Raw genomic sequence first — 126,743 nt, 5'->3', positions numbered from 1 at the left:
TTATAGGGAGACCAAACCAAAGTTACTTTACATTGTTCCATCCGGGATCATCTACACAGCACTCTGCGATGCTAGCTGCGTGGCTAACATGTAGCAATCACAAAGAACTCTAGCTGACTGCTCAGCTTTAAGCCTGGCACCTAGTTCCCTCTCTGGTTCCTGGTAGTCTACTTGCTGAGAATCGCAGCATGACCACCGTCTGCTGAAAACATGGACTGACTCATATGCCAAAGAGCCAGGAAAAACTGGGCAAAAGCTGGTCGCTAAGTTCACTAACCGGTCACCATAAAGGCCAGAAATGTGTGCCGGCCTTGACGGGTTGACATGCAGCTAGCAGCTTGCAGTCGGACAGAACGATTATTGAAGAGCAAGGGAGGATGGCTAAGTTTGTTCTTCACGTTATGTCCACCAGTAATCTAGTGTCAGTTGGGAAAACAGGCATTACTCAGAATGACACGAGGGTTAGATGAACATAAATTGGTGGGCGCTATTTTGGTTTTCACATGATTGTAAATATCTTGCTAAATTTACAGTAGCATTTCATTTTGCTTTTCGATGAGAGCTGCTTAGTTTGGACGACAAATGGTAACAAGAAATGTGTCATCAACGGCGTGTATGAAAGGTCGAAAAACTTTTGATTTTAGAGAAAGACACACCCTTCCCCCAAGACTCACAATTATGGAATTTGTAAAAATGACTAGCGAAAAAATTAAGTGGACGGTTACAATACTGATTCTTGAGCTGGTTCTTTCTTGTTCTTTTAGTAGAGGTGGAAGAGTTTGGTTTGAAAAAAAAAAAGCTTGGGGACAACACTCCAAATATTCAGATGCATTAAAAAAAAAGTCTGCTACACCGGCGTTCCCGGCCACTTCACACACACTCTCACACACAACACACGCAAGCATTCTCTCTCTCTCACACACACACACACGCATGTATACGTGCGCGCTCACACACACACATATAAAGAGAAAAATATTTGAAATGCCCACAAAATAGTTTGAATATCGGGTGCCACATCTCAGCCGAGCGCGCGACATAAAAAAAAAATAATAACAAAAAAAAGGGGGGGAAGGAGAGAGAGAGAAAGCCAGTAGTGCGGATGCAGGCTGCACGCAGTGGAGGGGATGTTGCACAACACGCCAGCGTTGCCCAAGGCCCAGTCAGCAGCCTCCGAGGTCGATATCCGCCCAAGCAGACGGTCTGCGCGCCAGGGAGACCAGGGGAGACCATTCTACTGTTCGGAGAATCGCTTCCTGTTAGCGGCAGCACTCTCCGCGCCTGGAGGTGGATATGTCTGTGGTCAGCTGGTGTGCGGTCTTGCATGCCGCTTGCTGATCAGCCTCAACAATGTATAAAAAGAGGGGAGTGGAGAAGAGTGGAGTGGAGTTTGTCGCCGAACAGGTCAGTAGATAGGACCCGAGATCTAATCGCGAATGGATGCCACGAGCACAGCTGTCTCCCGCCATCCATTTCCTCGCAACTTCCACTCCCCTGCCCTGCGTTACACCTAGAGATCCGCTGACAAACTGCACATGCAGAAGACTCAATCTCAATCAGTGAAATTAATAGACGAAACTTGAAAATGCGAAATTAAGTTAATTAGTCAAGTGAATCATGTCACAGTGTTGGCGTAGACAAATGATGATTGCATAAAATGCTTCGTGCATTAAAAAAATTGGTACGGACTTTTAAATCCGCGTCTTCAATAGATTGATTAAGCAAAGTGACCGGAATGTTTCCAGGTCTCAACACGGAATGCGGACTTCAGAGAAAATGTTGCTGGTAGAGTCCTGCGCATGTGCATTGCATGAGACCCTCTGAGCATATGGACGGGTTTCGAACCGATTAGCCCGCGGTAGCCATACGTGTTACAAAGAATAGTTTAATCAAGTGGACTTCCGTTTTTAGACGAGAAGTACCGAAACGTGTGTCTCAGTTTTAACAGTTGTAACAGTTTTAGCTATGGACAAGGGACGGAAGTACAAAAGTGATCGTCCGTGTTTTGATCATCTTTCGGAACCGAGAAGAACGTGTGGGTGGGACCACCATTCCAACCGCCCATTTCGCTTTTCTCTCACTTTCTCTAAAAACTCATAATGAATGAAGTGAATGGCTTGCTCGGTTTAAGCTTAGGAATCCCCCAAAATATTAAAACGCTTCTTCGTTTCACTTTGTCATAAAGAAGCCAACTCCCAGTCCCCCTAAACCCACTGTCTCAAACCTTTCCTGGCTACGATAAACTTTTTGTGAAAAAGATTTTAGTTCGATCGTGTCCAGCCAAGTCCGTGAACCCAGCAGCCTCGAAACAATTAAATAAAGGCAAGAAGAAAGGATTCTTAGATGTCAAGCAAAAGCGAAGGGGCTTTATCAAAAAAAGGGAAGCTGCAGAAAATGGATCATGCTCATCAAAAGGTGTTTGACTATTTTGACATCTTTAGCCTATGCAGTACTCTTTCGTGGTTTTCATCCAGTGTTAATTTATAACATCTCCAGGTGGTGTGAGAAATAATTTCTAATAAAGGAAAATGGCATATGCGTCCTGCTTCCAATATTTTAATATTTTCTTTGTTGCAACAGCAGACTTTACACTCAGTCCAGACAAATATGATGAAACACCAGCTGAATGTCAAGCAAATGAAAGTGTTGCCGATATTTTTGTCCACATGATTCACAGACACAGTGGGCTGATATAACTGAAAAATAGCTACAATTACAGCAGATTTTAAAAAATAGTACTTAATCAAAGGCTATTGAAACACATACCTATATTGACATCCACATACCGAAAGTTAATCAAAAGTGGTTATTCTTTATCGTATGCGGGAAAGTGAGGGGCGGGGGTTGACAACTGTAAACACATGATACATGAAATTAGTGATCTGACACGTCACGCCCAGAAACATCAAAGAGATGACCCACAGACATGGATATCAGAGATGGAGAGGCTGGAGGTTCCCATCGTTGTAGCTACAGCCCATAAATCTGCTGCTGGTGTGTGTGTGAAGTGCAGCCATTATTCTTACTTCCTGAGATGAGCAAGCACCACGGGCAGCACCTGCAGTGCAAGAAGGCGACACTGTCAGTTGAGGGTTGGGGCTTATGGGAGGGTGTCTTATCTATCAAAGGTACTGTAGGCTTCACCGGAAGTGGTCCCTGCTCTCTGGGGCGCTTCGACCTCGTACCACGCCATTGCCTTAGGTTATTGTTCCACTTCCGGGCGAACCTTTGCTCTTGAATTTCAAACAGACACCTTCGGACCTTGTTTTCTATTCCACGCAGAAATGTATTTTACCAACGTGGGCGCTCATTGGAGGTCGCCATGGACTTCCACTTAGAAGACCTGTAAGACAAGCTGGAATGGTGTACTGTAGAAGCATCGTACACATTTGTGCTGTGGGCTCTACGGCCTTTCACAGAAAAAGAAAAGGATGGTTGGCATCAAGTCCCCCTTCGCCACTGACCCCACGACTCTCGCGATCTGATGCTTATCGAGGCGTGAAGACAAGTGGGTGGCTTCACCATACTGCTGACGTCATACCTTCCACACTCGTAAGAAAGGAAGGAAGAGCTTCACTGCTTATATTCTTCTTTTTCCTGAAAGTAGGTTTTTAGTGGGTGATTTTGGAGGGATATTTAAACTTATTATTTCCTTTTTTTATTTCTCTTTCTTGTCCCTCTTTCCCTAGTCCAACCCTTCCTGACGTAAACTATTCCAGTGACAGTGAAGATAGCTAGCCAAGAGTCCTTAAATTACGCAGGGAAAGGGAATTTTAAAAAATTCGTTTTCTCACACATTTATTTTTTTGAACTGAGGAACACAGCACATTCGTGTAACTCCGTCGAGGCCGCAGCTGCGACGAATCGATCAGGTGCGGCGAAGGGAACGAGGCTGCGGCGGGGAAAGGTGGTGGTGGCGGTTGGGGAGGAGGGGGCGGGGTCGAGCTGCTGCGAGCATCGTTTGCGGCGAACTGGAAACTGGGGAACGCAGTCTTGGCGCCAGCGAAAAGCGCTGCCAGGAGCCGGGTACCGTGTTTAGGGTGGATCGGAATGGCGCGGCAAACTGTGGCAGCCAAGAAACATTTAGTCGGGACGGCTGGCGATGTTATTTGTCATCAACCCACCTGCAGGATCAGCAGCTAAAAGGGGACAGAGAACGTAGATGACGACGAACGAAGACGAAGCAGCAGAGAAGGAGAAGTGAGAAGAGCGAGAAAATGACGAAAAAGAGAAAGGAGAGGAAAGAGAATGGCAGGTTGAAGAGGGAGGAAGAGGATAGGTTGAAGGTGGAGGGGGATGTGAAGAGGGGGAGGCTGTGTTGAAGAGGGAAGAGTATTGTAGGGTTTAAAGAAGGCGGTGTTTAATAGGGAGAAGGTAGAGAGGCTGAAGAGTGTTTATAATGATATTTAAGAAGAATTAGGTGATACTGAAGAGGAATGAGGATGTTAGGTTGAAGAGGAATAAGATGCTGAAATGGAAGGGTGATATACTGGAGGAAGTAATATAGGTTGCAGAGGAGACAGGTTGAATAGGGAGGAGGCGGTGATGTGGGATGCGGAGAGGTTGAAAAGAGAGGGTAGGATGAGGAAAAAAATGAGAGTCGAAGAGGAAGGAAGAATATAGGGTGAAGACAGAGAGGAGTTCTTTCACACTTTGCTGTAGGTACTTGGGTGATAACAGTAGGGGAAGAAACACAAGTAGCCAGTCCTGCGAACAGGGTGAACTCATGCGCCTTTCAACAAAATTTTGAGTTCACTGCAATGGTGACCAGCAAATATTTCAAAACTACGATCCTGAGGAATGAAATGGAGAATACATGTTGTGGGTAACAGGCAAATCTTCAGGATGACAAACGACGTATTTTAAATATATTAGCATGTGACATGCTAAGAAACCATTCTGTCACTGCTTGGTTCTCGCTAAGTACCGTTACACGTTCAAGTATTGTTACTTTCTCTTCTTTTGAGACGAGAGCTCAGCCAGTCAGCTGCAAGGATCTGCTAACAAAAGGCCCAACAGACCCTCATCAACCGCCTTCGTCTGGGGCACTGGGGCCTAGAAGCCCATCTTAAGAAGATAGGTATTGCGGGCCACTCGGAGAAGATTCCAGAAAACACCTTGTAAGACTCCTCCAGTCACAGGACAAAAGCAGGAATTGTTGTCAAGAAGGGTGGACTTTCACACTCAATTTGGGGGAATGGGAGACAAGTTCTGCCGCACTGCCAGCTTTGTGGCAATCCACGGCAAAAGGATGTGAGTGCTCAGACGTCGAACAAGAATAACACGTAGTGCATTGTGGGAACCTGTTTTCCAAACATAGTTCGCGACCCAAGTTCGGAAGCGAACTTTTTCATACTTAAGTGGTTCGTTGGTCTATCGGAGGCCAACAACAACAACAACAACAACAACAACAACAACATTAAGAGATTGGTGTCCGTTGTAATGAGTCTGAAGGTGACTGGAAGAGTCTCGGGCATGCGTAAGAAGTTGGTGTGTTGGCACTGGTGGACATGTTGGCACGTCTCTGTGTTGCTGCTGCCTGGCCTCAGCTGCGTGGGCTTCCTTGGTGAGGGTGCTGCGCCAGGATAAGAAGTCGAGGGCCAGGGCCTGGCAGCTGGCAGTATCGACAATGGCTTTGAGCGTGTCTTTGTAGTGCGATTTTTCTGCCTCCAACGGTTCGTTTGCCCCGAAACAGCTCTCCGTAGAGCATCTGCTTCGGCAGGCAACTAACTGTCAGTCATGCGGACGACATGTCCAGCCCATCTAGTTTGCAATTTCAGTGGATGCTGGGAATGCAGGCACGTCTCGAGATGTCGGGGATCCTATCCTCCTAGCGGATGTGGGGCAGACGGCGAAGGCAGCTCGTGTGGAACTGGTTGAGCTGCTTGGCGTGTCTGATGTAGATAGTGCAGGTTCCTCTGGCGTAGAGTACGGTTGGGACGACCACTGCAGCGTACACTTTCAGATGCCTGTAGCCTTCGTGTATTGTCCGTCCATGTCATACCCGATTGCTAACCCCTCTTTACAGTTGCGGAAGGAATCCGTCATCAGAGAAGATCATGCTGAAGACTGTTGTGGCAAACACGCAACGGACACCGTTGGTAAGACTTTAAACTCATTCTTGATGACTATCATCCCGTCGTGGAACTGCCGGACGAAGCCAGTGAATTTGTATAGGCACCCAAATGTTTCCATTACTTTCCAGACGCCATCCCTGCTGACCATGTCAAAGGCCTTGGTCAGGTTCAGCAAAGATCGTTTAAAGACCGCGGTACTGTACTTGGCACTAACCCTGGAGTTGGCGATCAACGATCAACTGCTCGTATGTAAAGTACTATAACAAAAATTTTGACTCATTCATATTATGACTACGGGGCTTTTACGTGGCTCGCATCATCGATGGGAAAGGAACAAACGCGAAGAATGTTATTTCTCTGATTCGCCAAAGTCAGTAGTGTTGACCCAGTCTTGATTGTTAAAAAAGTTGAAGGGGAAGTTGGGTAGGTTCGTCATCTTGAGTCCCCAGTCGAGGCACGAGTACTTCCCCCTGCCAGCCGGGCATTAGCCCCACCCTCCACTCCCCTTTCTACCCAGGCCCCGCTATCCCCACGGCGCTCGCGACCCGGAGGGAGGAGGGTTCTGTGGCTGAAAGAGAGCGGTGAGGTGTGGATTGTTGGGGGAGGGGTTGTTGGTTGAAGGGGATGGGTACGAAATGTGGGAGGGGCGATGAAACGGCTGCCGCCGAACACTATACTCGGCTATGAGTGCTGGGAGGGGTAGGGTGATGGAGTGGGGACCCTCCTGACGGCACACGCAAGACGATTGTTTTGGCAATGTTCATTCACAAAAAAGTCAAGCTTTGATAGCTCACCAAACGCTCATTCATAAAAGCCAGCTTTCGAGGAGTTTAGGGGGGTAGTCTTTTTTTTTTTAATTGCTCCTCCGCTAAACCTGCCCTCGGCGGCTGGCGTCCCCAGAGGATGATGCAACAACATCCACGTGAGTGGCTAATCGATACTGAAAATGATCCTCAGGATTTCCCACACCTGCTTTTCGCGCCTTGCACCACAGGACCCGTCGTCCGTAAGGTTTCGCTTCATTCACGGAAATCCTTTTGTCGAAAATGTAAGGAACAATATGGTCGCTGAGTTGCACTCAGGCTGGAGGGCAGGAATGGTGTCGAGGCAGAACAAAAAAAAATTATTTTTTTTTAAATTGGGGGAGGGGTATTTGGGGTTAGAAACGAGTTCACCACGACAGCTGAGCTGCTTAAAAAGAAAATTGTTCTGAAGCTAACAAGATGTTGTCGTGTAACTATTATTTTTCCTTCGTTCTTTCTTTCTTGAGGAATGTATAACAATGTGCATATTTACAGCATCGCTACAGCTATAAATGAAAACAATAAACAGCCTTTTGTTTTTACGGGTTTTTGTAAATTCAAGGCAAAAATGCACAGCTAGCACCGCAGTGTATTTCTTCGCCCACTTTCTTCTCTTGTGCGTCTATTTTTTTGTGCTGTTTATTTATGCATCAGTCATTTGTGCCTGGCTGTGTTTCCTTTTGCTGTTTTTTTGTTCTTCTCTTTGTAGATTTGCCTACAGAGGCGATGTTTCCTACCCTCCCTGCTCTCATACATATGCACGAGCACGCGCGCGCACACAGATATTAACAGTGCACACGTGTGCTATCGTTGTGAAGGAAGAGAAGGTATAAGGAGTTATTTTTATGTTTCAGGCCGAGAAAACAAACATAAAAATAACTCCTTATACCTTCTCTTCGTTCTGTATATATCTCTATATATCTGACTAATGGCATTCTCTTCTTGCTGTCAGAAAGCGCTAAAGACTTGTCAGGGATGGACCAGCTTGGTCGCTTTACCACCCATCTCCTTCCCACATAAGCGAGAAAACAAATATTTGTGGAGCGATTTTACTAACTGAAAACAGTTTTGTGTGCAGTTTGCACTTTCAGGCTCAAAGTGACGAAGCGCAGTCGTTAATTAATACTCTCTGTCTCTGTGCTTCTCCTTCGAAACAACTATAGAGGGAAGTGGCAGGCACAGTAACTAGAGCTTGTGGTTGGTTAGCTTCGCTGGGGCAGCAGCTGACAGATGAATTATTCTGTTCGTCACATATGTGTAGGGCAGTGTGCATCTGTGCTGGTTTAGCACGTGAGGAGAAATTTAGGAACTGTTTGTATGTTTCATTAAAACGCCGGGCTGACAGCTCTGCCAACTTTGTTTCTGTCGTCGATACAAGCGAATAAACAGTACATAATAAAATAATAATAAGTACATTTGTATAGCGTGTTTCTCCAGCATCTGCCAGATTGTAGGCCTTTTAAATCCATTTCAGAAAAGGCTGTAAAATAACAGGAGAGTACAGGTTGCTGCACTGCTTGCACCAAACCAGCGCCGATTCCAGCAGGAAGAGTCTCTGGGCCAGATGGTTGATAAAGGGTCTCATGGGATATCCGCTGGGGCTGTTGTTGTCTAAACAACAAAGACTTGTTTTCGTTGTAAACACAATTAATGCACATCAGCACACACATGGCAATAAAAATAAGTAAGCAATAACGATAAAATAACCTAGACTCCCGCCACCTCCTAAACAAAAGTAGGGCGTGGAGTATTTTTCTGGTTACATCACGTGGCCCTATAAACAGCTCAGTACGTCGTCCTCTCGCTCCAAGAGTCAAAGTTCAACAGAGATTGCTAAACAGGAACTAAAACAGAACGCTCGCCGAGCCCAGTGCGGATTTGTGCCAAAGCACTGATGACAACAAAACTGAATGGAGCACACTTCCGATGTCGCTGTGTCTGGGCAACCCGTGGTGGGCGACCGACTGTAGCTTCCGTGCCAACTCTCTGACACATGTGCACACAGGCTGTAGCTCATGTACATGTCCAGCACACACCCTCTGTCAAACTATCGAGATGTCTAGCTTTAAACTTCAACCACAACTGTAGCTGATAGGTGCGCTTAATTGTACCTGAACCTATTTCAAATTCATTTATTCCAGATGGCCCCTCCTATAACCCTCCATCTCCTCTTAACCGCGCTCGCATATATTAAGAGCAGGTTAAGAGTACAGGAAATCACTTAACGGCATACGCAGTTGTTTCTTTGTGTCGCACCCCCAGAAGTCGTGTCCGGGGTACGAGACTCCCGCGCTACTTTTAAAAGTTCGGTGGTGAAGGATTTCCACTTGGCTTCGGCCATTTCAAAGCCCGATGTATGCACCTATATTAGTAGTAATCATATGACCACTATGTTAGCTATATCAATTATTTTAGCCTATAATGCTGACAACTTGTTAATTATCAATAACCAACTTTCTTCTGTTCTTTTCATCTTCCTTATTCACTGCAATAATCTGTTCTTTCCCCCAATGTCGCAGAAAGGTGGGGAAACATGAAACCGATTTTCTCATCTGCATCCTTTAATTGTTTTCTTTCAGCAAATCCTCTTGTTATACTCCTTGGACTGATGAAAGTCGTGGTCACAGATCTGCGTTGTTCGGCGATAACCTAATTCTTCGCTGATTTTCGAGCTCTTAACTCCACCATAGAGCTACAGAGTATAGAAAAAAAAAATGAGGAAAACTATAAGAGTTAATAAAAACATCAGCAGATGTAACGACGACGACGATGATAGCGATGTCATCAGGTCTCAGCCCTAATTCAATCCGCTGAGCAAATATATATGAACGAGTGTTTGACCTAGTTTTTGCATAACGGCTATATATATATTAACATCAACAACAACGACAACAAAACAAACAAACAACATTATCAAACTGGAGCAAATGCTTGACCATATTTGGCTAAGAAAGGATTCTTCAAATCCTGATCATCGTTATTTTGTAACCTTTGCGTACGTTTTTGCTCACCGTTATAATTTACTGTTTTAATTTAGTATGCGTTGTGCTTATTTCTTTCTCTCTTTCTCTTCCTACCTCTATCCGTCTTTTCATCTTCCGTTTACACTTAAATTCGACGTCCAGTTTTGCGGAAGACGAAATCTGCCAGCATATTATGGATTTTGTGGTTGAATGATACACCACTGCACAGGAAGCCTCTTAAATAAGTGGGTCTCTTACACAGGGCAGCCGAAAACTAGCACGGGCCCCTGGGCAGACGGTCCCTTAATTGTAAGAAAAAGAAAAGGAAAAGAAGGGGAAAAAATCCCCTGACCGTGGCCGAACCCCCTTCATAGTCGCGGGCCCAGGTACAGCCTCCCCCTCCCCTGCTCAACCCCTCTCTCCAGGCCTGCTCTTACAAATCAAAAGTTAAATAATTACTGTTGGTAAGCTCATGAACACGACAGTAAATCACAATGCAATATAGTGGGTGGGGTTGATGTCCATTTTCAGCACAATCACCACGTTCTTCAACATAGTCATTTTATACACATCTTAGTGACAATCATCGCCAATTAGCCCCCAGTATAAACACACACAATGTGGGTTCATCTGTTGGCGGACTTCTGGTGACCTGCTACCCGTGGTGCTTTATCTCCTCGCCACATGTGGTCAAGTCGACAAGACCCGACGTGTGCGCAATGGGAGGTCACTGCAAAGAGAAGCAGTTGTTGGGTAAATACAGAGCTACCTCCCTTTACAAGGCTCATCTGTCTGCATGATTCCGTTTACAAAACTTCCTGGAACGTTGAGACACCAATACCCATATTTGAACACATAACCAACCGCTCCTTCTCGTTCTGTGTAATGCCTTTTAATTTGTAGAAATGTAGTACATAACAAGGGATAGATGTTAAAATTCTGACTTTTAATTATTCTATCATCCTCTAAAAGATTTGTCATTTGGCTTTAGTCTTTTTTTTTTTCAGGATAAAAGTGATTACTGAACAAAAACTTTCAGTGGCTACAGCATCCTCAAAGGGTAAGGATACGATGGTTAAGATTCTCCCTTCACTTGCCATGCTACAACAAAAACTAAAAGCTTTGGGGTTCGTCGTGACGAAATCTCACTGATAGTGAAAATGTTTCTCAACAACTGTGCTCCTGGTCTGGAGCCACTTGTTTTTTAATGACATACTATTAACCCTAAGCTTAACCTAACCATACACCCTCATCCTTAATAAGTATAATCACTGCAAATATCAGACCACGGAGTTACATAGAAGCTACAGATGTCTACCAACTACGAGAGAAGCCATTGCTGCGACCACGAACTTATAGCCCACTAAAATCCCTGGCTGCTGGCAGACGATTTTTTTTCCTTAAACGAGGCATGAAACAAGAAAGCTTCCGGTTTATTCACAGTTCAGATTAACTTCTAAAACGAGGCATGATGCAGAAAGCTTCCGGTTTAGTCACATTCTTTGTTACGGCTCGCCGAGACAAACAGCAGATCACTTTGCAAGAGGCTAAGGGTTGGTCTTGGCAGATAGACAGCAATCCATCTATACACTTCCTTTGCCGCGACGATAGCCGATTAAGCGCATGCGCAATAACACTTCCGGGAAGCAGTAATAGCTTTGAAAATGGATGGAAAAGGAGATGCAAAGTATGCGAAGGAACTGTTCCCTATTGTTTATGGGTTTTTAAAAGGCATTTGTAAAGAAGCAGCAGAGGAACTGAAAAAGAAACACAAAAACGTATGTAATTACATGTGGTTCGCTTAGTCTACAATAGTGGATGTAATGCCTGTTGCAGTTTGTTTTGAACACGTGTTTCCACACTCACGTGGAGTATGATAGAGTAGCACAAATTCTAAATAAATATTAGTAAGTAAAAATATGCGTTTAAGCTACCTCTTAACAGAGTCATTATGAGAAAAATATATTTATGTAGTTTTTAGACTCACAGCTGTCAGCAGAAAGGTGGGTGTTTGTGATAGAGGAAGGCCTTAGCTAGAAACGACTACTCTACGCGATTGATACTTTCATGGATTTTATGACAGTAAACAGTACTATCAGACAATGCAAATAATAGGCTTGCTCCAATTTTCAGACCATGTATGAGCGAAACATACACATTACTTGAGAGCATCACCCAGGGTACTTCCTATTCGTCTCGTGCTTATTTGAGTTTCATTTCAAATTGTGTTGGTCAGTACGCTGTTGGTGCAAATAAAAATGTTATGTAAGAGTCATCGACAGTTATAAAACTGGTAGTATGTTGTGAGAAGATTCCCCAGTATCAAAATCATTATTTAATAATTTATTGTAACCAAAATGTGCATTATAAACACCATATATATTTATGCAACAGGCTGCTTCATTGCAAGGGCCATCTCTGGAAGAAGTTTACAGTACCTGGCTTAGGTAAGCCATTTATGAATGCTGATTTGAGTTTGAGTTTGGCCAAGTAGTAAAGCAATGGGGTTATGTTCATGGATGTCAGTTAACACATACTCTCAGCGGCTATGGTACCCCAAGACGAGTTTGTGTATGCAGAGGCAAGTTCCTGCGAATGAAACTTCAACTGTTATTTTTTAAAATTGATGTTTATTAACCTACAATAAAAACAACAATCTGTCATACTCTGTTTTAAAGAGCATTTAAAATACATTTACGTGGTGTAAATTTTAACAAATATACCTTTTGTTGTCTTGTAGTAAAATAAGTTGAAAGACTGTAACTATATACCGCAGCCGTGTGGCAGATGGGGCCTCAACCGATGGCAGTCATGTGACTAATCATCGGTTAGCATGAACACCACATATTCATGGGCTAAAATCTGCACTAACTGATGGCCCCCAACCATTGTTAACGGTGACGGCTCAATCCGTTAAGTCATGAAGTTGAAGGCTTAAAATTGCAGCAATTATTTTGTTTAGGGCAAGAGGTTTTTAAATATGTTGTGCCCATCACCTGATTGGACTGATAAAAAATACTGTAAATGCATCTAAACTTTCACTGCATGATTAATTAGCTATTGGTCAGAGGATATTAAATAATAACAGATGAGTTGGAGCATGACTTAAAATTAGTAACATAAATTTATGATTTGGTCCACTGGTTATTTCAGTGTAAGTGGAAAGAGAAAGTCTGAAGATACAGGACAGCCAGCAGCCAAAAGGTTGAAACCTGCAGATGACACAGATTCCAGGTAATAAACTCTTGTCTCAAATTAGCTATAGCAGTCTAAATAAGCCATCTATTAGTTGATTTAGAGTTACATCATTTTAAGTTGGGTTGATGTCAAACTTGTCTTGGATGTTTGTACATAAATGAAGTCTGCAAGTAAGTTTTGAAAATTGACGTAGGTATCTTTGTTCAAATAAAATAGTATTGCAAGGTACTTGTTTCTTTAAGGAGAATATAGCATAGAGTGGATATGGTAAGGCGAAAAGGAGGGTGAAAGTATAAGCCCAGCATCTCAAATTTAGAGTGTACAAGTTATAGAAATCTAGATCGTAATTTCCAGTCAAAGTCAGGAAGATTACATCGTATAAAAGTCAGAGAATTTCATTTTAAACAGCTTGCTAAATGTTTACAGAATCAAAAATAAAAACCCTGTAAATGTTTGAAAAAAAAAAAAAGACCAGAAGATAAATAAGCAAATACATTATACAATGTTTAGTAAATTTCTTTGGGGTGCTGGTTTCAATATTGATAGTGGGAGAAAATGTTCATATTCTACATGCTTGATGGACTCAAGGGCCAGTGCCTGGTCTCATTTTCTGTCAGTGATTCAGATTCTGATGATGGCGATCAGCCTGCAACTAAAGTTGCCACAAAGCCCCTTACTCAGGCAGCAGTTAGTGGCAGCAAGAAGGCCAGCAAAGCACCAGCAGGAAGTGGGACATCCGATTCTGATTCAGACTCGGAGAGCTCTGATTCAGAGCAACCGAAGGCAAAAAAAATTGAAAAGAATAACTGAAGCAAGACCACAGAAATTGCAGGCAGCTAAAAAAGCAAAGGAAAGTTCAAGTTCATCATCTTCCTCAGATGAAGATGACACCAAAAGGCCAATTGCACCTAAACTGAAACCTGCAGTAAAAACACAAATAAAATCTGCACCTACCAAGAAAGCAAAAGAAAGTTCCAGTTCATCGTCATCCTCAGATGAAGAGGACACCAAGAAGCCAGTGACACCTAAAACAACTCCAGCAGTACAAACTCCACCTTCTAAGAAAGCTGAAGAAAGTTCAAGCTCATCATCATCATCCTCAGATGAAGATGATGCCAAGAAGACAATGACAAATAAGATAATCCCACCACCAAAAGCACAACAGAAAACAGTGGCAGTTAAAAAGGCAAGGGAAAGTTCAAGTTCATCATCGTCATCAGATGAAGATGATGACAAGAAGCCTAAAACAGCTCCAGCAGTAAAAACACAAACGAAGCCTCCACCTGCCAAGAAAGCGAAAGAAAGTTCAAGTTCTTCTTCATCGTCATCAGACGAAGATGATGCCAAGAAACCAGTGATACCTAAAACAGCTCCTGCAGTAAAAACACAAGCGAAGCCTCCTTCCAAGAAAGCGAAAGAAAGTTCAAGTTCTTCTTTATCGTCATCAGACGAAGATGATGCCAAGAAACCAGTGATACCTAAAACAGCTCCTGCAGTAAAAACACAAGCGAAGCCTCCTTCCAAGAAAGCGAAAGAAAGTTCAAGTTCTTCTTTATCGTCATCAGACGAAGATGATGCCAAGAAACCAGTGATACCTAAAACAGCTCCTGCAGTAAAAACACAAGCGAAGCCTCCTTCCAAGAAAGCGAAAGAAAGTTCAAGTTCTTCTTCATCGTCATCAGACGAAGATGATGCCAAGAAACCAGTGACACCTAAAACAGCTCCAGCAGTGAAAACACAAGCGAAGCCTCCTTCCAAGAAAGCGAAAGAAAGTTCAAGTTCTTCTTCATCGTCATCAGACGAAGATGATGCCAAGAAACCAGTGACACCTAAAACAGCTCCAGCAGTGAAAACGCAAGCGAAGCCTCCACCTGCCAAGAAAGCGAAAGAAAGTTCAAGTTCTTCTTCATCGTCATCAGACGAAGATGATGCCAAGAAACCAGTGACACCTAAAACAGCTCCAGCAGTGAAAACACAAGCGAAGCCTCCTTCCAAGAAAGCGAAAGAAAGTTCAAGTTCTTCTTCATCGTCATCAGACGAAGATGATTCCAAGAAACCAGTGACACCTAAAACAGCTCCAGCAGTAAAAACTCCACCTGCCAAGAAAGCGAAAGAAAGTTCAAGTTCTTCTTCATCATCGTCAGACGAAGATGATGCCAAGAAGCCAGTGACACCTAAAACAACTCCAGTAGTAAAAACTCCACCTGCCAAGAAAGCAAAAGAAAGTTCAAGTTCTTCTTCATCATCGTCAGACGAAGATGATGCCAAGAAGCCAGTGACACCTAAAACAGCTCCAGCAGTAAAAACTCCACCTGCCAAGAAAGCAAAAGAAAGTTCCAGTTCTTCTTCATCGTCATCAGATGAAGATGATGCCAAGAAGACTGTGACACCTAAAACAGCTCCAGCAGTAAAAACACAAGTGAAGCCTCCACCTGCCAAGAAAGCAAAAGAAAGTTCCAGTTCTTCTTCATCGTCATCAGATGAAGATGATGCCAAGAAGCTAGTGACACCTAAAACAACTCCAGCAGTAACAAAAACTCCACCTGCCAAAAAAGAGGAAAATAGTTCAAGCTCATCATCATCCTCAGATGAAGCTGATGCCAAAAAGACAGTGACAAATAAAATAAACCCACCACTAAAAGCACAACAGAAAACAGTGGCAGTTAAAAAGGCAAAGGAAAGTTCAAGTTCGTCCTCCTCATCAGACGAAGATGATACCAGGAAGCCAGTTGCACCTAAAGTAACTCCAGCAGTGAAAACACAACTAAAAACTCTACCTGCCAAAAAAGCACAAGAAAATTCCAGTTCTTCTTCATCCTCAGATGAAGATGACTCAAAGAAGCCAGTGACACCTAAAACAACTCCAGCAGTAAAAACACAACTAAAAACTCCTCCTGTCAAAAAAGCAGAAGAAAGTTCCAGTTCATCATCGTCATCAGATGAAGATGATGCCAAGAAGCTACTGACACCTAAAACAACTCCAGTAGTAAAAACTCCACCTGCCAAGAAAGCAGAAGAAAGCTCCAGTTCTTCTTCATCGTCAGATGAAGATGATGCCAAGAAGCCAGTGACACCTAAAACAACTCCAGCAGTAAAAACACAAGCAAAGCCTCCACCTGCCAAAAAAGCAGAAGAAAGTTCCAGTTCATCATCGTCATCAGATGAAGAGGAAGTCAAAAAGCAAACCACAACTCCTGCAATAAAATCACCACTGACAGCTGCTAAAAGACCCAGGGAAAGTTCAAGTTCTTCATCCTCAGATGAAGATGATACAAAAAATCCAGTTACACCAAAAACAACTCCCGCAGTAAAATCACCACAGAAAACTGTAGCTGCCAAAAAGGCAAAGAAAAGTTCAAGTTCATCCTCGTCATCAGATGAAGATGATGCCAACAAACCAGCAACACCAAAAACAACTCCTGCATTGCAAACACCGCAAAACACTGTGAAAAAAGTGGCAGGTGCTAAGTCTGCTGGTAAGTTAATAGCAGCTGCTATCTCTAAAAAAGGACTTGATAGCGTAATTTCTGCTCAGCAAACACAAGACAGCAGCTCGGATTCAAGCTCAGAAGATGAGAGTGCCAAAAAACTTCCTGCACAGAATGCCACCACTGCTACAAAACCTGCCTCGAAGTCATCTTCTGGTAGCAGTGATTCCAGTTCCAATGAAGCATCAGTGCAGAAACCGACCCCCAAAGCCTCTTCTTCAGTCTTAAAAACACCAAATAGATCAGCATCCAAAAAGGAAAGTTCTAGTTCTAGCAGTGACAGCTCAGATGAAGAAGATACAAAGAAAGCACAAGCAAGCAAGAACTCCTCTCCAGCCTCTAAAACACCACAGCAGAATGCCAGCTTGAAGTGAGTAAACATTTGAACCTGACATTTATAGTCCATCCTAACTTTCTGTCGATATTTTGCTCTCAGCCTCACTCACTAGTAGATATAGGTGCCTGATTTATCAGAAAGGTAAAAGTTTGAGAAAAAGGTGAGTGTGGTCCTTTCCTTATCGAAACCACCTTGAGTTATCTGCCCAAGCAGCAAGCTGGCTATGGGGGCCCTTACCTTTTTTAACTACTGTTTTTGTAAAATGCATCATTTCAATGTGTTTATGCTATTAAGCCATTTATAATCTTTGCAATTTTTTTTTTATAACTTATTTTGTCTGCATTGTCCATTTTTATTGTGCATTCTGATATGGCTTATGATGAAATATCCCATGCTGGTGAGATGCTTTTTAGTACATAGTTTTAAATTAATGAAAGACACGCTTTTGCGATTTCATATCCTACAGTTTCGGGAAAAGCTCTCTGGGTTTAACACCAGCCATGCAAAATGGCTTATTGACCACTTCCACTCCTGCAGCTGACCAGGACTCAACTAGCTATGATTCAGACAGCCATTCAGAAACTCCAGAAAATAAATCTGGTTTGAACGGGACCTTTGAAACAGCAAAATCTTCAGATTCTTATTTCCAGGTTGTTTCTCTTGGCCTTTCGGTGTTTTTATTAATGTATTGCTTTGCTGTTACAGATGTTTGTAGAAAGGGCTAATGTACTTTTCCTCCCCCAACTTCCCTTCCAGATCAGTAGGGGTTTCCCCAGAAGTTGATTAATGTTATGGTCCTTGGCAACTCAGCAATAGTTTTTGCTCTTTCTCATTTGTTAATTTTGAAGATTTTAGTGTTGATGTGTCGGATCCTTAAGTCCAGCCTACTTATGTCCAGGTTTTGTTGATTGAGAGCAGACTTCTGCTCTAGTGAAACTTGTGATTTTAGCATCTGGATTAAGTATGAGTTATCTTATAAGATAAGAATATAAGTTTACACACTTCCCCTTTTTTGCATTCTTTATCCAGCACTCTTGGTCAGAGGGCATATGCTGAGGCTGTCAGCCCAAATTAAGCCATATTCTACACTTTCGGAGATCCCGAGCCATTATTTCATATCGCTCATTGGCAGGGGATAAAATAGGAAACAGAAGAACCAGAAGTGTGTCTTTTTCTCAAATCCTTTGTCTAGTGAATGCTGAGAGAGGCTATCCTTTCTTGCTCCTTCAACATGGCTTTAAATATTCTGAAAAACCTGCTGTTTACCAGAGGGTTGATATTCAGTTTCTGCTGCAAAGTCTCTTAGTTTGATTATATATTTTGCCTTTTACGTTTGTTTTTCCAGACACCTGATGGGCAAGCAAATGGTGACAGCAACAAGCAAAAGTCAGACAAGGTTGGTCAGAGTTTTTGTTTTTAAACTGTGTGATCATGTTCTTCATGTTGTGTCGCTGTGACACAATTTTAGTTTTTGCAACTAAAATAAATATGCATTATTGACTTTGGCCTTTTATAGTACTTAAACCAAAAGAGGCAAACTTACTCAATGTATGTGGGTTGCAATTTTGTAATTTTAAAATATATTCCAAAATTGCTGAAAGTTGTGTGAAGAGGGATGGTTTATTTTGTACTTTGGGAGAAGATGTCTGGCAGCCTTTTTTGAGGCTCTTACATTAAAGTGAAGACTTACCAATAAGACTAATTTAACCCTTCATTAAATATTTTGCATTAATCAGACAGATTTTATTAAAAATAAATCAATCGATAATAACAAAAAAGCAACCATCAACATTTCTAACATATACCATTTATCATATCTCATAACACTTCTTTTAATGTTATTAGGGCCAATCAAAAGTTATGGTTTTTATAATGTATTGTGTGGTCTGTTTCTGACAGCGCAAAAGCAACGAACCATTTCGCCGTGTTAAACCAGAAGACGTAAATGTTGATGATCGTTTCAAGGATAATTCTTTTGAAGCAAAGGTTTGTTTCAGTTAATCACATTTGCCAGGGTTTTTTTCACCTTTTTTCTATTTTAAAAATACAATATTAAAATAAGTATGATTTTCACACTCAAAGCAAATCTGATTTGTGTTTCTATTCATAAGCGTGACATCATGCTGGCAGAAACATTCTTATGCTCAGAAAATTTCTGTTCAGATTTCTAATTCAGAATATACTATAAAATGTGTTATGTAGATGCAGGCAGTTATAATGTTTTTTTAAAGGTTGATTCATGGGTCTTGCATTTCGCATCTACAGAGAGGATCATTCGGCTCCTGGGGAGAGAAAGCTAACTTGGATTTGAGGCACACACGAGGAAAGAGTTTCCGCCATGAGAAAACAAAGAAGAAGAGAGGTAGTTACCGTGGAGGAGCTATAGACATGTCAGTGCACTCCATCAAGTTTGATGATGATTGAGCTGGCAAAGCAACAGTTGCTTCTTGGAGCACAGAGAGAAATTTGGGAATGTGGAGAGGGCCTCCTGGGACCATAGTTATAAAGCGAGGGCAAGTCATTGCCCCAGGGGAAATATGAAAATCAAGGGAAAGCATCTTCATGGTTATTCCTCAGACCTTGAGGATAAACACGGGGCATTTTTAGCCATTGGTGAACTATATGACCCTCAGGGTAAAGGGACAAGACACTTGTTCTTGAGTTTACCTTGTTGCTCCAAGGCAGCAACTTGCTCTGGTTTGGTAAGTACAACCCCTAATTCAGTTCCATGGCTACAGTTCATAAAAATACTGTTACTGTGTTGTGGATTTTGGATTTCAGTGGTTAGCTGGCACCTTCATAATCAGATGCTGATGTTTGTTTGAAAAACAATTGTTATGAAACATAAGATTTCATTACAGATTATTTGTCCATGCATCCCCTAAATTTTGTTTTTGTAATAGTTTGATTTCAAATACTGCATTGCTCTGCTGGTTAATGAGAGCCAAAAATGTATAATAAAGTTTTGTGACCTTATAAGCTGGGATATTTTTTATGTAGCTGCCTCTTGACCTGCAATAGAGTTTAGCCATCTTAACCCTGGCAGGCAGTTTGGATGCAGCTGTGAGTTTGCAAGATGTTTTTAGAAAGAAGTATTACTTGGTGACTAAATTGTTTGCAATGCTGGAATGCAATGGAGCTAGTTACCCTTGAATGCATGAAATGATTTTTTTTTCCAAACCTAGAAAGAAAAGACTAAACATAGTTGTAAAAAATAAGCAAAGGTTAACTGTTCCTTTCACAGCACACTTCAAGAACCTGTGTAAAACCAAAATAATCCTAGCGAAATTTCAAAAATGATTTTCCCTGCCATGAGCCATGCGGATAAAGATTTCTCTATGCTGATGTCTAATGAGAATCTAATCAGGCCATAAGCTTCTTTTACTGTTTAGCACGTACAGCCTAGCTCAATGTCTTTTTTTCTCTGTAAAGGTGATGTGATTTTTTTTAACTTCCAGTAGCACTTTTTTTATGGTCTTAGGGAGATAACTTTTTAGAAATCTGCTACTTAATTCAGGGCATGTGAAAAAATCATTAATACAAAAACATGCTGAAAAATTTTGTGTTCACTGCCATTAAGCTAAATGGATAACGATCTTCCTATTAATCCTACATGAGGAAAAATATTCCCTTTAATAGCTTAAAGGCTGTTTAACAATTTAAGTAGCCCTTAGCCCTGAAGCTTTGAATATCTGCGGGTAGCAGAATTTACCCAGTACAATTAGGGTAACACTTACAGGTTGGGTATATGTGCTTCTTATGAGTCTAGGGTGTAAACTAATAGCTGTATCCCAAGTCTAAGAAAGGTCATAAAGTTCATCTGTTTTATAAAGGACTTTGGTGAAGACCATTGTTGGGAGGGCTGTTTTGAATTCCTCTAATTTAATACGTTTTCTTGCCTAAGACCACTTTAGAAGAGAGCACTTTTTGTTTGACAAAGCAGTTGTGACTAATAATGGAAAAGATAAAAGCAAATTGAAATTGTGCACTCTAGATCTCTCCATTCATTCCTAAAAGTAAACATAAGTGAATAAATTTACAGAATTCGTGACAATCTTGATTCACATTGCTATTGCTGGAAGGAGGAAGAAAGAGAATTCTGGACAACTAGGCCCAAACTCCAAGCTTCCATGAAAAGAGACACCACTTTGACATTTCTTCATTCATTTGTGCTTTGACTGGTATTAATCATTATAGGAAGCACGTGGGTAGATACCGTAAGTGATAAGCCCTGTCTTGGGCAATGTGAGCTGGACAACCAGTCCACTCTTTCACGTTTTGTAAGCCAGTTCTTAATCTGGCTGCCAGCAAGGTGCAATCTTCAACAGGATACCGAGCTGGCTCACATGGCTGAACAAGATCACTTACGCCACTTAACTGTTGCAAATAGGGATTCCTGGTATCCTACAAGCATGACATTGCTTCAATCAAAGTCATTAGTTTCATGTTCCCTGTACAAGACTCAGCTCAACCACTTGCTCCCAAATGTCTGGATGTGTCATTTCACATGAGTTTATGTGTTTTTAAAATTTTTGTTTTGTTTTGTACATTTTTACATTTGGAATAATAATTTTTCATTTTCTTATTGCGGTAAGAGGGACGCAACACATTTTGCCATAACATTGTTTTCATTTTCACTCCTGTGGGTGCTGGTTGGGTTTGCTTGACACGATCTTTCCTTTTTGTGGGGAATGTGCAGTGGATATGAGATATGTGAATGATATAAAACATAACATTTTATCATGATAAAAGTAATCAGTGTATTCAAATTTATTAACAGTGTGCACTTTTGTTTTTTCCCTCTTTTTAACAGCAAGATCGGCAAACAAGTGTCTGTTTAGATATATATATATATCTTGGTAGTTAGCTCTCTTTCGTGCAACAAGTTTTAAATATTTCCAAACATATGGAAGATGACATAAAATTTTTAATGAACTTCAAAAATCAAATCAGAGAAGTAACTCTTATGTAGGCAAAAGTGTTTTTGTTCTTTCAGAGAGTCACATAAAAGCTTGCCCCAAACTATACTGTAACACATTTGTAAAGTAGTGACACTGAAAACTGTATTTAAAATGTTGTCAATAAGGTCGTTAAAATCGTCCTATAATATTTGCTGGAATGGAGTTTACAAGGTGTGTGATGCCCTTGTCACCTGTAGACCTTCATGTGGAGGACTGGAAGCAGCAGAGAAAATAGCCACTTAATTTAACCGTAAGCTCTTAACATAAATGTTTGTGCATAATTCCATTTGTTATATTATATAAATCTTCCCCTCTCCTCCTTTAAAGGTAAAAACCAAATTCATCAGTTTTTCCATTTTTAAAGGCTAGACCTGTTTATTCCACACAATTAATTGTGTCCATTACTCTTCAGTTTTATCAGAAGAATTAGAACTAATATCGCAAATAAATGGCTTTCACTTTACAAGATATCACAGACGTGAGAAAGATCATCTGGATCACCCATCTTAACCTGCTTACAATGGTCAGATACACATAAGCATATAGCAGTTTGACATGTTCAAGGAAGTCTTGGAGTAATGCTGCTATGTGAACATAAACCCATCAAAATGGATGGAAAGTAGAAATGAAAACAGCAGTGAAAATGTTTTTATGAAAGTACATGAAAAATATAATGTAATCCAAGGAGTAAACTTTTTGTATCAAAAATGAAGTTAATACTCATTTTTTTGCATTAAGAAAATGGTGATGAAGACTGCTTGGAGCAGACTGTTTCACTGAATACTTCATTAAGATCAATCAGTTTTCTTTTAAAAACTTCACAGGGTAAAAGACCTTTTTCTTATCACTGAGCGTCCTTTTTTTTTTTTTCACAAGGTTTGGCATAGTTTTATTGCAAGTCATTTAGATGACACAACACAACAATCCATAGAAAATATGTGGTTTCATTAGCACACTAGAATTACAGGTTGAATAAACTTTTAATTTATGTTTCACAATGTACGGGTGTCCGCTGAAAGTTATGGATTTCCCCGACGATTGGTATATGTCATTCATCTGTAAAACATATAGCTACTTAACACAAAAATGTAGTCAGATTCACAGCCGAGGAGGTAAAGTGAAGCTGCAAAAATGTGGTAGATGTATCACTTGACTTGATTTATCTTCATGAGTGGTGCCCCTTTGATGGGGGAGGAAACCCCAGTGATAAGAAGCTGCTTATTTTTTACGATATAATTGATTGGCTCCTTGTGGTGTAGTGGATCTGGCTGAGGCCTGGCCATGGGGACCGATGAATGACCTGAAGGTGGCATGTACTCAGGCAGCAAACCTTGCACATTGTAACTCCACTGCATGTCGTTTGTCTGAAAACAAGAGAAAGTGTTGTACATCTAGCAAGAGAAAGTAAAGACACATTGATTAGGGTTATAGGCTTAAAGGTGAAGGATATGATTCCCTTAATATTACATTTTTCAAAACCTTACTCCTTTTTACACCTATTTGTATGCCTCATGTTCCATTATTGAAACATTTTTTTTCTTCTTCAAATTCTTGTTCTTTGAGTATCTGTTGGTCACGTACATGAATTTTATGCATAAATTCAAAAATTTCAACCTCAGGCATAAATGGATTGAATACATAAGATGCCATAATCTGACAGGACTTTCAGCCAAGCATCTTTCACTTCAACATTTTGCTCCTACATGGAAACAACTTGTGTAACAAATTCTGTTGCTAATCTTGTGCAGAATGTCTTTACCAGCTTTGTTTTGCACATAATCTTCTTGGTGGTTTGTCTATCAACAAATCAAACATAAATGATTCCTCTTCAAGACAAAATCATCCCTTCAGGTTGGGGACTGATATGGCCTAAATAAATAGTTACAAATTAAATGTTAAAAAACAAATGTGCTTTAGGCAACAGTACACACCTTTACGATTAATTTGGTTCGATGTGGCTTGCCATAATGGACAGGTTTAAAAGTGAGAGTTAGCAGTGTTCCTCCCAAGCTTTTGGGGAGAAGTTCTCCATTCTGTGGTTCGATGCAGAATTCTTTGTGGCTACCTTTAATCAGGTATGCATTGAATGGTGTGGAACATCTGGGAAAAGGCATAAATTTTAAATTCATGAGCTGCATGTTATGCATACTGTTTTCATAAAAATGTTCTCTTAAACAGGAAAAAGTGTCAAGATGCAAGGTATGCACCTATGACAGAAATTGTCTTGATTGTGATGGTAATCTTATGGAACAGTTCATACTGATCTATGACAGTCCATTAAGCTCTATTCAGACTGAAAAAAATAAAAGAAGGGCACCAGCGGTCAAAGTCCAAAATAAAGTAGACATTTCTTCACAATGACAGCATCAGAAAATAGATCAGAGATGGCATTGACAGGACAGCAATGATGGCATTGACAGGACAGCAAGTAGATGAAACAATAACCCTCAAGACAAACTTTTCTCGCTTTTTAAGATGTCCCATGCATTTAAGGCAGCCACCTTTGGTGGATGCAGACAAAGAGTGGGTGGAACAAGCACTCTTGATGAGAGATGGGTTTGGGGACTAGATTAGAAAGCATTGAATGTAGACATAGTTTGAAGAGAAAAAGAAAGAATTCCAAACAGTGGAGCCTGAGAAGAAAAAAGAACTTGTGCCTAATTTCTCGTCTGATGTGTGGCACAGAGAGGAGGCCAATGCAGGCAGACCAAAGAGACAGATAATGCTATTCATCTCTCACATCAATGCCCTATCAGTCACATGATTCTCAAGATAGGCTGACTGAAATGGTTCAAGTAGATTATGGGTGGAGAAAGAGTTCAGGAACTGGACCAGCACAAAATCTTTCTAAATAAATTGAATAGAAAAGGGGAGATTGGAAACAGGGCGATAGTTTTTGAGATTATTAGAGTTGAGGCTGGGCTGCTTTCTTCTCTATATATGTATATATGTGAAGGATGAGAAGAGAAAGGTGAAATAAAAGTTTGCTTTCACATCAGCATTTGCTCTGCAACTAAAGACGTCCTTCACTTTTTATCTAAACATGTGTAGTCAGAAAATAAACATGCCTATTTTTGTGAGAACAATATGGCTGCAGTTTTTGTGTCATTCAAATTTTGATTTATGCTGGAACAAACTGCACATTTCTGGAAAGTGTTTTGCAGTCTGTGGTATGCAACCAATGAAGATGAAGGTTCTTTGTTAAAAAAATTTTGCAATCACAACAGCATGATTGAGTCTGCACTGTGAGTCCTCCAAGCTTTTATTATAATCTAAATACTTGTTTTGCTAGCCCTTCAGCCAGTAAATCATTCATTCATCATCATCCTCGTAATCATCATCACTATGTGTAACTTGTACTAATGGACTGCCTGCAGGCAATTTCTTTTCAATTTCTGGAACGAACGAATGACTGTTACCTTATGTGTATATGCTTGTATTATATTGCAAGATGCTGTATTTTCTATTTCATGTATTTGTGAGACAAAATAAATGTTAAAAAAAAAAAAAAACTTGGCTCAGCAAGTCACTTGTAACATATTCTTCTTTATATAACATGTATTTTGTATGAAACAGATACGACTAAAAAAAATATGGTTATATACTTGTCTGGAAATTGGCATGGGATTGGTAAGAAAGATTAGGACATTATACACTATGCTGTGCATGAAGGTAGACTCTTGAAAAGAAGCAAAAAAAACAGCTTTTGGCTAACTTGATTAACTATGGTATAGAGATCTTGTTCTCAGTTTTGGTATTCAGTGTTCAAACTTGACTGTATATTTTGAATACTACAGTAGTTAGTTGAGTAGAACGTTTTCTATCTTTCTTACAATATTTTATATGCGAGCTGGTTTTGATTTGGTAATAAAATAGATATTGTGTATTTACAAGGCCATTTTTTTACATATATGTACATAGAAAATGTACAACAACACATAAGACATTAAATACATCTGAATGTAAAAAAAACAAAAAAAAAAACATGCCTATTTGGGAGACAAAAAGAAAACTCAAAACTGAAGAAAAGGTTCAACAATCTCCTTTGCCAGTGATGGTTTCATTTTTCAACACACGATTACATTAGTTCATCCAGCACATAAGAAGCAACTTACTCATTTTGCGAGTACATCTTGAAGGCAACAGATGAGCTTTTTCCGATCCGGTGCATTCTAATGAGATGACATCATCAACAGGTGGCTCAGATGCTACAAAATGAATGGGAAATTTCCACATTCCTCCTAGTGCACCTGTCACATGAAGGTAGGCCAAACAGCTGCAGACAAGAAAAGTATAATTTCCATAGTTTTTTTAAAATCAGTTTGTGCACTTATTGCAATTACAGGCTGCAGAGAAGTAAAGCACAATTTGCTTAAAGCTTCTTTTTATCTGTTATTCATGGCAGGTAGAGTCAATGATAATGATCTCATCAAGACATTTTAATTGCTATTAATGGGAAGATCTTTAAGGAATCTGAAGAAAAGAATTATGGAGCTATTGCTTTATTTTGTAATGACCTTGTCACAATGCATGTCAAAGTTTATTTTAGCACAGATTTTCTTCTTTCTCTCTTCTTTTTTTCCTCCCTTACTTCATTGATTTGAAGGGCTTGAAAGTGATGCTAAACAAAAGAGTGACAAGGCCTGTTGAATCATCACGCTGTTGTTTGACCAGTGACACTCTCACCGTCTCCAACAGGATATCATCAATTTCATTGCTGCTACCTGTAAGCTTGTATGAGAATTCATCAGCGGTTTCCAAGGCTGGAAAACAAAGGTAGACCTGAGTGGAAAGTTTAAGCCTTTTTCTCTGTTCACAAGACTTGTTTTCAACAGTTTCAGTTTTAATAACACTTTTTGAAAATCCTGCATGTTTTTGCTGTTTACACTCTAGCAAATTTTTTCCCTACTTTTTGTTACAGGAAAACAGCCAGTTTGATTTGTTAAAAACAGTGAACATTGTGTGAAACAAATGTAAAAGTTTTCCCATGAAACAACAGTAGCTACTCACTTTCCGTAACAACTATACTATGTGAGCCGTGTTTGCTGTGGGACCTTTCATATGATGGGATCTTGTACTCCGATGCAGCACTGGGCACAGCACCCACGAGAGAGACTTCCACTTTCTTTCTGATGGTGCTGCGAGCTTTGCAATTCATTGTTGCAATGCAGGACTCCTCATTGGCATTGATGTCAGGAATGCCATGCACAGGATAAATCCACTGGATCTCCTTCATCTTGTCTTCATAAGGTTTTGGGGACAGAAAAAGGCTGAAACAAATGTAATGTCATGGTCAATGGCTCCCTTGAGACAAGTAATCGCTACACTTAGAAGAGATAATGAAACAAGGCCTATGGTGGGAAAGTCTGATGGTCAAGTGTCTCCATAGCTGTGATTTCAGCATCAAGGTGGTTGAGATTATTTAAGGTAGGAGTTTGAGGAGAAAGGTGGGCTGTACATGTGTTGAGAAGCTGCAAGGATCAATTGCGGCTGCCCGTGCCCTTCCTTTTTGTTTCACTCTTCACTCTTTTGCCTTGTGGTTAAAAGTAAAGTAACTCACAGCCAGAGGCAGATCATGCGAGATTTAATCATGTCTAAGGTACATTATGTAGACCTGGAGCCCAATCCTCTCCTTACATCCCCTCTTACCTTCCTCATAAATCAAGATCTTTTAATGACGGTGTGGGTTGCAGAAAGTTTTTTAGTCACAGGTCTGAGAGAGTCTTAAACCAAGATCTTAACACCGGGACAAGCATACTAACTCCCAGGCTTCAGTACCTTCCCCCAGTTTTTAGGCACTGGAGATTAACCACTGTAAGCTTTTACTGATCCTTAACTCTAGATTTGGGTACCACAATTTTTGTGCTAATATATACATTCTCAACTTTTTTATAGTCTATTTTATTTATATTTTTCACTATCCATCTTTTGAAAAGGCTGCAATGCTGGGTAAAAGAAAAAAAAGGTCCAAACATATGACCATGTTTCAGATCTAAGCAGGCAACTCATTGCAACTGAACACACAGCCATCGACAGCAACAGTTTACATTAGATGAAAAATAGTCATTACTGTCTTCACTGAATAATCATTATTTTCATCATCAAACTATAGCCCAGTAAAGCACTTGGGCCTCATCTCAGCTGTAATGGTTTCTTTCATGAGCAGTCAATCCTTTAGTGAAGAACTTTTCATAGTTCTTGTGAAGGTAGCCTCAGATTCCAGCAAACAGTATTTGCTCTTCTGGAAGTGGTGTTTCAGTATGTCAGAGTTGTGTTAGGTACTTCTGTTTTTTTTTTTTAAATTTAGCTTTTATTTCACCTTTCCTGTCATTTTTTGGCCATTATGCTAATTAAGTGTATGCAATAAGTGTATATAATTTCAGCTTATTTTTGTTAGCATATTTCTGACATGTATAGTGTTCTCTTACATGTGTTAAACTATTTAGACCAGATCTCATAATGTCCTAGAAAGAGGTACCAATACACATTTCCTTTTATGCAAACGCATTATACAGACCTTTGATTATCCTCCGATGACACATCTTTCTCAGGAATTATTGAAACAATACACAAGCAGTCGTGCTTCTGCAGGTCCAGTGGTGCAAAACTAATGGGAATATCCAGTGTGCATTTGGGGCCTACATGGACACCGCCTTTAATGTTTTTCAAGAGTAACGAGAACGGAGATGAGGGGTTCTCCTCACTCTCTTGACCCAAAGGTGGAGCAGATTCTATGTTGGAATCTACAACAAAGACGTAAACAGAAGAACATTAAGCGTCAGACATCAAGCACCACTAGATAAATAATCTGACAGAGGAGGCCTAGAGTAATGTAATGAACTGATAGAGAAAACCTAGATATATGTACTGCCTAGGTAAATTTACTGATAGAATGTTTCAGCCATGTGTCTTTTGAATAGTCCTGAGAGCAAATGAATGAAACATGAATGCAAAAGTCTGTTTGGTGTGTATGAATGTGTTGTGATGTTATTTTTCTTAAGCTGCCCCCAGATTGCCCTCTTTGACAAATAAAGTGTATTCTTATCTTACAATAGGCCTAGGTAATGTACTGACAAAATAGGCCCAGGTAAGGTTACTGACAGAGGCAAACAGGGAGGAGGGGGTGGTATTTTGTACTGATAACAGAACTGATGCCATATATGAAGAAAGAAGCCAGTACAGCTGATGGTCAAACAAACGTTTGTTGCATCAGGAAGAAAGAGAAGAACGGTGACTGTGGCACAAGTGGAGATAGTGACAGTGCTGAGACAAAGGTGGAGACAGCCTGAGAAGGAGGGCAAGGCAGTGCTGGGACACAAGTGGTTATGGCAACAGTGCTGGGACAGAGGTAGAGATAGACCATGATGATACACAGCAGCAAAGACAAAGCTGGGACAGAGATAAAGACAAGGTAATGCAAAAAATGGGGAAAAGCAATGGAGATACAACACTGGAGCAGTGTCAGAAAATAGGAAGAAAGAAATACAGAATGAGGAACAGACAGAATAGTTAAAAGATGATGATGAGAGACAGACTAGTTGAATGATGATGATGATCATTGATGGTTGATTGATTGATGATGCTGATGCTGCTGCTGCTGATGATGATGATGAAGAGACAGAGTGAGACAAAGACTTGTTGAAATAAGATGATAACGAAGAAGACAAAGGGAATAAGCAAGACAGATGAACATATGAAAAACACTTAGCGGAAGATGCTCAGAAACCAAGACACAAGTTCCCTTAGTGATATACACACCATACCTTTGAGACTGATCCTGGCCATGACATCTGTGTTTAAGGGATTACGGAAGGGAATGATAATGGTGGAGTTGGTACCAGTCTTTGAGGTCACCATCATGGGTTCCTGAGGCTTTGGTGGAAGTCCAGTGCCATTCGCCAAAAAGATCCACTCCCCCAGCTGACAAAACAATGTCAGGACCAAGTAGTAGCCCACAAGTCTTTTTTTTTAAACTAACCACACTGCACCGAGTAACACTTTCATTGAATAGTGCTGTATTTTTCAAGTGACATGCATTGTTAGAAGGATGAATATTTTCTGTGGTTGAAATGCTGGGCTAAACTGAGTTTTTAAAATTTAAATCAATGACCTAGCAACAAAACATCTTAATTATGTGGAAAAGAAGACAGAAGGGCAGTAGAGAACACACCTGGTGGCTGTGGAAACTGATCTTCGTGGAGTGGTCACCTTGGCCAAGGCCTGAAGGCATGAAGTGAAGCATCACCTCAATGCTAGCACGAGGCTTTAGAATGAGTGGCCGGTCACTCTCACGCTGCAGTGTAAAGTTGTTTGAGTTGGACACAGTTGGAACTAGTTCCAATGTCTCATCTGTCGGATTTTGCAGCACAATTGTCTGCTCTGACCATCTGCAAAAAGGCAATCATCATTGTCATCATTAGCAGCAGCTAAAAAATTGTTACCATTGCACATTGTTATTTCAGATTTTAGTCAGATTTGAAAGATCAATTACATTCTAATTTGAGCATAACAAGACTTTAGTCCTGTCAGCACCTCAACACCCTACAAAATTTATAAGATGTATACCCCAGAATTCTGAGTTTATGGTAAGGTGCACAAATAAGGAGAAATGCCCACCACAGAACTTTACATAATCACCTTGGTAATCATCCTCAAATGAGTAATTTAACGTGGGTGTCTAGACTCACTAAACAGGTTTGACCTCTCTCAAAAACAAATGAATATTCAATACTCATAAGTGACTCATCCCAAAAATACCACATGACAGCCCTGGGTTGGAAGATAGCTTTGCAGTAAGTGGTGGGCAGTGCTAGACCCCAGTTCTTTTCCAACACTTACCCTTTCTTACACGACTTGTGTGAGCATACAGCTTTCACTTCTTACCTGCCCAGTTCACATTCCATGGGAGGGAGAGTGGTTGGTGCTGGTGGAAGACCCTCCAGATCCAACTTGTACCAGAACTCCCCAACTAGCTGGTTGAAGAATGTGATGCTGTCAAACGCAAAGGGTCACCATGATACAGATGGTATAGCCATACAGGTGAACATTGCTGATAAAAGTTCATAAAGAGAGAATATTCTTGGAGCTTGGTACAGCACCCTCAGAAAAAGTGGAAGGCCAGTTTCCGGTGGGGTGGGAGAGATGTTTCAAGTGAAAGGAGAAGGTGTGGTGGAAGGTAGGGAACATATCCAGTTAAATTACTTTGAATGGCTCACTGGTAGGTTGTCAGTGCAATAAACTTTTTTTGGTGAGTGCTATGAATGAGAATATGAACACACAGTTTGAGTCTAAGGTTAAAATATATCTAATTTTACTGTCTAAATTTTACTGAATTTTTAATGTCGTTGCAGCCATTTTACCTTCCCTTGCACCTGCCAAGAACAATAGGTGCAAAGGTAACAGCAAAAACATCCATCTCTCCAGCATCCAGTTCTATGCCTGTGGGTCCCGTCAGGCCCCTTCCCTCAATTTTTGAGGTAAACACAATTTTCTCAGGTGTAGGATTCCGGACAATGATCTCAATCAACATCTTTTTCTGTCAAAACACCAAACCAACATTTTTTTCTATTAAAACACCAGGTCAACATCTTTCTTCTGCAGTAACATTACATCACCATGATGCAAATGCAGCACTAGGTAGTTAAAGGTCAACTAAAGTTATTATGAAATCAAGCTAAAGCTACTGGCAAGTGAACTGATCATGGTGCTATTAGTAGTTAACCAATAAATTGTGAAAGTTTTATTTGTAGAAAAGCACACATGAACCGACCCAGATCCTGACAACTAATTTCACAGAAGCCCACAGCTGCTGCAAGAGCTTCAAACAAATGCTCATGTGCTGTTGTCCGGTCTGTGAGCCTACTTTTCCGATGTCACAACAACTAAGTTCTTGAACTCCTTCTACACAGCTTGTGCTGCTGGTGTGCATCTAGTGGGTGGGGGAAGGAAGTTGTGTGCAGATCCCTCCTCCTCAGCGATGCCCTTTCCATCCCCTCTGGACCAAAACTGACCCACTTGCCAAACAATGTTGACCAATTAGACTTACCTAAACTATCCTTTACCACATTATAATGAATTACAATAATCTGAAAATCATTTTGCATTTGAGTAAAGCTTTAATGTAAGGTACAAGTGAATGGGAAGTCTCTAAGCACTAAATATTCCTACACCACATATAGCCTCAAAATGTGAAACTATACACAAGTCTACCAAATGTGTCTTTGCTTGTGTGGCATAAATAAAAATAAGTTAACTCCATCAATAATATTCAGAATAGGAGTGACTGCCATTTTATGATGAGATAACTTTCTACTTCTTGCTGATCTAGTAACTTGGATGGTATAGAAATGCTGAGTGAGGCAGGTACAGGGATAAAATGATGGAGACATAAAATATCAGCTTTACATGGCAATGACAAGAGACTCGAAGCGTGCTTTCTGGGGGTGGTAGGTGGACGGTGATATCCATGGCGAACCAGATTTGATAGCCATTGAACTCTTGCACATCATCTTCAGGAACTTCCTCACCATCACTGTCAATCTCTCTGTCATCAGAATATTACAGTTAATACTGAGGAGACCAGCAATAATAACTGAGATTAAACACACTGCTGTGAAATGAAATATGCACAGCTATCTCAGTAAAATATGTTCAAAGAATTTTGTTCGACATGGGCAGCAAACCAATACATGTTTAAACAGAGAAAAACAACATGAACACATTTATGTACAAACACAGACACATAAAAACACATGTTCTAACATTAGCAAATATCTGCATGCATGAGTACACACAGATGTTCTCTTTCTCTCTTGTATTAAATTATTCACATATTTTGTCAGGAAAAAAAATAATCAGCGTAAAATTTCAGATTATAACTGCTAACAAAGTGTTTATCTTTAGGAACTGTACAGGTTCATATTAATTTGAACATGCTAGACACTGCCTGCAACTACAGCCATCATGCCATCTTTGTCCACTCTGCGCTAACACAGTAGCAGTCATAATTGTGAGATGCCATCCTCCACCTAGACTGCAACTGAGACAATGCAATGGTCAGTCAAACATGATGATCTCACCTGTAGGAAACTTCACCAGCAGTGAAGGAAAGAATGCCCATAAAGTGGCCATGGTGACTGGGATAAATGGTTACTTCATAGTCACTGGTCTGTCTGGGCAACACAGTCACCGTTCTAGGGCCTGTCAAGAATGGCAGATCTGACTCCACCTGCAGCCAAACAGCCACAGTTTGTTTTTTAAAAAAATTACCAAAGGAAAAAGACACATAAGCTTGTGTGTGCAATCATACACACATATTTATACACACAGATATTATATATACACCACATTCACTGTTTCTGTCCCTAGCTTCACACTAAATATGCTACAGGTATTTGAACAACATAAACCTTCCTTTCTGGTCTCTGGGTAAAGCTCAATAAATACTTTCCCCTACCATTCCCACCCTACTTCTGTTCTTGAGATACAGGTGTACAAGCATCATCATGCACAGAACAACAACACTGATGCCAGGATAGCACATGAATGTGTTTACGTTGTCAGTGCTTCAGCAAAATGTCACAGCAGGGACAATATATTAATTAGCCATATCTGTATTGTTTCAATGTCCCTGCATTTTCTCATCAAATGTGAACACTGGCCCTGAAGAACTGGGCACTTGGGTGACAGGATGTAACTCTCACCAGCCATGTTAGCATCAATGTTCACATATCAGTCACTTAAATTCTTGTCACATCATGTACCCCTTCCTCCCACCATTCCTGCTCTTTGTCAAGCAAAAGACTTAATGACATGAATCAAAGTACAGCACAAAAGATTTATCAACATACAAATTATACAAAATACATATGTACAACACTTTGGTTCACGTGAATAGGGTCCCAGTCCTGTCCGAAGCTATTTATACTTCCAATAATACAGTGCTGTTCAATCCTGTTAAACCCTTGCACATACATATGCACATGAACTGAACTCTGGTAGCTGCTACTGCTGATCTAGTATTGCAAATTCTTCCTGCCCCTCAGTCTGTGGAAGTTGTGAGTCTACGCTTGTAATGAGGCAAGTAGCAGGGCATCTGTGACTCTCCTTTTGACGTCCTCCATCTGGCTGTCCACCCTCACTTCCCGGCTCAGTGGGCCAACCACATCGGAAGGCAACAACTGCTCCCCCCAGTGACATGGATACCAACCTAGTCCATGTCACCGGGGAAGCAGTTTCTTTGACAACTGCTTGTTTACCTGGCTACACTGTTATGCAGCACACAGTGGTATGTGTCAGGATGAACAATGTATGTGTGCAGCTGACGAACAAACACCAGCCTGGGCAACACAATCCTTCCAACAACAGTGCTTTGGAGTGTAGGCGTTCTTTCATCCCTTGCAAATGATGACTCCTTCTGCTGGCTTTGGCATCAAACTTCTACTTCTCACAGATCACCCTAGTTCTGGTTGCATAGTCCTTGGAGTTTCACAATGACAGCTGGCAGTCTCGATGGTTCGTTGTCCCTGATTGGTCCCTTGTGTCAAGGTTCTCTAAGCAAAGTGCTCTAACTTTCTCCTGAGTCTTTGCTCTCCTGGCTCAAGTCTCAGGTTCGAAAGAAAAGTCCTCATGTATTGAGAAAAACTGAAGATGATCAAGTGTGTTGTTTGCACAGACGTCGTGCCAAGAAGTGTTATGCAATGTTCTTGTTTCCTTACTTAACTTCCTGCATTCCCACACACACAGACACAGACATGTATTTCATGAACAAAAGTGGGGTTTTCCATCCAAGTTCAGGGTAAAACTATCTTGCACTGAGCTTTAACAAGTCATTAAAAAAAAAATTTTCATCCTATTAAACCTTTGAATACTTGCCTTGAACACAAGCTTCTTATGTGTCTTGTTGGGAACTTTAATCGTGTAATTCAATCTGAAACACACCAGGAACAATCATAAACAAGAAGGTGTAGCTGCTTTTAATAATCCAGCTTTTACAAAATGCCTCATACCTTTTTTCGCCTCAAAATTGGTCTCTACCATTTACTTTTTGTTTCTTTTTAATAATACAATATCCAACACTGTCAAATAAGATCAACATAAAACTACAAAGAAGTCATACTGCATGTTCACACTCTCTTACCTCCCTTCCTAAGCAATTTTAAAAATGTGTTTAAAATTATATTTTAATGCTAAAATCCAGTTAAAAATTACTTACACATCTTTAGCCTCCATTTTAAGCTTGATGTTATCGATTTGAAGTGGTTTTGTTGCTTTGCCAGTCAAAGAGAAAACAAATTCAGCATCATTGTCGATGTTCTTGAGTACCAGCTTGCCCTGTTGCCACGATAAACAAGATCAAACATTTACCCTTGTAGCATTAAATGCTTAAAACACATGGGCCCCATCGTGAACAGCATGGAGTGATCAAGTAAAAGAATGTGTGTGGTGTGTGCATGCACAAATGTGTGCACATGCATGTGAAATCACGTGCATGGGCATGGTAGGTGAGCAGGCATATGTGTCTGTCTCTGCTTGCATATAAGAATGACAGGGTTGGATGGAGAAGATGAGAAAGTCACATGACAGACCTGAACTGTTCTCTCCATGAATGGCCTAAAAACTAGAGGGTAACAGGTCTTCTGATTAGCCTTGGCAATCAGCATACTTGGTCCACAGAAAAACTCTCCAGTTAACTCTGCCACAAGCGTCCAGTCATAATTGGACGTATTAACCTGCGCAAAGCACAATCATAAAAATAGATAACCAAACCAGATCACAAATCTGAACAGTGCCTACCCAAAAGGCAAAGCAGCATAAAGGAATATAAGTGAGATAAGGGAGGATATTTATCTTGCAAACAGAAGGGTTTATTTGCCTACCATTTGGAAATTAGTATCCTGTAATAAATAAAAAATATACACATGAAACAAATTTCATTTTAGCAGGTCCTTACTGGCTAACTGTAGTAAAACATGAAATGATGCTCCAAACTGATGGCAACTTAACATAAAACCATTATCAGTTTTGTTACAAAAATGTGTTATGAACTTTTGAATAATTTTTATTTAAAAAAAAATAGGACTGACATACTTTTGGTGTCACTGAAGGCCAAAGCCAATGCAAGAGTTTTAAAGTGTGTGTGTGTGCACATCCATGCATGTACATACAAATTCAACACAAAGGATCCACAACTCACAATGGGAATATCCTGTGATGTGCTCTGCATGACAGCAGTGGTAAACACCAACTCAGCAGTGGTGCCCGTTAGGACGATGGAGCACTCAATGTAGTAGATGCGAATATCATCGTCTGACTTCAAGGTGATCTGACAAGGGTACACTCCTGCTTCATCGGCATAGAATTCTACAGGCAGCTCAACCACACCATCATAAAGCTTGACTCCTGTGACAACAAACCAAAGCATTGCCATTGGTCAGCTTCTTTGCAGCTACAGCTCCTCTTCCTGCAAGATGCCATAACCCTGTAAGTCTTCATTACTGTTCTTATACACATTGAACAAGAAATCTAGGGACGTAAGTGAAGGTTTTAAGCTCACATTTTCCTTCCTTGCAGAATATGTTTATGACTTCCCATGCAGCCCTTTAGTTTTGTTTGTCCATGCAAGCAGGAATCCTCTTCTTTTTGCAGTTGAAATGTTCTCACCACTCATTAAAAGGTAAAGGTCATCTAATCTTTTCAGGTCACTGTGGGATGGAGAGTGGGGTGTTAGAATCTCACTTTTGTTGGAGCCAGCCTTGCTTGAAGGTGGTGCCCATCTCCTCTCCCTTGCTGCCTTACCTTCCCCAACCCTCTTTGAAGTCAGGTACCCCAGGTGGGTCAACTTGGGGATTTGAACCAATATGCTCTCAGTTTGGACACCTGCACTCTAACCACTAGGCTATCCGCTTCTCTTCCTACACTCCTAGGCACCTTACACCAGCTAGGCTTCTCTTGAATATTGGCACCTTTTTTCTGTGGCCTGGTGGTTAATATAATCAAGGTGGTCGCTGGTATAAGGTCTGCATTGGCCAGTATAAAATATTAGTGAGTGATTCGCCTCCCTCTTGCCATGCCCTAGACATGAAGAGCCATTTACATTTTCTGGCACGACCTATCAGTTTCTTTACCTACCTTTAGCTGTTACCTTTAACTCCGCCTGGAAAACCCCCGGGTAACCTGACAGTCCCAAGCCCAGATGAAGGAAGAGGGTTGGGCATGGGGCTAGCAACTCCACCCAGTAAAACAAGCCCTGCTACAGAAACTGCAAATACAACACAAGCACAACTAGAGTCTGGACTGGAAGATCCCTCTTCAGAAGGACCTATAATGCATGCTCTTCGGCCTGTGCGAGACAAGGTGGAATGGCAATGGTCAGACCAGACTTTCGTCGTGTGGAGACTATCATCTACTCCGGACATGAAGACCCTGACCATGACCACACACAAGGAGTAGCAGTACTGATGACACAAGAGGCTGCAAGATCACTAACAGCATGGGAACCAGTCTCTCCGCGACTCATGTCAGCCAGGTTCAACTCCAAAGGAGAGAAAGATTCCCATCATACAGTGCTATGCATCTACCAACGCAGCTAAAGAAGAAGAAAAGGAAGACTTTTACAAATCGTTGGTTGATTGAACTCTAAAACAAGATCTGAAGATTGCAATGGGCGACATGAATGCCAAAGTTGGAAATGACAACACAGACAAAGGACACATAATGGGAAAGCATGGTGTTGGCAACTGCAATGAAAATGGTGAGCTGCTCACAGACTTCTGCCTGTTCAATGACCTTGTACTCACAGGCACAGTTTTTCCACACAAAACCATTCACAACACCATCTGGACTTCACTAGATGGACATACAGAAAACCAGATCGATCACATCACCATTAATCACCAGTTTAGAAGGATGTCAAGGTAAGGTGAGGTGCAGATGCAGCCACAGACCACCACCTGCTTGTGACAACCATGAAGATAAAGCTGAGGTCTTTCCATGATTCATCAGACAAACCACACCACAAATTCAACGGGCATTTCCTTAGAGACCCCAGAAAGCAAGAAGAGTTCAACTGTAAAGTTAAAAACAGGTTTGCAGCACTGGAGAGACTCCAAGGCTTTTATCTCACCAAGATCCACATCTTTAATGCAAATGTAAATTCAGTCCTTCTATGTGAATCTGAGACATGGTGGGTGACAAACACCATCACCAACAAGATTCAGACATTCGTCAACAGATGTCTGCGCCACATCCTCAACATCAGATGGTCTGAGAGAATCTCCAATACAGACCTGTGGGAAAGAACCAACCAAAAACCTGCCAGCCAGGACAACAAGAAGCGGAAGTGGGGCTTGATTGGTCACACCTTACGACAATTTAACAAGACAAGCTCTGAGCTGGAACCCACAGGAAGGCGCAAGGTTGGGAGACCCCGACAGACGTGGAGGAGATCAGTCCACAGAGAGGCGGAGGCAGCTGGCATGACATGGACTCAACTGGAAAGGGACACCCAGAACTGGGTCCGATGGCGAGGTGCAGTTGCAGCCCTATGCTCCACTGGCGGTGATGAAGAAGAAGAACAAAAAAAAAAAAACAAAAAAAAAAAAACAAGAAGAAGAAGAAGAAGAAAAAGAACAAAAAGAAGAAGAAGAACAAAAAGAAGAACAAAAAGAAGAAGAACAAAAAGAAGAAGAACAAAAAGAAGAACAAGAACAAAAAAAAGAAGAACAAAAAGAAGAAGAAAAAAAAGAAGAGCCAAAAGAAGAACAAGAACAAGAAGCTTTTACCTGTCCCTTTGTGACTAATGCTACTTTTATCATCACTTCTCAACTCATATCTCAGTAGCGTTAGATTTCACACCTTTTCCTCCTGCATCCACTACTCACTACTCACCCTTTGGTACCTTCAGGTTACTGGGTGGACAATATGAGCGGGCCTCCAGTGGGGAGGGCATGGTGATTGTTTCAGGAAACTTGAAATTCTCAGAGTCACACTCCACAGTGTAGACAGTGCTTTGCTGAGAAAACAAGCACAGAATACATTTTACGTCAACAGTATATAATTCTCTCCCTTTTCAGGCAATACATTTATAAGTTACAAGTCTTGCAAGGCATTCCACTGACAAAATCAGACCTGATCTTTGATGAGTACATCCTGACAACGCACAAATTATAACTGGATTAGCTAGATAGATAACACTTATTTGCACTATCTGAAGACAGCCAAAGACAGACCAAGAGATACTCATATTTATTATGATTTTATGCTCAATGCCTACAGCTGCCAGTTCAGTCTTCAATATTTACAAATATGGCACAAATGCAGCATTACAGAGCCAGCAACACCGTAACTAAAAAAAAAACCACTGCAAGATTAATGCATGTTCTACAAATTATGAGTGCAAGCAATATAGAAAAAGACAGCATGAATAAAGGTCACTGGTCCCCGACTTACCTTTGCCTTTTGAATGACAGTCTGTGGGTTTGTGGCCAGCATCTTCATGGCTTTGGATGTCACACTGCTGCTCCTGAGAGTGCCTGTCAAATTCCGCCGCTGCAGCTCTACATCCGACATGCACTATGCAACAGGGAGACATGATTTGGTCACCAAGTAGGCTTTTAAATCTCTCATTGTGCTAGCAATTGGTTAAAACCATTGCAGTTTGAGTTAGGAAACTGTAGTGATATCTTTCAAATTTTTAAATGATAGTTTGCACAAAAATTATAAGAAAGCAAATAAAGAATATTAAATATTCAGTGCAATGGTCTATTAAACAAGAAAAATAAACTGAAAAGACCAATTAATGACAATGTTTAATACTCATGGAAAATAAAACACACGCACACATGCACTAGTCCTGGTAATAATTCCGTCTCATCTTCCAAGTTAAATTGAAACAAAATTTTTCCATTTATAATCCCCTTAGTGCTTGTTCAACTGTAGAACTCTTGCAGTGTGTGTGTGTGCTTATCTGTCTAATCTCCGTTTCTGAACAAAAGCAGTAAATGAAAATATCAAAATGATTTATGATTTGTGACTCACAACAGATGATGACAATTGCATCGGTGGATATGTACTTTCAATGGCTTGTAAGCTTATTCAATATTATAGTTTTGAGAGAAGCATTTTGCAAACTACTCTACTTATTTAATTAGTCCTATTTAGTTCTATGACTCGAACTATGGTGTGGATAGGAGCAATTGCAACCTCACTCACAGTTTTTCAACTTGACTAAACAAGGAGCAACTATAAGCTGTATATCTTTCATCATCCAATTTGTCATTCTACAGGCATAATATTTGTATGTTATGTTGTGTGCATCTGTGTATGTGTTTGGTCTGTGTGTTTACATTTTTTTGCTAGCCCTTGATGGTGGGATAAAGTGCTCTGTAAATTAACTTTACTATCATTATTAAATGAAAATATAATTTTAACTTCATAACACTTCACAAAAAAGCACAAGTCAAAATAAAAACAAACTCTAGAATCATAAAAAAGAGTGTGTTGATAATACCGGCTGCTTTTCCTTTGGCTGAAATTGAAAATTAATGCAAAGAAGGAGCTGGGTCATAGGAATAATTTAATAAAATTTTAATGCACACATGGAATAATAATTACGTAACTGTAAAACAATTGCTGCTGTATATATATGCAACTTGTGGCTTAGAAAAATACTGACTAGTATCTTTGTGTCTTTTCATAAATTTATGCCAACTATACTGTCCAGTGATTATATGTGCCTCATGCTTTACACTGTAAATGTTATGTACACGGTGTATTGTATATGCAAAGTAAATGTTTGTATGGATGCAATATAAATGCTGCAGTGTAAAATAAACAGCTTTGGGAGATATTCAACAAAACTCTGATTCAAATGCAGCTCTGCTTTTAACTCAAGAACAATCTTAACTTTAACTTAAATCTTAACGTACTTTCTCAGCTTTTACATTCTTCTCTGCTCTCAGTTTATTTCTCCTTTTCGTCCATACAAAAACAACAACTCTCTATCAGCTGGAACTGCTTTTCTTTATGACTAAATGTCATTACTACATTACTACAGGGGAAAGGGCGCCAGATAAATGCTTTGGCTTATCATGACTGACTTCCAATGTTTATAAACTTTGGCTCAGGATAGCTCATGCAGTTCTGCACTTTCATGCTGATTAGTTTAGAAAGTAAGTCACATCTGGGACTGACGGAATAATCAATGAAAATGTTTCAAAAAGTTTCTTTCCATTGGGTTTCTAGCTAATGAAAAGGAGAATAATATCTGGAAATAAAGTTAAAACTCATCATTGTTCTTAAAGTATAGTGTAGTCCCTTGCTATGATCAAGGATGTTTTGTTCCAATCGACAAGGTTTTACAAACTGAATGAACGGTATGCAAATAACAACGCATCCCTTTGTTGCTTGCCATCATTTGTCTTGTTTATCACTTGTTTTGTTTATTGTTTTATTTTTTTATCTGACCACACTTCCCAAGTATAACTGCCAACTGGAATTAATGAAGTTGGTCATTGTCACTCTCTCTAAACAAAGGTTCTGAAACAACTGCTGTACATTTCTCTTTGTCAAAAACATAATAAAATTTTCAATAAAAACTGTAAGTGATCCTTGCATGCAGCTATGTAAATTTGTTAAGTACTTTTATTATTTTGTAGTTCTGAAGCACTGAATAAGCTGAAAAATCTACTTTGCTGCACTTCCTAAATTACTCTGGAAACCCCCTCCCTGCTTAAAAAAAAACAACTAACAAAATACCACCAACAGTCTATTAATCACTTCTCATACCTGCTGGGCTGCCAGGGAGAGAGCACGTTCTCGTGCAATATTGTTGACTGGGATGTAGAGCGTCTCTTTCAGTTCCTGTCCTATTTTGCATTTAAAGCTCACCACATCGTCACCTGGAAACACCCATCTCTATATTCTAGAAGCAGAAGTTTTGTGCATCAAATATTCATCAAAATTTCTTAACACTTCTTCAATTCAAGTGTTTGCTGTGTGCTGATCTGTCAGTTGTATGCTACAGCATTGTTGTAGCCACTAAAAAAATAAACAAACAAAAACAAAAATCGCCTTAACAAGCTGACATAATGTCAAGTGCAATGCTTTTGTAACTACCTGTAGCAGTACTGCTGATTTGTGTGCAGCATGGTGATGGCATGTAAGGAAGAGGAGATGGCAATGGCAGTGTGGCCTTTGCTTCAATCAAGTACAAGAACTCTCCAGCTGTCTCATTGATGAAGACAACAGAGCACTGGTGTTCACCCAAAGAAAATGGCAAAAAGTTAACTTCCACAGTCACAGAGGAATCTGGCTTCAAATACACTGACTCAACATCAGTGAAGAAAGCAGACAGCTTTTGGGAATTATCTGGAACAAAACAATGTGGGTGTTCACACAGTGAGACAGGACAAATTAGGCCAACTACAATAAGTTATTTTTCCAAGAAAAACTTTAGTTTCCAAACAAACCGCTCCAGTCAAATTACATCTTCAGGCAAAACATTGCTAGTGGACAGAAACGAAATCTCAGTACATAGGTGTCTTCAGTAAACAACGGCATGTGAACCACAAATGTTCTATGGATTTTGATATGAGAGGGAAGATTGTTAGTCCTAAGGTCATGAGCCTTCTGAAACTAAAGGGTTATTTTGTAACTTTACTAAGATTAATAGCTGGTCCTCATATTGCAAATTCTATTGCATGTTCTATTAAATGGAGAACAAAAAGCTGCTTCATTCTTTCCTGCCTCTAATGCTTTGTTAATAGCAGGTCTTTTTTAACTTTCGAAAGAAACTTTTTTAAAAAACATTTTACTAGCAGACTACTGGCTTTAAGTAAATAAAAAAGAAATACAAAAACAGAAACCAAACCTGAATAATGTTTAGTATTGTTATGGCATTTTATTCATACATCCTTGATTGTCCTGCCATTAGAACAATGACATACACAAAAGACAAATAAGACTTCAGTTAAATCAGATTTGTATATTACCTTCATTGTTCAAGGAATTAGGATTTTGGGTGTTTGTGAACTTGGGAAAGAATGAGGTTTCAAGTCTCTCACTCTGTGCCTGTCCATGGTCAATTTTTGAACGAATTTTCTTTAGCTTCTTTTCTTTCACGCTTAGCTGAGATGCTGATATGGTTGAGTCTAGCAGATCTCCACTTGACTCTATCAGCACAACACGGAATGCTCCATCCACTTTAAATGGGCTTTTCACATTCAACATCACACGTTGCAGTTCATAGCAGGGTGACTCCACTTTCATAGTAATCTATTGAAAAAAAAAATCACACATGAAACATAGTGATTTCTTTTATGAAGCTAATTTTCAGATATATATGAAGACCCTCTTTGTAAAGAAAAAAAACTTGATCATAAAATCTAATGGTTTCTAGTAACCTCTAACTTTAAATGTGTCATATTTTTGTGGCTCTTACATTCTCTGAGTGCTTAACTCTCCTCGACAGTGAAAATTCCTTGTATGATTCTTGATGCACCATTCTCCCTGGAATACTGCATAAATTCAATCTGCAAGTTGATCTTCATGAAGCTCTGCCAGCAGTTGCACCAAATTAAACCCCCCAAAAAACAAAAGAAGAGTCTGCAGCTGGACTTCTGCAAATTCGTCTAAGCTGGCTTTTCTAGTTGCCTGCTTGACAACCTGTAAAGACCTCAAAAGAACACTGTCCGCACTGTCTTTTCTAAGCATAAGGCCAACCATTCCTCTGTAGGCTGCACTGGTTGTGAGTTCGGGCTTGCCTTAGCTGCAAAATGGTCATGACTGCCTGCATGTCAAGGGCCTAAGTTACCTGCTCTACTAGCCAAGCAAGCTGCTTCAGTCTTCTCATGCAGACTTTCTATAATCTCCCTCATATCAGATGAGACAGATTTGGGCATTGCTCCTTTTGCTTTTCTGGCCGCACAATGCATGGAGTACTTTGCCCTTGCTGACTGCCACAGTGATTACTTTGAAGACTGACCTTAACCAGCCATTTTTTTCATGAATTCTTCCAGAAGCTGGTGGTTTCCTAATCATATTCCTATCCCTCCTTTTGTTCTTGTAGTTGTGTACTTCGCTAATCTATTGTTTCTTGTGATGCACTTTTATTTTATGCATTGATTTTATGGACACTGTGTGGTGTTCAGGACAAAATGTGGGTCTATGTGCACATTGTACAGTCTAAGCCTCACAGACTGAAAGTTTGCTTAAAAAATATTAAAGCACTTACGCAATGCATTTTTCAGTATAATACTAGGAAAATGATTGACCACGGAGATATATCTATGTGGTTGACCAGCCACATGGCACTTGCTGGCCCATCACACTTCATGGAACACAGCCAAAGGGTGTTTAATCTCTGTTAGGGGGTAACCAGTTGCATGCTTATCTGGCATAACTAAAAAAAACAAACTTCTTCTATCTTCTTCAATATCTAGATAAGACTGAGATTTTCAGATTTTAGATATATTTTTATATCCTGCTTAAACTAGTGGGAAAAAATAATTCCCACCAGTTGATTGGTTGGTTGGTTTATTTGGTAGGAAAGTGCTTCCACCTCACTAGCGATTTCACACTTTTGGGGGAGAGGGAGAGAGAGAAAACTGGAGTATCCTGAGAAGAAAATAATTCACACAGTAGTGTTATTGCTTAGAAAATACACAATACTTTTTGATAATCTGATACAAGCAAAGATGATTTAAAAATATATAAGTACAACAATCCCAGAAAACAACAAGAAACATATTTGTAAACTTATAAACCAACATAACACAAGAAGTTAATTCATAATACATCTATCGGTATTATAAAAGTAGGCAGACTAAGATATTATCTGTCATTTATTATTTCCTATCCGGCCAAGGGGCATAATCCAACAGATAAGTTTCATACGTCTTAAAAACAAGAAACATAATTCAACTAACACGAACAGTTGTGATAAGACAAGACTGCACTTACTGCTATGTTCAGAGCATGCCTTTGAAATAAAAAATAACTCATACCTGTCTCGTTAGCTCTGAACCTTTCTGAAAGCCAAGCAGCCAATAATTTTTCACTGATGAGTGTTCTAGTCATCATGAATGAGGGTATAAGAGAGTCACGTTATGTACAGTCACACCAAACAGTCCCACATAAAGAGGTAAATGCAATGAAGTAGTAGAAGGGAAGTATAGAAGCAGCAGAGGAATGCAATGAAGTAGGAGAGGGGAAGTAAGAGAAGTAAAAGAACAGGAGCAGAAGAAAAAGAGAAAAAAAGATGACGATAAGAAAAAAGAGGAATATTAGAAGAGAGAGAAAGGCAGATGCAAGCAAGCTTACATGGTTAAATTCAATGTATATATAGTCAGAGTTTAATCTGTTCCAGCCTGCACACAAAGGCATATTTAGGGTAGATAGGAAAGCACAGTGAGGTAGAACGCAGAGTTCATGATCTGAGATTAGTTGTTCTTCCTCCTTGTTACCATACCATGTGACATAGCTGACAACCTGGCATCTTACAACAATAGTTTTACACAAAACGTTCAAGCTGAATAGTTCAAACTTTGGTCAACTTACCATAGGAGTGATACTGTTAATCTGAGTACACAGGTTAAAGGTCAACACGCTGATTGTGGATGAGTTTTGGTGGGTGCTGACTAGGACCAGCACAGCCTTTGCTGGTCGCAGGAACCTGCTGGTGAACTCCACCGACAGGGAAATCACCTGGCGGGCGCTGAGGACAATGATGTTGCCTTTTGGAACACGGAAATCATTTGCATCCTGACCTGCTAGCAGCACTTGGTAAGTCAGGGGCTTAGTAGTGGGGTTGCTTATTTTCACCTGCAAGTGAAGAGGTGAATAATTCAAAATATCTGCTTAGAAATTTTTTTTAAATTTTATGCTAGCGATGATCACACCTAGATTAAATTTTTTTTCTTCTTTTTCTGGTGTAGGCTAGGGTTTACCATTTGAAACATACAGGCTAATACTTAAAGCAACAGCATAATGCAAACTATTTTACGCACCTGTCTAGTGACTGTACTATGCAAAGGACCAATAAACTCCAGATTGGTTTTGGGCAGGAAGCTAGGGAGTATCTGGTACAGGTATGCCACCAGTAGCAGCATCATGATGGGGTTTGGGTCTGTGATGTCAATGGCCTGGCGACATAAGTTGATAATGTAATGACAATACAGAAGTGGCAGCCACAGCATGGTAGGTGAAGTTATCACAGTAAACATGTCACAAACAAAAGCCAAACCTTCACTGTGATAGCATTTCAGAGATGCTTTACTGATGGCATCACAATAAATATATGTGTAGCAAAGCAAAACAAGGTTTCGCAAGTTTTATCAAGTTGAAACCTCTTTAAATATTTAATGTTGTTATTCCTTTACTTTTGATAATAAGATTTATTTAAAATAAATTGTTGTTGTAATAATAATAATAAGTGTCACATCAAGTCACTTTAAAAAGTGGTTATATATCAATGTGATGTTAAATTTAAAACCATTAAAGTCCAACAATTAACCAACTCTAACCTGTACGTCATAATCAATGCCAGCATATCGCATGGCATTGACAACTTTAATGGCATTGTGCAGACACTGTTCAGCAGATGTTGGATGTGAGTACATGCCCTCCAAATGACTCTCGATCTATCAGACCAGGGACAAAAAAAAAAGAGACAAAGCTAAGTTACAAAGTTGATGAGCATAATTTTACTATGAATTAAATTTGCTTCAACAATGCCATATTTTTGTTTTTACATATTGTATCAATAGCTGTTGATGTGGCTTTTGATAGATACTTTGTGTATGTATCTGTATCTTAATAAGTTAAGGCTTTCTGTTGTGTTGCTTTTTGTAACTTCATTTGAAAAGTGCCATGAATTTTTTTTTTTAGTAACAGTCATAAAAGTACTTTTGACTGATCGCTTCTTTTGCGACCAACTTATCTGTGTGCTGTCAGTGGAGTGAAACACTTAAAGATAAAGATGAAAAAGGCAATGATGATGATCATTTAATGCTTGCTGAAATGCTGCTAAACATCTGAAAAAATGTGTTCCAAAAAAAATCTTCCAACACTTACCACGAATGGCATATAGGCCCCAAGAAGTGCTCCAAGCACCAAACCATCTAGCAGATCATAATCGTAGTTTACAATCCACCTGGATGAAGGTACATCCCCTCTCTTGCTGTTCTTCCATATCTTATGGCGATAGGTTTCATAGTAATGGTTGAGCCATACCAAGAGAATACGCTCGCTTACACTGTAGATGTTGCTAGCAAGAGGATCTGGGTTTACTAGTGGCAAAGATCTGCCATTCTCATAAAGTGTCAGGCTCTTGTAGCTGCGCAGTGTCACACTGGCCAAGACAAGTGTCTGATATCAGATAAATAACAGACTTTTAATTAACCACATCAAAAAAAGTTATGTACACAGATCTAATCACTGACATCACATACATTCAGCACAACAAGCAGAACAAGTTCTCCCCTTCTGTCATCAACATAACCCTCATGCTCATGGTAAGCTCATACTCAAACTTTCATCTTTACTGACCTTCAGGATCTGTAGCAAAATATCAGTCCAGGCTCGTTTGGACACAGCCTTCAAAGATATCCTCCTCCATGTAATCACTGATGTGGATTTTCTTGGCTTCCTCTTCCTGGCCATTCTCCTCCAGGGCTTGTTTCACCTCCTGCTGCAGCTGCCTCCAGACCGCAAAGTCCTGAGCACTCAGCAGGTACTCTGGCTGGATGGAGGCCACACACCCACCCTGGCACCTAATAGATCAGTAAGTCAATGAGCTCAATACTAACTTACTCAAAATCAGCCTACCTGCCTGCCTCCTACATGTCTAAATAAACTGTAAAGTCATTTGCTACCAGACCTGCCTATCCCCACATTACTCATCCATAGTGCATGTATTTCAACTCAAAATGTTTTCCACAGGATTTAGCCCTTTGTCTGTAGCAAAATGGATCACAACATGTTTTCACTGACTGCTGTCATTGTCAATCAGTAGTTTTCAGCCCATGACCACAGATTACATGACATGCATTGGCAAATTACTTTAAGTTTAATAAACAGAAAGTGGAATATTTTTATCAACAAAGAATTTCCACATCAACTGAAACAACATACATATGTCTGCATCTTTAAATGAATCCAAACAAATGAAAAATGAAAACAGGCATCAAGATAAAGAAAAAGACAATGTGCAGGTTTATTAAAATTGTAAAACAAAAAAAGCCTGAAAGTGAAAGAAAGAAATAAAGCAAGACAAAAATTTGATAAAGCGAGATATACTTGAGGAATGTCAGCAGTGTCGAATGTTGCCAGTAGAGCTGTTTGACACGACCCACTGGGTCTGCAGGCAATGGGAGGTTGACGGGTATACCTGGCACACTCTGGCCACTTAGGTGTGTGATCATGTCATATATAGTCTTTGTGTCCTTTGTATTGCCACGCATCGCACTGCCTCTTCCATGGCCTTTGGAACCAATACTACAAAATGAAAATGACAGTCCATTTATTAGTGCTGCTGTGAAAAGACACAGAAACAGTGGGTTTCAATCATTTAGGATGAATTTGTTAGTGAAATATTTTGGAGAAGATATTGTTCCTGTATTATGAAGTTTCCTATCACAACAGATTTGTTCATTCTTGCATTTTGGATCACTCTGAGCCACATCTCCCTCTAAATATCTCTTATTATTTAGATTCCTTTAATGACAAAATTTTGCAAAATCTCCCATGACTCTTAACTCATGTTATATTCTATCCATGAGATGCATAGATAAATATGTAAACACTAGCCAAGTAGGTAAGAGAGGTGCACGTTCTCTTTCATTGCTCAAACCTGAGCAGGATTTCTCTAGATTCTTACTAAAAGTGCTTGACCTTAAAGGTCAATAGTTCAAGGTTCACACAGGCCTGGTTGGAAAAGTTCCCATGCCCATGCAGCAGATGGATATCTGACCTATCTGGGTAAATAAGAGGCAAAAGTGCCATGTGGTAGACTTGCTTATAATTCACTGCTCTTATAGTCAAGCTTATGGGTCCCATTATTTTTACAAATTGTACAGATTCAAAAAAATCCTAATACATGAACAAGCATGGGATGCTTGCAACCTTGATACATCAGTCAACATGAAAAATGAAAAAAGAAAAATGCAATATGAAGAGGCGGTGAAGAAATCTTTAACATGGACAAGGTTAAAGCAGCTCTTAATAAAGTGTGAGAAGCAGATTACACACAGGTTGCTCCAAGCTTTGCTGTGAAGAGACTGCAGATGTTTTCCAGTGTGTTTATGAATATTTTCTCAGTTGACCTTAATGCAAGTGATGATAGTTCAGAAGGCAGCACAAAGAGAAAAAAACAACATGCACAATAAAGCCAGCAAAAGCATTACTTCGACTTAATGAAGATTTCTAACATTAGAAGTCTTTGAGTGTGTGTGTGTAGGGATTAGTGTCACTGTCAGCGTATAGAGGGGGATTGGGGTAGTAGCGCACCTGTGATCATAGCCCTCTTGTACATGAAAATCGTGGGGACCTTAGTTTGTTGGACCCTACATGCGGTCCGTGCCATACTGACCCCATGTCAAGCTTAATAGGGGTGGATATTTTACTGGTCAACAGATTTTGGGCTTGATGCTGTGTGTTGAGAACTTTTCTTGATCCCAGAGCAAGGCTGCCTTGATGCTGTGTGCTGACCTGGAAGCCGTACCTGCCTGAAGCTGATACTGATGCCGAGACATGGGACAGCTGGCGGAGATGTGAGGAAGTTTCATGGGATGAGCAATACAGGTGTTGAGCAATAGGGGCTCCACCATATGCCGTCAGAAGGTGAAGTGGGACCAGCAACTCCAGAGGCCAACAGGAATGGCTCATGACTGCAGCTTGGGGATGTGGCAGTGCGGACCAAAGGACCGAGTACCATGCCAATGCTGGAGACGTGCGTCTTCATCCAAGGGAGCGGACCAACTCCTGGGGCAGCCAGCAAATCCAACAAACTGTGGAATTGCTACATGACTGAAGCTCTAGGGGTTGTGCCGATGCTGGAGATGGATCGATGCAGTCATGCATCTCCATCCTACGGAATGGACTGCCCCCTTGGGCAACTGAGCCAACTGTAGTCAGATCACCTGCTTGAGGGGGAATGATAGGAAGACCACCTTATCCTGCTAAAGGATGGCAATTGTGGATCCAAAGTAAGAATTTTCCTTTTCACGGAAGCGGAGGCACAATCTAGTGCCTCTCTGACTTTAATGACTCTGTTAACAAGGAAGTTAGTGGAATTATACTAGGGTAGAATTCAGCATTGTGGGCTGATATGTAGAAGATGATGAACTGCTTAAGGGTGTAATAGTGTGATGTTTACACGTGTTGTGAGGAGTGTGGCATGTTTTTGGACGTGGGGTTGTGGGAGAAATTTCTGTTGAAGATTAAATAATGACAGCTAGGATATCTTGAGTTAAAGGCTAACAACTGCAACACTAGTTTTTTATGTTGTAGCTCACTATGTAAGAATATAGTAGGTAAATCCACTGAAGCATGAACATTTGAGACATTATGTACTGCTGACAGCATGCTTTGCTTCCCTCCCCTCTTCACCCCTCCTACAACTAGGATGGGCAAGTTGTGCAATTTTCTAAATCTACTGAAAGAAAACCATCTTTCCTACATTGCACTTCCTCTTTTCTTTGGATGACATTGATCAAGCTCAAAACTCCCTCACCCTTGAAGGACAATACATGACAGGAAGTCTAAACAAAATAGTGTACACCAATAAAATGACACAAATCTTACGCTTGGTTATACAAGGTTTGCAAATAAAGAGTGACAACTCAATCTGGTTTGACATGTGAAAATGCATGCATGCCCACACTAAAAATGTACCCACACAGTCCACAAAACATGCATGTACATATGCACCTGTGACTTTTCCCCCATATTATAAAAAAATTGCTTACAAGATGGCTGGCTGACGGCACTGATGAGGATTTAGAGTTGATATCATTATGCTTATCTTTTGATAGATCTTATAAAAACATACAAAAGCAACACTAGGTAGAATAATTATACAAAAGAAATACTTTATACAAACCCAGTATATTAGTAAGCAGTAATTAATAAAATAACTCCACTTCTCCTTAAATTGGCGCTTTTGTCTTTAAATTTCTGGAGCTTATGAAAAATTTTAGAACATAGATCAACACACACGCAAGCCATTAAGCTATGCTACTTACTTTCTCAAAGTTTCAGGAACAGAAATAGGAAAAGGTCCTCCAGGCCAACCATGAGCAGAGAACCAGCGCTGAACTGCCAGCAAGACCTCAACATGGAAGATTCCCTCCTCAGAATCTTCATCTGGAAACATGGCTGATCCGAGACGTGAAGGCCCTTCTCGCTGCTGTCGGTTGTTGAAGTCTGATCCTGTGGGAGGCTTGTTCATAGCTCCTTCTCGAGGTCCTGGAGTACTCCGAGTTGATTCTGCAGCAAACCAGATGTAGTATAGACTCTTGATAAACATGTTGGATTTCATGTTTCTCATGTTTATGCAAAACAGTAGTCCCAAATCAAACCCCACAGTATATGAGTGGCAGTCAATGGAAGCCCCTATCCATAACTAATAAATGTAAAGCAAGACAAATACAGACCAATAACCAATTACTAGCATAAGAGTGCACATGGAGATCCCAAGGCAAGTGCTCCATTGCAGAAATCCCTTTACCATGAAGATAAATTTCAATTTCAATTTTACTACTTCTTGTTTATCTGTTTATCACTTACATATAAAAAATAAAAATTGTACAGATATTTCAATTTTATTATACATAGTGACATTATAGCACATTTGTCCTCTTATGACCACAAAGACCTGTTAAAACCAAAAAAATGTGCTTTTTTTCCTTTGCTTTCTGTACTGGTGTTGAGCATGGAAATAAATGGTAATACAATTCCTAATCCGCATGATCACTGAAAAGTTAAAACACATCAGTGCTGTAACAGCAGTTGCAGGAAATTGCAAACAGCAACCACTTGACCAACTCTTAAGTGCATATACAGTGCTACTAATAAATACAGTTCAGTTACCTGAAGATCTGTCAGATTTGTTTTATATTTACTGAAAATATGTTGTAATGAAAATATGATAAACAAATCTTTGGATAGCCCACACTGGCTATAAAGACTTAATCTGATAGGTACATTTAACGTTGTACTTAGATAATCCAATGGTCTTTTGCCTGGTTATCCATAAGCCACAGAACCATTTGATTACCAAGGCCATTTGAGCTCCTGGTTAACTTGATATCATCAGATAAAATGTATAAGCTCCATATGTGAAATTAGAATGAAAACTGGGATTGTGTACATCATGTTTTTTTTTAATTTTAGACATGAATTTATTTCTTGTAAACTTATGTTACAGTCGAAGACAAATGGACAGAGGTCTTTCTCCTATCAAGCCCTATCAACTTAGAATGGATTACCCATCAGTCTTCTTCACTTCGATTCTCTTGCTTCCTTTAAGTCTGAACTTTAAGCACATCTTTCCCAAACTACAACTTCACTGGGACCCTGTACTGACCATGACCATGAGCATAACATGGGTCTGTAATTTATTTTGCGTATGAGTGAGTGTGTGTTGTAGAAGTGAACATTTCTGTTACATGCAAATATGGGTAGATGACTGTTGATGATTTAGTCTACGCATGATTTATGTAAAGGGCTCTGAGCAAATCTTTGGATAGTCGCTATATAAATCCTCATTATTATTATTACAGAAGCTGGCAATTCCCTCACTGTGCTTATCTGTATATATATATAAATGTGTGTGTGTGCTTATATGTGGATGTTTGTGTGTGTGTGAGAGAGAGAGTGAAAGTGTGTGTGTGTTTAACACACCGTGTATATTTGCTTGCATCAGTAAGTACCTGTGACACTAGCAGAGTGCTCAAAACTAGATGCTATCTGAAAGGTGGAGGTAGTGGCTGATGTTGATGGTCGACTTGCTGAACGATTTGGCGAATGAACAGGGACGATGACCACATTGTTATTGAATGTTGCATCATTGTTGTTGTTGTCTTCTTGCCCATTGCCCTACACAGATGCACATGCGCCAGTAAACATATACACACATACACAAAACACACACACACACAAAATCACTGATTTCATTTTAAAAGTCATCCTACACTGAACTTTTTTAACAGGAAATAAATAGCTTTAATTATGATAAAACTTTCAGATGTAGAAGCAAAATCGTAAATGCGACAAATTTATGACTATGCAGTTCATGTTCAAAGCAGGTTGTCAACACAGACATCTTACCAGAGGGCTATATTTAGTAGGAAAGTCCAGGTTTGCAAAAAACAGAAGTGAGATTTTATTAAAAGAAAATCATCGAGGTAGCACAACTATAAAATGTTTATCTAATAAGGTAAGGGGCAAACTTCTCCATGCAGGCAGCTCAGCTAACCTGTTCACGGACAATGTGGTGGTCCACTCGATGAAGTGCAAGGAATGGGTAGCAGGTTAGTATGCAATTGTCTGCTGTGGCCGTGACTGGCATGGAGAAACTGCAAAACCATTTCAACAGAAAAAAATAGGCAAATTTCATTGTGAAGAAATGAGTTTTACACACCTCAGAATTATGAGCGTTCAGAAAGTTTCCTATTGTCACCATGGCAACATTTTCCTTCTGTTTGCACAATACTTTGTTTTTGTAATATTTTACATTTGATTTTGCTTTTTCCAATGCTTTTTTTATTTGGTCCATTTTAAAATAATAGTTAATCTTGCATATCTTTTTCAAGTTCAATTGAATCCTCACCTATGACCTTGACCATCATGGAACACAATAGGCTTGGTAAAGGACACAGGCTTAGAACTACAGAAAACCACTCTGCATGGGAGGCAACATGTGTCACCTGCAGCATTTTCTTCTTTGTGCGCAGGGATTTCTGCAGAAAAAAAATAGCCAAAAGCTTTGTCTATTTTAAGTTTCATTAGTGGCACACCATTCCTTTATCATTTTGTTAGCAGTCACAAGAAAAAAATGACAGTGGAGTTAATTAAAATAAATTGACAATGCCTCACCACAACCCTGTAAGAAGGTGACTTTAAGAGGACTCGAGGTGTCGCCATCTTCAAACTCTATCAAAGGACACTCAGCTGTTATCTGGGTTGGTCTGTAAATTGTGAACACAGATATTCTAAGCACAATTTTTGTCAGTGCTACTTTTATTCACACTTCACACAAAACGACACAGCCTATTAGACAATAAGTATTCTTGGCCTTCAAAAAACTGAAGAGCACTACATTAAAGTATGTCAAAAAGTTATATCCACTGTAATCAAATTAAGCACATTTATTGGTCTTTATATTATTCATACATTGCCCACATTGCCACCATGTACTCTTGTTTCGCTCACATTCACTCTTTCACATGTGCATTCATTCCTAAAATTATTCCCTTTTCATTTTATTATTGTCTCTCTAAAACATACAACAATTGTGACATTTTGCACATGCACACACATACACATGTGCACAAAACACACACGCATACCCACATATTTATACCATAAACAGCAGCATCATCTTTTGACTTACAGTGTGTACTTGAATGCCAAGATGTTAAATTCACAGGAAATCTCAGTCAGAAGAGGAACAGGTGTCAGACAAACTCCAGGAGGATCAAACTGAATATACGATTCTTCCAAACAGCCAGTTATAGTCAGTGTCTGACATGGCGCCTCCCAACGGTTCTTTATGACCACTGGTACTTGACATTCATAGAAACCTGGCTTCTCTGAGGACAAAAGTGTGAACGTATTATCCTCAGATACAAAAATTTTCATTATAACTAACCAGGTATTAAGGCAGTTGCAAGACTTTATGGTCTGGGAGTGAGGTGTTAGAGACCTCACTTGCCTTAGTGCCAACTCTTTTGTGAGGGCAGCGCTCTTCTCCACTTTGATGAGCAAAAGAGGTACACTCTCCACAGCTGGGTTAACTGGGGAAGTATGCGGCATCATGAGTATCGTGTGAACTTGTGTGCAAGCCTTGAAGTTCAGACATTGCTATAGCCACAAAGTTATTTGTTTCCTTCTAAACTCATGATCTGCAGAAACTCGAGACTTTCCAAACCAAATACTTGAGGAAAATTTTTGAAGGTATTCTGATCAAATATATTTACTACCACAGAAATCACCACAAGAGCCAACTGCACAAGTATAACAACCACAATTCAAAAAAAGAAGATGGAGATGGCTAAGACAGGTTTGCAGAATGAAACCAGAGGCACCATCCAAAATGGCAACAAAGAAAAGGAAAAAAGAGGGGGGAAAATATAAACATTTGTGGCCTGACATTTCATAACTGTCCCCACACATTCGGATTTTCTCTTCCTCCAACTTTTTTTTCTTGCTTACTTGGCGAGAAGACAACAGCGATAGGCATAACTTTGCCGGGCTCCAGCTCTCCCTCAATGCCATTAGAGTTACCGTCTGAGATGAAAGGGACACCAGAGGGGTGAACAAATTTGATAATGCCATCCTTCAGTGTCTTGTTGGCCTGTCGCAGATCCAAGCCCCAATGCAGCACCTCCTTTGTGCTGTTCACGAGCACCGTGGTCTGGAAATAACACAACAAAGTTCTTATTCCTACAGTTTGTATGGTACATACTAAAACCAACGTACGTAGCTACTGTAACCACAAGCTCCACCCATAAAGCATTTTTTCAGCTGATTAATAAATATTAAATATAACATATTATTTAACATTTTGTTAGTTGCAGAGATGTAAACAGCCCCTTCTAGTCGTACACGTTAATTTTAATGGCCAACCATTTTTACCAATTTTCCTGCTGAACAACCACATACTAAGCTTGGCATTCTAATCCATAAAACTCCATTAGAATTCACCAGAAAGTGGAATATTCTGCAAATTTTCCAACTCATTAGAGATGATCTTCACAAGGTGACATGTATTTTTTTTTTTTGAGAACTGTTAAAAATCATTCTCATACCTTGTATAACACAGCACCTCAAAACCAAATACGTGAACAAAAATTCGTAGGCAGGTAGAAAATGTCAGAACCATCCAAGAAGATATTGCCATTCACACAACAGATCTCGAGATTCTTATTAGAAATGATGTGCAGCCAGGATGGCATATGCTTCATTGCTTCAGAAATATAAAGCTAGCACCCAGCTCCCTTACCTTATTCCTTACATTAAAAAAGAAAGTGATAAGCTGAAAACTGTTAGCCTGCCCTTTCTACTGCACGGCTGCTGAGAACAATTGTGGCAGTCACGTGTCCTACTACATGAGCCATGGCTCCATCGATGCTGGAATCACTCTCACCTTCATCTCTCCACAGCCAGAGGTCTTGTCCATGATGGAGGATGACAAGGTAAAGTTAATGTGATTGTCAGAAATCTGCAGAGGCTGTCGCAGTGCTGTGGCAAGTATCTGTTTACGGGGAGTCGCCAACAGCAGGTTGAGAGCTGATGGGCTGATGGAAAGTCTTCTTTACGCTGGGCATTGTGGTTGGGGGGGAGGGAGTGGCGGATGGAGTGGGTGCACTCATGTGGTTGATGATCACTGGCATTAAAAAGTCGTAGGCTGCTACCTGAGCAAAAGATCAAAGGAAATCGCAATTTGACCACAAACTTTTCCAGCATACAAATCAGTTTCTAAATTCTTTTATTGCAAAGAACCATTTTAGCTTGTGTGAAATCCAGTTTCAAAAATTGAAATCTGTTATTTCTTATTTTTGTACATATATTGTATTTTCCAGTTTATCAGTTTCATTTGTTCCAAATGTCCCCAGCGCATGATGAATAAACCACTGCATTACCTTCCTTTGCTCTATAGTTTATACTAACATGCTGTATATAACTACTACTGCCAAAGTAGCAGATGTCAACACAAGATAAAATTCAACTCCTTCAATTAAAAAAAATATTAAAATTAAATATAGATAATATTTAGTAACTTTTTGTCTCTACATTAGAAACTTACTTGAAGAGGAAGAAAGCTCAGTTCTCCTTTGATAGTCTGAAGTGGCAAAATAGTGATGGTAGACATCCCAGGGTTCATTATTTGGTAGTTGCGATCCTCTGAGCAATAAAAGGGCATTACAATCTTTTACTTTGTTGTCTTATTACAAACAGCTGCAGGAATAGATTTTGGTACTAAATATACATTTAGTTACTATACCAGCTATAAGCTTTTAAAAAAAATATAAGTTGAGCAATATTTCCGTTTTTCTTTTTTTGGACTGTGTACAACAATTATGTGTGTGTGTATAGAGTATATTCAGGCAGCCTCTCTCTCTCTCACACGCCCACACATGCTACTTCTTTGAGATCTGAGATGTGTTTGCCTAACAGGAATATTATATTGTAATTTTTAATGTAAAATTTTATATTAATAAAGAGATCCATTGCAAAAGTATGATAAATAGCATGACTGAGAAAAAGAAAATACTCTTAGTGAAGTATATCGGGCATTTCTGTCCCATTTTTTAACAAGGAAACAAAAATCCCTGAGAATAAAATCTATCATTGTAACCTGTCACTTACCTGTAGTTTGGAACCCAGGAAAACTCAAACTGAAATCTTTATAACGGGTCAAGTCAAACTCCAGCTTGCAGCGCGTGTTCCCCTAAAAGATAACAGTGTATTCCTGTTTATCTACGCCCTCTATGATTTAAGGCTTACTGAGAAAAATGTATAAATTTTATACATCATATAAAATTTTCATCCTATGCTTTTACAGAACAGTGATTAGTTTATCTAGTAAAACATCAATCTTGCAAGGTATAAGCCCCATAAATTTCACTATTGTTTCTCCTAGATGATTTAGAAGACATCAATTTGTTTAACCTGGATATTAAAAAAATATACAGCAAGTCAAGAAAACATAAAAATGACATCCTAAGGAAAAAGAAAACTTTCGCTAATGGCATGTTCTTACAAGGAGAGAAAATTAAAGAATTTCATTATTTTTCAGCTAAAAGAAGCAATTAGGTCTCCAGAAAAGAGACACACCATTGAATCCTTTAAATATGCACTAAAAACACCTCTTCCTTAAACATTTCTCCTAAGAACAGTCCACACAATTCTAGTCCTTCTTCAAACCCTCTCCATTTTTTTCATTTATTGGCTATTTCGCTGCTTGTTTACCTCTGCATAATCACAAAACCCTCAGTTTTTGTTACCCAATTCCTCTTTATTTTCTATGTTTGTCTTCATTAGCATTTGTTATTAATCATCAGTATGTTGTTTCTTCTTCAGTCATTTGTATATTGTCCATGTCTCCTTCTTGTCTCAAATGCTGAGCACACTCCTCATGAGCGTGAGTATGAGTTATATAAACCATGTGTTTTATTATTATTATTCTTGCTAAGCAAGAACCAGGAACTTGCCAGCACTACTGTACCAGCTTCATGAAGATCTTGAAGAGATCAGCCTATAAACCAGTTAAAAAGAAGACGAGTCTGCATGCATGACATAAGATAACTAATCACTGTTGTAAAATGATTGGTGAAATGTGTTATGATCAGTTTACCTTGTTGAACATCTTGAAAGAAATGGATGATTTGCAGCCGCAATAACACCACCAAAGTTGAAAGAATTCTGCAATAGAAGCACAAAAGCACTCCTTTTAGTATATTTCTCTGGTGTCACACACTGCCAAGGAAGCAAGAAGAAAGCAGCATAGATTGGTATTAAATAACTGAAACCCAAAAAACATACCTCTAACCACATTGACCAGTTCTTTCAAATCATTCAGACATGGCAAGCTGTTGCTCAAAGAAACTTTCATTGCATAAGACAAGGTAACATCCCCATAGCTTAGCGGTCATACAGGGAATGAATATGTGGCTTCAGGTGTATATGGCATGACATACTCTTTCCTTCTGCTGTCTTCCTTGATATCTCAAGTATCTGTTTCTGCAAAACAGTTGTTGTGTGGGCAGGAGGTTTTTTTTTTTTTTTTTTGTTAGGGGCCTTCTGATCCCACAGTGGAGCGCACTAATCAATAAGAGCTGTGGTTATTATTGAGCTGAAATGTTTTCCCAGGGCAAAGTGGGGGAAAACAAGGGTAAACGTCTTATCTCCAAATTGGTGAAATGGTGTGCAGCCTCTGCAAACATTGCTTTATTGTGAAGCACTTAGGTCATAGAAGAAATGAACAGCTGAATAGCTAGAACAAAGTGGCTGGTTTGATGCCTCTGTATTCACACCAGCTGACCCAGCCATTTAATGGGCATCTGATACCTTTTACCCATTCATTTACTCATCTCTTGACTGGTACCAGTCGCTGGGAGAGCACATGGATGGATACAGCAGCTGACAAGGCTTGCCACTCAGGCCTGTCTGATTGTGAGCAGGTCCTGCAGAGAATGACCAGTCCACTCCCTTGTGTTTGTAAGCCAGTTCTTCCTCTGGCCATCATGGAATCATGGAATTGACGTTCCTTAATGATATCTTGAAGAACAGTCTTTGAAAAGAGTTCTGTGATGGGTCACATGACCAAACCAGACCAGTTTACACTGCTTGACTGTTGCAAATAGTGGTTCCTGGTGTCCTATGAGTGTGGTGAAAATGCTTCATACAATGTCATTGCTTTGTAAGTTCGCTGTACGAGATCTACATCAGCCTCCTCAAGAACACGTTCTCTAATGCCTGGATTCTCCTCCCAAGATCAAGCAAGCAGAATCCATGTTTCCCATCTGTGAGGAAGGACCAGTACTACAAAAAGGACTTGTCAGAGTATACTTCATGGTAAACCTGAGGTTATGGCTGCACCAGACCTTTCCAGCCTAGCCATTGTTGCTGTTGCAAGATGGTCTTGAGCGAAGTGCAGTCTCTCTAACGTCTTATTCTCTAACAGCAGAATGATTACAGGACAAATTTGACCTTTTTATGCATGGCACAGTATTACATTCACAACAGTAGAATTAAAATCTGTGACGCACAAGACTCACCACACTCATATCAACTGAAGGAGACTCCACTATACCACCCATCCGCAGATCCACTGTGCGACTACCCTTAATGGCAATCTGTATGTGTGCATCAAACTTCAAAACAGTGTCTGGTGTGAGGGAGACAAAGAGCTCTGTGACTCCACCAACTGGGATGACACCATGAACCGGTGTCACAGTCAGTCCAGGAAAAGGGTTTGGATCAAGTACCTGGAATTTTAACATATTAGCTTTTCAAGGGTCAAAACAAAATTGTAAATACAACAGAAAATAATACATCTGAAGAGATATCTACATTGAAATGATACGTAAAATGCAAAAAAAAGCAGACAAATAGCAACAGATAAGAAATATAAAGTACCACAAGCCTTATTTATCAGCAGCTTTATTTACCATAAGCCTTATCTACCTGAAAGTAGCCATGGTTAACCCCTGTGTTTTGCAGAAAAGCAGATTTGGTTGTTGTGAGATTCACTGGCACAGATCCAAATGCAATCCGCTGTTCCACAAAAGACACTGATGTTGGTCCCATCTGCAAGACAGTTCTGTGGTTTTATCTTTTTTGTTTTTGCTGGCAGTAATAATAATAAATGAAAGATTTGTATAGCACATACTCACACTTGTAAGGAGCATGCTCTAAGCCCTTAAAACAAGAATGAGACACGGACATGGACAGCATATGAGGGATGGAGAAATAAACAACAGTACTGATGACAAATAGATGACAAATATAGAAAATGCAAAGAGGAACCAAGAAACAAGAACTGAGAATATGTGATTCTGCAGAGGAAGACAAGTAGGAAAGTAGCAATAAGCCGGGGTGAAAGGATGAAAGTCGATAAAAAAGGACTAGCACTGTGTGGACTGTGTAATGCTCAAGGAAGAGGTGCATTCAACGCAAATTTGAAGGATTCATTTGTAGGTAGGTGGAAGAGATGAATTGAATTCAATTATCTATTTGGTGGGTCGACGACCCTTTCAAAGCAGGGCGTGGTATACATCTCGTTCTCGGCAGTAGAATGCAATCAAGTAGAATATCTAAATTATATGAAGTGCATAAATAAATATGTTTGTATTGTTTCAATCACTCATTACCTAGCACTTACACTCCGACCAAACATTCTTCATTTGCCCTCTCTCTCATCTTAGGTGGAAGAGATGGAAAGGGAGAGAGTTCCATTGTTTCGCTGCACAGTAACTAAAAATCCTGTGACCATATGTTGTTAGTTCTGGTGACAGGAATAGTTAGGATATGGAAAAGAACAATAGAGAGCGAGGCAAAGGACATCGGAACCACCTGGGCCCAAATGATGGGGGTTGCCCAAAACCGCGGTCCGCTGGCAAGGTGTTGTTGCGGCCCTATGCTCCTCAAAGGAGCAACAAGGAATGAACAGCAACAGTTTGTACTGATTGTGAGAATGGATGGGTAGCCAGTGTAGAAAACAAAGGAAAGGCGTTACGTGGTCCCATTTCCTAGCTCTAAACAGCAGACATGCAGCAATTAAAGGTTTAGTCGGGGGTGCAACTCATTTTTTTTGACTAGGTAATGTTAAGTGCAAGATTTCCCCAAATCTATGCAAACATCCTGGAAACCTTCTATTCTTGAGACAGATGACTAAAAACATCACTAAGTTCTGGGTACACCTAATTAACATGCACTCAGCTCTCCCATTGGCTGTAGTTTTGACAACGTAGACATATCCTTATACAATATTTGTGTCCCTCATATCCTAAGACTACCAAAAGGTCATTGCTAGATTGTGTCTGTTCTTGGCAGCAATTTTGCAAGCCTGTACAGGGAAGCCTACCAACTGGCCGACTAGCAGACAAGCAGATAAAGAAATTGTGTGTGTGAAAGAAAGAGAGAGACTTCATTTCAACATGTATCAACATGAACACAATTTATTGTCTTCTTTATATGTATTATTGTAAATTCCATCATAAAATTTATTTTCTGCTTTCCAACTATCTGCTATAATATATAGCTTCCTCAGTTCACAAATTCGTGGCTATGGTTGACAAGACTCGATGACAAATTCTTAAATCTTTTCAGTCACCTCACCTCTGCAAGGCACTGAAGCTTGAGAGGTTCTCCACCATGCACAATGAGCATGAAGGAGCCATCTTGTGGTGCCAAGTAAGATGGGTGCCAGACCACTTCACAGTCAAGACTGCTATTAGTATTCACCGTACCTGAGTATACCACAACTTCATGTAATCAATATACTAAATATCAGATATGAAATAGACATACTTAAAAAAAAATTTCTTAATTTGAGGCTTAAGATAAGAAATGCTTAATCGTTTAAAGGAAATGCAAGCAAAATGGCAAGAGGAGCTTAAAGGATACTGTCATTCTGAATTATCAAATATTCACCAAATGGTTGTGTTGCACATTCTCTAGCATACATATCTGAAGCAGAGTTGTATCTATCCACTTCTAATTATCAATTAATCAGTGCCTGGAATCAAACCTGTGGCAGGTCGAATGGAGAAAGCAGTACCCCTTTCACCTATGTCTGGTGACCAGGTAAACTCTGCAGGGTAGTTTAGACGATTGTGAAGAGTTATGACACCACGGAACCCTATACACAAAGAAAAACACCCGATTGAAGATAAGAGAAAATATGTGAAACATCTTAATCAAGGTTCAGGCTTACATTTGTACTAAAAAGCTTGTTAAAGAAAACTTTTGAATCAAAATATCCTATCTCATGTTTTCTGCCTTCAATATAAAGGACTTTATAAGAATTGCTGTTGTTATTTAAGCCAATGAAGCATTTTATTTTTTATAATTTTTGTCTGAAAGTGACTCAAGTTTTTTTACATGTGTTGTGGGACATGTCATGGAAAGAAAATGTCAAGAATGACAAATGCCCTGATAACAATCATCACACCTGCATCTGCAGGAAGACCCAGAGTGGGCATCAGGACAAGGTTCTCTGTTGACAGCTCCAGACCCACACATACCACCTCTGCCATGACAGTTACATGATTCTTATGGAATCCATTGATTGTGTATGTCACCGATCTGTAAAACAGCCAGCAGCCTTGAGGTAACACTTTTGCAGACATTGAGTGAAAAACTCCCCCACCTCATAAACATTTGTATAACAGACATAAGAGCATATCAAAAATATCTTACTTGTACTTTAAATATTCAGTGGAAATGCACGTTGCTATGTTAATATGTAGATTCCAAGCCTGCTACACCAAGTAATTCACATCTACTTAACCACCACATTGCCTTGAGGCAAAGGTTACCTCTGAAAGTTGCCCTTGGTGTTGGATTCAAAAATGATAGGGATAACTGCCCTTGAGCGTGGTGGAACTACTTGAGACAGTGGGCTGCTCTGACGGAGCTCGCGGCTATCAATCTATAAGCAAACAGGAAAATATAAGACAATAGCTTCAGTCTGATAAAAAGTTAACCAGAAAAAATACAAACATCACAAAACCACTGATTAATCAAAACTTGCTTTTGTTTAATTCTTTCTTATGAGTGCATAAGTTTTACTCATTGTTAAGAAACACTTGGAGGGTGTAAATTGAGTAGTATTTCAGAGAAACAATAATGCTATCAAACTGAGAATAGTTGGTTGGCTGACCGTTGCCTCCACAAGAATGTAGTCCAGCAGATTGTTGATGATGTTCAGCTCCTTCTGTGACACTGAGCGCATACATACTTTTCCAAACTCTATTGTTGGGGGACCTGGTAACAAAGAAAAGAAGTCCATGAAGATGCAAAACTGATTTTAAAGCTATTGTAACAAAGGTTAGTAGAAGTTTTTTACCCACCTGTTACTACTTATTCACTTTCACAAGATACCTCTATGCCATAACTTACCCACTTACCCACTACGATCTGGTGCAAATTCTGTGGACTGAGCCACTTCTTGCAGTCAGCCTTTTCTTTGTCTGTAGTAGGAACAGCATTAAGACCTTCCTGCACCTGTTCTCAGAGAAATAAGTTGATTAAAACTAAAAATAATTTTAATCAGCATGGTCTTGTAATAATCCCCCAGTACATTACCACCAGCAAAACTCCATGATGTTTTAAACAGAAGAAAAGAATAACGCACCGGTTTGGACATGGCTTCTTTCTCAGCAACAGCCAGCTCCTGAGTACTTAGTAATCTCCATTCCTCATTGGGTGGTGGCAGAGCTAGAAAAGAGACACAAGATTGTAATAGTATCTTTCTAAGGATGTACAGGTCGTGAGCTAAGGGCAGGTAACCAGGAAAAACTCCCAAAGTGCTGAAGATGGAAGAGTTGGGCCACATGGGGCACTCAATTTAACCACAACACCATATAGCAACAGCTGTCACTTGGAGACAGAAATGACATAAATGGTACTCGCCCTGAAAAGATACACCAAGCAGGTGCAGTTCCAGGCTCTACACCTCACAAGACTGTACAGACTTGTGGATGCTACTAAACAGCTGCCAGTTTCATTTTGAAAGCTGGCCTCCAAGTGTTAACAAAAATATGTAAATGACAACAACAATAAGCATGAATCTCACTCAAGCAAATGAAATAAACATAATCAGTGGAAATGAAAACTTACAAAGAAATACATACTTGTTTTACTGACAGACCATCATGGGGTGGATAATATGAGCAGAGCCTGTGCAGGCTCAATAAGAAAGAAAATCATTTAGTTTTTGGCAAGAACAGGCAACAAAGTGGAGCAGAAAAAAAAGGAATACCAAAAAAAAAAAAAGTCAAGAGAATACTGTCAGCATATGGTGTGTTATATGCAGCTGTCATATGTGCACACATTTCTAATAATCATAATTATTGAATTCGTAATAAGCATTGCCACTACACTTCCCTTTCCACCAACCACACACACACATATATAGATATTTAGGGGAGAAAATTCTTCTCACATGGTGAGGCTGACTTTATCTCCTTTAGTTTCAAGGGCCTGGGGAGCAGACCAGCAGCTGGCTGAAGGCCAATATCCGTTTGATTGGCTGTTAGCTTGTACTCCCTGCACGATTGAGCATTAGAAAATTTGAGCTATTTCCTCTCAAATTATTGCACCGTAACAACAGCAAAATTGTCAGGTGATTTTATTCCCTCTACATGTGTAAAATACTTGTAGGATCAGAGAATCCCCACCTTCGCAATTTTTACATTCAGCACCACTTCTATCTAAATCATAGCTCTTCAACTTCAGTCAAATTCTGGTTAGAATAAACAAACTTTGTAAAATCTATTCACAAAACTGGCAGGAAATGTACCTTTTTCTTCTTCTTTCCTTTTTTAGGTCTTGAATTAAATGTAGATGTTCAACATAATATGACCGATGGGAACGTCGAGTCAGGATCTCGTCGTCAGTCAATGCGTAATCAGGGTCCACATAATTGTAGCGATCCATGTAAGTAAATGGTGTTCTGCAAGAAACACAGTCCCTATATACATGCATGCACATACAAATGACATAAGAAATAATTTTTAAGAACCTTAATTGGCTGTTTCTCAGATTTTGTACCTCTTCCAGCTCCTCTGTTCCAAATACCCAGACTCTGATATTTTGTCCTTCTTTGTAAAGTGGTGAAAAAGAAACTAAGCATATTTTTAAGAATCTGCTTACATTTCTTCCAACACTACCTATCTCATTTTTTTTTTTTTTTAACAAATCCTTTCCTCCCTCCCCTATGCCTATCTTCCCTTTCTCTCTTCTTTATCGCCGCCCCCTCCTCATCTTTTCCCTGCTTTAACACCCATAAGAATTCAATACTCATATTCAATAATGATGAAGAAAAAATTGCACATTCTATCCTTGACCAGAATTTTCTATCGATGGATAATTCCTGCAAAACCTACACTGTTGGCAAATAAGAACAAAGGTGAACAGTAGTTTCTTACTAGCTTATGAAGGCTTTACTTGCACAAAATATTAGCATGTCTAGAAAACTTTTCTGAATTACAGCTTCTAAATTAAAAAAAGAATTTAATAATAACAATAAACATGTGATTTATATAGCGCATAATCATGCTCATGAAGGATTATGTCCTCAGCACATAAGACAACTAGGAGAGATGGACAGATTATGAAGGATGGAAAGAGAAATAACTATCCAGACGAGTAATAAAAGACAAACACAGAAGACAGAAAGAGGAACTATAAGGAGCAAACTATGATAACAATCATACTTTTAACTTACCTGAAGATCTGATTTCTCTCACTGGGCCGCACACTGTGTGGTCTATCATTTGGGAATGCCACCTTGACCTTTTTATCCTCAATGTCTAATGACTTTGGACGGTAGATACGGTGCAGATGCACACGTGTGGAGCCAGCAAGAGCATTGCGAGGTACTTTAGAGTCCACATCGGCAAAGGTGGTCTCCACATACATGCCCACCTCATTTGTGATGTATGGAGTGAGACCTGAAGCCACACAATATAATCTAGAATTACATGAACATAACAAGAGCCACACATCTAGTGCTGCTGATTTTTAACAGAGAAACCAGTGACATTTTGTTTGTTAAAAAAGATACTTCTTATGTATGTGGGTAACTCATTCACATGCAGTTAAATGGATGCCAGCTAGAAAATTGAAACTAACAGCTTGCAGGACCACTGTGCTTGTGGTCAGGACAGCAAAATAACTCAGGGGGAGACAAGATGTCCAGCACTTCCTGTTGCTCTATCTTATGCTGCAAAAAATACTCAGTTTACCACAATAACATCACCTATTCTCCCTTTTTCACATCACACTTTTCAATCTTTAAGACATTTTTCTTTCTTTCTCATGCACCCATTCCACTTCATCCCTTCAAATGGTTCCTCTGATCTTATCCCTTCATTTTTGCTCTTGTTGAATTTTGTAAAAATTAGTATTACTTGCAGTTTTGTTCATCCATTCTCTCTTTCTCCTCCCTACCTCTCTCTCCCTCATGCTTCAAACATATCAGAAACTGGAACCCAAAACTTATCTGTGTGATTTTGCACTAACCTGGATTAAAACGTGGCTTGGGTACAACAGTGACAGGGTTACTGTGGCCTGACACACGAGTGGAAAGAGTAGAAATAACCTCTAAGTTTGTCAGTGATGGATTGTAGGTATCAGCTGTCTGTCCCAGCACATCCAAAAGCATCAGGGGCTTGAAAGTTCCTATACAAGAATATAATATTTCACACTGTTAAAATTCCATTGATTTCCTCAATTTTAGGCAACACATCCACAAAAATTGCCTAATTTCCCTTCCCCCCCCAAAAAAAACACAAAAAAACACAAAAAAACAAACAAACTATGTATCACAAAAATATAATTTAAAATGCATTTTAACAATTAAATATAAAAATTGTAATGTTTCACATTTAGGCAACAGTGTTTCTTATATGTATAACCCAAACTTACTTTTCAAAAATGTGTTTCTAAGGTTGCATCAGGGTAAAAAAAGCTTTATTTTGTAAAATATTATAGCATTAGAGTAGATAAGTGACCTATAATTATGCAAAAGCATATAAAGTTTATCCAAAATATGTTAAATCACAAGACATGTAGTAATATGAGGACTGTACAAAACTTTCAGAAACATCAGCCCCCGCACAGACATGTTTTGCTTTTACAAGGAAGTTATGTCTGAAAAAGAAAAGAAATCCTTTTGCTAAATTTAAACCCAGGGCGGTAATGTTAAAAAAAAAAAAAAAGATGAATCCATTTTTGAAAAGCAACTTTTACTTCAGTTTGTTTAAAAAAAATCAAAAACACCTGAAAAATATTTCCAGCTTTAGGACTGCATTTCCTCAGACTGTGGCACAACAAAGCAGTTCTGTTAAGTTAATAGTATTTTCAATAAATGCTATATCTTAGCCATCAACATCTCTAATAGCAGAGAGCAGGACACTATATATTTCTAGAGATGTATATAGTGGGCTAACTCTGTCACAGTCTGAACTGAGCTGGCTTTCCTATTTTTTGTACTTGATGTTTGTCTACAGAATTACCTCCTACTCAAGCATTGTGACCTCCTAGCCCCAGACCACACCTGACCTACATCCAATACCCTTTGACCTAGTTGCTGGGCTATTTGCATTCCAAACCACTGAACTAGTCTGGCTAGATCTAATTCTTTGGGTCTTGTTTCTAAATGTCTTAATCAATGACAGCAGTGCACTTATAGACTGAACCTTACCCTTTCTATAATAGGTTTGATGAACCTTTTGAAAAGTGAGCTTTCAGCACAAGCAGACAAACATTAGTAGGGTTCTGTTTGCCCTTATACAGCCAGACTTGTTATGTTTACAATCCATCATGTAGTTGGAGGAGATAGAATCAGTCATTAATCCATAATGTAAGGGTGAGCAGGAACACTTATCTTCCCTTGAAATAGGAATGAAGACATGACTGTAACTCAACAGTGGGATGCTGATTTGTAGATAAACTAAATTAATTCTTTCAACATTTAGAACTGTGGTGGTGAGAAGTTTTAACTGGACAAACTGCCAGGCAAAAAAAAAATTTTCCCCCACTTTTAAATTCTACATTTTGTACAATTAAACAACACTGAATCATACACAAACTGTTGCTTAAACTTATACTGACCAACTTGTTTTGGTACAAAAGAAAAGACCACATCCTGAGTCTGTCCTGGAGAAATTTTCCCATTCAGGGGCCTTGCAGAGAAATGGGCTATGCGGCGGAACTGGAATATAGCTGGCAACAGAAATGACTCATTGCGGATGGTGCACAAAGTGTCTACAGATTCCCCAACAGGACACTCGCCAAAGTCCAAGCTGTCAGATGGTGAGATGTCCAGAAGAACTGGCAGTGCTGTAGCAGTGAGTGCAACCTCTGCAAACTTTCCTAGATGGGAGGAAGGCAAAACAAAGTGTCTGTCATTAAGTTTAAAATGGATGGCAAAGCATATAAAGTATAGGTTATTAGGAAATAATATAAACAAAAACAGTATTATACCATACCTCACATGATAATTAAGGTACAATGATATAAGGATAATACATTGCTACAATGTTTGTTTTGCTATTTATACCTTCTCTTGTTCCAAATATTTCTCACATGCCTTTAAAATTCATACTACTTTCTGTAGTTTGATTTCTGTGTCTTTTTCAATGTGAACATTCCTTCAAGCATATTAACAATCAGTAGTGCCATGGCCATTTTAAAGTAGACTAATGAATGAATTACTCATTAATGTAATTTCCAATTCTTCCAGATAAAGAGAACTTTAGAAATCAGGCCCAAGGTTCAATTGCATTTGCATGTCAATGGATGTCAATTTTCACAGCAAAGAATACAAAAACATTGTAGCCATACCAGTGGTGCTGAAATGACCTTTCTTCTTTACCACTGTGATCTCTGAGAAGCCTTTACTAGATCCCGACATCTCAAAGCGGACAAAAAGAGCAAAATCTTTTCGAGGTGGGGGTATGACCTTGCTTTTCCAGCCAACCTGTGCTTTATTCCATCTGAAAAAGCATAAGAAAGTGTTTTTGAATCCAAAGTGTAAAAATGCATAGTTTGGTCAATATTATTGCTTGCCTATTTTCAATCTTCACTGATTAATTTTAAATGCTATTTCCCATATTAAAAACACCTGTCCATTGTCTTTACAAAGTTTCAAGCCACAAAAATGTAGAAGAAGCAGATTTATGCACTAGCACAAGTGTGATTGGTCGACAGCACTGTTTGGCAAGCTGGCATATGAATAGTCCTCTCATATTGTTGACTACCCGTGGCACAAATAGAACTAAACTTACTAAAGATGTCAATGTATAGAACAGGGAGACATACTCCTAAAATAACTTATAGGACAAACCATCTTAGTATTTAATGACTGACAGTCTCTCCTCAAATAAGAGATTCTAAGTTAAATATAATGAACTGTTCCTACCTTGGGCTAAAGCGGAAGAAGATGGGTATTTTCTGGTATGGCTGAAGGACTCCCTGGTTTGGAATTGTTGTGATCAGAGAGGTGAGAGCATTGATACTTCCATGCCTACTATTGTAACCATCTTCTTCTGCAAGAGCTCCTGTTGTTGTCGAGGTCATGTCAATACCCTAGTAGGCACACACACGTGTATTTTTATCAGTAAGGTGTTATGCAAATACAAAGAAATAGCCATTAAGTAAATCATCATTTGAGCAAAAAAAAAACCCTTTCTACTCTTTTCTTATGGCTCAGAGTTTCTTGCTTATCCACCAAGTAGGTGTGGTTTTCATACAAATTTTAATGAGCTGCAAAGAATTAATTTCTGGCTAACAGAGTGATGGACTGGTTGTATGGGGAGATGGGTGCATGGATGAATAAACAGGTAATTAGCACCACAAAGTATTCACCATCTCCTGGCCTGGTGCACTTTCATCAATCATTGCCACAAAGCTAAGTGTAGCAGGACTGTTGTTGAATAGAAGTGCGCACTCTGTGCAGTCTGTTCCATAGTATGTATTGCCAAAAGAAATGCACTTTATAGGCTGCTCATCCTTCAGTGACAAGATCTCTATCAGTGGGTTGCACACATTGCCATGAATAGTCAGTTCCTTTGGTTCCACACCCTCCATTTCTACAATTAGAGTTTCCTCAAGCTTTCCAGGTATTTTGGTAACAAACTCCACCTGCATGTACAAAACGATAGGGTACCTTCTTATGTGTGTCATAACTTCAGTATTGAAAAAAGAGAAACAACTGATGTCAAAAAAGCAGTTACATGTGTATTTGTGTGTATGTGTGTGTTTGCGAGTATATGTAGTTTATATTTATAGGCTGATTGAACACAAACTATAAATGATAAAGGCTTAAATGTGTGTGAGAAATTCTGAGCAGACTTAAAATATGACCAAAATCATCTAAACACAACTTAAAATATTAATTGTGTCAGCCCCTAAAATGCTTTACTATCATGAAGTTAATTGTGCATATATATATATATCCCCTAATCGTGAATTTAAATAAAGCAAGACAGAAAACTGCTCTTGCCTTTATAATCTGCATGCTGTTTGGTGGTATGGATCCCACAGAGGGAGTGAAAGAAATATGTTTCTGACCATTGTAGGTTATCTTGAATTCCCCTGCCTTTGCCCCAGAGTTGATTAGTGATATCTCTTTGGTAATAACTTTGCTGTCAGCTATTACAGTACCAAAGTCCACATCTCTTGGAAGCTCCAGATGGGGGCATGATAGATACCTATTGATTGAGAACAATATTATTCATGGACATTTTAAACAACATAACCATTGAAAACAGATGAGGAACATCCACATGAAGGGATCAGACAGCGTAGGTGTCTGAGAACAAATTGCACTGGCAAGGAATTCCAAACTGTGAGTCCAAATACAGAAATTCATGATCTGGATAAAGCAAATAAACAAATATTATTTGCTCAATATTAAGAAAGGGTTCAGTGCTTGTTTTCAATTTAACTGCAAGAAATTTTCTCACTTGATTTATTGTGGCAAACATTGCAAAGAATGAATGGAATGTTACAATGTCTTTATTTTTTGTGTCATGTCTATCTGATAATTTTGTACAGAAGAACTGCTCACAAAGACTCACGTAAATATTGGGACTTCAAGAATTTCATCATCAATAGTCAGCACCAGTCTATCTGTCATTTCTGCTTCCTCAGTTGCATTATATTCGACGCTTGCAGGCACACAAAGACCTGGAGCTACTGGTTCCTCCGGGTTTTTCACCTTCAGGTGAAAGTTCTTCTGCAGTAATAAAACATTTATTATTTTAAAAATGGCTAAAAGCAAAAAAGTATATAATTTACATAATCATTACAGCTTTAAACTAATTTTTTTGTGGCATACAATATCTGAATTTGGAATCTGTTAGGTCCTACAAATTTCAGGATTCTCAGTGGTTGTGGGTACCAATAGCAGTCAAGGTGTGCAAAAGGAGAAGGCTGCATGGGGGCTTCTTTGCCTTTCACAAGTAATTCCCTGGACATAGCTAACCATTACTGTTTACTAACCCTATGACTTCTATAAGCTATGACGCCTACAATACATTTTGAAGGTTTTTTAAAAAAAAATAAGTTAAAACTATCTAATTCCAAGAGTTAAATTACCTCTCTTTCAAGACAAAAAGACAATGGTACCATTATCATAATTTTATTTCCTCTGATATATGCAGCTTTCTATTGCAATTTTGATTTCAGCGGTTTAACATTTCCTTTTACTAAAAGCAGCAAAGGCATATGCACAAAGAGGTAAAATCAGTTGCCTAATAGAATAGACATAATATACACAATGCTATCTTTTATAAATAACATTAACAAAGAAAATGGTCAAAATAAGTTTCTTTGGATTCTCTCTTATATTCAATTAAAAATAAAGAAAGAAGAAAATAAACCAGCAAGACTGGCAATAAAATAAAATTAGCATTACCAACATCAACATCCCTGTTTCACCAGCATAAAGAATGACCATCAAACCAATATTTAAAAATAATGTAGGAAGAGAAATAAAAAACCAAAGGCAAAGTAATACTCCACTCCTCTACAAATAAACCAAATCTAATCAAAGTAGTTATAATCATTCTCAATGAAGAATATTGTAATATGTATAATATCTATAATGATCCTCCTAAATACACTTGTGGAGATAAACTAAGCACCCATGCTGTTAGAGTGTAATAAAAGCAAGCACAAAAAAAAGAGAAAAGCTAAAAAAAGTCTTAAATATAAACGCATAAAACATAAATAGCTCTTTTTAACCACTGAAGAACTAGCTAGGGCACATTGTGCTGACATTAGTTGTAATGACGGTGGCAATAAGCCATCTCATTACTAGATTTTATATAAATCAAAGAGTAAAAGGGAACAAACTTGAAAAAAAAACAAACAAACTAAAATGAAACAATATTAATTTCTAATATTAAAAAGCATTTATAGTCTAACCATACATTTCTTTAACATATTTTTTGCACCTCCTAACATTATAACATTGCAAATTTATCAACAAGCATAATTTTTTATAAATTTAGGGTAAAAAAATAAACTCTTTCTTCCTACTTATCCCTTTTCCCTCAATTAATATGCTCCAGGTCCCCATGCATTTCCCTCCAACCAACCACCATAACATGGAATCTACCTTTGGGTGGTACTTTGTTCTCTCTTTCTCAATATCAACAAAAAGATCACAAAAATGTGATGAATAATATGATATAACTATGAAAAACAAATGTTTTAAGCTTATGAAAAGGCCTAAAAACCCCAATAACTTATAGATTTTATCTTATAACCTATATATGGCAGTGTTTTTCAATTGAGGACAATTTGGAACCTCTTACTACTGATTTTTCCGACAAATAAAGGTATTTCCTAGCACAATTTTTTGCCGGTTATTTCAAACTATGATAGAAGCTTCTGTTAAATAAATAAATATGAATAAATAAATCTTGTGTGCATTTACACCAGATTTCGTTGGTAGATAGTTCATAAAACTTGTACCAACTTGCTTTTCACAAATAAACTACAAAAGATAGAACAATAAGATAGTTCTGATATACACTGTCTTCATCTTAGGAAGAGCTCATCATGACATACCGTATTTTCAGGTCCGTAATACCGAATGCTGCAGCCTTTTTCTGACACGTTTTTCACGTTGATTGTCAAGGTGTAAATCTTTCCAGGCACCGTGTGAAAAAAATTCAATACTCGGGGTTCAATTCGCACCCCATGTATATCTCCTTCCATTTTTATTTACTGTATTTTGTTGCACATAGAAGTTTTATTCCATCCGTATGAGGGAACCAGCGAACGTTCGTACCTGCAACGCCATATTGTTTAGCAGTGTTGCTGGGGTTCTGTTTAGTAACTTTTCCAAAGTATTTGTTTCGAACTTTCAGTAGCTGCTTATTATAATTTAGAGATTATATTTTTTCAAGGTATGACACAATAACTACGGAAATTATTATTTAAACATTCGAAAAGACTACTAATACAGAGATAACTTACAGAAACTAAAACCAAAGCTAGACTCCTTTGGTTGCTAAGCTGTACGCCATCTTGCTGCTGTACACAACAACCGATGGTGTACCACTAGAACTGTCAAGATGGGAGTTGACTATTATGCCCATTTAAATTGACGCGAAGCGCAAAAGATGCGGATATTAAAAAACAGTAAGTAAATAATAATAAGTATCGTTAAAGAGTTTAATTTTAGTGCGTTAGTATATTTACAGCAAAGTTAATGATTATGATATATCTCACTCGATCTAGAGAAACCACAGTACAGTAATGAATAATATAATAAAAGTGAATTTAATTTATAATGATAACGATTTCTATCTTATTTGTAGCTCTCCCTACAAAGTAACGATAAGTACAGGCCTTTAAAAAAAAAAAACATTTATTTCTTTCTGTACGTGTTTATTTGTGTTAAAATCACATGCATTTTTTTTAAAAATTCAGAATGGTTAATATTGTTTTTGGCCGAATCAGTCACATTTTTGTAGCAGCTGAACATTCAGTGTTTATATGAGACATATATAATCAAAATATAACATCTCATTTTTTTCACAGGATCGATTACAGTAAAGTAATGGCAAAATCTCCATGCTATTTAAAGTTGACATGTTTGGTAATCGGGAGAACTATTTTCATAGACACAAAACTTGTAATAATATGGATCCCAGATTTATTAAATTTTCTAGGTTTTCTTTTCTATTTTATGCAAGATTTTGCTTTGGGGGTCGGGAGTGTGAAAGAAATGTTGCTGCAAGGAACATGGTATGTATAACTCTTGAAATTTTCTTTTAACAGTTATAGAAAACTTTCCTTGAAATATCATCCAGACAAAAATGATGGCAACCAAGCAGCTGCAGACAAATTTTTGCAGGTGGCAGAAGCTTATGATGTGTTGTCTGACCGTAAGTTCTTTCAACTAGCAGACAGTTGTAATTTAAAGCTGGTGATTGAAGAAATGATACATAGTCAGTTACACTGGTGGAATTTTGCAAGGTATTATTGGAGGATAAGTTTCTTCATATTTCCATGGAGAATATTCCAGCAGTGTAGTTTACTTGTTATAATCAGAGAAATATTGAATTTTCTAGCTCTAGAAACTACAATAAGTAGTTGCGAAGGGAAATGGGGGAAAAATTTTGTGTCATGCATAATCAAATGTTACTTGCAAAAGTTATTTAAATCATAAAAGCTGAAGATGAATGAAGAATTAATACATGCTCAGATCTGTTGGGTATATTGTAGATGAGCCAAGGCTAATAAATAACAGAATTAACACACAAATATAAAATAAAATGAAATTACTTAATCTCTACTTAAATGATTGTCAAGGTGTATATTAATAAAGCCAAGAGCTGCACTCATTAGAAATGTATGTGTACTTATTTTCAGCAAAGAAGCGTGCTGTTTATGACCAGTTTGGAGAGGAAGGCTTGAAAAATGGGGTTCCTCATGGATGCATGGAAGCTGGAGCTTGGACTCAGGGCTATACTTTCCATGGTGATGCAGAACAAGTTTTTCGTGATTTTTTTGGTGGTGACAACCCATTCCAAGGTAACTAGGAAAAGAAAAATAAATTAAAAAAAACAAAAAAAAGCAGAGCTGTAGGATTACGTGTACATTGTGCTGAAAAATTAAATAAAATATCTTTTTCTCACTTTAATAATATTTCCGATATGTTGGAAAATTTGAAGAAATATCCCATAATGTAGTGAATGTGAAAAGAATAAGTGGTAAGCGTAAAATTGTCAGTACAGTGATCTCCCTAAATAAATCTGGCTGCTTTCTTTTTGCATTAAAAGATAACGTATGTGATACTTTTTTTGCTATACCAGCATCCACAACATCATCTTTCCATTAAAACACTCATTATGAGTATTTTTACATTGGATGCTGCATTTCTTGCCATTGCAGAATTTTATGACCGAGTGGACGGTGACCTCAGCATGGGGTTTGGTGGGCTGGCTGGACGTGGTGCCAAGAAGCAAGACACACCCATTGAACGAGACCTCTTTCTTTCTTTGGAGGAGGTTTATCATGGGTGCACAAAAAAGATGAAGATCTCTCGTAGGGTATGAATCATTCCACTCTGTGCTGTGAACTTTTATAAATGGACCCTGTTGAGTCATAATCATGTTTTAAATAGTTTGTTTTTACATGATCTGACATAAAAGCCTTGTTTGTGTAGTATACAAAAAGTGTAGTTTGTGCTTTAGATTGTTTTTTCTTCCTCAAGTTTGAAAACAGTTGAAATAGATATGTGCATACAGTAAAATATATATATCATTGCAAGAAAATGTTAGCTTGCTTATGCAAAAGTTTAAATTGACAATCCTAGCTTGATATCCACAAATGAGAGCAATCATACTTGCTTCCAGGTAATGAATGAGGATGGTCACACATCCAGCATCCGGGACAAGATCCTGACCATCACCGTCAAGAAAGGCTGGAGACCTGGGACCAAGATCACTTTTCCCAAAGAGGGTGACCAGGGTCCTAACAACATACCAGGTAGCACCAGCCACTTTTGCTGGTGGATTTAAAAAAAAAAAATTTTTGGAAGAATAATGATAGCTCTTATTCAAAACTTAAAAAGTGAGTTATGTAAATGCTCGCTGTAATTGGACGACGTGCCTAACTATTGACTTTAGCTACCAATTAAATACATCTAGAGGAAGAGTTAATCAAGAAATAATTAATTTTGCTTACCTTCTGGCTTTGATTTCAAAATGTTGAAATTTGTTCACAGCCACCAATAAATTAGTTGAGATACTCCAATAGGAAATTTATTTGTGGCATAATAGTAATGCCATCAAGGTGATCATGATTTCATAATTGACTGTTCCTTTAAAGACTGTTTTAATGAGAACCTCATCCTCTTGAAGTAATATTGACTTTTCTGAGATCACTAAATTAATGTCTTCTATCCTTCTGACAGCGGACATAGTATTCATTGTGAAGGATAAACCACACCCTCGTTTCCGAAGAGAGGGCACAAACCTTATCTTTATGGCACATGTTCCGCTTGGTCGCGCTTTGACCCAGTACACTGTGGACATCACAACACTGGATGATCGTATCTTGCACATACCTATCAACGACATCATCAAGTGAGTGTAACCAGAAGCAGAAGTGGTGGTGATAGAGGAGTGGTGTTGCCTTTTGTTGTGCTTTGCACCCTATGATTTACAAAAGTCTGGGGTGCTTTTTATCTGTAATATGCTCAAGCAAACTGAAGTTAATACCAAGCAGAAAATGCATTATATAACTGCTTTATCATTATCATCGTCATCACCACAAGATTGTATCGGTACCATCCTTGTGAGATAGGCACTACTTCAGACTTTTCCCCTCATGTTAAAAGTACATTAAATTCATTGTTTGCAGACCTGGCTACAAAAAGATTGTACGTGATGAAGGCATGCCCCTGTCATCTGACCCACAGCAGAAAGGCGACCTCATTATTGAGTTTGATATTGCATTCCCAAGAACACTGACACCTGAGAAAAAGAACCTCTTGAGAACTGCCCTGCGGCCCTAGGAAGAATGTGCATTATTTTATTCATGATCTGACATTGGGAAAAAATACACAGGATCGGTGGAAGTGAAAACATATCAACAGATATCGAAACTGAGTTTTAATTAATGTTGATTGTGAAGCATCTCGAAATCTTTCAAGGTCCTTAAATTTTGTTTCTGCAAACAAAATGTGTTAAATGACCATCTGCACTCTACTTTTATTTGATACTGAAAATTTAATTAAGAATATCTGTTTGCATACCTCAGTGACCAAACTCTTTTCATTATGCAACATTTTAAGCATTGCCATGGCTTTCTGTTCATGGTCTATCTTTAAAAAAAAGATTTTTTGCCTCTTAACTTTTGATTCACCAGTAGTTGAAATGGCTGCTTGCACAGTTTAAAGATTGGCTGTAATATAAATCTAGTTTGCTGCTTATGTAAATAAACATATTTAGTGGTTTATCATGAATTTTTTTATTTAGAGACCTGATGTTTGAATGTGTTTTGGACATTATGTTTAAAACACCTCGGAATCTGTTTTATTGTATGTCAAAGTACGCAAAATCTGGTGTTAATTTAAAAAACGACCATGGCACCAAAAAATAAATATTTTCCCCGTGTAGGGGTCCAACCTTAATAGAACATCAGCTGAAAACAAGGTTTTAAAAAAGTTGGAAATTAGATAACCCAAAAAGTTGTGAAAACTGGTTTCATGATCGACACTGGGAAACTCACTTACCTGGTTTTAAAGTGAACATTGTTATCAGTTGTACACATGCGTATTTTTAAAGGGCATTGTATTTAATTATAAAGTTCTTAACAGCTGCTCTCCTACTCTCATTTAGTATCACTGTGGTTTGCCAATTTGAATAGGTGGATTGGGGGTGGGGCTAATGGTCAACATAATGGTTGACTTTCTGGGTTCCTAAGTATCATGTACAGCAGGGCTTATGCTAACAATTGTTTGTGAGCTGTATTGTGTGGAGTGCTAATTGGGATGTAAATAATAAGGTGAGATATTAAAAAACACACGCCTCCAGAAAAAAAGAAACTTAATGAATTTTTAGTACAAAAAAGGATAGGAGTGAATGAACACGAAGACAAAGGAAGGAGAAAGTTCAAACAATTTATCAAGAGACAAGATTTGTGAAGACAGGGAAGATATGTGAAACTGGGACAAGTGATGGAAGCTTGTATCCATTAATAAATCTGTTTTCTCTGGTTAATAGTGCTATGCTGTCGAATAGTCTTTTCGAAGACATCTTTTGACTGAAAAATATGTAGTCATCAGTTGTTCAATTCCTTGTAGTCCTTTGTGAATAATGGGTCCTACTGCAGCCTTGCAAATTTCCAAGCATCAGTCCAGCAATGTAAGTCATAAGCAAGATGGACCTTAAATGTATGCAACTAGTCATTATACATGTATATCATAATACAGCATTAGGTCTTCTCCTAGTCTCTGCTTAATATTCTCATTCAATAGGATATGCTCAAAGGCCTGGCTGCTAATGATGTACTGTTCGCTGTCTCTTTTGCTCCCATACAACATTCTTTGGATTGGGGTGCCTCATATCTCTCTGCCTTCAGTAGAAACCATTTTTGGAGTATGTGCTCAGGCCTTTGGTCTTCTAAGTTGTAGACAACTGATAAAGATTGTGTGTTCACAGCCTCAGTTCTTGAACATGAGTGTTTAGTCATCTGTGACCTGGACGTAATTGTAGGATCATGACCTGTTGCCATCATTCAAGAAATGTGTCAGTAGTGCAAACAGGTTGCACAAGGATCTTCTCCTGGAAGCTCATGTTACTATCAGGTTGCTGTCCACTTGACCCAGGTTTGGCAAGTTGATCGGCTTGTCTTGGGATACCAGCGGTCTGGTATCCATTGCAAGACTACTTGCCAATTGCTGGGTTTTGCTGCAGTAACTTCTTGCCTTTGCATCCATCATCTGTGACCTGTGCTTTGAGGTAGTGCAAGTAGAATCTGATCAAATGAAACATGTTATCTGCGACTCAAAATGAAGTTTCATGATGAGGCCATCAACCCGGACTTTTTTCTATGCAGCAAGTACTAGCTTGTGTACCTAGAATGCATTTCTCAATTGTAGTTAGGTTTCCTAGACGTTTCTTTCATGCAGTATGTGTTTGAGATCCATCTTTTTATTCATGATTCCTTCTCCATTCCAGTGCCTCACTGTAAGGAGTTGGTGCTTCTTAGAAGATGCTGTTGATATTATACTAGTTGATTTTTCTTTCCATCCCTTGGCAAGATGGTTGAGGAGGACCTCTAGTCAATGAGGGTGGGCTCTGTTGAGGCATTGAATCTAGCACTGTCCCATCCTGGAAAAACCTCAATTGGTGAGTGTCATTAGTGCTAGATCTGGTTGAGTCATTTATTTTCAATGTAACAAAATTAATGAAAAAAAGCTTCAAGAATTAAAATATAAGTAGTGGGTGATGTAATGTAAGCTTCAATCTGCTAAAGTCAACAAGAAAACCTGAAATATCAATTTTTGTTTTCATTTTTATATTTATTTACATTGCATTGTAAGTCATATCATGTGGCACACATGGGTGAATTATCAACAAAAAGGCACAACATCCGCTTAATATGAAGATGCATCCCATTCTTATCAACTGATGACTATCTGAAAAAAAAGAAAACAAAAGTATTTCTATAGACATTTATATGAACCTAAAAAATATCTTTTCAGACCACGAGAATGCTTAACAGGTATGTATGGGTGTACATATATATAGATGCATTTATTTTATGTTTGTATGTGTGAAATGACTGTGAGCAAAAGAAAATTTCTGTCTTGGGCTGCCTTGAATAGACAATAAAGTTTGATTTGATCTAATTAACCCTTCAAGGAAATGGCAATAAGAGCCAACTCACCTGCTATCATATGTTAAATCCCAATTTTCTCATACATTCTTTGTGCTTCTCAATCAGCTCTCCACAATTTTCTTCTCCTTTTTCGATTATGCTATATTAGAGGGAGAAAAATAACAACATTTTCTGGTCAATGTTATCTGTGGGTTTTTTAAGTACTAATTTTATGTGATAATGGATATAAATGCTCCCGATAACATGCTAGGATACAGATACTCATTACACTAAGAATTATTATCAATAGTATTTGCCATACCATTGAGCCTAGACAGTGAAAGTCCCTTGTCTAGTTAACCTCAATGATGGGCACAGATCATCCGAGGACACAAAGATCATCCGATTTTTCTGTTACAATTCTGACACCATTTGATAAATTAGACCGGTGCAAGTGATAACTAAAACATAATTAAGTAATTTCGAACTTTCTCAAAAGAATGGGCGAAGTGTCATCTTCGTCAAAAAAAAAAAAAACCCTTAATTTTAAAATCAGTCAAGGTCGAAGATAGTTGTCAGTCACGCATTTATACACTATAAGTAAGCAGGAACAATCACAATATCAAATTGATGAAAAACGAAAATAAAAGCAAATTCAAGATGAACTGTTCCAAAAGAAGCCGCACACTAGCCATACCCAGCGTGAGGCATACAAGTATTACTATTACATTAACTACTACTAACATGTGAAAGAATTTCATCATTAATTTACCATTGATCTCTGGCTTTTTGGTTTCTGGACAGGCACAGCATGGCTTTAGTTTTTCTTCCTTCTTCTCTTCCGGCATTATAACACCTTTTTTTCTGAAGCCTTCTGGGATGAAAATTGAAATAAACTCCAGCAAGAAATGTGTAGTCAGAGATTTGATTACCAGACCCACACACTTTCAAAGGAGTCTGTGACCCAACCGTACTTGAAGCAATGATAATAAGAGTGACTTCCCCTTACCGGAAGTAGCATGTCGTTTTCTGATACGTTTAATCACGGACGTGATATAAGTTAGTGGTTTAGTTGCATCTATGATGTACTAATTGGAACATTTTCAGGCGAGTTCATCAGATAATATCCAACGGATTTAAAGAATTTGAGAGCCTGGGAAAACAGTGATCATCCTCTTTGAAAGAAACCATGGCAGAAGGAGGGACACAGGACAAAGACTCCGTTTTAGATGTAAACAAAACAAGAAAATGCTCTTTTGTTTTATCTTCTCTTTCTGTTTAAATTTTTTGTGAATTAAAACGATAACTATAAATCAACTGCATGAATCATTTTCCAGCTGATCCACATTGCACATTCACTGAATAATTTATCGACAGTACTGTAGCAATGTTTTTAGCAGTTATAAGAGTCCGAAATCGATAGGTTGAAAGTATGTAAAACTTTCTAACATTTGTCAGTGGTGTGCGCAATAAGTCTTGTAAAAATAAGCTAATCCGTTCTTTCGAAGTGTGTTGCTATCGCACAGCTAGGTAGCAAAAAAAAAAAAAAAAAAAAAAAAACCAAATGTATAAAGGGATTAAAAATATACTGAAAGGGATTTGCATATCTAATTATTGATCCCTATTTTTCTCTTATTGTTTCAGTTTGATGAAGAGGAAGCAGAAGAAGACACTCCACTTGAAAAGAGGAAAAAGATTTTTTCCAAAGAATGTAAGTTCATGGTAGAGAAGGAAAAAGTAGAAAAATTCTTATCCTCCAGCACATCCATACTCATTACTGAATGCACAAGAGAGGAAAAAATAAATACCATAATAATTTAAAAATATTACTGTTTATTTATAAAATCAACGTTTACATCATAATAGAATTCCAGAAGAATAATGGTGCTGCTTGATGATTGCTTATTGGGTGACTGTCACGAGACCGCAAAGTGTCTCTCGCTCACTCCCTTTCGACACACTTGCGGGGTCAGACAAATGCGCGTTCTTTCACACAAATAAAATGATTTGTCTAAAGGAGTCTGCCTATTTTTACTAAACAAAACAAAATAACATATAAAACAAAATCCTAACTACGATCTATTTTTCTCAAAGTAGTGACACAGTGAATAACACAATGGCTGGCCATTGACACGTTGAGATAACATAAACGCAGACTGTAAAGCATTCTTCAGTTCCTCTATACTATTTCGATACACTGTCTCGGCAATGGCTCTTCACTTCAAATAACACAACCACAAATGCAATGAATTCCTTATAAACCAGTAAAGCTCACTGTCTCGGCATTGGGTTTTCACTTCATATAACACAACATGTTCTACTCACAGTTGAATAACGACAAATTTCATGTCCTCTCGCCCTTTGCTCTCTAATGATTCTCTCCCCTCCTCCCTAACTGCTCTCCCCACGTTTTTTTTTTTTTTTTACATCATAGATACACGCATTCCGAAAACTTTCATCATTCACGCTCTTTCGCTTAGTCCTACCACTCCGACTAGATCTGTGACAGTGACAGATTTGAGCTTTTATAGTGATTAAAACTTGGCCATAGGCGGATATTAAAGGATTTATTTTTATGCTTAAGTAGTTATCAAAGTCAAATGGCAGTTTTGTGTGTGTGTGTGTGTGTAAAATTCCAACATCTTAGCATCTTGATGCCTGGCCTGTGTGTATGTGGTAATCAAGCTCAAAGACAGGAAGTAAAAGAAATGGCAAGTATTGTGAACATAACTACAATATTTTGAAAAATGTCATGTTTCAGTGCGATGTATGATGTATGGATTTGGAGATGACCAGAATCCATACACAGAATCAGTTGATCTGCTTGAGGATCTTGTTATAGAGTACATCACAGAAATGGTTCGTTGTCTTTTTTCTAAAAATGTCATTGTTTAATTGAAACTTGCTAGTTTCATGCAAATTTCCATAGAGTAGCCAGGACAGTCACCGGTCATTTCCCCCACACCCTGAGTCAATTCATCCCAGCTATGTCCATTTGTCTCAGGTAAATTCAATTTATCCCAAGACTGAGAAGTCAAATCACCCTCAAAAAACGAACTACCAACGACACAAGTAGCTGCCTATTTTAAGCAGAACCATGTCAATAAGTTTAGCCACAACAAAAATAGCCGCTAGGCAATACACATGCAGAGAATGTATCTTACAATAGTGAATAAATGTGATTTTTATCTTTAAACAATCTTATAAATTTGTCATCATTTTATTGTGAACTTGCATTTTGACTTTTTTTGTCTATTACTATATGCAGAGACGTCACTGATTGGGCATGGAACAATTTGACTTTTCAGTCTTGGGATAAAATCATAGCTGTGATAAATTGACTTGGGCTGTGAGGCAAAATGAGTGGTACCCGCTGGGACATGTTAAATTAAGTAAATCCATGGATATTTCAAGCATTGTGGATTTGACATCATGCTGTATAAAGTGATGCTTGTAGGTTTGCAAATTAAGGATTATTCCCTCAGATTTGGGAAAAGGTGTCTTCTACTTTCCTCAACCCAGTCAGTAAAAAAAAAAAGTTTTTCACTCAAGAGTGCAATCTGTCTTGGTCATGATGCTGTGTGTTATTATTATATTAATGAGGCAAACATAGATCTATGCAAATATATATGTGATTGTTGTTATTATTATTCCAAGTACTTAGAGCTCAGGTGTATAGATACACATTTAGTCATTTACAATGAGATGTGGTGTTTCAGACCAAGAAGGCCATGGATGTTGGGCGACCAGGTCGCATTTCAGTGGAAGACATCATCTTTGTGATAAGAAAAGACCCCAAAAAATATTCCCGTGTGAAAGAATTGCTTTTGATGAGTGAAGAACTTCGGAAGGCTCGAAAAGCTTTTGATGAGATCAAATATGCAACAACTAAGTGATTGTATTATATAAATTATCTGTTATATATGTAGATACCAAACATAATGAGTTGCTGGTGTGTGTATAGACAAGTTTGTGTATGCTGACATGCCAGCTTCATGATAGACATGTGAAGTCATTGACAGTAAAGTATGCAGTTAAAAAAAAAAGATTTGAAATAAAATGTGTTTTATGTGGGTAGTTTGTATTGCATATTCAATAGTGTGTCGTAACCCTTTTATTGACATGTTCTACCATTCTACTGTCCACATTGAAACTTGTTTCACTGAGCTATTTAATAAGCTATTAATAATATGATCAGCTATTAATAAGTTATTAACGATTTTAAATAGGGAGTTTCTTTCATCCACCATGTATAAATGAAAAAAATATGCCCCCAAGAACAAGAATATGGATAGATATTCAAGACTACAAACAGCATCAGTAAAAAAAAATCTAACTCGGATGCAGTCCTCTTTTGAGAAATGTTGGACATTTTTTTTACTAAAAGCTGAAGAATACTGATGCTTATCCCTTATTTTACTTCAAAACAGACAAATATTCCTCTAAGATTAGGAAAATTCTGAATGCTTTAAGCATGGGGGAAAAAACACAACTGTCTAACACGTTTCCATTTTGTACAGCTTTAATTTGCATTTACATTCATATAATTTTCATCTGCGACACCCACTTTTCAAACAGTCACCTCCAATCAGCAACGCACCTTCCCACAAAAATTTCATACATCTGACAGAACATTATTTTATCTTCCTCACCCCTACAAACTTTCACAAAACATGCAGAAAAGAAAGATGGCAAAGATAAAAAAACTTTCCATATAAAATGAGCATGAAGTACTTCCAATCATTCCTATTAGTATAGCCTTCTCTTGCCATGTTTTCACAAGAAACAAAGGCCATTCATTAATGCATTTGCTGAACAGAAGGAAAAGAAGGATTAATGTGAAATAATGAAGCAAGAGAAATCTGACAAAAAACCCTGAACCCCCAACCCCTTCAAATCCTAAGCTCATGTCTGTACACTTAAATCATAATGCAACACCAAATGGGGTGGGGGGCTCAATGAACTATCACAGCTAGACAGAAGCTATGTTAATGGGAACTACCAATACACAGTGGCCATCCAAAGACAGCATTACTGCCAATACCCCTCTTTTACTATGCTCTGGTTGATAGTCACAACTATAGAAACAAGATTTAAAAATCTCAGCATGTGATGAACCTATGAAAGTGGGATCAAATGCACATACAATTTTGAAAGGCGATTTTTAGCAATGGAGAGGCTAAAAAGTCTGTCCAATCATTGTGAATAATGGTGAACAGCCCTTACTGTTTATTATAAAAGTATTCTCTCTATAAAATCTGTTGTAGCATCATTGCACTCACTTCCTAAACCCAGCAGATCTCAACAGGTTCACATACAAAGTTCTCATAAAGACCTTGAGTGGAACAGAATCATATTAAATGCAAAACATCAGTAAGGAGTGTAGCATAGATGTAGCTGACTGTCGGTCATTGAGTCTTTTCAATTTAAAATTCACAAACAACAGCCAGCAAAGTCTTTCTTTAATTGCTGCCTCATACGAAACAAATAATGGTGTCTAGTTCTGGCCATTCTTTCTTGTTTCATCACTTGACCTTCTTTTGTTGCCGACTCCTGTAAATGTCGTTGATGGGTGCTGATAAAGAGGAATCGTTAGTTTCTTCATCACTTTCATCCTGGTCAGTGTGTCGGCGCTTTCTGGAACCCATTGCAATCTCCATGGAATACTGTGTACCTGGGTCAATGCGGAACTGACCATCAGTGCCATTGGTGACCCCTACAGGAGCTGCAATAAGAATATCATATCTCATCACTGCCAAGACTTGGATATCCATGGTTAATGAATGCCAGTAGCAGCAACTGGAAATGGTAACAAAGCAGCAACATTTTCTTTTACACACAGTTTTAATCCACAGGAATATTGAAGAAAAACATCCCAAATGACCACGCAGCAAAAGATACATAAAATGTTCACTCACCACTAGGTAGTTTTAGATTCATCATGTGTTCCAGGAATTTATCCATAATAACATGAGGGCCCTATAAATGAGTGAAACAAATTCTGTATTATACTATCCACAGGTGGAAGAAACAGGATGTATAAGAGTGATGCACCAAGCCAACCATATCCAAAAATTAAGCTCTTCACAAGCCATTTACTAAATGCAAGCTTTATAGCCCTTACAACATTTGATGTATTACCCCTATATCACCTACACTCCCATGCTGACCTCCCCTCTCCCCAGTTATTATCAAGGCCATTGGTGTAGCATAACTTGTTACAAGTCTTTTCAACAACATGGCACTTATTAAAGAAGAGGACAAGGCAGGGGGAGGTGGCTGTGCATAAGCCTGTATATTGGTTGAGTTCATACCACATCATACATCATGTTCTTTCCTATCAATTTTATGTTTGAAACAGACAGCTACCAAGCCTGTCCCACCATTTGATTAGCTTGAAAAAAAAAATCCCAATTTAATTAAAGAAATGCATTCAGGAAAGTGAAGTTATGCCCAGTAACACATACACTGAATGCACTAATTAGGAGGAAACTATATTAAAAGAAGGACATACCATGAAACACTGGGGTGGTGGCATGAGCTGCAGAAGGGCAGCTGCAGCTGGAGGTGGAGGAAACACACCCCCTGCAACTGGATGGGAGCCAGGAGCTGTGGAGGAAATGAAATGCAAGGATAAAATTGTGGGAGGTGGCATTTCCATGCATTAACTATTACATTACTTCTTTTGAAGACACTTCTGTAAAGTACTGTATTGCAATGTTTGTACAAACTGCAGCTGATGAGCCAAACTGTGATTTGTTCATGCTTCTTGATTCCATTCAACAGAAAGAAGACTGAAGTGATGAGAATAACAAGCAGGAACTCCCAATCCAACTTCAAGGAGAGAACATCCTAGAAACAGACCGTTTCACGTATCTGGGGAGCATTGTCGACAAGAACGGTGGGGCGGACGATGACATCGAAAGCTGCATCAACAAGGCCAGGCATGCTCTTAACAGCCTACGCCCCATCTGGAACTCCTAAGCATTATCCTTGGACTGCTAGATCCGCATATTCAACATTAATGTGAAGGCAGTCCTACTGTATGGTTCTAAAACCTGGAGATTGACAAACACCATCGACAACAAGCTCCAAACCTTTACCAATCGATGCCTACATCATATTCTGGGAATAAGATGGCATGAAATGATCTCCAACAGCAGCCTGTGGAAAAGAACCAACCAGAATGCCACTAGCCAAGACACCAAAAAGCGCAAAAGGGGCTGGATAGGACACTTGACTGGAACCCTCAGGGGAAGAGGGGAGTTGGGAGGCCAAAAAAAAACTTGGAAAAGAACAGCAGACAGCGAGGCAAAGGACATCGGAACTACATGGGCCCAACTGAAGCTGGCAAGGTGTTGTTGCGGCCCTATGTTCCTTGAGAAGTTACAAGAAATAAACTAAAACCTGATTCCATGTTAGCACAGGAAAAAAAATTATGGCCTTAAGCTAAAGGACTTAAGCTCACTTCATGCCAAAAGTACACGAATGGAATAGAATAAACTGCAATGCTTTAAATAATGTCGGATGCATATGTGATGAGCACACTAAAGATGAACCATCTAAGATACTGTGTTAACAAAAAAGCTAAAGGGAGGACTCACGAACAACTGTACGAGGTTTGAATGGAAGCATCTGGTCAACATCTGGTTTAGGATAATGAGGTCGTTTGGCTTCATCTGTCTCTTCAGTGATGGAAGGTGTCTGCAGCAAGGAACTGGATCCTAGGCCAGTGGGGAGCTGTACTACGTTCTGTTTGATGAGAGCCTGTGGGGAAGAAAGTCTGAATGTTTTCCAGATTCATTTCAATTTTCATACACATGCAAAAGTAAACAAACAATATTGTGTTCTTCCCCCCTTCAGGTCACACTTTCCCTTTTAAATAGTTGATTCAATGCGCCTATCATACACTAGCTATCATGCTTCTTCCTAAAACATAGTTCTCAAGTATATTTTGGGAGAGGGGAAAAATGTTAAGAAGTTCAGGTAATCTGATGGTCTCTAACAAAGTTTTATGCATTTTTTCAATCTTATCTTGGAGTAGGTAAAGAAATCTGAGAGCTTACCATGTAACCTATGGCTTTGAGTTCACTTTCTGAACATGGCAGCAGATCTAAGTACTTGTACCGGTCAATGAGCAATGCAGTCTCTTTGCCCTCAAACTCTTGCACCTAGACAGAGAAAAACCACTCATTTATCCAGCTTAAAAAATAAAATCACTCACAATCCTCCTACAATGATTTCACAGATTATGGCAGAGAATTAGTAGTCAGAAAAAAAAGCTGCCAATCTATCTCTTACCTTTTCAATGGTTTGTGCTCTTCTTTTCTCCACTTTAACAATACTTGCTAAGTCCCCAACTTGAGACTCAAAAGCCAGAAACTTACTCCAGATGTCCCTAAAAAAATGGAAAAAGATCATCACTGGACTAACATGTTTAGGCACACTGAAAAGGGAAAGGTTTACAGGATCTGGTATTAATCCAATATTAATCAATATTTTAATCTCAATATTTTACTCACATTGACTTCTCTGGTGTTAAGGATCCAGAACTAAGGACACGTTCAAATAATACTCGTGTGTTGTTATCCTCTGAAACACATTAACGCTCCACATAAACAGAACTCTATTTCTCATCAATATATGAAGACAGACTACAACAGGCTACTAATACATTAATAATTCATCATACATGAAGAGATGAGATTAAACTGTGATTAGAAAGTCATGGACTAAAATATTTGTGTAACAATAGCTTCTAAACCTTAAAAATTTTCAAGCCTTCCCAAGCCTAAAATCTTGTTCTTCACCCATCAGTTTTTATGATGACAATAATGCTGATGATGATGACAAAAAAGATATATACAAAGGCTACAAAAGATATGCACAAAGTGGAAAATTATTTTTATAGCCATGAACAAGTGTATTTGATTTCATTTGGTTATACTTGTAGTGTGCTTGAAATTGTAACTGACCTTATTCATGTTACTTATATGCTTTAAAAAAATGAAACAATAAATGAAAGAAACTTTCATGCTAAGCTTACCATTGAGATGAGACATGAAGTCAATGTAGCATAAGGCATACTCTGGAATATCTGCAAACCTTTTCAGCCCCAGCTCAAATATCTTGAGGGCAATGGTCTTTTCCTGAAATGTCAAAAAGAAATTTATGAGGAAAAAAACAGTGACATGAATTTTCTCCAAGATGCAAGAGGCAAAGTTGCTAAATCCAATGTGCCCACTGGCAACTTTGAAGACTGAAGACAAATAGTTTAACATCCTGGTTATAAAAACATGCTTCTACAATTATTTTTTCTCAACAAATTGTAAAATGTACTCAAGATATTTTTGATTTTCCACTGAATGCAAGTTTGACACCAAAACAAATATGTATGCTAAAGAAACCTATATTAAAAGAATATTCACAAATGCTTATCTTAAAATACACATAACTCTAGTGCATTCCTTGCTTAGGTACTGTTATTTCTCATACTTGCCTTGCTGCAAAAGTACTCCATCAAAGCAGCAGCTACATAGACATGGTACTGAGAACGTTTGTCTTCTCGTGCACCCTTGAACACTGAACGTGCAGATTTGATGCCTTCTGCTCGACGAGCAAACTTCATGTATTGTATGTATGGCTGCAGCATCAATGAAAGTGTGAACATTTTCTTAAGACATGATTTTTAAAACATAATACAACGAGGCTAATGGATCTCAAAGAGCTCGAAGGATGACAGAAATTTCTCAGGACAAATAAGCAGCAGTTCGGTCTTGTCATCATTCAGTTACAGCTTATTTTGGAGCACCCTTAACATAAATGTTTCATCATATGGATGCAAAGGTAACTAAAATGGAGGTACCTGATTTGTGAATCAAAACAGCTAAGGTAGATACTTATGGTAAGCAGCTATAATGTGTCACCTTCAAGAGGTGAAGTTGTCTACCTTTGTAATCCAGTCTATTTTGAGGAAAGTTGTATTGCTATGTGTGAAAGAGCAAGACAAAATTTTATGTTCTGCTTGCATTGCAGAACTATGAACTCCCTAGTAAATACAAGAAAAGGCAAACTTGTTTCTTGTTATAATGTCCTATTCCAACAAAGGTCAAAGAATATGTAATGTGCTTACCAGAGTGGGATTCACATCTTCTCTATCCACTAGTCGCTTATATATCTGATGGACTTTGTCATACTTCATGCGGGTCTATCGACACAAGGGGAAACTTCATAAATGGTAGCAGCATAGATTTATATTTCTATCCAATTAATAAAAAGATATATTCTGGCTAAAGAATGGCCTATTTTATTATTATATATCATAATGTAAAGGATTAGAACATCTACTTTGTCCCGGAATTTAATGCTCAAAAAGGCAAGAAGACAGACTGCTGTACTAACTCACCTCCTCAAAGTCTGCATAGGCAAAATATATGAGCATGTTGGACTTCATGAGACTGGTAATTGCTCGCTCGTATATTGCTGCAGCCTCGTCTGCAAAGAGCTTGCCAACATTTTGGTCACCTTTTTCTGTAAGCAGTTTGCTGGACTGCTCTAAGTAGGATGCCGCTTCATACCAGATGTCTGGGTGATGGCCAAGGCACAACAGAGACTGTTCATATGCAAACATCACTGCAGGCAAACAGAAAGTATAGGATTGGTTTGTTCATATGGCACTGTTCAATGGTCAGTGTTCTAAAAGTTACAACAGTTGTGTTCTATTTCCTCCAGCCACATGAGCAAAAAAGATCTTATGCTAGAGCTGATTTTGGTGTTTAGTACGAACTCGCAACCATAGCTATATCATAGTGAGGAAGGCCAGCCTCATATCCCAGGAGAATTTATGTGTACCAGAGTTGGATATTTTAACACACAACCCATGATCCTGGGAACAAGTGCTTCTAAACCACCTTTTATATGGCCCAAGATAGAAACAGATAATTAATTTTGCTTGCATTCCTACCTCTCTTAGTGATAACTGCATGGTCTTCTGTTCGCAATGGATTACTCTTTTCCCAAGCAATGTATTTTTTCCAAAGTTCTACCTGGAAGAGAAACCACAGGTTTGAACAGCCAAGTTTCATCAAGCCAGCTATTCAACCTCCACAAATCATAACAAGATCAGATCACATTGGTGAATTAAAATTAGATCCAACCCCTATCCACACCTTCATAATTGCTTATTAAAAACATTAACTTCTGAAAAGAGGTTGTACTGTGCTTATTGTCTGTAACCCATTTAAAAGCAAAACCATTGTCTGGTCATCCATCATGTCACTAAGACAACCATCAACACACCTGTTTGAGCTCCTGGAATGTATTCTGTGGAGGTACAGAAGGGCTGTTTTTATCCAGGCCACGTGTAACAGCCTCAAACTCTTTTGCTACTCGCCGTGCATTCATGTATTCTCTACCTCTGTCCTCTGTCATTTTCTTTGCAATCAGTGAATTGATACTCTACGAACAAATAAATCAAACCATTAATATACAAATATTTTGGTGGATAGAATGGTTTTTATATCTCAGGAATCATTCAATCTTCCTTAATCTTTTAACCAGGTCTTAATTTAGCTTTTTGGAAGATATATAACAACATTCTATTTATGGGTAATTTTCTTTAACTCTTTGTGCAAAAGTATTGCAGGATGTGTAAATATTAATCAAACTTCATATCCACACTTGTCTAGTTTTACATTTGATACTGGCATACTATTGAGAATTATTATTACTTATATTATTTATATATTTCCATATTTATATTTTAAATTTATTTTGTTGATTTAATTGATTAATGAAGTGCATCAGGACACTGAACATGTTTTCTTTTTTGCGCTTCTATATCAATAAGATTTTCCTGTTACTTTAGGTTTAAAGCTGCTCATACTTCCAAAACATTTTCCTTATACTTCCCGAGATATATTGCATGCTCAACAATGGCATCTTTATTTGAGTGATATTTATGCTCGACAGTGAACATATTCCAATATTTCCTAAATTTTGATGTTACTCCTTCACTATAAATTACTATTAGTTTTCACACTTTTTGAATTAAAACTGATATTATTCAATTATTTGCAGTGATTTTAATGTCTTAAATAGAAGGCATTAATACATAATACTTCAAATGGCTAGAATTCAGTTATCACAGCACTTACATTTTCATAGGCACAGTAATCTTTCCACAAGATTTCAATGTGGATCATAGGATTAACCACTCCTCTTTGGTAAACTTTTCGCACTGCTGTGATCCGCTGATTTTCTGCGTATGTTCCAACAGCCTCCCTGTAATATTCAGTACATGAGATACAGTTATATAATGGCCTACCTGCAACGTTGGATACTTGGATAAAATTCCTTTGACCTAAATTTCCTTGATACTACTGACATTTAACAGAATTCTTCCAAGGTGCATGATTAACAAATAGAAAGCAGGAACAAGCAAAAGACCTGCTTTAAACCCCAGCAAGGGGATTTTTTTTTTTTACTAGGTAAGTCTTAGGCTTTAGACTTCAATACCATTTCTGAACACGGCTGCAGGTCCAAAGTACTTGTACCAATCTATTTGGAGCAATCAGATGTAAATATGACATTTGTTGTTGTACTTTTTAGATCAGAAGTTATAATTAACAAATGTTTGCACTTACACAGACTTTAGAAAATTGATATAATCAACCCAGATCTGGTAGGACATTATGTCCATTCCGATCTTCTCCAGTGCAAAATCATATGCTTGAGCCATCTTCTCTCTGTATGATGGTAAGCTGCCTTTGGTTTCCTTGATATAGCTGAGGTACAGCTTCCATAGATCTATGTTTAGCACCTTGATAAGACATCTCTGGAAGAGCTGTCCATGACAAGAATGATGATCAAGTTTGTTTCATGAACACCAGTACTGCAGGAACAATTCGTGTGGAACTTTACCTTTAACTCGTTTGATTAGTTTGTGTAAGCAGTTCAATAAGCTGTTACATAAAAAAACTTGTCTTGCAAGAAAATATTTCACTAATGAGAACTTTAAAATGGAAAGGACTTAGCAATGCTAAGGTGTTCCAGCATTTCTTCGAATGTCATCAAGATTACATCCTGAAATTAATTTGTAAAAACGCTTTTTTGATCTTTTTTTTCCACATCTTATAAAACTTCATTTTCTGTATTGTTGTTAAGAGATTTGTTGCACTTTGCCTGTATGTCTCTCGGTTTGAAACTCCAAAAGTTTCTTTCGTCCTCACCTTTTTAAAACTATCCCAGAACAGCCTCATTTGGCCATGTGCTAAACATGGGGCACTTCAGGAAAGTTAGCCAAAAAGATATGTCGCAGATGCATTGCTACTTTACAGACCAAGACATTTAATGGGCTTTAACAATAGCAATCACTTATATGTGAAAATGTCGAAAAGGGAGTTGCTAACCAAACATTTTAAAAAAGTATCTCACCTTTTCTACTCTTTCAAAGTTTTTTGCCTTCAGCTGAAATAAGAAACAAGTATTAATGAAGTTTGCTTATATTTCTGCATAATTTTAAACAATAAATTTCCTATAAAATTTTTTTCCCCCCTCATAATGGACACCAACAAGATTGCAACTTCACACCAGTGAGTTCCCTCACACACACCATTGAGAATAACTCTAGATTGTTATTATAATGAAGAGGCAATCATTTGAGTGAGCAAAATGCTCAACATTGCAGGACTGTGATTCAAACTATATTTTTAAGATGTTTGATTTTTTTTTTATCTGTGAATAATAGAAGGCAGCAAAAGCATGTTTGAAGAAATGTACTTTGCACTAGCATGTTTGTTTTCATGCATTCATTTATCTGTGAAATGCATCAACCATACACACAAGCAGTTACAGACGGAGAGCATAAGGCCTAGAGAAAAAACCTCAGAAAGGAGGAGTCTGAAAGACTGTAAACAAGCAAGACAGAAAGGGAGGTAGGGGAGGAAAAAAAACCGAGTAGAACAAGACAAAACACACAACTTATTACAAGCAAAATCAAACAGACAAAAATGAAACAAATATAAAATGGAATGGGATTCAAGATTCATTTATTCTTCAGTGAGAACAGAACCCTTTTCATCACAAAAATACAAAGATTATGATGTGAATACAAATTCTGCATGCCAAGAAAAGTAACTTGGTTACAGACAAAATGGAGTAATTAAACTCACACAGGGATTTTGTGCTTAAACAAAGCTTTTTAGAGAAAGTTCAAACAGTTAGAACGTTTTTGTGAATACATTAATAATCATTAGTTTAAATACAGTTTTTATCATCCATAAAATGTTAGTGGTTTTCAGATCCCTATTAAGAATTCTCGAGGGTTTTAAAAGCCCCTCATTCTTGTCCCCATGAACATGAGTTTTATCGACCAGTTACAGGAAAAAAGTACACACCAATCCATATGACAATGTTATCTTGATTCCTGATGACAAGAATCTAAAGGAAAGTAATTAGTGTCATGTTTTTATGCATGTAAAGGTAAGCAATATTTGATAACGAGTTATGGCAAAAGTTCAGGTTTTAAGTTTGGTATATTATGAAATACTTTACCCAGTAAAGCTCTGGCTTAAACTTTTAAAATCTTTTCAGCCCCTACTGCCAAATCATTTACATTTTCAGAACCCCTTGGTCCTCTTTCTACAGGATTTGAACTCTCTTAAGTGAATTGTATATGCTTTCAGGTGATGGAAATCCTCAATATAAAAACAGACTGAACATTATTCTAGGCTTAAGAAATATTAATGTTGTGGTAAATGCTGTTTTAACTCTTTACAGTTTGCTCAAATATGTATAGTCAAAATACCATATTTAGTCAGGAGATGAACAAGAAATTCCAAGTATTAAATTTCTCTCTCTTTGAGAGAGGATAGCAATGATAGAGATGGAGTGGAAAGAGAGGAAAATAAAAGAGTGATGTTCCAGAAGAACAAGAACCCTCTGAAGCCTGACCAGGCAAAAATAACTTGTAGCAATGAACCAAAGACTTTATTACTCAAACAATAGGTCAAATGCATGACAACAGTTCAAAAAAATGTTTAAAACATTTAAAAAGCCACTACCAGAGAATTCAAGAGTTTGAGAGAGTCTGACATATGTTACATAACCATTTGCTATTTTCTGGAACTATCAAATCCACTTTGAGAAATTTAATGATGTAAAACAAAGTGAAACTAAGACAACTACCAAAGAAAATTAAAATGTTATTTTTATTAAATGGTGGTGGAAATGAGAATTATGTGCAGGTATTTTATTTTACGTGCGCAAAGACAATGCTATCATAGAAACAAACTTTCGGTGTTGAAAAAAGGTTTATTTCATATGGAAAACACTGACAACACTTTTCAAATTTTTTTACAAAAGGCTCTTCACTCAACTAGGTTTTGTGGGCATTTAGGCACGCGCAATATTGTGTAAGGCATAGTGTATTAGACAGGCATCAAATCCATATCACAACAATTCAGGTTTATAGATAAATGAAACAACACAGACTAGTCAGATTATTCCAGTGAACAAGTAATTTGTTTTCAGGAACAGGAAAATCCTAATGGAATGCCAACACAACTTTTAATGACAATATTTGGGACAATTTCTTTCATACTAGTACAAATATTAAAAATTCTAAATGCTTTTAAAAGGTTTATTATTTCCAAAATATGTGTAAGTTCATGTGTATCTGTATACATGCTTCCATACATAGGATTGCTCAAGTATTTGTGTCAAAGATGCACACACTTTTGTGTCTCTCATTTGTTTTAACATGTTATGCTTATTAAATGCCCTAGGCTGAGTCAAACATGAAGTTGCTAGTTCATAGAACATACATACACAGATGTGTCATGAAGATTTACTTTTTTTTTCGTAAGAAAGATACCTTAGGATTGACCTTAATTCATATTTCTGACATCACTGAAGGCTGTAGCCAATATGAGAAGTTCAAGCACATTCTAATCCAGTGTAGCCCAATCAGCAAGCTGATAATCTGATGTGCCTGCATATGAGGTTGTGACCTCTGTCCAAGCCCCAGTTAAGACCAACAATGTTCGAAGGCCTGCATCTCACGAATGTGAATATTTTTCCATTTAATTTTGAGAATACATTGTAATCAACTGTTTATGAAAATAATTTTGCATTCAGATTAATCACAGTGAATGATATTTTGTTTAGATATGATTTTTATTCTTTTTTAGTGATGTAGACAGACAAGAAATTTATTTGTACTAAGGAGCATCCTTGTAAATAAAAAAAAAAGAAACTATGCATGACATGACTACGGGTGATTTTTTTTTTTTGCATGTAGGGATTTTGAGAAATTGCTGCTAAATTTCATTCCCACCTTCTTGTAAATATGGCTTAATGTGAAGCTCATGTGCAGCCTACTTTTCACTTGTAACATTCTGGTTTTTAAAATTGAACAGATAGCAAGGAATGTTCCTGCTCATTTTAGAAAAAGGAACACAGAACTTCCAGACTAATTTACGAAAGACTTCATCTCTGTGAAAGTCTTCTCTGAAGATGTCAAGCATAACTGTACTTTTTGTTTTAAGCGTTGCATATTCTATAAACATGGATCCTCTTGTAAGCAGTAATTGAAACACAGGCCCTAAAAATATGTTTGTGATGATGATCCAGCATTGTGTATTCCTATTAGATGATAGCTGATTACTTAAAAAAGGACACAAATGCTGATGCCTTTGAATAAGATCTAGCATTTAAATGTCATAATGCACACAAAACTGCGTAAGCCAAACTGCAATCTATAAAAAATTTTAATTACTGAAGCCAAGGCACACATTTGTAGTTTATAGAATAATACAATCCATAACAAATGTAAATGGGAAAAATGTACCATCTTCTAAAAAGTTAAATGCACCTATCACATAAGTCTATACTTCAGTTTTCAGGTCATTTCTACCCCAAAAATTAATCTAACACCTACTGATGATCAGATCCTTTATATGAGACTTGTAATAACCTCCTTCACCATCCCAAAATTTAAACATCTGGGGGCCAGCAACTAAGGCTCTATCATGGCAAAGCAGCCAGCTCTGTAAACAGATGCCACATGCAGAGAAAGAGCATGCCCAAAACAAGATCTGAAACCACAGGAGAACAGACTGTATTGGTGACAAGAGCTAACTGTTGTTGTGCCACTGAACAGCCCGTTAAAGCATTTGGACCTTGACAGAATGAAGCCACTAAAGTAAGCCTGTGAAACATTTGGGAGATAGAACTATGTTCCTCCTTCGAAGCAAAATACTGGTGCCTAAATTTTGCCAGAACTGTTGGTTCTGAACCAAACTGTAAATGCCATAAATCTTCCTCCTTAATCTCATCCCTACTCTGCCCTATAAATGTTGTTGAAAGTTTCCAGAAAAGCCAAAATGTCTAGACCAACAAAAACAAGACACCTTAATTAAACAAAATGCTACCCTTCAATGCTACTCCTACTAACCACAGTGACACAAAACTAATTATTTTTAAATCAAAGAAACACTTGTACCACTCCATGATGCTACTTTGACATGGTGGAAATGTCAAGTCAATAATGTAATCCAAAATATTCCCTGCATAACACATGAATAAATTAAGCCTTTGCTCAAGGACAACTGTGAAACATTTCCTAGATACAGTATAAGTCTTCTACAACCAAGCTAAGGCACCAAAGCAGTGGAAAGAATTCAAGTTGTTAATCGACAAAACTTATAATTTGTTATAAGTAAAAGTGCTGTTACACCAGTTTCAGTTTAGAAAATCTGTGCCATTTTCTTCCTTATAGAAATGTTTCAGTGACAAGTCCATTGTAATTTATGATTAGTGTTAATGATGCCTTGAACTTTTTTCATGGGATCTGTGCACTTGACAAGTCTCCTGACAATGTGATGATTAATATGATTCAATTCTTACATTCAACTGCTATAGCTGGAAAATAAAATGTAACTGTAGCAGTTCCCTTCATAGAAGAAAGAAATGTCTGAGATCATTATGACTGAAACTAATAAATGTACTATCTCAAGTGAGTGATTGTACCTTTATCACATATGACCAAAATCAGAAATTACCAACAAAAAATCCCCCAGCAAACTAGCAACCAAGTTTTCATCACTTCAAAATACTGAATGTGTGTCCAACACAAGGAAACTACAAATAATTCTATTGAACAAATCCAAAGAAGAAGAAAAAATGCATCCAGAAATATGACAGATGCACCTAGACCATCTTCTAATGTCACAAGAAATGTATACTTGAAATCAAATCTTATTTTATCTCTTAAAATAGAAAATTTTAACAGAAACTGTATCTATGGCAAATAGCATGTAACCCAACTGCCAGTGGACACCAGGAATGAGCAACACTTTGGTCTGCCTCTCATACAAACATGTCTCCTGTTTGGCTGTGGAAAAGATCCCTCAACCACAACCATGTCCTATTCCAACAAAGGTCACTGACACAGGTGTGCAATATGGAGCCACACTGGCATGTGCTGTTGGACTTCAAGCAAGATGCAGAGAAAACAAACCTTCACGTTACTCCTCATTTAGGGATAAATCCTTGGACCACAATACACTTCTACGTTACATTAGCAGGAAAGAATCAGTCTGAAAAGAAGTCTATGGCACCCGACGTCATGTGTTCATAGGACACAATAGGCACATACCGTCAATAATGAAGCAAGCAACAATCTGGTTAAGATAGAGATCACTTGTCATCAACTATAATCGTCATGCAACCTTTAGTCAACATTATGCAGTAAATAGCCTGGACTGGTGTGTTGAACAGTTCAAGAATGATGTTAAACATAAGAATCTGTTTCAAACATCTTTCAAAAGAAAAAAGCTCAAGCTTTCATGCAGAACCTTCTGAAATTTTCAGCAGTTATTTAACTAAGCTTGTTCTATGAATAAAATGTGCACATTGGGTTTGTGCATAATATTTTTGCTTGAATTTGTAGCATACTTTGCTAAGGTGTAGTGCATTTAATGTCAGAAAGACTGGGACTGAAAATGGCAGGGCACAGAGTGTTTTGTGAAGCATACACCCTAATTTGGTAGAAATATGACTTAAAATAGTCAAAAACTTGACATATGATAATGCATATGATTTGAGTGCTAGCAGTTTAGCATGTGTAAATGACACAAGAGCAAGGGAAGAAAACGAGTATCAAGGGAGAGAAATTGTATCTTCAATACAAAGAGCTGTTGCCTGTGTGGTTGTGCATACATACTAATTTGTTTCAAAGCCTGTTGTATGGAAGGTAAGTGTTTATCACTCTCAACAACATGCATACACTCTCTCCCACCATTTTTAGCAGCCGTGAATGTCACATTGCACACACAGTAACAAACAAGCAGCACAAACATCTGTGCACACATATGCAGTCACCCCCAATGGTGTAAACCAAACACAAAGCTTAAAATGTGCATTCACCTAAGAAAAACAGATAAAGCACCCACAGGAGCCTGTTCAAACATTTATTTTGAGGCATTTTGTTCAGAATCACATTACCTCAAAAATATGTATACTGAATTTTTGAAATAATAAATAACCAAACAAAGTATAAAATATCACATTTGACATATAATACTGTACCTGGACTGGAAGGACCACTGAGAAAGGAAATACTGTCACTAAAAATAAACTTCAAAAATTCTGCTAAAGTCAAATAACTTATTTAAAGATAAAGATAAAAATATACTTAGAATATCATGTCCAAAAAAGAAAAAGTGATGATAAAAATGAACTCCTGCCTCAAAATGTTTTACACACATAAGAAACACATATTATGTGCGTTTTGAAACACAGTAACCTGGAAGAAGTTTTATTAATTCACATTTTAATATAGTTTTCCCAGTTTAAATCACCAAAGAAACATAGTCCAAGACAAACCACACAACTCACCATTAACATGCAGTCTAATATATGAAATTAAAATTACCAGAACTGTTCAAGTCACATTATACCACCCCCCCCCCCCCCCCCCCCCCCCGCACTTCCATTCAATTCATTTCTCCTCAAATTACCCTTTTATGAATCAAACAAAATTTCAAAAATGAAGACAAAATTTTATAAAAGCTTTCAGCATTTGTCAAACTCCATAAGCATTTTATTTAAAAATATTTTTCTCGTCACTGATGTGTCAAATTGTTAAAAAAATTAGTGGATCAGCATTACCATCAAGTTAAAAAACTTCTTTCTTATTAAAGAATAAAACTTATATTACCAACATATCTGCATACATACAATGGACATATACACTCAACCACACTTGGGCCAACATAGTCTGTTATAAACAACTGTGTTTAAAAGTCTACTCTTGGCAATTTGAATACTAACTGCATAATGATTTTGTTTTATAGGTACTGAGGCATATTACAGACAACTACCAGGAATAATTACATTACTGTTGAGCGACCCAGCTCTTACTGTATGTTATTTAAGCCCAATATTAAGGCTAAGATTAATTTGGATATAAAAAAAAAATAAAAAAATAATGGGAGAGCATAAGATTTAGCTTTTTAATTAAGGAAAACTTGCAAAGGATTTTTATTCCTATAATAATTCCCAAGTTTCAATATTATTATTGCAATATATACAACATATACAAACCTAGGTAACACTAATGGCCAATATTTTATTTTTGAACAATGTGAAATAATTGTCACTTCTATATTAAGCACCAACCAAAAAACCTAGAACTCAAACACTGTTTAAAACAAATCCTTAAAAACTTTTATTTACTGTGGGTACATACCATGCATATGCAGCTCTGACTACAAAAGGGTCTTGTACACATGTAAGGTAGGGTATGCACAGTGATGTTAGATGACATGTCCACCCCACTAACTCCCTACCTAAAAAGTCAACACCATCCAACCCAAGTTTCCCTAGAAACGCAGGAAAAAGTCAACACCGGCAGAGGTAAACTTCTTTATCGTTTGATAAAAGAAGAGAACAAAGTGAATTCAATGTAACTACATTAAAACATAGATATAACCAAAAAAAAAAAAAAAAAAAAAGAGGCTTAAGATCTAATTCTATACTTAACATCACAAACCACATGTGCACATTCTTATATGCTCTGGCTAGAAAGACCTTAACAGAAATGCTCCTGACAATCAGACAGTGGGAAATACTGCTACTTCCAATTTTACAATTTGTTATTCACATCAAATATTTTTACTCTATTTCTACTGCGCCCATCCATATGCTTGATCTACCCTCACAAATTGTAAGCGTTAAACCCATATTCATGCTCTGAACAGCTGCAAAGCACTATTTATTATCTAATCATACATTAAACAAAATTTTCATAGAAAATTCCAAATCCAGGGACTTAAATTTCTGTTTTGATTTCACTTCGATTTCTTCAAGATCCAGCTTCAACAGAAGCATAAAAGAAAGTGCAAGGTGTGGTATAAAAAAAAGAATATTAACCTCTTGCTCAATATAAATCTTCCAATATTTGCCTGCACTTGGAAACTGCTCCACTAGACGTTCATATATAGGCCGAGCCTCCTCAATTTTCCGCATCTGGAACAAGACATATTTAGCAGTTAATAATGTACATAAACAGGCTTTAAGTTAAAGTTAAAACCTCTAGTCTAAACCTACCTTCGGAGACTCTTAAAAAGAAAAGAGATTCCTACTTTAAACAAACACTTCTGGTATATCTGCCAGCTTCATCACACTCACTAAACAAAACATACAATATTGACTGCAACTGTAGTAAAATGATGTCCTGTTTGTTAACAATCAAGTAACTTACTTCAGCCACATTTTCTTATGTGAAATTCACATTTAAACCACAGCCATGTGCATAAAAATCATATAATCATGATGAAATTTTTGAAACTTAAAATTTTCCTCAGAAACACTCATAGCATGGTAAAGTCTCCTTACAGGAAACGGCAAGGGAACTAGCAAGCTGGGCTTTAATGATGGAGACTGACTTTCTGCTTGTGATTTTGGGCTGCAAAAGAATTGTTTCTGAACAATTTCTAAAGAAACAGCTCCAGGATGGTTCACAAAGGTCTTCATTTTTGAATACTCTTATGAAAGAAAACAAACTGATCCTAATTTGAGACATAGTACGACTTTTTGACAAAAGTATCGTTGAGTGTATTGTTAACAGCATTTGATGATTCGCCAGTATAGCCATATTTATAGCTTGCAATCTTAGTTGCATCCTATGATGAAAGTAGAGTGCATGCAGGGCACAAGTTTGTTTATGTGCAAGAATCTGAAAAATTCTTTCAGTTCCACCAATCTTAATGCAAGTGACAAAGAAAGAAGTTCACTCAGTTTTGTAATGACATTCTTTTTTAATCTTCCATGCACAGATTGCCATTATCAGATCATGCAGCTGCCACACTGAAACTTCATACAATTGTTTGTAACCTTATCATCACACCAGTTCTGGCTGAAAATTTTTAAGACAATCTCAATTCCAGAATGCCTGTACTCTAAAGACTAAGTAAATGGTTTTCCTGAAACTTAAAATTTCCAGCATAAACAATTCAGCAAGTCGTCATTTAGATTCAATTTGTTAATTGGTTGGAAAGGATTTTTAATTTAAATGTAGTGTAGCTATGAGAACTTTACTACTAATGCCAGTAGTCCTTATTTTTTGTGTGAAAAACAATGATAATGAAGTAAACTTGAAAATGTTTTTCACCTGTGCATCTCTGATGAGAATACTCCATGCTTCTGTGTCATAGGGATATGCCTTGATTCTTTTTTCTGCTTTCACAATCTTGTCAGCAATGTACCCAACTTCCTGTAAAAATAACAATTATGACAATATACAACAATTGTGTGTGGACAGCTAGAGAAGGAATCGAGACAGAGAGCTGCTCAATATCCCAGATCTCCCATCCACTTCAGTGTGTCTTCATGTAAAAAACTTATACTATCTACCCAAAATTTATTCAATCACTGTTTAAAGCACCTTGCTGGATGGCAACAGTCCAATATAAAAGCAGGTTGTAAGTACTTAAATCTTAGATGCTGGCAGTTATCTTTTTAATGGTAGACTGAAGTGAAAATAGGGTGGCTTGTGATTTTGAGCTGCAATGTGTGAAACAGAATTTCTCAAGAGATGGGACGTTTGGTAGGTAAAGAAATAAATTGGTTGCAATCTAGAGATTTTTTAATATGCCTGAAGTTGGTCGTCCTTTTACTTTGAAACAAATGATGAAAAATCAAAGAGAACAGCATATTTTGGGCAGCACAATCCTATTTTTAAATACTACTGTGGAAACGAAATGTGTACCAGAGCTGTTTATCTATTCACTCTTCTACTTCAGTCTAGTCTAGATTGTATTTTGTGCTAACGAAAAATGTAAAATGGTTGGTGTAAAATTCAAGTTAAAAAATAACAGATATTGGCTAAGACAGATCCAAAAAATTTTTTAAACACATCATGTCGTTCCAAAGAAAAAAAAACCTTTTTTAATCAGTTTTTTTTTTAACGTCGCGTAACTGAGGATGGATCAATTAGTTTGACATTGGTCTGATTACTTATCATTACCGCATCAAAAGTTGTTACAAGTCCACTGACCTAATAAAATATCAATATGCTTGATGTGACAGCAAAATAAACTTCAATCAAGTAAAATTAAGGCACATTACCTCTGGTGGTAACGCTTGATTTCCAGCAGTCTGAGCCTGAGCCATGTTGGATCTCTGCCGGCGACTTTGCTGAAATTTCTCAAAATATTCTTTGCGAATCGAATCTAACAGTTACACATAACATAAATGTTAAAAAAAAAAATTATGCCTCCCACATCATACCAAACCTCGAAAATTCTACGAACACAAAGTAACAGAGCTCCCAGAGAGAGATTAAGCGCTATCTCGCAAAGTATCGAGAATTCACGTGCTCTATATCCGAATTCGGGTGTTTCCGTAGGCTGTGACGGAAATAAACGAATGCTACGGCGCGCGGGCTCGTCGATTCGACCACTAATCTCAGCCGATTCGACCACGTCTGGCTTCAGACAGAAACATAATTAAAGCTTCTCTCTCTACACATACGCATCTTCGCTGTTTGCTATATGTAAACAAAAAAAAAAAAGGAAAGGACTTTTTAATTTTTTTCCTATGCAAATTAGTCACAGGATGTGTATCAAATATGACAAATAGATATGGAGACGCTATATAGCTATATAGCTGTTTGAAGTAACGTAGAGCAATATGATACCTATACATGTATATATACACAATGGCAGAGCAATCGACCGGCAGAATACATATACGACTCGATAATGAACGCACTTAAAAAAAATAAAATTTTTAAAGTTGTTACAATTTAATATGTCAAAAAAAAAAACCTCTGAGATATATATATATTGACATAGATCAACTTTATATATAATTATATAAAAAGTAGATGAGAACGAAGAGTACAGCAAATTTAATTCACTTAAAATTTCCTGGCCGAATAGTCGCTTATAACAATGGTTGAACCGACTATGTATGGATATAGTGGTCGAATATATCGGCAATATATATATATGAGCTGTAGGTACATGGTCATGGTCCAATAGACCGATCCCCTATATTTATTTATACACGATCGAGACTTTCAATGGGTACGAGAAGAAGAAAGATTATGTATATATATACAGCTGTAAAAAGCTCAATTCTTACAGGTAATATAATATATTCCCAACTTTTTCATTCGATTTGATTTTTCGTAACTGCATATATATATTTTTTTCTTATCGTCGCTGTCGATTCCCCATTTTCATATCGAGCAACTTTGTGTGTGTCTGTGTGTCCGTTCGATCGAAGCTGACTTTGAATCGCGTGCATTGTAAGCTGGATGCCTGTGAGATATATTATGACACAGGCACAGGGTAAACACTAATTAATCGGAGCAGAGCACAAAAAAGGCGGTGGCCCCACTTTTTATAAGGCACGTTTTCCGACAGCTTCATCTCAATGATCACGTATCAATAAAAATCGCTTGCAGTTACAATTAAACCACGTGATGATACTAACATTACTACCAGAGGCAACGATCGATCAGATAGAAAAAAAAAAAAATAGTCAACAGATCGAACCTCAAGCGCAATACGATGCAAGCGACGTACGTTTCTCTAATTTTTTTCTTAATTTAAAGCTACTTTTTTAAAACAAAACTTTAAAACGCATTATTTCGAACTTGCATAATTTGAATGCATGTACTAGCGGCTTTGTTACCAATATAATGAGGATTCATGGCTGTCCTGGATTCAGATCTCGATCGTCTCGGGGACACTGCATGTTCTTTCTCTGCACGTGGCACCTGCTTTGTCTGGTTATAGCCTTAGTAATAGTTATAGCTCGGCGTAAAACAGCCTCCCCTTCCCTTTCATCGTCGTACGTCGTCTTCAATGCCGCTGCAGTGATCGAACCTCATCTCGACAGATGATATATACAAAACAGCTTTATTTTAATAATAATCAGGTGCCACTAATTATAGTTCTCTAGTTTACCAATTGTTATGAGACTGATCGAAAGACATGGAGAGCAGAGAGGTTATACAATCATCCATTCTCATGCACGCAGTCTGTATATATATATAGCTATATATATTTTTTATTTGCTTCTATCATTTGTTCAGCATTGACTTTCGCTAAGGCGGGAAGTGAGGATCGATCAGGGCACTCCTTCCCCACAACCCTGCCATCAACCCACTACACTGACGTACGCGAGACGCCGATCGACCGTTCCATACGTTATTTCTGTAATCTGTTCGTCATTTGCTTTTTTTCAAATGCATGTTTGGTATATTATTATACTGGAGTAGTCCGTGCTATGCGATGTCAGATATTCTTTAAAAAAAATTAAGAAAATTAAAAGGTCAGCTCATATATATGCTTGTATATATAGTCACCTCGTCGTTATATGCTTGTAATGGTAGTATTTTATTTATTGGTCATGATGGAGTGGTCTCCTATACATGGCAACTGACCAACACACAGATTTAATTCTTCTTGTCACACGCCTGGCTGTCTTGCAATTTGTCTTTTAAATTATTTGTTGTCTTCCTTATGAATAACGTAGCTAAAATTTTAGAAGGTTTAATTAGATGCGATCGGCAGTGTTAAGAAAAAAGCAACTATGAAAGGGTATAAGTATGAGTTGGGCCGTTTATGATAGATTACAAAAGGATGTATGTATACTTGCTATAATATGATAATTATAGCTCGACGTTTTAATTACCACCGCCTTTGATGTAGCTATATATAGGGTTTAACCGCGTGATGTCACAATTGTAAATTCTACACTTAAAAGGAATCGTACTATCTGACAAATTTTTACGTAGTCACAATTTTAAAAAAAAAATCAAAAGATATATACGCTTTTAAAACAGGTGGAAATATATAGATGTATTATATATATACTTATAGAAGGTATCAATTATACTAAATAACATTCTATATATCTTTGTGCCACACACGCAGAAGTAGTGCCTTGTCAGAATTTTATCATTTAGTTTGATACGTTCTATGTGTGGCTCTTAAAAAAAAAAAAAAAAGCGTGGTGAACGGTACGACACGGGGTCACGATAACTGCGCAGGTGATCGGAAAGCTCAACACTAGCGGATTCCATGAGCATGCTGCAGTACACGTGAGGAACAAAAGTCACATGGGCTTGTGTTGACCAATCAGCGTCGTCGGTACAGGTATAGCATCTGGTCACGTTGTGTCGGACGTGTTTCTTCAGCTAGATGAGTGGCGACTGTGTTTTGTTCTAAATTGCGTCTGCTTAGTCCCTAAATAACCGGAAATGATATTTGGTAAAGATGAAGGGCAAAGTCACATCACCTAAGAAGACATCCGAAGGCACTATGCCGAAAAAGAACTCTATTCACTGGTTTCGCAAAGGACTTCGGCTCCATGACAATCCTGCGTTGTTGGAGGCATTGAAAGACTCGTCTAGTTACCGGTGTGTTTACATTCTCGATCCGTGGTTCGCTGGTTCATCTCAAGTTGGCATCAACAAATGGAGGTATGATTATACAAATTCATTACTTTCTGTTTCGGTATTTTTAACCTGAAAGCTTTATCGCCACGCTTCCTCGCCTTGGCCAGATGAGATAAATATTTCCCTCCTCGGTTCTAATTATAGCATTTGGGTACGTCGATGAGGTAAACAGCTGCTGCTTTGATGGATATAGATTGTGTTATTTTACAATAATAATATATGCAGAACTTTAATACTACAGTAGTTTATTTAGGGACAGTCCTTCATTACGACTTAATCGGATAATTTAAGTAACGATGTACGACTGATATGCAAAGATGATATTGACCTTGGAAATATCAAATATGTGGAGGGTCTCATGGTATAAATCATTTAAATCACTTTCAGTATCTGATATTGCCAGGGGTTTCTCCTTATAACTTGACAACCGTATCCATGCCAGTAAATTGGGATTGAAGTTCTAATGGAAGTAAAAAACATCCCAAAGCCCATTGAATTACATCTCAGTTTAGCTGCGCTAGTTAATTGCCTTTACATAATTCGTACAGTGAGGGCGGCCCGCCCACACTAGCAGTAACAGCCCACCATTTAAGTGCATCATAGTCTGTAGGTATGTGATAAAATAACCGCCATCATTAAAAAATTGCAAATCTGCCCTTCTACACTTTTACCATTTTTAGATAAATGCAGTAAATATGGTCATCCTTAAAGTTGAGTCATGAAATCCATATCATGATACCCCAGCAGCAAGAAAATATACTTTTATGAAGGTTTCAATAAAGTTTAGCAGAATCTAGATTGCAACAGAATTTATGAGGTTTTGGTACAGTCTGGATAAGGTGGAGAGTATAAATAGGGCTCAGCATTCTCTCATTCTCATCAAGTACCTCTGAGAGTGAAATAATTTATGGCATGATTCATTTACAAAATGTCAGATAATCTCACATTGGTCAGAATACATGACCCATTATGCATTTTAGCTGTCAATTGTTGTAGCTGCTATAGGCCTGTCAGACCATAAGCAGAGCTGTTGAGATTTATTTCTTGATCCAAAATTCTTTTATATTTTTCAATTTTAAGTCACACAACACAATACATTTAATACACTTTATTGGTTCCAAGGGGAGTTCAATTCAATCTTTAGTTATAGCCAACAAAGATCAGACAATCATATGTTGAGTAGTCACCATGAATAAGTGTTTAGTAGTTGTGTAGCAGTGTTTACATCCAAATGTGACTAGAAGAAGCTTTATTGGCAAAACATGTTCTGTGTCCAAGAGAATGATATCTCCCTTCAAAAGTGTCTTTGGTTGCATATCTTAACATCTCTTTGCTTCTTCCTGATGCTTACTACTGTCTTTGCCCATTTTTACATAGTGTCTTTTGTGCCGCCAGACTGTGTGGACAGATGAAAGCCATTATCTTTTCTGATATATTTTAATAAAAACATCCATTTTGCATTTTTATTCATGCATACAAGTTTAATAATATCAACTCCTTAAGTAATGGAAGTTCACATTTAATCTGAATTTAATAAACTTATTTTTAAGGTGTTTTGCTATACTGGTTTCACTGCTGTGTCTCCTATTTAATTTGGCTTACATTGCAGAGAGATTTAATCATTAAACAAAAGGCCAGGGAGTTTGACAGTTCATTCATTTATTCTTATGAAGCCATTTGACATTCAGATTTTTTTGACATTGTTATGCCCACTGAAATGATTCTTGTGTAAATTGTTAAATGCATTATCTTGGTGAATTTAAGTAGCCCAGATTTTTAGGGTGGTACACATTTTGCATCATTTAATCTTGCTTGCTTTTGTCGGTAGTCTGTAGACAACAAATTGTTTTTCAAATTGGTGGGCCAAGATAACTAGGAGATTTAATTTCCTTAAATCTAGGCGAGGAACTATTTGTTCCTGAGATAGAAACCCGATATTTAAGGATGCATGGCAAAGAATAAAAAATAAAACCACGTTGTGAGATAGATGGTTTTCCTGAATTTGACCTGTAGAGTTGTGCTTGTCAACATTAAAAAAAAATATAGACCTTAAAACCTGAGACATCTAGATAAAAAATGCTGTTTCTCGTGTTTCATACTTTGATGAAGTCGCTCATTTGTTTTCTAAAAATAGCACAGGTTTCTAAGTGTCATTGGTTGTTGTTTTTTTTTTTTTCACTTTCAAGGCGCGTTGGCAGGCGGCAACAACATGCATGCACGTGTTCAAAGACACACGTACCACGGGGTTAGACGTTTCTGTGCCCAAACCGTTTTCTATCAAGTTTCTCCGCTGTTGGTCTCGGCGAGCCTAAACAAAAAGAGTGTGACTAAACCGGAAGCTTTATACACAACTGCCTCGTTTTAGTAGTTAACTGGAAAAAAAAAAAATCGTCTGCCAGCAGTAATACAAGTTCGCTGTCTTTAGCATGGGTTATTCAAAAACCTGCTACGTGGCTTTCATAACATACGAAAACTGTACCATTGAGTGAAACTACAAGCTGATCATGGAGAACTACCCGCCTCCCCGCACCCCTTTAGTATATGAGAAGAGCCGCGATTATTGATTTTTTTGCTACTTTTGTAATGGGTATGATTCCGTGAAATACACAGTGTTGCTGGGTGAGAAGTACAGATAGATTACATAGACAAAATAGTCAAAACATAAAAATGATTTCTCGAGCAGCCAAGGACTTTACTCCTTAGTCATTCTTATCGATCCTTAAGTGTGTTTATGTCTAATAATTGTTATGAAAACCGCTTTTTCATCTCGACCACTTCTGTCGTCTGCAACTTGCAGGCGGTTTCTTTTTGTTTGTGTTTCTGTAGTCTAACTAAAGAATGCAATAATACATGCCTCGCAGTTTTGAACAGTCAAGTAAAGTCGCCCCCTCCGTCATTTTCTAGCAAAAAGTGTTTGTGATGGCACTTGTAATATTTGGTAAGCGGCAGGCCACACCTGTGTCCTTGTATTAGAAGTTCGTACGTAGACCCTGTCATCGGCAAAGTGTTGACAAATAAATGGCTGACATTTGACAGATTTTTGCTGGAAAGCTTGGAGGATCTGGACAGCAGCCTACGAAAGTTGAACAGCCGGCTCTTTGTCATTCGTGGACAGCCAGCCGATGTCTTTTCCAGAATTTTTAAAGTGAGTTCTGTGGCTTAATGTATGGATTCAATGGCTTTATTAAAGAGGAAAGTTACACTAGATTTGTTATATTGTTGCAAATATACTTTTATCTGTCTTGTGTGTTTTTGCTGCATTTTGATTTGTACACTAGCCAAATTCTGTTTTGACAGTTTCTTCATAAGACTTTGTAAAATAGCAGTTACAGCAGGAGAGTTTTCAGTAATTTCTTTAATATTGAATTTTACTGTAAAATTAATATCTTTAAACATGTATCATAGCGAGATCCCTTCCGGTCTGCTAGGCAGGTTGCTGTGGATTGAATAGACTTAGTCAAGTCATTGTGAGAATAGAGTGTACAAACTGTAGGTAACATAGCAGCTTCATCTTCAGGAATGGAACATTACACAACTGACATTCGAAGAAGACCCAGAACCATATGGAAAAGAGAGAGATGCAGCCATCTGTGCATTGGCAGCAGAAATTGGCGTGCAAGTGGTCACGAAACCATCGCACACACTTTATGACTTGAGGCAGTGAGTTGAACTTTTAATTCTTTCTCTCAGAAACATTGTTTTGCTGAATTAGGTAGGCTTTTATTCAAAATAGCAAAGAAGCAGCATAAAATATATTTAATATTTTCTTAATGAAATGGATAGTCTAGCTTATGTATATTATACTTTTTTTATTTCAGCATTTTAGAAGCCAACAACAATCAGCCTCCTTTAACATACAGAAGGTTCCAGTCCATTTTGTCTGGTCTGCTGCCACCTCCTGTTCCCTTGGAGACAGTCACAGCTACCATGTTAAAGCACACTCATACCCCTGTCGCAGATGACCACGATGATAAATATGGTGTTCCATCTCTTGAAGAACTGGGTAAGACCTGCTACTACTTGTTCTTGTAGTGATCCCTTTCTTTAGGATATTTTTCCCTAAGGACAAGATGCAGCAGAGTAAGTTGTCATCTTTGTAGAGTCCTCTATTCAGCTATAAAGTTTCAGTGCTCTTGGTGATTTAATATGTGCTGCATCTAGTCTTTGACCTTCCACCTCAGCAAACATATTTGAATGGAGAGTGGTGTCATTAGATTTGGCAGTTGTATATATAGACATTTTCATTTTTTTTTTTTTTGGGGGGGGGGGAATGGTATGTGGTTCATGAGCTGAGCAGATTGTATGGCTAAACATTGAGACAACACACAAGATTATAAGAAGTTGGAATTAGTATCTTACAATGAGCTAAACCTGTTTACAATCTCAACTCCTGATTTCACCAATCCTGACTGTTGCCTCACTTTAGGGCAGCACAGATTCCCTCCTCTCTCCATACGAGTTATCCTTTATAATGTTTCTTATTTCCTCTGTGTGGCTTCCCCCATCTCATGCTTTTTGTCCAAAATTTGTCTTTGATTGATGGTGAAATTATTGAGACTATTTAAAATGCAAAACTGCCTTATGATAATGTTTTGGTTGACAATTGACAGCACGCAGTGACAAAATTGCTTAATGACAAGAGTGTTGATAAGAGTGTTTTCCCCCATAGGTTTTGACACAGATAACCTTGGACCAGCAACATTCCGAGGTGGAGAGTCAGAGGCTCTGGCAAGGATATATCGCCATTTGGAACGAAAGGTAACACACTCTTTTGCATAATACCAAACATTTGGATCCATGTTTATGTCCATAAAAAAGAGTTTAAGTTTTCATTTCAAGTGTGGACTTTTATAGTAATGTACACTTTGGAAACAACAGCTGTAGAGAGAGCGATAACTGAGTAGAATGTAACAGCAGTCTTAAAGCTTAAACATCAGTTGAATGATATTGGAAGTGATGTAGAGGCTGCTGCACTGACCTTGTGTATTGCTACAGCGCATTTCTGTTGGGCTTTAAAGGATTATAGTAAAGGGAGAGAATTAGATTAGGAGCTGATAATGTTTCTTGATCAACAAGGTTAAAAGTTAAATGATGACAGGAACTTATAAAGAAGACTTAAGAGGAAGGAGTGGAAATTGATTGCTTTCCATAGACCATTGTGGCTAAAATCTTAGTTTCCTAGTCAAAATCCCAACCCATGTTTTTGCATCGTCTACTTGAGTCATCAGTGCATATAAACAGGAGTTTGCTCCAAGCCCTCTCCAAAGGCCAATCAATAACCCTGTCTGCAGTACTGGCTGCTCTAAAAATAGAACTACACACCTTTCCTGTAACATCCATCTCTTGTAATCAGCTTATGTTCTTGCATGCAAGTTGGTGATAAATGCTATATAGCATGTGTATTGTCTCCTGCTTGTGATGTACATGACATCAGCCGAATCTGCATAGGAGAAACTGTGTCAGTTCTTAGAAGCAATTCTCTTTTCTTTATAAATGGCCTCAAAATTTACTGTCACTTCTTCAGTTTGGTAGACATTACACTTTCAATTAGCCTTTGCTTGGTCTCTTAAATTGATTATTTGGTGTCCACAAAATGGCGGGTCATATGTGTTCTGGCTTTCTTAGAATTCTGATGTTTTCTGCTGGCATCAAAAACACCAAATCCTGCCACAAACTATGAATATTTACCAATTCAAATGCTCATTAAAGTGGGGAGGGGGGCCAGAGGTTTTTTTTTTTAAGAATTGCTTTCTCATACCCAATAAATTCATCTCAGCTGCTTGTTTGCACATATAAAAAATTTAGAGCTGAATTGTTTTGTTTTTTTTTATTATAAAAATGTTTGTTGCCTCCCCTTAAATTTCAGGCATGGGTTGCTAGCTTTGAGCGACCAAAGATGAGTCCACAGTCTTTGTTCCCAAGCCAGACAGGTCTTAGTCCATACCTTCGTTTTGGCTGCCTCTCACCCAGACTCTTCTACTGGAAACTAACAGAACTTTATAAAAAAGTAAGTTTTTTGCATATTTATAAACAAATGCTTCCTGTTCATTTCATTAATTTCAATAATTTTGTAAATAGAACATTTTCATTTCTTTGAAAGGGCCCTGTTGGTCTTGATCATATTTCTCTCTCTCTTTTTTGCCTGTGTTGTCATCAGATTATGAAAATTTATCAACACTGTGTGCTGATTGTGTATGTGTAGGGCTTGTTTACGACAGTGTGTGGGTTGGTGAGGGGAGGTTTGGTGGATAAGAGATTTTTTCTTATTTATGAAAGTTTATCAAAAAAGTGCTATGGGCCTGACTGTGGCTGTGGCACTATAATAATAATAATTTTAAAAAAACTTATTATATTGTAGATGTTTCAAATTATTCCTTCAGAAGTTTTTAACTGACAAGTGGGGAGAGAGGAAGGATGGAATAAATTACTTAATTTTTGCTGGTCCCCTCCAGTTACTTCTGTGATTGCCAATGGCTAGTAAATTTTTTTTTAGGTAAAGCACATTGAACAGATGTTTAAGAATTCATAATATGATCTTTGGTGTATTACCCTCACATTCCTTGTCTATGGAACAGAGTGTATGAAAGGTAACATCAGAAATAACTGAAACATATAATCTGTTCAGTCGTAGTATGAACAGTTTAGGAGATATTCTGCCTTGCTGAAAGGAAATCATTTAGCTGGATAAAAGGTATATGTATGGATGTTTAATGGCATCACTTTGCTTATTTAGAGGTATGTGTGTATTTCGATTAAAGGTTAAGAAAGGCCAGGAGCCACCACTTGCGCTGCATGGCCAGCTGTTGTGGCGAGAATTCTTTTACACAGCTGCGACCAATAACCCAAACTTTGACAAGATGTCTGGCAACAGCATTTGTGTCCAGATTCCTTGGGACCACAACCCAGAGGCACTTGCCAAATGGGCTGAGGTAAGTTTTGCTACATCAAAATGTATTCATTTTATTAACAGTTTTGTTTTTCCCTCAATTTTTAAAATGATAACAGCATTTTTGTAGTCTGGGAGAGGATAGAAAAAAATTGCAGTGCTGACAAATCCTGATGATAGTTCATAATGTACTTAGCAAACAACAGTTTTTTTATGTTTGTATAGATGTATATATACATATGTGTGTGCGCTTTCATTTATTTATTGATTTTGATGTACAAGTGTGCATAAGTGACTTTTAACTGTTTAACTAGAGGTCTTTGGTAAATTTGACACTGGTGACAGATTTTAGAGCAGTCTGTTTAGGTTGCTGTGGTTGCCTGAATGCTTACATGGGGGAGTGGTTTTTGGGTACATTTGTGCTTGTTATTGGACAGGGTCAGACAGGGTTTCCCTGGATAGATGCTATCATGGTGCAGCTCAAGAAGGAAGGTTGGATTCATCATCTAGCACGTCATGCTGTTGCCTGCTTCCTCACTCGTGGAGACCTTTGGATCTCCTGGGAAGAGGGTATGAAGGTAAACACTTCTGAGAATATATTGCTTATGCTTGAGAAGGATGTGCGCTTTTTACTATTTAATTCTGGTAGACTGTTCATAGTTTGTTGAGTGCAATTCCCCATGTAGAGGTGAGCCCAGTGTGCAGTGTACAAAAAAAGACTGTTGATCATACAACAAAGAAATTCAATTGTCAGTAAACATGAAAAAAAAATGTACTCTGTCTGTGTGTGTGAGAGAGAGAGGTGGGTTTGAGTGAAACATGTAACCATTGCAAATAGCATTTTACTGCATTTATTTACTGACCTCTGCATCTGGTCTCAACCTGGTTCTCCAAACTTCTTCCCCATGCCAGGTGTTTGATGAGCTGCTGCTGGACGCAGACTGGAGTGTCAATGCAGGCATGTGGATGTGGCTGTCATGCAGCGCTTTCTTCCAGCAGTTTTTCCACTGCTATTGTCCTGTCAACTTTGGCAAGCGTGCAGACCCAACTGGGGATTTTGTCAGGTGAGTCTAGCTGTGCTGCATGGTTGGGAAAAGCGAGTTTCCTATTTTGATGCTGCTGGTTGCAGCACCTGTGAAAATGTATTGTAGATTTTGCAGTAATGACATATTTCTGCTTTTCTGACATTATTTTGTTTGCTTGCAGTTTTCTTTATGCAGACACCAACTCAAATCACAAAATAGAGTTTTAGTTGATAATTGCATAGATGTTTATCTCTTTTCATTTAGAGTGCTTTTTTTTAAAAAAGAGGGCAAGTTGGAAAATTATATACTGAATTTTCTGTTTATCAAGAAAGGTCAGACCAATAAAAACTTAAGAGGCCATGTAAGCTGGAACAGATTTTCTTTTTGTTTGATAGGCATTACCTCCCTGCGCTAAAGGGGTTTCCCACTCAGTATATCTATGAGCCATGGACTGCCCCAGAAGCAGTGCAGAAAGCAGCGCGTTGCATCATTGGAAAGGATTACCCACTCCCAATGGTAGACCACACCCATGTCAGTCGTGTCAATATGGAACGCATGCGCCAGGTCTACAAACATCTTCTTGTCAGCTCCTCAGGTAAGTTTTACAAATTTTTGTCAAATCTGTATGCTTATTTTCATTAAAACATGCTAAATCTCTAGGTAGTACTAGCTCGTAAACACCACACCTCATACCTGGGTTTGGAAATTTCCTGTGATGCTATGAATGCAGGCCTGCTGATTGGGCAATACCTCATCAGCATATTTGAAGCTTTTGCTATGGTTGTGACCTAGTAATGTTAGCGCTTAAAATGTTGACTATTCTATATGTGTCTTTCTTTAAAAAAAAATTTGTTTCATTCTACACTTTTGTAACTGATGATGGCACTGTGTCCTTAATTTTTTTTAGTTTGTTTGCAACTTAATTAATTTTCTGTTTGCCTCTAGGGCTACACTTTAACAAGTGAGGATAAGAAAATAATACAGTAACCATGAATTTTCTGAGAAGGATAAGATTTTCATTTGAAAACAAAAGAAGCAAAAGAGGCAGACCTTCAGTTTTATTATTTTAGCAAAACAACAGTTATTCATTGTTACAGAGAACAGAGCAATAAAATTGCAGAAGTCTTCTGTACTAAGAGACAAAGTATTTAGTATATATATTTTTTCCAGTGTTAATTAAAAAGTTTCATTAAGATGCATTTTGAAAATTCTTGCATTCAGATATTTCAGTTTTTGCATCTGGATTGTTATACTTTCTGTTTCAAGGCCTGATTTTATCAGATTGTCACTGGTTTCAGTTTCAGGGTATAAGAGGAAGCTGGATCCTCCAAAGATTCCAAAAGGTAAGTCGATTTGCATTCTGTTTATGCATTATTTGAAGAATGGAAAGTATAGATTATGAGTTACCCCATTATTATAAAAAATCCCATTATTTGATTGGTATATTGTCATTGCTAAGTGTTTAGATATATATTTTCTTTTAATTTGCCTTTCTAATTTTCAAGAGTTCTATGAACACTGTTTGAGCAAGATTTAAAAAAAATTGGTCCTGAAAGATTTTCTGCGATGCTTTTTTGATTTTATCTTTTATTGAGCTTTTGAAAGAGGAATTTCAGATGGATAAAAAGTTTAAGGAACTAGTACAGCACTTTTAGATCAGGTACCTCTTGCAATGAAAACCCGACTCTTTTCATTGCAGTGGACATGTTTCTGCTGAAGGCCAACATGTTTACCAGCACTTCTTCAGATGATGATCATGAACAGACATCTGGAATGCGGCTGGAGAACAAGATATGATTTCGCAGTCATCGTTTGACCTCCCAGACTTGTACCTTGGCTGCTGATTACCAGTGTGTAGAGAACAAGATCATTTCCATCGGAAAGTGAGATTGTGCTGGATGTTATGCAAATACCAGTGGCAGTGTTGACAGCATTGTGAAATGAGCTGGTGGTGCTGATGGTAAGGTTATATGGGAGTATTGTAAACTGATGCCTGCTGGAGATTCTGATAGAGCTGCAATATTAACACAAAACTGTTGTTGTTTACTCTGAATCTGCCACAAATTAAAATTAGAACATTGGGGTGCACACATTCCTTTTATGGCTTGCACATGTGCGTGCCCATACACCATGGTCCAGTAGTGCAACAGTTAGTGCCTGTCGCCAATAGAGAGAGGATTGGCTGTACTGTTCAGATCTCATCTCACCATTTTCTCCCCTCCCCTCTCTTCCCAACATGCATACACAAATATAATAATTTTCCAGCCAAAATATATGTATACTTAAAATTTATACACATAATTTTTTTTTTCAATTCTGTTGTGAACTCCAACTCATTTGTTTTCTGTGGATTTTGTGAAGAAGGATAACTTCTTCCATGTTGGACTTCCCGCACATCTGTAGAATATGACTTGCCATTTAACCCTACCTGAGCCTGTGGCACTTGGTCATTTAAACACTCATGCTGCAGGACAGCCTCTTGGCAGATGATGAAACAGCACATTATTCTTGTCATCCTCTCTAGAATGGTGACAAGCAGGGCATGGCCTACCCAAGTCCAAATCTTTTGAAAGAAAACAGGATTGCTAAGCATGCCCAAGACTCTAATGAATACATCCTAGCCTACTGTCTGTTCATCAGTAACGACTAAACCAGGTTCCAACTGCTTGTGCTGTTCTTCAGTTTCCAGTATGATGTGATTCTTGCCCTCTGATGGGTTGTGCTGCACCTTGTGAGTCGAGGAAGTTTCTAGAAATTCTAGACTGGGTTGCCATGTGGTCTAATGAGTATCATCCAACATGTTTTTACTCAGAAAGATTTTGCTTTAGTGAACTAAATACGAAAGAGATTACTAAAGGCAGCGAATCATTTGAACATATTTGTGTGAGCGATTCTGTTTTTTTTTTCATTTGTTTTATTTAAAGTGGTATAGACCATGTCTAGTTCCTACATCAAGTCCATGTTTTAGGATGCTTTTGATTTTTGAAGGATGTCACTGAGGAACTTTTTAAAAATATGTAATTGTTCTGGATTTTGTTAAGAAAGATCCACACTTCGCCATTAACATATTAACAAGTCTGACTGTAAATAATCATCAACAGTTGCTCGCTAAACAACTAAACCATGTTTGACAGGGAATAGATTTATTTCTGGTGATGTGTTGTACATGAAATCATGTTATTTTGTATATATTTGTCCCAGAAATGACCCTGAAGCAAATGTTACCTTCTGAATGTAAAAGGTACCCTAATTTTTTTTCTGATGGATAAAATCTGTACCAGATTCACTGAAAGTAATGTTACTGTCAGTAGCTTCTTAAGCCTTTGTTTTTATAAAATACCTAAAACTGAAAGAAAGGATAGAACTTTATTCCTTCACTTGATGTAAAATAAACGAGCTTTGTCACAGTGTTAGTGTGTTTGTGACATTGAACAACCCCTGATGTATAGCCCACCATAATTTTTGTGTGTATGTATCGATTGTGTGTGCCTGCATTTGGGGTTGGTTGTGAATTTCTTGGTGAAGTGCGCGTGTAATATTTACTGAATTTCAGCATGCTTTGATGAGCGAGGGATAAACATAAATGAGAATAAAACCAGTGATGTGGCAGTACAGCAAACTCAAATGTGATTCAGATATCTAGTGAGGTGGTAAGTTAATTACAATCGTAAGACTCAGCATTTAAAACTCCAAAACATATTTTATGATCAGACCTGGCCTGCTGTCCTGGCTGCTAAGTTGAGAGAAAGAGAATTGTGTTAACCGAAAAAGTTGAGAAACAGCAATAAATACCATCTCACATCATCCAGAATTGCTTAATGTTAGTGTTTTAAACTGTTGATGCAAGTGGAGCCAGAGAACAATCGCCAGTTCGACCTAATGTCATCCTATGCTAGCTATCTGTCATAAGTTGTTTGGCAAGTTCAAGGGACACTGACACCATCTTGCTGTAGTCTCATTTCTTCTTTAGTTGAGTAGTTGTCAATCTATCATACAGAACTTACTTCTCTATGCCTATATTTAGTAAACAATTCTGGGATCATACTTTTGTAGTCATTGGATGTTATCAGCTTTTGTATGTGTATCTACTCTTTAGAGAATGTTAAGTCAAAATATAATAAATTACAAACGATATTTCATAGCTGATGTCTAATAGCCCTTCACTACTATCTATGATTGTACTGTGTAACTAGCTGCAGGTATCTTTTCCGTATGCTAACCGTGCCATGTAGACTGTTATCCACATAGATTTTGCAGCACCAACCATTCCCGCCCTTAAATGAGTTGTCTACCTTGCTCTGCAGGGATCTTACAGAGATCATGCTGTGCTCTCACTGCCAATGATTGATTGTGGAGTCACCCTTAATCTGTTCTCTACCCCCTTGCCCACCAGCATGGGAAGCCCAGGGCTGGTAGGGATTATGACCTTGTCAAGGTGACAATCAATCCAGGAGAGTTGAACAGCTCTGTACATTGCGTGCTGTACATTTGTTGAGATATAGGCTACTCTTCATTCTGAGCGGTGCCTTAAAATACAAAATGCGTAATGTTAAAAAAAAAAAAAAGGATAAAGATGTACCAAGCTTAACAATAGAATTCTTCTCCAACTCCCTGGCAGGAATAGTCTGAAGCACTATCCATATCTGTTCTAATATAACTGGTATCAAGCAGAGGGCTTTAGCTTCTTTTTGTGATCAACAAATAGTCAGGAATGTTTATGTTAAGTTCAGACACATGTTATGCTATGCCTGTATGGAGAAGCAATAGGCACCTGAATTGTTGGTGCCATCAACAGTCCAGCTGCTCAATCACAGATGAATTGTCAGTGATGAGTGTGTGTGTGTGCAGATGAATGGTCTAGATGTAAGATTGTGTTTTTGTTTTCTTTAGATCAAGTTACTCGTTCATATCTTTTACCTTGTAACTAGAATTTATTTTTTTAACTAGAACTTTTTACATGTAGAAGCTGAGCACATTTCCCCACCTTTAAATTGCCCATTGGGATTAATAAAGTTGGTCATTGTCAGATATAGGGAATTAGCACTTAGTGAATCTTAGTGAATAAGCTGTATGGAAAAACCAATGCCTTGTTTGACACCTATAATAGTTTATAGCTGGGATTAAAGCAAGATTTAGTCTTAACTAAGTTTAAAAAAAAAAAAAACAAACACAGTGTGATAAAAAATGTGCATGGCTTGCTATAATACTTTGGTTATGTTGAGATCTGTATGTGAGCTGATATTATTGCTTTGTGGAACAATCCTGGAATGTAACCCTGTTTGTACTTTTGTTGCATGATTAATCCCCTGCTTAATAGTTGGTTAAAGGGGAGAAGTCCTTAAATAATGTTAAGTGTCATGCATCACTCAGGGTTTTATGTTAATACACTTTGAACTGGATAATATACAAGCTTCACTTTTGGGAAAATGAAGAGTTATTGTGTGGCATTTCAGACTGAGGAGCTCTATGTTTGGGTTATGCTTTTGTTTTTACAGTTTAACAAACTGCATAATTGTGGTCAAAATTTCTTATCATCAAAATTAAACACAGCATTAACTGCATAATGTTTTCAGTGAAAAAATCTTGGTACGCTGTGGAGGAAGGTAATTACACATTTTCTTTAGTTTATGAGAGTTTACAGACACAAACACAAGACATTACAAATACACGTTCTCTAGCAGCAGGACACGGGTACAGGTTACTGTAAAATAATGATTTTCATTTGGATGGTGCATTAATTTGCCTTGCTTTTATTTTGGCTGGCTGGTAAAAATGGTTGTATAATTAACAGACTTGTGACACTTGCATGGTGGACATGTTATTTGTTAAGCTCAGTTAATGTGTTATCATTTCTTTCTAATTGATGTCTGATTTGCCTTTTAAGGAATATTGTTAATTGTTATATGTAGCCTATTCTATAGACATGGAACTTAGTTGAAATTTTGAAGGTTTCATATATTTAGTTTTTTTTTGTTTTGCAAAATTAAAGGTTTTATAAGTTCATTGCATCATACATAGATGTTTTAGAACAAAGTCCAAAGTCATCAAGACACTTAAAACTCAACGGGTTTCAGTCATATCTCTTAGCTAGGAGATAGGACTCGGTCAGTTATAGTGGATGACTTTGTGTCTCCACCAGTCTCTGTTCACTCAGGAGTCCCCCAAGGCTCTGTACTTGGTCCTGTCCTCTTTATCATGTACATGAAGCCACTTACTACTCTAATTCAATCTCACTCTGATCAATCCTTTGCTGGCGACACTCAGCTGTTCTTTCCTCAAGCACATACTGCTATCTGGAGCATCCAAGATTGTATTTCAGATATTAGACTATGAGTGAGCCACAAGTTAAAACTAAATGACGAAAAAATAGAAGCTTTAATTTTTTTCCAGAGAGGAGAGCCAGAGTTTACACTTCATTGCCTGTCTCTGCTCGGGTAGGCAATGCTGATGTTCCTTTTATTACTTCAACATGTAACTTAGGTTATACAGTGTCTGCTGGCATGTCTCTTGATGAGTATGTTTCTCACATCTATTGTTTTGCATATTATGAGCTCCGAAAGATCAGCTCCATTCACCATGCTCTGTCCATTTCAACCACCAAAATTTTCATCTGCTCATTTGTCCTGTCTAAACTAGACTACGAGTTGTGGCCCTATGCTCCACTAGGGGTGATTAGGAACAGAGAAGAAGAAACTAGACTACTGCAACTCTCTTTGCTGGTTAGAATAGACTACAAGCTGTCAACTCTGTGCTATGGATTCTTTGAAGGTCCTCCCCCCCTCCACTACCTAACTGAAATCTTGTCTGTCCACACTCCTGGCCAAAACCTTTGCTCCTCATCAGACTTCCACATTCTATTCCTCCCTCCCACAGATACAGTCACAGACAATGGACGTCCTCCCTCTGTGCTGCTAAGCAGTGGAACTCTCTTCCACATCACATGTGCCACTCGGACTCCAAGGCTACATTCAAACGCTCTCTGAAAACATATTTGTTCACAAAGTACCATCCCTGAATTACTTTAACTACCTTGTAATACTGTCTGTTATGCTAACTATCATGTAATGACTCCCATCTTACACTGTTTACATTACCTTCATCCCTTCATTGCTTTACGCTCTATTCTTGTACCTCATCTTTATGTTGTTCAATATCCCTATACGTACCTCACTGTCCACTGGCTGTTATCTTTCACTTATCATTATTGGTCTGCGCAGAGAGTGTGATCTATCTTGGTCGTGATGCTGCGCGTTCCCATTATTATCATATGGGCATTTTTCTTGGAAATGTTGATATTTGTTTAAAATGGAAAGAGCTTGATCTCTTGTGCAGCTGTTTTCATGTTGTTGTGCAAAGCTGCCTTTATGGCAGAATTTTAAGTTTTTCTTGTTATGGTAATTGTCATCCTTTTATGGCATCAGCAGCATATTTGCTGTACAACAAAGCAGCTTTCAGTATCTTGCAGTACAAATCATTAATATGCAGTCTAAAATGAGAACATTGTCAATAACATTCTTTTTTAGAGAAATAGTAATAACAATAACAATAAAATAGGAATATTTTGTCTAGATTAGGGTAGTGCAAGTCTGAGCTCATCTTTGGCATTCTTTGTCCATATTGTAAGATAGGCCAATCTGTGGTCTCTTTGACCCAGGCTTGATGCTTGTAGTTGTATTTGGATTTGTTTTAACTGTATTTGTACCAGTTTCTTTAATATGTTCTCTCATCCTTCCATCCATATTGTTTGAATAGCTTGTGCCCGTGCATACATTACAAGCATTGAGCATGGGCAGTGATAAGAGGCCTTTAAACAGACCTGTTGTCAGGTTGCTGACTGAGGAAATTTCAGTCTTGAAATGTTGCAACTAAATTATTATCCTTTATATACAGGACCAGGAAAACAGATCTTGTAAATTGTGCACCCAAGCATTACCTGAGGTCAGAATTTTATGTAGAAATGGTTAACCCCATGAGTACAAGTGCTGCTGCCATATAGTACAACATTTTTTGCAACTTTTTTCAATGAGAAGGTTGTGGGGGCAAGGGGCAGAACATAATATTAAAGTGAAGAAGTTATGTGGGTTAGGATAATTGTGGATAAAGGCAGTCAAGGTCAGAGTTCAAAATCTTTGCAAAGATGTGAATAATGATGAGAATGAGGCATTATAGGCATTGTTTTAAAATTTATAGATTACATATGTCTGAGCATGTAATGATGGTCACATATTCAACTAACATGGTGATGATATGTGAAGTCTTGTATTGTGCAGTGTTATACTAATCAGGCAAGTAAACTCATTACAGATGTAATCCCATATCTGATCTGAACATAAAAGGAAAATAAATTGGATAGTGAAAAATAAATAATAACAGAGAAAATCAACATCAGACAATTGAACACAGGCAAGTTTAGCAAACAGAACAGTATAGAAGAATTTGCAGTTAACAACCAGAAAATTGGCGTTACAGGATGGAATAATATTCTGATTTAGATGTTTCTTGAAAGGAAGATGTGGGGATTTGACAAAGAACCACATGCTTTTATGATTGAGACAACAGGGAAGTGAAACATGTAAGAAAGATAACAGAAAGCAGGACTCCTCGGAAGTTCTGTGGAAAGGTAGGATGCCGGGGGCAGGGAGAAGAGTGCAGCGATTGACAGTAGTTCAGCTGCCAGTTTTGGACAGCACATGATGATTAATGAGGTGCAGGCACAAAGTGATTGATTAGTCAGGTGCAAATGGCTTTGTAAACAGCTGCACATCACCGCTATTTTTCTCACTATTGCATGAAGATGCTGAAAACTTGCACTGACAGAACGGTGCTTTTGTGTCTATGTCATTGAACGGCAGCATCTTTCCATGTATTTAAAAAGTAGCTCGAACAGGGTCATGCTGATGATATGTGATGCAAGGCAGATTTGGGTGGGTTTAATGATTAACATTTCTGAATGCTCCGTATGTGTGTGTGTGCAGATGCACTTCCATTTATATTTATGGCTACACCCTCATGGAGGCCCACCACAACCCTTCCCACCTCCCCCCACCCAACACAAAAAAAGAAAAGACCTTTTATACCCTCATGGCTTTATATCAGTGTAAATTTTCAGGGTGGGTGTGAGGAAATGTCATTTTTTAGACTGGAACCTTTCAAACAATTCTTTCTGGATGTTTATACAAACACATTTTATTTGTCATCATTATCAGTGTTCTTATGTTTCAAGTTTTGTATATGTTTCTGGACACATTTTCTTCAGCATAAAGCCCAATCAAGCTGAAGGAACATTGTCTAAACTTTTTTTTTAATGCTAGCAGCAACAATATTAGTAATATCCAAATGTACCTAGAATCTCCATGTGCTGCTAGCATATCTGCATCACAGGGGAGCATGCTTTGATGCTCCTGCAATTTTTAAAAATAATTCGTACAGATAAAATCTGGAGAGGAGCTGCTACTTCATATTACACTTGAAAGTATTATGACCTTATTCTGTTTCATACTGTCATTTTAAAAAATGAAATGTTGTACTATAGAGATGCATTACATTTAACATTGTGCAAACCACATTGATGTACTTGCTAAAAGGCAAAATACCTTTAATGTATCTATAGAAAGTAAATTGGGAAGGGAGGGTCACGGCAATTTAAAATATTTTCAGAAGTATGGTTAACACCCTTCACCTTATTTTTATTTTTGGTCCTCCTTACTAATAGACAAATTATTTCCCAGGCAGATGGCTTTTGATCCTGATTTTGTTAACCAATGTCACTAATTATGGATAGATTAGTTCCTGACACAGTATGGTGACAGTCGGATTTCACTGGCATTGTGCTGGGCCAGAAATCGGGAACTTATATGTGTATGCTGTCAAGAGTACTAAATCTTGCAGGACCATCAGTGAACATTAAAGTTCATAGTGTTCATTGAGGAATACTGTGACCTTCTGTTATCACTGATCTAATAATTTGTTGTGCTGGTAAATTAAGGCTGTAGTATTCTTTAAATTAATGTATAATTTTTTTTTGTCATTTTCACTTTATCAAAGATTGGAATTTTGTGTTCTGAATTTTGCAGCCATCAAATTTTGCTCTACTTTTTTTTCATAATTGTGTTTCATGCAATGCTACACTTCTGTCCATGCAAATAGAGTTTAAAAACCTTTAAACAGAAAGAAGTATGTCCAGCCTGGGCAGACAACTTGTTCTGATAACACTGTTTCTTTTTGTCTAAATGTCGTAGATCATATTTTCTCAAACTTAACAATGTGGACAAAACGTTTGCTGAAACTTGTGGTTCATTTCTTGGTATGCACGGGTCAACAATTTAAAAAAGTACTGTCTCATATTAAACACTATTTCAGAGATGTTCTTTGATTATAATCAGTCTGTTAGAACCTATTGAAAGCTTAGATATATTAGTAAATGTGGCAACTTGAATGAAAAGTCCTTGCCTCCTTGTGTTAACGTGTTTGCACAAAGAAAACATATCTTGCTAAATACTCCAGAAAGTGCTAAAAGAATGAAATTTTAAGCATCTTATATTTTTGTTATGACAATGAAAAGCAGTATTTTTTTTTTTGAAAAACATGCATTTAGATAAGTAAGAGAGCCTTTGATGAAATAAAAAGGGATGTTTTAAGTAGAAAAATTTTCTCTGAGAACATGACTTAAATATATATCATGAGTATTGTACCTTGCACATAAACATTCTCATCTGTGAACAGTCTCTACACAACCACATTGCCATCTAAATTGCAGCGTCAAGCAGCTGCAGCTTTTAAGGCTGTTTATTACCCAACAACATGCTTCCATACACTTAATGTCTTTTTTTTAATTTCCCCACATATTTTCGATGTAAAGAATTGAGCTGTCCTTCCATACATTTTGTATCTACTGTTATGGGAAGTTTTTTTTTGGGGTGGGGAATGGGGGACAGCCTTTGCTGATATTGGAATTTTTGTTGCAGATGGCCCTACTAGTTCTATTTAAACTAAATGATGCTGGATTTTACTAAACAAAACCAGTTGAATTTTTAGTGGTATTATGTTTAGGTCTACAAATTCTGTTCAGCCAGTTAATGAACTTTATTTGTAGATTATTCTGACATCAAATTATTACAGTTAATTCAGCTAGACCTTATTTCCTTATGTTTCTTCCATTGTTAGCGTTTGAGGCTTTGCCACTTTAGTGCTAAATTTAACTTTAAATGCTAAAACAAGAAAAAAAGACCGAAAAGGAAATTTTACAGATAGGTTATTACCGTACTAATAATACTATCTGGGTGGGGTGGGGGTAGGTGGATGGGTTGATCCTGCAACAGTTGAACTTCTAATCAGATTGTCCTTCAAATATAATTATTCATGCTGTTTTTGGTGTTTCTAATATTGTTTGTTCCAAGTTCCACTTTTTAAAATGTATTGACAAAAATGTAGTGATATGTGTTCTAAAGTAAGTGATATTTATATATTAACAAATTCACTTATTTTCACTGTAAATTAAAAAAAGCATCAAAATAATATTTTTTGTAGCTTGTCATTGAAGTCTTCTATGGCTTTGAGTGTGTGTATGCGTGCATTTGGAAAGATTACTGTAAATTTTGGATTATAAGCCGCACCGTTTTCACGTTTTAAACCCTGTGACTTTAACAGCGGTGTGGCTTGTTTGCAGATTTTTCAATGAGCTCCATGTTAAAGTATCAACTGTTCATATTTTTAAATCAAGGCAG

The 126,743-nt window shown here is 38.0% G+C and overlaps 6 protein-coding genes and 1 long non-coding RNA gene across 10 annotated transcripts; 4 read left to right on the top strand and 3 right to left on the bottom strand.

The window, feature by feature from the left end:
* Window positions 1-11,464: 11,464 nt before the first annotated feature.
* On the top strand, window positions 11,465-25,713 carry LOC112566882 (nucleolar and coiled-body phosphoprotein 1-like). 4 transcript variants are annotated; one of them, XM_025243298.1, is made up of 9 exons: window positions 11,465-11,621; window positions 12,238-12,290; window positions 12,997-13,077; window positions 13,659-13,835; window positions 14,191-16,899; window positions 17,333-17,516; window positions 18,212-18,262; window positions 18,766-18,852; window positions 19,132-25,713. In XM_025243298.1, exons 1-9 carry the CDS (start codon window positions 11,508-11,510, stop codon window positions 19,288-19,290), a joined length of 3,615 nt encoding a protein of 1,204 aa, XP_025099083.1. In that variant the 5' UTR covers window positions 11,465-11,507; the 3' UTR covers window positions 19,291-25,713. The 4 variants fall into 4 exon arrangements, with proteins under 4 accessions (XP_025099083.1, XP_025099084.1, XP_025099081.1 ...); XM_025243299.1 differs by having other exon boundaries at window positions 11,533-11,621; window positions 13,659-15,051; window positions 15,268-16,899; XM_025243296.1 differs by having other exon boundaries at window positions 11,533-11,621; window positions 13,659-16,899.
* On the bottom strand, window positions 21,776-73,712 carry LOC112566018 (cilia- and flagella-associated protein 47-like). Its single transcript, XM_025241940.1, has 58 exons — window positions 73,362-73,712; window positions 71,363-71,520; window positions 70,786-70,993; window positions 70,149-70,424; window positions 69,703-69,869; window positions 69,126-69,277; window positions 68,394-68,654; window positions 66,801-66,959; window positions 66,004-66,229; window positions 65,077-65,229; window positions 64,720-64,823; window positions 63,910-63,992; window positions 63,683-63,779; window positions 63,436-63,539; window positions 63,092-63,204; window positions 62,725-62,858; window positions 62,302-62,412; window positions 61,890-62,020; window positions 60,237-60,359; window positions 59,828-60,037; window positions 58,405-58,472; window positions 56,194-56,362; window positions 55,260-55,461; window positions 54,439-54,637; window positions 53,922-54,013; window positions 53,656-53,785; window positions 53,302-53,401; window positions 52,757-52,922; window positions 51,068-51,311; window positions 48,123-48,320; window positions 47,398-47,596; window positions 46,899-47,192; window positions 46,349-46,465; window positions 45,833-45,967; window positions 45,384-45,647; window positions 44,831-44,854; window positions 42,818-43,100; window positions 41,943-42,194; window positions 41,613-41,725; window positions 39,276-39,398; window positions 38,715-38,838; window positions 36,022-36,227; window positions 35,414-35,557; window positions 35,041-35,159; window positions 34,701-34,755; window positions 32,906-33,054; window positions 32,232-32,370; window positions 31,187-31,362; window positions 30,711-30,818; window positions 29,998-30,214; window positions 29,591-29,747; window positions 28,345-28,570; window positions 26,838-27,097; window positions 26,419-26,590; window positions 25,943-26,103; window positions 25,433-25,506; window positions 23,759-24,034; window positions 21,776-23,191 (listed from the first exon to the last, which is right to left on the bottom strand). Exons 1-58 carry the CDS (start codon window positions 73,509-73,511, stop codon window positions 22,973-22,975), a joined length of 9,474 nt encoding a protein of 3,157 aa, XP_025097725.1. The 5' UTR covers window positions 73,512-73,712; the 3' UTR covers window positions 21,776-22,972.
* A 143-nt stretch (window positions 73,713-73,855) lies between these two features.
* Window positions 73,856-77,765, top strand: LOC112566884 (dnaJ homolog subfamily B member 13-like). The gene is given in 8 exon segments (XM_025243302.1): window positions 73,856-73,898; window positions 73,901-73,937; window positions 74,580-74,686; window positions 75,174-75,335; window positions 75,696-75,853; window positions 76,160-76,292; window positions 76,720-76,891; window positions 77,169-77,765. Coding segments are annotated over 8 exon segments (951 nt in total). The 5' UTR covers window positions 73,856-73,870; the 3' UTR covers window positions 77,323-77,765.
* Window positions 77,766-79,806: 2,041 nt separating this feature from the next.
* On the bottom strand, window positions 79,807-81,061 carry LOC112566886. Its single transcript, XR_003099713.1, has 3 exons — window positions 80,905-81,061; window positions 80,202-80,292; window positions 79,807-79,950 (listed from the first exon to the last, which is right to left on the bottom strand). It is a non-coding gene; the product is annotated as an uncharacterized LOC112566886 (long non-coding RNA).
* Window positions 81,062-81,150: 89 nt separating this feature from the next.
* Window positions 81,151-84,205, top strand: LOC112566885 (transcription initiation factor TFIID subunit 13-like). Its single transcript, XM_025243303.1, has 4 exons — window positions 81,151-81,363; window positions 81,777-81,843; window positions 82,894-82,991; window positions 83,852-84,205. The coding sequence occupies exons 1-4, from the start codon at window positions 81,322-81,324 to the stop codon at window positions 84,026-84,028; spliced, it is 384 nt and encodes a 127-aa protein (XP_025099088.1). The 5' UTR covers window positions 81,151-81,321; the 3' UTR covers window positions 84,029-84,205.
* Window positions 84,206-84,636: 431 nt separating this feature from the next.
* LOC112566883 (cleavage stimulation factor subunit 3-like) lies at window positions 84,637-104,024 on the bottom strand. Its single transcript, XM_025243301.1, has 19 exons — window positions 103,764-104,024; window positions 102,808-102,909; window positions 101,568-101,663; window positions 93,567-93,599; window positions 92,777-92,976; window positions 92,288-92,414; window positions 91,431-91,589; window positions 91,096-91,177; window positions 90,538-90,764; window positions 90,265-90,339; window positions 89,632-89,775; window positions 89,179-89,281; window positions 88,655-88,724; window positions 88,434-88,530; window positions 88,199-88,303; window positions 87,737-87,899; window positions 86,647-86,741; window positions 86,051-86,111; window positions 84,637-85,857 (listed from the first exon to the last, which is right to left on the bottom strand). The coding sequence occupies exons 1-19, from the start codon at window positions 103,806-103,808 to the stop codon at window positions 85,658-85,660; spliced, it is 2,184 nt and encodes a 727-aa protein (XP_025099086.1). The 5' UTR covers window positions 103,809-104,024; the 3' UTR covers window positions 84,637-85,657.
* Window positions 104,025-106,781: 2,757 nt separating this feature from the next.
* LOC112565634 (cryptochrome-1-like) lies at window positions 106,782-119,585 on the top strand. The gene is made up of 12 exons (XM_025241202.1): window positions 106,782-107,133; window positions 110,146-110,254; window positions 110,627-110,769; window positions 110,928-111,112; window positions 111,779-111,867; window positions 112,976-113,116; window positions 113,868-114,038; window positions 114,433-114,573; window positions 114,908-115,059; window positions 115,416-115,615; window positions 116,319-116,363; window positions 116,720-119,585. Exons 1-12 carry the CDS (start codon window positions 106,928-106,930, stop codon window positions 116,815-116,817), a joined length of 1,680 nt encoding a protein of 559 aa, XP_025096987.1. The 5' UTR covers window positions 106,782-106,927; the 3' UTR covers window positions 116,818-119,585.
* The last annotated feature ends 7,158 nt before the right edge of the window (window positions 119,586-126,743 follow it).

The sequence above is a fragment of the Pomacea canaliculata genome, linkage group LG6 (genome assembly GCF_003073045.1).
Source record: "Pomacea canaliculata isolate SZHN2017 linkage group LG6, ASM307304v1, whole genome shotgun sequence".
NCBI lineage: Eukaryota > Metazoa > Mollusca > Gastropoda > Architaenioglossa > Ampullariidae > Pomacea > Pomacea canaliculata.
Note: the sequence above shows the minus strand (reverse complement) of the source record. Positions and strands in the feature narration are given on the sequence as shown.

What these genes read in the sequence shown, in the direction of transcription:
- LOC112566882 (XM_025243296.1), top strand. An exon ending in CAGCAGAATGCCAGCTTGAA is followed by an intron (nt 16,900 to 17,332) that starts GTGAGTAAACAT and finishes CATATCCTACAG; the next exon opens with TTTCGGGAAAAGCTCTCTGG. An exon ending in ACAAGCAAAAGTCAGACAAG is followed by an intron (nt 18,263 to 18,765) that starts GTTGGTCAGAGT and finishes TGTTTCTGACAG; the next exon opens with CGCAAAAGCAACGAACCATT.
- LOC112566018 (XM_025241940.1), bottom strand. Translation starts at nt 73,511, where the DNA reads ATGGAAGGAGATATACATGGGGTGCGAATTGAACCCCGAGTATTGAAT. An exon ending in CAAGCCACGTTTTAATCCAG is followed by an intron (nt 66,230 to 66,800) that starts GTTAGTGCAAAA and finishes GTGTGGCTTCAG; the next exon opens with GTCTCACTCCATACATCACA. An exon ending in ATGGAATGTGAACTGGGCAG is followed by an intron (nt 30,215 to 30,710) that starts GTAAGAAGTGAA and finishes GCCTTTTTGCAG; the next exon opens with ATGGTCAGAGCAGACAATTG.
- LOC112566885 (XM_025243303.1), top strand. Translation starts at nt 81,322, where the DNA reads ATGGCAGAAGGAGGGACACAGGACAAAGACTCCGTTTTAGAT. An exon ending in AAAGATTTTTTCCAAAGAAT is followed by an intron (nt 81,844 to 82,893) that starts GTAAGTTCATGG and finishes GTCATGTTTCAG; the next exon opens with TGCGATGTATGATGTATGGA. An exon ending in TAGAGTACATCACAGAAATG is followed by an intron (nt 82,992 to 83,851) that starts GTTCGTTGTCTT and finishes GTGGTGTTTCAG; the next exon opens with ACCAAGAAGGCCATGGATGT.
- LOC112566883 (XM_025243301.1), bottom strand. Translation starts at nt 103,808, where the DNA reads ATGGCTCAGGCTCAGACTGCTGGAAATCAAGCGTTACCACCAGAG. An exon ending in ATCAATTTTCTAAAGTCTGT is followed by an intron (nt 92,415 to 92,776) that starts GTAAGTGCAAAC and finishes TGAATATTACAG; the next exon opens with GGAGGCTGTTGGAACATACG. An exon ending in TCAAAGCCATAGGTTACATG is followed by an intron (nt 87,900 to 88,198) that starts GTAAGCTCTCAG and finishes TCTTCCCCACAG; the next exon opens with GCTCTCATCAAACAGAACGT.
- LOC112565634 (XM_025241202.1), top strand. Translation starts at nt 106,928, where the DNA reads ATGAAGGGCAAAGTCACATCACCTAAGAAGACATCCGAAGGCACTATG. An exon ending in ACACTTTATGACTTGAGGCA is followed by an intron (nt 110,770 to 110,927) that starts GTGAGTTGAACT and finishes TTTTTATTTCAG; the next exon opens with CATTTTAGAAGCCAACAACA. An exon ending in TCCATCTCTTGAAGAACTGG is followed by an intron (nt 111,113 to 111,778) that starts GTAAGACCTGCT and finishes TTTCCCCCATAG; the next exon opens with GTTTTGACACAGATAACCTT.